Source organism: Sminthopsis crassicaudata, chromosome 1 (genome assembly GCF_048593235.1).
Source record: "Sminthopsis crassicaudata isolate SCR6 chromosome 1, ASM4859323v1, whole genome shotgun sequence".
Taxonomy (NCBI): Eukaryota; Metazoa; Chordata; class Mammalia; order Dasyuromorphia; family Dasyuridae; genus Sminthopsis; species Sminthopsis crassicaudata.
The window spans coordinates 547,990,512-548,134,690 of record NC_133617.1 but is presented as its reverse complement, the minus strand read 5'-3'; the positions used below and the strand labels follow the sequence as shown (position 1 = coordinate 548,134,690).

The 144,179-nt window shown below is 34.2% G+C and overlaps 2 protein-coding genes and 1 long non-coding RNA gene across 3 annotated transcripts; all 3 read right to left on the bottom strand.

Annotated features, from left to right (window-relative positions):
- Positions 1-23,175: 23,175 nt before the first annotated feature.
- On the bottom strand, positions 23,176-45,031 carry MINAR2 (membrane integral NOTCH2 associated receptor 2). The gene is made up of 3 exons (XM_074288032.1): positions 44,867-45,031; positions 25,570-25,806; positions 23,176-23,355 (listed from the first exon to the last, which is right to left on the bottom strand). The coding sequence occupies exons 1-3, from the start codon at positions 45,029-45,031 to the stop codon at positions 23,176-23,178; spliced, it is 582 nt and encodes a 193-aa protein (XP_074144133.1).
- A 13,016-nt stretch (positions 45,032-58,047) lies between these two features.
- Positions 58,048-58,889, bottom strand: LOC141550898 (uncharacterized). Its single transcript, XR_012484695.1, has 3 exons — positions 58,796-58,889; positions 58,603-58,710; positions 58,048-58,515 (listed from the first exon to the last, which is right to left on the bottom strand). It is a non-coding gene; the product is annotated as an uncharacterized LOC141550898 (long non-coding RNA).
- A 10,191-nt stretch (positions 58,890-69,080) lies between these two features.
- On the bottom strand, positions 69,081-119,280 carry ISOC1 (isochorismatase domain containing 1). Its single transcript, XM_074282006.1, has 5 exons — positions 118,801-119,280; positions 95,906-96,025; positions 95,593-95,796; positions 95,279-95,395; positions 69,081-69,852 (listed from the first exon to the last, which is right to left on the bottom strand). Exons 1-5 carry the CDS (start codon positions 119,134-119,136, stop codon positions 69,706-69,708), a joined length of 924 nt encoding a protein of 307 aa, XP_074138107.1. The 5' UTR covers positions 119,137-119,280; the 3' UTR covers positions 69,081-69,705.
- Positions 119,281-144,179: the final 24,899 nt, after the last annotated feature.

The following is a 144,179-nucleotide window of genomic DNA, read 5'->3' as shown; positions in this document are numbered from 1 at the left end:
AATTGGGGTTAAGTAACTTGCCCAGGGTCACACAGCTAGGAAGTGTTAAGTGTCTGTGGCTGGATTTGAACTCAGATCCTCCTGATTCCAGGGCCAGGACCCTATCTATGGTGACATCTAGCTGTCCCTGTTTGTTTTCTAAAATTTATTGAAATATGATATTCAAGTGCAAAGAGTTTAAAGGGCCAAGTTCAAATCCAGCCTCACACACTTAATACTTCCTAGCTGTGTGACCCTGGGCAAGTCACTTAACCCCAGTTGCCTCAGCAAAAAAAAATTTAAAAGAAAGAAAGAAAGAAAGAAAGAAAGGAAGGAAGGAAGGAAGGAAGGAAGGAAGGAAGGAAGGAAGGAAGGAAGGAAGGAAGGAAGGAAGGAAGGAAGGAAGGAAGGAAGGAAGGAAGGAAGGAAGGAAGGAAGGAAGGAAGGAAGGAAGGAAGGAAGGAAGGAAGGAAGGAAGGAAGGAAGGAAGGAAGGAAGGAAGGAAGAAAGAAAGAAAGAAAGAAAGAAAGAAAGAAAGAAAGAAAGAAAGAAAGAAAGAAAGAAAGAAAGAAAGAAAGAAAGAAAGAAAGAAAGAAAGAAAGAAAGAAAGAAAGAAAGAAAGAAAGAAAGAAAGAAAGAAAGAAAGAAAGAAAGAAAGAAAGAAAGGAAGGAAGGAAGGAAGGAAGGAAGGAAGGAAGGAAGGAAGGAAGGAAGGAAGGAAGAAAGAAAGAAAGAAAGACCTAGCTTTTGGGGAGGGAGGTATTATAGAATTAAGAAAATCCAAAGATTCTTAATTTTTTTGTCCTTAAAATATTAAGCTCAGTTATTTACCTTCATTATTTATAATGTATTCTACCTTTTTTTTTTTTTAAGATTAAAAAACCCTCCAACTTTAAAACAACAACAACAAAACAATCTTTAGTTGTTCATACTGTTTTTGTTTTCCCTCATATAAAAGAAAAGCAACCTGTTTTTAGGGTCCACAAGTTTAGAAAGGACCTTGAACACAGATTCTGATAATCTCATTACCAATGTAAAAACTAGTCTTGGAGAAGCCAAGTGACTTGCCTAAGATCACACAAGTATTTGACAAGGTCAGTACTAGAACCCAGCGATTCTGAATCCAAGTCCAATTCCTTTCCCAATTTGTTCTTAAATAAGAATTTTAGGAAGACTGTGCTATTGGTGAAATAGCGATAAGGAAATAAACATTTATACTTCTCTGGGCCAGGTACTTTGCTAAGTGCTTTATAAATCTTTTCACTTCACCATTAGGAAGCAAGGACAATTGAGCTCAAGTATACAACTCCCCTTGGCAAATTTAGAAAAATCACCAGTCCAAATCCTGACTGGAAAGACAGAAAGATCAGAAAGTCTGTCCATAGGAATAAGAACTAGTTGCACAGAGAATACTCCAGTGCCTAGGAAAAATCTGTGCATCAGGCAAGAGATCCTGGACTCAAACCAGGATCCCACCCTTTCCCCCAACCATATCAGATTACTGGGATGGAGACAGGTGCCGACAGGAAACTTTTAGATGACTTCCAGTTCTCTGGAGTGACTTTTCTGGCTAGGAAGGCCCTGAATGGTATTCCAAGAAAGGAAAAAAATTCAGAAGCTAGTGTTTCATTAATGTAAGGGGGGGAAAGCAGTATGTACAACTAAAGAGGGTTTGTTGTTTTAAAGTTGGAAGTTTTTTAAATCTGAAAAAAAGTAGAATACATTCTAAATAAAAAAGATAAGGCATGTTTTAAGAAACAAAATATCTTATCAATAATGAATGCAGAAAGATATTTATTTTACGTTTTTGCATGTACCCCAGTTCCCTAAAATGAGATCACACCTACAGAGACCAGATCAAGACTTTTTGTGGGGTTTAGTTAACCCTGTTTCTTCCTTTAGGATCCTGATTGGTCAGAATTCTTTCCAGGTTATTATTCTCCCTTATAAGGTATATAATATACTCAATTTTTTTTTAATTAAAGCTTTTTATTTACAAAACCTATGCATGGGTAATTTTCCCAACATTGTCCCTTGCATAAACTTTTGTTCCAAATTTTCCCCTCCTTCTCCCCACCCTCCCAGCTGGCAGGTATAACAAACTCAATTTTAAGCAAAATGTGACGAGAGCAGTTTTTCCTTTGGTTCTTTGAGCTTGTGCCATTGGTCATATCTCCATTCTTCCCAAACCTTTTTTGTCTTAGAGGCAAACTCTCCCTCCTAGGGATCCATCTAAAACAGGCTAAAAGAAAGGAGGAAGAATAGAAAGAGTTAATTGTGAACATGATTTGAAGAGTTTTGGAACTGTAAAAGATTGAATTTGGCCAGAACTTTAGAAGAATTTGAGAAGTTGGAGAATGAATAAGAGTTGAAGGAGGAAAATTTGCTGTAATCAAGGAAAAGAGCCTGAGGAGAAATAAGAAAAAAAAATCAGAGAAGAAGTTTAAAAAAAAAAAAAAAGGAGATTATGAGCTGAAGAAGGAGAAGCAGGAGGAAGATAACAAGGAGAAGATAGGTAATAAGAAAAGGTAAGACAAATAAGAGAAAGTCAAACTAATTCATTGGTAAGATAAGAGATTTGTAAGTGAAGGGAAAAAAAAGAAGCATCCAACCAAATTTCTTTTATGAAATAAATATCTGCTACTTGCAGAAAAATAAAACAGAGGGAGAAACCAATTTCTTTAATGGATTTTGATGCAAAAATAATGAATAAATATTTGGCTAATAATAATAATAGCTAGCATCAATATAGCAATCTAAAATTTACAAAGAACTTTTAAATGTTGTTCATCCTTCATTTTCTAAAAGAACCAAGGGCTTCATCTGATGTCTTGATTTGTTCATAAATTAGATTTAAGCGAAGCAGAGTTGCCCAATCTTGTCAACCTCACTTTTTCTTCCAGTCATCAAAATCCAGAGGCAAGACAAAAATCACTCATTTATATAGAAAGGAAAAAGGAGAGAGGAAGGTAGGAAGGGAGGGAGAAAAGGAGGAAGAGAGGGAGGGAAGGAAGAAAGAAGGAAGGAAAGGAGGGAATAAGGAAGGAAAGAAGGCAGGGAAGAAGGTAGGGAGGGAAAGAGGGACAGAAGTAGTGAGGGAGGGAGGGAGGGAAGGAGGGATAGAAAAAGGAAAGGAGGGAAAAGAGAAGAAAAGGAGGGAAGAAGGAAGAGAGGGAAAAAGGGAGGAAAGAAAGAAGGTATGTGTATATATGCATGTATGTGAATATGGTACACATGTAGATACATATAAATTTGTGCGAATGTGTGTGTGAATGTGTGAGTGTAAATATATCCATGCTTAACCATAGCCTTCTTGGGGAATGGGGGGGGGGGAGTGAAAGGGGAAAAAATTAGTAAAGTAAAAAGTGCAAAGCAGGAATCAAAGAAAAGATGGACAGTCATGAATATAATCCCCTCTATTATTATATGTGCTTTTTTAAAATAGAAGTTTATAATTACATATTATGAATACTTCCTGATGTTCTACTAGGCACGTGACAGTTTTATTTTTGTTTTTTATTTTCCTTTTCTGTCTGTCTTTTCTTATTTTTTATTAATCTAATTTTTTAAAAGTTTGTTTTTTCAATGCTCTTTTCATGACCCCCTTCTGCCCTATTGTCTACTTAAAGAGTTTCAATCTGTGTCACTGGAGGGATTTCCCACGATGATGAAACTTTACAATTCTTCCCAATTCAGTTAAGAGAATGTGGCCAATTATAATAACTGAGTTACCAGGTGGTTTAAGAATGATTCTTTCCACCACTTTTTTTTTTTAGAGAGTTTGTACAAGCTGGTGATTCCCGTCTGACCATCATGTACCACATCCCCAAATGGAAGACATACAATCAATGCCTGGTTTCATGTAGACAGCTGGATGGTACAATGGAGAGTTTACTGGACCTGGATTCAGGAAGAACTGAGTTCAGATTCAGCATCAGGCATTTGCTAAGTTGTAGGATCCTGGACAAAGGTTAGGCATTATTATAATTGTTAGCATTAATTTCTTATAAATATGAGACAGGAGACTTTTAACAGAGATATCTGATTTAAAATAGAATACAGTAATCATGAAGGTAACATAATGAGCACATGGAGAGCATTTGATTTGGAGGTCAAAAGACCTGAGTTCAAATTTGGCCTTTCACCCCTCTCAGCCTTTTTTCTTTACCTGTAAAATGAAATTAATAATAGCATCTGACTCACAGATTGTTGTAAAAGGTATCATATTTTTAAGGCACTTAGCCTGGTTCATCATATGTATTATACAAATGGGAGCTATTTTAATTATTATTTAATCACATCTCCTCTATTTACCATTGGTATCACAATCCAAAAGGAGAATAGGGTCTCTGAAACTGTAAATATAACAGCTGCTAAGATATCATTGAAAATTTATAATTACTATTAATCTTCTTATGAAGTAATATGTTCATTTCCAATTTGAATTGCTCTTTAAGGGTTGTTGTTTTGTTTTGCTTTTTGTTTTGGTGGAAGAGGGGTCAACTTTGGAGGTCAAATAACCTGAATAATCTTGGATAAATTGTTTAATGTGTCTGGATTTCAGTTTCTTTATCTGTAAAATAATTGAACTAGTATGGTAGCAGAAATTTTTTTTTAAATAATAATAATAGTTTTATTTACCAGAAAAAAAAAGTTTGTTTTTTTACAAAAAAAGTCTTAAAAAAAAAAAAAAAAGAAAAATTATATGTAAAGAGTTTCACCATTTCTTAGGCAATCACTTCCCTCTTCTTGATATATCGAAATACTTGTATTTATTCATGATTGTTACATTCACTCTATATTTTATATTTTTAAAAAGTTGAGCATGGGTGTAAAGAAGTTTAACTGAATGCTAACATGGCAAGATTAATATTAACTGTGGAATTGTAGTCAATTGCAATCAGTTATCCAGAGCAATTCTATTGAAAAGAAAGAAAAAGCATGAAGATCTCCTGTGTAGTAAGTATGGAAAGTAAAGAAAGTTTTGCAGGAATTCATTGAATATGCAGTGCTTGTATTTCTTCCACGGACAAATGATTGTTATGTAAACTCAAAGCACAGATTGATATTTTCATTTCTTTCTTTAAATAAAGATAGTGAAATAGTTGGAATAACTCTATTCTTCAGGTTATCTGGGACAGTTACTAATATTCCCCCCTCTCCAAAAAAAATAAATAAATAAATAGATAAATAGATAAATAAATAAATAAATAGATAGATAGATAGATAGATAGTTAAATGAATGAATGAATGAATGAATGAACGAATGAATGAATGAATGAATGAATGAATGAATGAATGAATGAATGAATGAATAAAACTCCAAAAAACAGAATCCTGAAAGGAAAGTTTCAGATTAAGAATCAATAAGAGCTCTGAAGAGGCTTGGAATCCTGATCTTTGTCAGGAGGTTTGACACTGAAGAAGAAGGGAAGAAGAAACACTCTTATTAAACATTTGGAGTTAAGAAACAAATTAAAGGTTTTTCCTGAAGTGGGAGCTGACTGATAAGGTTGTCCCAATAGCCCAGTCTGTTACTTAAAAAACTCTCCAGTGAGGGCTTGCAGAAAAGAATAGTAGTTGTGTTTTATAACTTCCTGCTGAAGGGTACCAAGTTCATTATAATAGATAGATAATAGATTTAATAGATAAATAATAATAGAGTTATGCTGTGTGAGAAATAATATTGCTCTCATATTTAATAACTCTTGTATTAGGACCAAGGTTTTTTCCCCTTTCTATTTACTGATTCAGAAATCAACCAGTATGGGAAATTTCTCTTAGAGATTTACATAGCCTAAGATCTAGTCAGTGAAAGAAATTCTAAGTTTAGGATAATGAGTATATTCCTGCTCATTTTGTTTGCTTAGACAGGTCCTGGGAAAATGTTGATGTTCCCTATTATCAAGACAGGTGATATGGAAATTGATGTTTCTTTGATCAAGATTTGAGTGACCTAAGTCACAGGTTAGCCCGCTTCCCATTTGATTATCATTAATCAGAGGCTATCCTCTAGAACAATTCCTCTTGCAAAGGGAATATAAACTGTCATGTTGCTCCTACTACCATTAGAGATCTTTGTTCTAAGAGAGAGGACCAAATGACCATCCTTTTATTAAAAACCAGCTGGCCTAATTAATAAAATAAATTACCCAAAAGCTATATCTCTCAAACTTTTTAAATGTCACAATTGCTTCTCAGAGATGTTAACATGAGATTTGATAAAATAGATGACTCACATCTAGTGATACACATTAGCACAAATGATGCTGCCAGAATAAGCCTAAAAAACATTTTCAGAAACAATGAAGCCTTGGACAACAAAATGAAAAGATAACAAAGATTTTGTCATTATTGGTTCCCATTAAAAGCAAAGGATATGCTCTGGGAAGTTTGATTGAGATGTGTGAATTAAGATTTAGCTTTCTGGACCAGACTTTAAAATATATAATGACAATGTTTTTGCAAGAAATGGATGATAATGTCTACCAGGGGCTGGTAAGTGTATTTGTCCAATATTTTTCATATAAAAATCAAAAGAATTTTACACTTAAAAAAGAAGGGGAAGGTAGCAAGTAACTACAATGAGGGAAGAAAAAATGGCTCTTATGACAAAAAAATTCATAGGAAACAAAATCCATAGTCTCAAGTATCTATACACAAATATATGGCTGATAAGCAAAATTAAGTCATTTAATGGGCAAGATTGCATTTCATCAAGACGTTTTCTTTTGTTGAATTCAATAATACTTTATAATAGGCCTAGATTATTCCAGTTTTGAATATTTTTAGGTCCAATTAAGACTTTTCTCTTTCTCTTAACTGACAGGAAGGATTTCCTTTATAGAACATTTCTAGAAAGAAAAGAACCTTTTCTTGGACAAAATGGAATTTTAATGGACCTGATCTATTAATAATAGTAAGGCTCTAGGAATGCCTTGAATGAAAGAAGATTTTCTGTCTGTCTGTGAAATAGTTTCCACTTAGAACAAAAACATTTTTCCCTGTAAAGCCCTAGTCTACCTTTAGAGAAAAGCAAGATATTGAACTCTTATTCATTTACATTTTGGTCAATGCAACACTGGGGTATCAGATGTCAAAATACAGCCTTTAAGAACAGTATTGAAAAACTTTCAAGAAAATCCTTATATAACCTACTGGAATCAAGCAACATCTTCAGTGCCTTGTTATATTCCTTAACAAAAGGACTTTTGCTATAATCCTCATGGTTCAGTACTTATTGCTTGTGATTCATATATACTCAATAAACTGCTAATATGACATAGAAAGCAAAGAGATTTAATGTGGACATTTAAGATTTTTTACCCAATAGAATCACAGCAAATCTACCTATTTTTACTGAACACATTCTTGAAAAGGATAAGCACATTAAAGTTGGAATAAAGAGACAAGAGATTCAATGTTTCAACTGGTATAAGGAACATCAACTCTATGGATAAGACTAGTACCAGGAGGAAGGATGGTATGGTCACTTTTTGTTTGTTGTAGTATATTTTCAATTTGTCCTGATTATCAAAGAATAAATAGTCTGTATGTAAGGGGAAATTATTTGTTATGAGATAAACCATTTAGTAGGCAAGCTTGCATTTCATCAAGACGTTTTCTTTCATTGAATTCAATAACACATTACAATAGACCTAGACTGTTTCACTTCTGAGTATTTTGGGTCCAAATAAAGACTTCTCTTACTCTTAAATGGCCAAAAGTTTTTCTTTATAGAACATTTACTGAAAGATAAGAAGCCTTTCCTGGGAACAGAAAACCTGATAGAACCTTAATGGACTTGGTGCATTGAAAGTGGTGAAGATCTAGGAAATCAAATAAATTCCCTGAATGATACAGAAAAGGGGAAGTTACAGGAGAAGGGAAAAGGATCAAGGGAGGAGAAAAGTGATGGCAAAAGCAGCGGTTTTTTTTTTTCTTTTGTTTTATTTTTTCACTTGGGAACTGCTAGACCATGAAGATAGGATGATCTGCTTATCTACAAGGGTCCCACCTACACAAAACAGTTTCTCAGTCTGGTGCAGACTGACTGGCACCTGTCAACTCCCAAGGAATCACAGGGATTAAGTGCAAAGAAGTTATGTCAGCTGGGGAGGACGGACAGGGAGGCGGCTTTGTCCTTGACATGTCCAGGGCCTCCTGTGTACTCTGAGTCTGGTGTGTCTGGAAAGTACAGCAACTCAAGAAGAAAAGTTCAGGGGCCTCTGAATGACCTAGATGTCAAAATACAGCCTTTAAAAGCAATGTTGGAAATCTTTTCAGAGAATCCCTATTAAATCTACTGGAATCAAACAATGGCTTCAATGCCTTGGAATATTCCTTGACAAAAAGGACTTTTGCTATAATCCTTAAGGTTCAGTCTCTGTTGCTTGGGATTCACTTCTGTTTAACAAACTGTGGTCATTGCATTGTTAAGGAGATCTTAACATGGGTGTTCAAGATTCTTTACCCAATAAAATCATAGCAAATCCATTTGTTATTGATTGATGACAGGTGTCTGGGCCAGGCAACTTTAAGTGGCAACAGATACTGCTGTTCCTGCTCTAGCTGGCCATGGCATTAGTGCAGGAGCATTATGTCCATATAGGAGAGACTAAGAAATGCTGTTTCATCAAGGAAATCCACTATGCGACCATTGTTATTGGTTAGTACTGGAGTGGGAGGCAGTCAATCACCATCTACTTCAGTACAGGCCCAGATTCTGATCCCAGCTCTGACCTTTTGATACCCCCCAAAATAAAAATGAACAACCCTTGGCACTGGCTCCAGTTCCTGATTGTTTTCCTTCTTTATCTCTCCCTACCCCGCTACCCCAGCCCAGAATTGGGCTAAGTGCAGCCCCTTCTGATCCCCAAATTTACCTCCTTGGGGGTGGCCTGGAATGTTAACTTGGCCCCCAAATGGAGCCTTTTTCTAGGCTTACCAAGAATCCATGGAAACCAAGCTCCTCTCCCATCCTTACCTCCTCTGTAGCATTAAGCCCCTATGGGAAAGGTATCCTGGGGGATTTGCCTATGTAAGATATGTTGTGATGGAAAATTCACCAGCTAAAGGAAAGCAGACAAATTCTACCCCAGGTCTGGGGATGCAAATGGAAGTAAAGAATCCATCTGGGAAGGTGGTATTAATCCCACAGGAGGATTCAGAAGGCTGATTCACCTTCACCTCTCACACCCAGGGGACCACCAGATCTGCCTGCAGTCCAATTCACCATCTCTGGATATCTGGATAAAAAGATTGGCAAGCACACCAACAACCACCCTGAGACTGCAGCCAAAGATAAATGAGCAGAGTTACAATTCCGTAATTGCCAGTTGCTCAATCGGGTGGAATGCATCCAAAAGCAACAGAACTACCAGCGGTATCAGGAGGAATACTTCTGTATGATGCAAGAGCACCAACCGGAGAGTGCTATGGTGGTCCCTTACTCAGACTGTCATCCTCTTCCTCAACTGCATTTGGCAGATGTGACAGCTCAAGAGTCAGAAAACTGTGTGACATTTTTCCTTTACAACCTCTTTCCTTTCATCCCAGTAACTTAATACTTTTCCTCTATCACACCCTAACTACTTGGCTTTTGGATTAAAAAAAACAAACAAAAAATAAGAAGATATACTCTTTTTTTCCATGGCAGCCACAACAATCAGATTGTGGTTAGTAGCACTGGACTACATGAGAACCATTCCTGTTCCCTTCCCCTAAATGCTCTTCCTCCTTCCCCCTTCCCCTCCCTCCCACAAAGGCTACAGGATAAACAAAGCTGCTTTGTTTGTAAAATAAAAAAAAAAAAAATAAACAAAACATACTCTGGGAGAGACCTTGTACTAAATAGGGACACAGCCTTGATTTCAGTCAACTCATCTCTTCTAACTCTTTGATTAAGTAAATGAGCGAAGGTCACTCATCTGCTCCCCCAATTTCTGATTTTCTTTTATCATGTCCATGTTGTTTGACTGAAGTGCCAGGAAGAGGATACTCTAGCCTTACTCCTGTCCAATTGGTCCTGGCTTTGATGAGATGATCTGTGACTATAAACAAAGTGACAAGTCTTGGATATAAAGGAAATGAACTTTTCTATATAACAAATTTTTTTTGTTTTACATATATATATATATATATATATATACATATATATATATGTATATATATGTATATTTATTTATATATGAAATGGTTGTACACACCTATATAAACATGGTTGAAAGATCAATGCAAAACTGATAGTTTTCATCATCATCTTGGTTACTGGGGTTTTTTTGGTAACTTCCGTGGCAACTCTCAGACTCTTCAATGAAAGTTCTAGAAGTCAGGGATTCAAACAGACATTTCAGTCTATTTTAGAAAGGCCTCTTGTGGATATTAAGGGTGTAAGGGTAGTGTAAAGGTAGTCAATTTTCTTCCCTTCCCCTCTCTTCCTCACAGGGCTGCGGTTAAATTTTATTTAAGATGTAAATATTTTATCCATGGGTCCAAAGTTCAGTTCCTTGTATGGATTTTCTAGTGAAATAAATTCTGTTCTGCTAACTTGTGATGCTTGAGATGAAATAAAAGTTCTTACCAAACCAGAAACCAAGCAAAATAGTAAAGGAAACTTGATATGAAATAACGCTAAATTCACTTGGAGTTTATCTTCAATCTCTTGAGGCCCTCCCATTTTAGAACAAACACACCTTAAGGACTCAATTAGAATTAGGACAGCGTCCAAGGGGCAGGGGAATTAGGCATTTGCCTGGGCAGTTTCTTCAGCCTTTAGGATCTTTCTGGGCAGGCCTTAGCACACTGCCTTCATCCTAAAATATTCATTATTTGTCCTGTTTCATATATTTGAGATAGGGTAGATTTGTGGGTTATAGATTTCATGACTCAATAATTGTGTTTTAGAGATGACAATAAATACTCAAATATTGTTCATACCATAGCATACCTCCTTCATTCTAGAATACTCATTTGTTCTATTTCAGATATTGAGATAGGGTAGATTTGTGGATCATATATTCATGACTCTAGACAGTTGTGTTTTAAAGAAAACAAATAGTCTAATATTGTTCCCAAACACCATGAATTCAAGTGAACTTTCCTTATCCTGGCTTTTCGCAAAGAGGGGGAATGACTAGTTAAATGGTAGGAGCAGGGTTAGACCAGTTTCCCAAGTAATGTCATGATGCTGTGATGCACTATCTAGATTGGGCATTTCATGATATAATCCATTACTTTACTGTAGGTACTGATCATTCTAGTTTCAATGGGTCTATCAGACCTATGGACTTTGGGAAGTCAGGTTAATCACCATGCTAGTAAGGGATTGGAATCTAACTTTTCAGATTAATCTTGTGAATGTTTAATATGTTATAACAATGAATGTGGGGCTTAGAGGGCTAGGTCATTCAGGAGAAGGGAGAGGCATCTCTATCCTGATATTTTTGCATGTAGTTTATAGGAATGTCATAGACTGTCAAAGACTGGAAAAGAGAATATCCTACTGGAATTCAGATTTTCCCAGAAGCTTGAACAGCATTGTTTTCCCAACAGTACCTTTACCCTGATTTTTTTGCTCCATTTACCTCAGCTACTTGTGTTGTTCACATACCTCGAAATCATATTCTTCTCATGGTCCATGAAAATTCTGGTTCAGTTGTTTCCTCTGGGACTTTTCCTATCTGCCTTTTACCTTTAGACTCCCATTGAGCTGTTTATTCACTTCAATTATAGTATTTTGCTATTTCTTCGTTCTGAGTCTAACTTAGGAAGAGTGGCTGGGGCTTTAACTACATCCTTCCATCTCAGGTAATTATTTCCATTCATTCAGTCCCCTAGTCCCAAAATCCAGCTGTGTTGGGTTGGCCCAGCCCAGTCTGCTTTACATGCTCTTTTATTGTCAAAAATACAATGCCACAACCCATCTCTCCATATTCCAATCATCCCACGCTCTTACAGTTCTGAGACACCACAGTAATGATAGATAGCATGTGAATAATATTTAGGGTTTACAAAATGTTTGACATGATCATCCCAGAAAGACTGGCAAGGGATGTGTTTCTTTGGCAGCTGGTATCAGGAAAACTGGAATTCAAATCCAGTCTTAGACACTTTCTAACTGTGTGATCAATTGTGAAAACCAAATGAAATAATATTTGTAAAAGGCTTACCACAATGCCTAGCACATAGTAGGTACTTATAAATGCTTATTTCCTTCTTTCCTGTGGTAGTAACAGAATACTCACAGATATCTATTTGTTCTCTATTTCAGATAATCAGAGGAAAGTACATTGTTTTCCCCTCGTAGCATTAATTGAGTGGGAAACAGTGAAAGATAATGTAAATTAGAGAAATAAGGATGAAAATTACTTTCACATTTGTGGATAGATCTGTTATTTCTGACAACAGTTGAAACGAAACATTGAGTTCTATGTTATTTTATTCCAGCCTGAATGTGCTTACCCTTTTTTAAATTTAATTTTTATTTTATTTTATAATTATAATTTTTTTGACAGTACATATGCATGGGTAATTTTTTACAACATTATCCCTTGCACTTACTTCTATTCAGATTTTTCCCTTCCTCCCCCAACCCCCTCCCCCAGATGGCAGGCAGTCTTATACATGTTAAATATATCACAATATATTCTAGATACAATATATGTGTGTAGAACGTAATTTCTTGTTGCACAGGAAGAATTGGATTCAGAAGGTAAAAATAACAGTTTACACTCATTTCCCCATGTTCCTTTTCTGGATGTAGCTGATTCTGTCCATCATTAATCAATTGGAATTGCATTAGCTCTTCTCTATGTTGAAGATATCCACTTCCATCAGCATACATCCTCGTACAGTATCATTGTTGAAGTGTATAATGATCTTCTGGTTCTGCTCGTTTCACTTAGCATCAGTTGATGTAAGTCTCTCCAAGCCTCTCTGTATTTCTCCTGTTGGTCATTTCTTACAGAACAATAATATTCCATAACATTCATATACCATAATTTACCCAACCATTCTCCAATTGATGGACATCTATTCATCTTCCAGCTTCTAGCCACTATGAAAAGGGCTGCCACAAATATTTTGGCACATACAGGTCCCTTTCCCTTCTTTAGTATTTCCTTGGGATATAAGCCCAGTAGTAGTATGGCTGGGTCAAAGGGTATGCCCATTTTGATAACTTTTTGGGCATAATTCCAGATTGCTCTCCAGAATGGTTGGATTCTTTCACAACTCCACCAACAATGCATCAGTGTCCCAGTTTTCCCACAGCCACTCCAACATTCATCGTTATTTGTTCCTGTCATCTTAGCCAATCTGACAGGTGTGTAATGATATCTCAGAGTCGTCTTAATTTGCATTTCTCTGATCAATAGTGATTTGGAACACTCTTTCATATGAGCGGAAATAGTTTTAATTTCATCATCTGAAAATTGTCTGTTCATATCCTTTGACCATTTATCAATTGGAGAATGGCTTGATTTCTTATAAATTAAAGTCAGTTCTCTGTATATTTTGGAGATGAGGCCTTTATCAGAACCTTTAACTGTAAAAATGTTTTCCCAATTTGTTACTTCCCTTCTAATCTTGTTTGCATTAGTTTTGTTTGTGGAGAAACTTTTTAATTTGGTGTAATCAAAATTTTCTATTTTGGGATCAATAATGGTCTCTAGTTCTCCATGGACACAAACTCCTTCCTCCTCCACAAGTCTGAGAAGTAAACCATCCCATGTTCCTCCAATTTATTTATGATTTCGTTCTGCCTAAATCTTGGACCCATTTTGACCTAATCTTAGTATGTGGTGTTAAATGTGGGTCCATGCCTAGTTTCTGCCATACTAATTTCCAGTTTTCCCAGCAGTTTTTGTCAAATAATGAATTCTTATCCCAAAATTTGGGATCTTTGGGTTTGTCAAACACTAGATTGCTATTTTTATTCACTATCTTGCCCTGTGAACCTAACCTATGCCACTGATCAACTAGTCTATTTCTTAGCCAATACCAAATGGTTTTGGTGACTGTTGCTTTATAATATAGTTCTAGATCAGGTACAGCTAGACCACCTTCACTTAATTTTTTTTTTCTTTACTTCCCTTGAAATTCTCGACCTTTTGTTGTTCCATATGAATTCTGTTGTTATTTTTTCTAGGTTATTTAAATAGTTTCTTGGAAGTCTGATTGGTATAGCACTAAATAAATAGATTAGTTTAGGGAGTATTGTCATCTTAATTATATTCGCTCGGCCTATCCAAGAGCACTGAATGTCTTTCCAATTATTTAAATCTGACTTTATTTTTGTGGCAAGTGTTTTGTAATTTTGCTTATATAATTCCTGACTCTCCTTTGGTAGATATATTCCCAAATATTTTATACTATCGACCGTTATTTTGAATGGAATTTCTCTTTGTATCTCTTGCTGTTGGATTGTGTTGTTAATGTATAGAAATGCTGAGGATTTATGTGGATTTATTTTGTATCCTGCAACTTTGCTAAAATTCTGAATTATTTCTAATAGCTTTTTAGCAGAGTCTTTGGGGTTCTCTAAGTATACCATAATGTCATCTTCAAAAAATGATAATTTGATTTCCTCATTTCCTACTCTAATTCCTTGAATCTCTTTCTCGGCTTTTATTGCCGAGGCTAGAGTTTCTAGTACTATGTTGAAAAGTAATGGTGATAGTGGGCAACCTTGTTTCATTCCTGATCATATAGGGAAAGGTTCTAGTTTATCACCATTACATATGATGTTTACTGAAGGTTTTAAATATATGCTCCTTATTATTTTAAGGAATAGTCCATTTATTCCTATACTCTCAAGCGTTTTTAGTAGGAATGGATGTTGGATTTTATCAAGTGCTTTTTCTGCATCTATTGAGATGATCATATGGTTTTTATTAATTTGATTATTAATATGGTCAATTATACTAATAGTTTTCCTCATATTAAACCAGCCCTGCATTCCTGGTATAAATCCCACTTGGTCATAGTGTATTATCCTGGGGATGATTTTCTGAAATCTATTTGCCAATATCTTATTTAAGATTTTAGCATCAATATTCATTAAGGAAATTGGTCTATAGTTTTCTTTCTCATTTTTTGATCTACCTGGTTTAGGTATCAGTACCATGTCTGTGTCATAGAAGGAATTTGGTAGGACTCCTTCAATCCCTATTTTTTCAAATAGTTTACATAGCATTGGAGTTAGTTGTTCTTTAAATGTTTGGTAGAATTCACATGTAAATCCATCTGGTCCTGGGGACTTTTTCTTAGGAAGTTGGTTAATAGCTTGGTCTATTTCTTTTTCTGAGATGGGACTATTTAGACTACTTACTTCTTCCTCTGTTAATCTGGGCAAGCTATATTTTTGAAGGTATTCTTCCATTTCATTTAAGTTATCGAATTTATCGGCATAAAGTTGAGCAAAGTAGCTCCTAACTATTGTTCTAATTTCCTCTTCATTAGTGGTGAGTTCACCCTTTTCATTTTCAAGACTAACAATTTGCTTTTTCTCTTTCCTTTTTTAAATCAGGTTTACTAAGGGTTTGTCTATTTTGTTGGTTTTTTCATAGAACCAACTCTTAGTTTTATTAATTAATTCAATAGTTTTTTTAACTTTCAATTTTATTAATCTCGCCTTTTATTTTTTGAATTTCAAGTTTTGTGTTTGTCTGGGGGCTTTTAATTTGTTCCTTTTCTAGCAATTTTAGTTGTAAGCCCAATTCGTTGGCCCTCTCTTTCTCTATTTTATGCCAGTAGGCCTGTAGAGATATAAAACTTCCCCTTATTACTGCTTTGGCTGTATCCCACACATTTTGGTATGATGTCTCATTATTGTCATTTTCTTGGGTGAAGTTATTAATTATGTCTATGATTTGCTGTTTTACCCAATCATTCTTTAGTATAAGATTATTTAGTTTCCAATTATTTTTTGGTCTATTTTCCCCTGGCTTTTTATTAAATGTAATTTTGATTGCATTATGGTCTGAAAAGGATGCATTTACTATTTCTGCCTTATTGCATTTGATTTTGAGGTTTTTATGCCCTAGTATATGATCAATTTTTGTATAGGTTCCATGAACAGCTGAGAAGAAAGTATATTCCTTTCTGTCTCCATTTAGCTTTCACCAAAGATCTATCATATCAAACTTTTCTAGTATTCTATTTACCTCTTTGACTTCTTTATTTATTTTGTGGTTTGATTTATCTAATTCTGAGAGTGCAAGGTTGAGATCTCCCACTATTATAGTTTTGCTATCTATTTCCTCTTGCAGCTCTCTTAATTTCTCTTTTAAGAATTTAGATGCTACACCACTTGGTGCCTATATGTTTAATATTGATACTGCTTCATTATTGATGCTGCCCTTTAGCAGGATATAATGCCCTTCCTTATCTCTTTTAATTAGATCAATTTTTGTTTTTGCTTGATCTGAGATGAGGATGGCTACTCCTGCTTTTTTGGTTTTGCCTGAAGCATAATAGATTCTGCTCCACCCTTTTATTTTTAGTTTGAATGTCTCACCCTGTTTCAGGTGTGTTTCCTGTAAACAACATATAGTAGGATTCTGACTTTTAATCCAGTCTGCTAACTGCTTCCTCTTTATGAGGCAGTTTGCCCCATTCACATTTATGGTTAGAAGGACTAATTTTATATTGCTTGCCATCCTATTAACCCCTGCTTATGCTTTTCCCCTTTCCTTCCCTCTTACCCCCCTTCCCAGTATTAAACTGGTGAACACCACTTGCTTTTCACAGCCCTCCCTTTTTAGGATCCCTCCCCCACCTTAAAGATCCTCCCCTTATTTTATCCCTTTTCCTCGAAATTTCTGTATTCCCTTCCCCTTAGCTTACTCCTTCCCTTTTCACTTTTCAATGAAGTGGAAGAAGTTTCACCATAAATCGAATATGTCTATTGATACACACTATGTTCATCTCCCTCCTTTCTTTCTCTCAGATACAATAGGTTACCTTTGCCTCTTCATGAGATGTAGTACCACCACTTTACACTTTTTTATGATATAATTTCCTTTGCACCTCTAGTTTATAAGACAAATTGTACATATGTTCTTTACATATTTTTTTGGCAGAAGTATAGTTCTCAAGATTTCTTTTTACCTTTTTAGAAATCTCTTGAGTTTTGTATTTGAAGATCAAACCTTTTATGTAGGTCTGTTTTTTTTCATCAAAAATAGATGGAATTCATTTAGTTTGTTAAATGTCCATCTTCTTCCCTGGAAAACGATGCTCATTCTTGCTGGGTAAGTTATTCTTGGCTGCATACCAAGTTCCTTAGCCTTTCGGAATATCATGTTCCAGGCCCTGCGTTCTTTTAATGTGGACGCTGCTAGATCCTGGGTTATCCTTATTGTGGATCCTCCATATCTGAATTGCTTTTGACTAGCAGCTTCCAATATCTTTTCCTTTGTCTGATGGTTCTTGAACTTGGCCACTATATTTCTTGGCATTTTGATTTTAGGGTCCCTTTCAGTAGGTGATTGATGAATTTTTTCAATGTCTATTTTACCCTCTGTTTCCAGAACGTCTGGGCAGTTCTCTTTGATAATTTCCTCAAAAATGGTGTCCAAACTCTTTTTTTCCTCCCATTTTTCAGGGAGTCCGATTATTCTCAAATTGTCTCTCCTGGATCTGTTTTCCAGGTCTGTTGTCTTTCTGGTAAGGTACTTGACATTCTTTTCAATTGTTTCATTTCTCTGGTTTTGCTTGACTACCTCTTGGTTCCTCCTTGAGTCATTCATTTCTACTTGTTCCAGTCTAATTTTCAATGACGTATTTTCTTCACTCACTTTTTTTATATCTCTTTGTAATTGTCCAATTGAGTTTTTATCTTCTATGGAATTTTTTTCCATTTTATCCATTTTATTTTTTAGAGAGCTGTTTTCTTTTTCCAGCTCACTAATCCTGTTTTCCTTGGAGTTGTTTACCTTTTCCAGCTCACTAATCTTGTTTCTCAATGATTTGATCTCTTTATCCACTCTGTCTTTAAATGCATGGGATGACTTCTCCAGTCTCTCTTGCCAAGCTTCCCTTTCCTTTTCCCATTTCTCTTCCAGCTCTCTTGTGAGAGCCTTTTTGATTTCCTCTATGAGATTCTTTTGTATTGAGGAGCAGCTTATATCCCTCTTAGGGGATTCCTCTGGGGACAGTCTGTTCCTAGTCTCCTCAGCATTTGAAGTCTGCTCTCTCTCCACACAGAAGCTGTCAATGGTTAGAGCCCTTTTGAATTTTTTGTTCATTTTGTCAGAGTAGGAATCGAAGAAAACAAAGTGACAAGAGAAACAATTGGTCTGTTTTGCGGGGGATGGGGCTGGATGGTGTTAATGGGCTTCCTCTACAGACTGGGGGTAGGGCAGCAGAGAGCCACTAACAGAACAGCGATGGCTGTGCTGTGTCTGCGCTCTGTCTGTGCTCTGAGGCTCTGAGAACGCACTGAGTCACTCCAGGTGGGGGTTGGGGGTGGCCGGGTTCTGAGAGAAGCTAGTTTTCCCGGGTTTTAATCTTCACCTCCGGTGTTTACACCCTCTCTGCTGCTCCTGGCTTGCTGCCAAGAGGGAACATCCACACTGGGCTAAAAGCCTTTTCCCAGAAACGGCAGAGATCATACCCTCCCCCTCCGGTCTGAGCTGTGTGAGCTGCCTGTCTCACTCTGGCTGCCTGCCCTCAGTCTGCGCCCAGTCTGATTGACCCTCCCCCAAGCAAACACAGACCTTCTCTGGCGACTTTGAAGGATGTCTTCTCTTGGTGATTATTTGTGGATTTCTTTCTGGGTCAAGCATTAAGTCTGAGGCTTGTTATGAAGTAAGTTCTGAGAGAAAACGAGGAGCTCAAACAGCTGTCTGCCTCCATACCGCCATCTTGTGCTTACCCTTTTAAAGTATATTTTCCTCAATAAGAAGAGAAAGATTTGTGATGGTTCTATCAGGTAAAGAATCATGGATGCCAACATTAAATCTTCTTGCTTTCTAAGCAAAGAGCACAGTCTACTAAATTGAGTCACAAGCAATGAGCGGTTAGGTACATAGAGTGCCAGGTCTAGAGTAAGAAAGACTCATCTTCTGGCTTCAGACACTCACTAGCACTTAATACTGCTTCAGTTTCGTCATCCTTAAAATGAATTAGAAAAAGAAATGGCAGTATCTTTGTCAAGAAACTCCCCCCCCAAATAATCCCAAAGAGACCCAAAGACAAATTTAAAACAACTAAATAGCAAAAACATCAATACAAGTAAAATGCTCTGAACCATGAGGATAAAGCAAAAGTCACTTTATCAAAGAATATACCAAGACACTTAAGCCATTGCTTAATTCCTAAAGATGACATAAGGATCTTCTTGAAAGCTTTCCAACATATTATTAAAAGGTATGTCATATCACATACAATAATAATTGCCTACCCAATATTCTACTAGGCTCAATGAAAATGAATGGTAGTTTTTGTATCTTCCTTTCCTATAAAATTGGGCTAGGACTCTACAGGGAAAATGTTTCCTTGTCAATGAAAGTGACTCCATAGAGAAGAGATTCTCTTGTGATTTAGGGCTTTTTTCTTTTTTTGCTTACATAGAATGCCATTATCAACGAAGCATTAAGTTCATTAAGATTCCATCAGGATATGTTTGACCAGGAAAAGGTTCTTTTCCTGCTATAACTATTCTACACAAAAGAAATACTTCTTGGCAATTGATAGAAAGAGAAGAAAGATTAAGAGGGAAAATACAACGGGAAGAGCTGAAGCTTATCATAATATAGTTAATTCAAATAAAGAAAATTGTTCCTTCTTAATTATTTCTCACAGAGTTCAAGTTTTTCACCAGGGGTTAGTATCCCTTTCCTATGCATTTTTATATAGATCTTTCTCCTTTTTTTTTTTTTTTCCTTTTGTACTTCGCTCTTAAAAATATCAGCTGGGAGCAGCTTTATATGGGAGAACGTATGCTATTTTATGAACCAAGTACTCTGGTTCTTAACATGATTAATGTCTATTCTAAAGATAATGACATTTCATCTTTGGCTCTGTGATCCTCCTCCTTTCACCTCTGTGGATAGAAGTCATACCCAGAAACTCAGATATACCTTATTCTGGAGTGGAATGTTGACCATAGATGTACAACACTGTCTTAGAAATCTAGTCTCTCAATGTACAAACCTTCCCCCATTCCCAGACTTAACCTACCATCCCAACATAGACACTCCACATTCTTCAATGGATGCCGTCACCCCTGTCCCTCTCTGTTTCATTTCTAACTCTTTCACTTTCATTCCTCTGGGTTCTTTACATTCTTCCCTGTATTTTTGACTTTCATATATTTTTAATCCCCTGATGTTCCTTTTTATTCTGTGGAATTGAACATTGATATCCCACTTTACACTGTATTATTTTATTAAGGTTTAATCAATGTAATATGTATTAATGATGGATAACTCTCCCTTATTATATGAACTTGAACTTCCTCCAAACTTAAGCCTGAAGCTGTAAGACTCATATTTGTACCACAAGCCATCCTCTACCATAATTATTACATATTATGTTATCATTATCATGTTATATATTGCTAAGTATATATTCATATATATTTTCCTATTATACACTGCTAACCAAACCACCCTGTTATCATTACACATAAATTTGCCTGTTATATATTATAATAACCACAAGGACAAACAACTTAACCCTGTCTTACAGTTTTCCTAACAACCAAGAAAACAGTCCTGTATGAGAGTTCTTTTTTCTGGATTACTTTTGCCCACAAAAATCCAATTTAATCAGGAATTAATAGTATCCCTCCTTGGAAAGTATCAAATCCAGAATGCAAGGTTCCTTTCTCCTTTACAAAGTGTCACTTGTGAGACTTTTCTGAAGATGTTGGTCTAGATGTTTACTACCTGGTGACATAATTTGGGATTAGCAATCTCAGCAGTGAGCAATCAGAAATGAAATACACTTATGCTGCCCAAGATTGTGTAGGCAATCAGTTCCTTTTAACTAACTATAAAAGAGCTGCCATGACTGTTAGGTGCATCCTTGACTATTGGGTCAGCCTTGGATATAATTTATTGGCTTTGCTAATAAATTGATCATGCATGGAATTCTGTGCCTAAGTTTCTGTTTACTGCAGATTTTGATTGCAACAATTCTTTTGCCCCAAACATTAATCTTTTTCTGTTTTCTTTGTTAAAACATTAACTTCCAGTTAGCTACATAGCAATTTTATGAATGCTATTATTCTAGTTTTACAGATAAGGAAATAATGGGCTAATCCTACATTGAATAACTTCCCTAGGGTCACACATGAAGTAGGCATCTGAGTCAAAATTTTAATCCAAGTTTTCCTGCCTCTAAGTCAATCAATATATCTACTATGTGGCATTATCTCCAATAATACCTGCTTCACAGAATTGTGAAGTTCAAATATGATATTGAGTGCCAAGAATTTTTATAATAGCTTTTTATTTTTAAAAATACATGCAAAGATAATTTTCTTTTATTTATTGAAGTTTTTATTTTCAAAACATAGGCAAGGATAATTTTTCAGCATTAACCCTTGAAAAACTTTGTGTTCCAATTTTTCTTCCTTCCTCCCCCACCCTCTTCCCTAGATGGCAAGTAATGTAATATATAGCAAACATGGTAAAAAATATATATTAAATCCAATATGTATAAACATATTTATATAATTATCTTGTTGCACAACAAAAATCAGATCAAAAAGGGGGGGGAAATGAGAAAGAAAATGAAAATTCAAGCAAACCGCAATAAAAAGAGTGAAAATGTTACATTGTGATGAACATGTAATTCCCACAGTCCTCTCTCTGGGTGTAGATGATTTTCTCCATCACAAGACCATTGGAACTGGCCTGAACATCTCATTGTTGAAGAAGGCCACGTCCATCAGAATTGATCATTATATAATCTTCTTGTTACTGAGTACAATGATCTCCTGTTCCTGCTCATTTCACTCAGCATCAGTTCATATAAGTCTCTCCAGGCCTGTCGGTATTCATCCTGTTGGTCATTTCTTACAGAACAATAATATTCCATAACATTCATATACCACAAATTACCCAACCATTCTCGTATCTACTCAGTTTCTAGTTTCTTGAATGCAAAGATTTTTGAACATTTTATAGTACAGGTTTTAGACAACAGATAAAATACTTCAGGTAAATTTCTAGACCTGTACTCAAAACTTTACTATCTTAAATGGAACTATTAGAACTTTTCTTTTACTGGCATTATCTTTAAAAGTTCATGGTCATATGCTATTTTATATACTACATGCTATGCTATAGGATAGTCCAAAGCACTATCAAACTGTGCAAACCCTTTGATCTAGCAGAGTCTCTACTGTACCTGTATCCCAAAGAGATCATAAAAAAAAGGGGAAAGGACCACTATATACAAAAATGTTTGTGGCAGCACTTTTTGTAGTGGCAACGAACTGGAAATTGAGTAGGGATTCCCTTCAGTTGGAAAATGGCTGAATAAGTTATGGTATATGAATGTTATGGAATATTGTTGTTCTATAAGAAAGGACCAGAAAAAAAAAAAAAAAGAAAGAAAGAAAAGAAACGACCAGCAGGATGATTTCAGAGAGACTTGCATGAACTGATAGTAAGTGAAATGAGCAGAACCAGGAGATCATGATACACGGCAACAAGAAGACTATACAATGATCAATTCTGATGGATGTGGCTCTCTTCAACAATGAGATGATCCAGGATAGTTCCATCAGCCTTGGGATGGAGAGAACTATTTGCACCCAGAGAGAGAACTGTGGGAACTGAGTGTGGTTCACAATCTAGCATTTTTACCATTTTTGTTGTTGTTTGCTTGCTTTTTTATTTCTGTTTTTCCCTGATTTTTCCTAGTGCAACACAATTGTGGAAATATGTATAGAAGAATTGCACATGTTTAACATGTATTGGATGACTTGCCATCTGGAGGAGGGGTGGGAGAGAAGAGGAAGAAAAATTTAGAACACAAGATTTTACAGAGATGAATGTTGAAAATTATTTATGCATATGTTTTAAAAATAAAAAAGTTATTATTTAAAAAAAGAACTTATATTCACCTTCATGTCAAGGTGCAGCATTGAAACAGGACTAAAATAGGAATACATATTTATGCAAATTTTTATTGAAAGAGAACTTCTCCATGCTCAGTTTTGCTATGGCAGATTACTCAGGTAAGGAGATTGCAAACAGTAATTATAGAAATCAAAATACAGGCAGTAACCAACACAATCAGGCTTATTCGGCAATATTTAGATTGCTTCTGTTGTCGCTCTTTCTTTTTCAACAAGGCATCATATCCAGGTGTGTATGTGTCCCCCAACCAAAACCGTAGATCATTAGGGTTTTCCTAAAAGAAAAATTGCAAAATCATTATAATCTCAAGAAATTATTTTGAATTATTATATAATAGAAAATTCATTAATCAATAGGGCTACATCTTGAAACATTTGAAGACAGTGTTTTGTGGCAGCCCAGATCTGTTAAATTCTAGACTTTACCTGAATGATCTAGAGAACTTAACAGTGAAAAACAGTTAACTATTGATAGTTGAATGCTAAAGTTGGTGAGGGGAAAAGTGAGATTATTAGATAACAACAATTATATCTTACATATTAAAACCACACCTGCTTTTTCTATTTAAGTAAATTTTCCATTATTTGTAAACTTCAAAGTGCTATAAAATATTATTTTTGTAGGAATGATTTATATTTTATTTTATATATCTATGTATCCAAGGTCATGTAAGTTTCTTAGGCAATAAGAGATTCTGAGTGAAGAAAGTTTAAGAAGTCCTGTTATATATAATAAACACATATATATCTACTATAAAACTGTCACTGCATCTTACCAAAACTGTCACTATATCTTACCAAAACTGTCACTATATCTCATTATATGCATATGTCTGTGTCTATGTATGCATATATATGGATATATATGTACATATACATGGATGGATGTGTATGGATATACATACACATATATACATGCATATATATTCTGTGGACGCATACATATACAACACATATGCATGCATATCTCGTGATTGAACAGGAAATATGTAAAACTCCCTTTCTCAGTTTTAATAGTTGCTATCTGGAGGATAGATGGTATGCTGATAACAAAGCCTCTGCTGCTTCTATGCCTAAGTAACTCAGAATTGCTGGATTTTTTGTGTTTTGAGACAATATGTTAATAATCACTAAGCAAGAAAAGCTAATGACTCTTTGGACTTTTAAAAGGAAAATAAATATGATTACTTAGTCCTTCCTTCACCTCTTTCTGCTTAGTGGTTAAGAAGGGGATTGCTTCATAATTTCAAAGGACAAAAGTACTTCAGGCCTAAAGTATATATGACCAAAATCAGATTGGTGTTTCATCATCTCCAAAGCACCTCAAAACTGAGTAATCATATTTAGTTAATCACAATCAAGGACAGCTTTGTGCTTCCCCTATCAAACCTCCTATTACATGTAAAAATAAAGACAAAATAATTTATGGGTGATAGGAAAGCTTTAATAATTGGTAGAATGTGTAAAGGCCTTTTGTGATTGATAAATAGTAATAGTAAGCATTTATATTATATATGGAATATATATGTATAACATATAGTATTATATATATAGTACTTTAAGATTTTAAAAGTATTTAAAATATTATTTCATTTTATCTGCACAAAGACCCTAGGATATAGATGCTATTTTAAATTTAATGGCTGAGGAAACTGGCGGACAAAGCTTAAGGTTACCCAGGGTTACATAACTAATAATGATCTAAAGCTGGATTTGAATTTAGATCTTTATTATACTATGTACAAAGTTCTATGCATTGTATCACCTCGCTGTTTAGCTTTAGCTTAAACAGAACAAGAAATTCTAAGTAGTGGAAGTGAAAAAGGAGAGCACCCCAGATAGGGGTTTAATATGGGCCAAAAAATAATAACAATCTAGCTTATTATATACTTTCCCTTTGTTCAAATTACTTTTTTAGTTATTGCTGTCATTAAGACACAAAGGGTTAATTCTGGTATAAACTTTCCCTTAAGTTTATCGAGTTTATAATGTAATTATATAAGTTATCAGCTATCATTTTCATAGAGCACCAGATCTGGAGTCAGGAAGACTCATCTTCCTGAAGTCAAATCTAGCTTCAGATAATTATCAGCTGTGTGACCCTGGGCAAATCACCTACCCCGGTTTGCCTCAGTTTCCACATCTGTAAAATAAGCTGGAGAAGGAAATGTCAAGAAAATACTAAATGGGGTTATAAAGAATCAGACACAAGTGAATAACAACAAAATTTAATATAATTTCTTAATTCCTCTCATTAATTCTAATCTTCACCCTTCTAAGAAATCTTTTTTATTTCAGCCACAAATATGATAGATTTCTGTGCCAAATTTATTTTTATCTTTTTCTGCACTGTCTGAAGTTGGTTCTGAAACAGAAAACAAGCCAAAAGGCTTATATGAAGAACCAAAGCCCTTAGATCTTAAGTCTTCCTTTGATATCTGAGATATTAATTGCGTACTTCAGGAGATGGATTTTATTGATTAACATACCTTCAAATAGCCAGAGAGGTTACATTGCAAAGAATGCTTGTCATAGTCTTGGATAGTCCAAGAAGGGATTTGTTTTCTTTCTTCCATGGCTTCTTCTAGCCTTATGTCCCCATATAAAGGATTATTCTTCAGTTTGAAAGTAGAAGTACTCTGTCCACCCAGAATGCAATTGATAATCATTGGGTCTTTCATACTTGATTTGCCACCAAGCTGCTCAGCAACATTTCGCTTTTCTCTCTGTAAAAAATTTAAGGAAGAAGACTTTTATAATTTATTTACTAGGCTACTCCAATGCTGTTACTTTTCAAATCAGAAGATAAATATTGAATAGTTTTAACCTAGGAATTATGGTTCACACATGAAAAACCAAGTTTTATCTCCCAATTAGAGGCAGAAAAAATTAAATGGAAATGTCAGCTTCTAGGCCAGTTTGCCGTTTGACACTATATAAATAGAGTTTGGGCAGCTCGATGGTACAAGATTTAAAGCCTGGAGTCAGGAAGACCTGAGTTTAAAAAGTATTTCACAAACTTACTGGCTAGGTGATGGGGCAACCTGTTTGCCTCAGGTCCTCAAGTGGAAAATGAGCTGGAGAAGGAAATGGCAAACCACTCCACTTCCAAGAAAACCCCAAAGGGGTGATGAAGAATGGGGCACTCCTGAAACAACTGAAAAGCTTGAGTTTCTTTCTCATTCTGTAGTTATGATATATTTGAAAAGTGTTTAATGTGTGAAACTCAGATATTATTAGGAGAGGCAGAAGTCATTTATTAACAATTGAACCCTCAAGTCCCTGATTTAAAGAGGCCATACATAGAATTTGAGATGGTCACACTTTGCAAGACAAAAAAGACTAATGAATAAATAAACTTTTAAAGTTCCTTCCTCATTCACAAGATTTTATTAAACTATTACAATAATGTATTACCTGGGATAGTGACAATTTTATACGATTTAATTTTATTAAATTAGTGATTATACTTTGTTCTACTGCTACTAGGCTGATTCAGAGCTTCTGGATTTGACTACATGAATCTGAATTGAATTGGTTTTTATCTACTTTTAGTTTGGTTATTTAATGAATTTCATGCCATACATGTTTCTATGCTCATTTTTCTTCTTTTTTGATCTGTCATTTTAAAAAATAACTATTACTCCAAGGAAAAGAAAAAGGTTATAGGTCTAAAAGTACATTGTAAAAATTCTTAAAAATGTTATCGTGACTGTTGTAGGAAAGTAAGACTTTTTTTTTTTCCAAAGATACCTTGCATGTCTGTGATTTCTTCCGGATATCTGTCTTTCCCTTGCATTTCAAAAACATTATAATGGCCTTTTCTTTTTCTCTCCTTTCTCTAATTTCACTCTCTTTCTCTCCCAAGCTCTGCCTTTGAAAAAGGGGGAAAGAAACCAAAACATTTGTAAAAATTTTACATAATAAAGAAAACCAAACTCCTACATTGGTAATGTCTAAATTATCAGTATTCTAGAATCATGACTGGGCATTGCATTAATCAGAGTTCTTAAGTCTTTCAAAATTGTTGCAAATTTTTTTTCATCTATTTCTACTCACTCATTCTTCATAAATTTGTCCCACTCTGTTTCAATCATCCCAAATTTGTACATTTCTTGCTGTGGAATGATACTCCATTATATTTGTATAATCTGCTCATTCTTCAATTATTTGCTACAACCTATAAAGCTATCATAAACATTTAAATACATTGCTTCTTTATTTATTCCTCTGCTCCTTTTGACATATAGGCTAGGATGATTTAAACATTCCAAAAGACATAATTTCTGAATAATTTAATTGTTTTATTAATAAAAGAATGGTTATTGCACTGTCTCCCAGGACCCCTCATGGCAGTGGGCTCACCATTTCCATGTTTTTCAAAGAGTAGGTATTCCCCAGGGGTGCCAATCAACTCTGAGGAGTTAATACAATGGAAGGTGACCTATCTTAAAGTGAGGGTCTTAGGGTACAAGACTTAGGTCACTTAAAAATCTTGATCAAAGAGACTTCAATTTCTTACCACCAGTCTTGAAAGAATGCATATCCCCATACCTGTCTTAGCAAGCACAAAGAACAGGAATACACCCATTAACCCAAACTTAGAATTTCTTTTCTTTTATTGTCTGATTAGATCTTGGCCTGTGTAAATCTCTAAGAGAGATTTTTCACACTATTTGGTTTTTTGAGTGTGGAAATAGAAACACCCTAGTCCTAATACAATAATTAGTTATTAAATATAAGAGGAATACATTTCTCACAAGATTCAGTAATGCTATCAGTAGGCCAAAGAGTATGCATAGATTAGTTACTTTTGGGGTGATGGCTCCAAATTCCTTTCTAAAATGGCTGGATAAATTCACAGCTCCTCCAATGGTACATTAATGTGCTCTCCCTACAATTCAATATCTGTCTTTCTCTATTTTTATAGTCAATTTGGTAGATGTCAAATGGAACCTCAGAATTGCTTTAAAATACATTTCTCCAATAATTAGTCACTTGATGAATTTCTTCAAATGCTTAATAATTTTAATAATTTTTCTCCCTTTTAAAATCACCTATTCATAACTTCTATATTTCATACAGAATGGATCTTGTTCTTCAAATTTAAATCCATTATCTGAATATGGGACATTTATCTGAGAAAATGCCTGCTAAGCTTTTTTTTTTTTTTCAATTAATAGTTTTCCTTTTACTTACATTAGATTTGTATGTGCAAAAACTTAATTTTATGTAATAAATTATTTATGTTATTATCTGGGGCCTTCTCTATCCTTTATTTGATTTTTTAACTCCTCTCATTTCCATGTTTTTAAAGATATCTTCTTATTGCTTCTCTCATACATTTTCGATGTGACCCTTCTTATCTAACTAATGTATATATCTGATGGTCTATACCTGATTTCTGCCAGACTGTCTTTCAGTTTTCTCAGCAAATTTTATTGAAAAATGAGCTCTTAACCCAGGAGATAGGTATTTTCTGTTTATCAAATATTCTTCTACAATACTTATTTCTTTCATTTTGTTGTATACTTAATCTCTTCCGTTGATTAATCTCTATATGTATTAACAAGTAAAAAAGTTTTGATGCTGCTTTTTGTAGTCTACTTTGAGATATAGTAATGTCAGGACTCCCCTTCCTACTCTTTTTTTTCATTATTTCTTTTAATATTCTTAACCTAAGCATTTATATAGTATGTACTATACACTGGACAGTCTCCCACTGCATCTGGGATCACCTTCAGTCATTCTGATCTCTATCTGTCCACTGGCCACTGGATCTGGCTCTGGAGGGGAGGGTGAGGCAGGTGACTTGCCCAGCCCTTCCTCACTTAAATCTAATTCTTTTGTCTGTCACTGCATCCCCTCCCTGATGTCCTGTCAGAAGGAAGGACAAACAACAACAACCCAAGCTTTTGTAGATGTAATTCCAGATAAGAGTAAAGTACAAGTATTGGCCCCCACTCACCACCACTGCCCCTCTATAAACTCTTCCTTGTGAACATTTTTTATGTGAGATAATTTCCCCCATTTTACTTCTCCCTTCCTTCTTCTCCCAGGGCATTCTTCTTTCTTACCCCTTTATTTATTTTGTTTTTGAAATTAACCTAACCTATTCAGCTTACACTCCTTTTTTTTTTATGATACTTTCCCCCATTGTTTCTTTTTCTTCCCACTTTTTCTGATACAGCTCTCTTTCTTGCCCTTTTAACTTTGTTAAATTTGGGCTCTGCTCCCAAAGTGGAGGGAACGAACACGTCCCAAACTTCAGCTTTTTCTTGTTGTCTTCAGAGCTCGTTCTGGGGGTCTGTAAGCTTTTGGTGAGATCCATGCTCTCTTGGACCATTCCCTGATCAGAAAATGGCCTTTGTTCCCTTTTAGCCACAAGAGCTGGAGTTCTTCACCCTGGAACTGGGATCTGAAACTGGACATGGACAGTGCAACACTGTCAGCGAAGGGCGCCCTGTAGTCTTTCTGACCCCTTACCCATCTGGGCTCAGAGCTCTCCAAGCTGCAGCTGCCTCGGTTCCAAGGCCTCCAGCTGATATTATGGTATTATAGTGACCTCTGCTGAGCTCCAGGCCAATTGACAGACCTTTCCTATTAACTTCCCAAATTGTCTTGAGCTAGAATAATGTCTCACAGAACCTTTTGTTGTCTCTGCCACTCCTGAATCTGAATTAAGATATTTTTAAATTGTTTGGAGAGAAATAATAGAAGAGTTCAGCTGAGTTACTGCTTTGTTCTTTCCTCCCTCCCCCCAACTCTACAATATTTTCATAGTTGGACTTCTATGGCACTGAATAAATAGTGTAATTTAGCAATAGTACCATATTTATTTTTCTAATTATTTAAGCATGTCTTTATTCCTACAAAGAACATTTTATGGTTGCATTCATATAGCTCTTTTGAGTCTTTCTATATTCTAAATATTTAATACAGTCTATAGGTTTTTAAGATGGAATTTCCTTTTAACTCTTCTTATTGGGTTCCTTGATAATATATAGAAATGCTGATGGTTTCTGTGCACTTATTTCCTTAAACAATTTTTAATTAATTTAATTTTAAGGAAATAAATTTTTTAATTAAATTTTTTTTGAGTGAACAAAAATTAATTTTCTCACTCTGCAATTTCTTCCTGCAAAACTTGTCATTATATAGATAATCAAACAACTCAAATTTCTGCATTTCCTCTCTCCAAAATCTCATTTTGTATCCAAAGTCCATAGGATTTATAAACATGAGAATTCTATTTCATTTTCAACTAGGCTTATTTTTTGGATTGCTTTTTCTTGTTACAATTTTACAACTAGGATTTCCAGAGCTATGTATACCCTAGGCTCATGTCTGAGGTAGATTTATTTTTAGGTTCAGTGATGGTAGTCTTACAAGGGTAGTTATGAAATGGCTTGCACTTATGTTGCAGCTAAATAGCAAAGCTCTCTAACAGCATTCTCTGGGTTGAGTTCCTAGCCCTGCACTAGGACAGTTCTCTCCTGTGGGGCTCCCATTAAGTCTTCATGCTACAAACAAAAGGGTACTCAGCACCTCTAAAGGTAGGATTTACTACAGTTTATCAAAAGCCAAGCCTTTCAAAGTTATTTTTCCTTATAATGGTGTCATTTCATAGTTATGTTTACTTTTTTGGCTTCAATTCAGAGAGATCTTCCTGGTTTCCTCAAAAGTCACATTGGGGAGGTGAATTCCTCTTACACCTGTGACTCTGGGTGGGACCTCTAGTTAAACTAGTCATTCAAAATTGCCACTCAGTAAACCTTTTTTTTTTTTTTTTTTAATGATTACTTTTTTTTTCTCATTGTATTTATTTTTATTATAAAAATTTTTGATTCAGGAAAATACTTTTTTTTTATATTAAACGTGGTAGAAATTTGTTAAATCAATAAAAACAGATGAATGCGACTGATTGGACTCAATATTGAGTCACATGATCCCTGTTCTCTGAACTGGGACCCTGTAGGGTCATTTGATCTCAGGATGGATGAACTTTGAACTCTGAGATACAGGAAGTTGTAGGAAGTGATGTAACCTGTGGGAGGCAGCCAACATTGGTGACCATTGGTCAAGAATGGTTACATCCTGTTAGTCTACCCTAAGAGAAGGCTCGAGTCTTTTGCTTTTAAACCCTGGACTAGCCAGAAGCAGGCCAGGTTTTAGGTGCATAAGGTGGAGTTGGGATGCTCCCAAGTATGTCTGAGCCTCTCCCTGCAGGGATTAAGTAAATGCTTTCTCTTTGTACCTGATGGTGTCTCTGATAAGTTAATTGGGAAGGGGGTCTTGCATCCCACACATACCCATATTTATACAGTTATCTTGATGCACAAGAAAAATCAAATCAAACCAGAGAAAAAAATGAGAAAGAAAATAAAATGCAAGCAAACAACAGCAAAAAGAGTGAAAATGCTATGTTGTGAACCACATTCAATTTCCATAGTTCTCTCTTATTCAGTAAACTCTTATACAACCTCAAGTACACCTTCGGCTCTCTACCTGGATGCCGATCTGAAAGGTGGGAGCCATCCTGTGTGTGAGAGAGACACAGCCACTAAAGACCAGGTGCCTTCACCAGCACTGTATCTCTATTATGCTATTATATCTATCAATCTATCTATCTAATATCATACTATGTATATTACACTAAATATGGCATTTACTTTATGTAACTTGGCCATAAGTCTAGTTATTCATCTGCCAGCCTGAGTTTTTGTTTTGTGTGAGCTCTCACTGAGAAGTTTAAAGACAATACAGAGGAAGCAGAATTCCAAGTGTAGCCTGACAACAATCCATTCACATATTCTGAATTAGTGCCAAATTTGCTTTCCAGAGATGGGTAGTAACTCCAGCAATTGTGAGTTTAGCATGTGCTAAAAGCTTAGGAAGACTAAAGTAAAATGTGGATAACACAGAAAGCTAAAGAAATTCCTTTTGTTTAAAAAAAAAAAAAAAAGAAAGAAAGAAAGAAAAGAAATTCCACTTTGTTGGTAGTTCTGTCTAGCATCTAACCTTGTTTGTATTGTAACACACACCTCCCAGCCCTCCCTTTCTGCTCCTCCAGCCCATCTGTGACCTTTTTTTTTTTTTTTTTTTTTAATGTGGAAATAGATAAGGACATGGGATTACAAGAGATAGCAAATCTAACAAGTGCCTTTTTTGTTATTGGCCCTGTCCAATCAAGAGATACCACATCTCTTATTTATACCAAGTCCCTAGGCAATGGACCTAGCCCAGTTCTAAGGGACCCCATCCCAAATTCACCTTCCTAAATTGAAAGTATTGAGAATATCTAATAATTTTATTTAAAAGGGAGAGATTTACTGGGACCAATTGGATCCATGGTTTGATCCCAGGGCTGAACAACGAGACTATCATCTCCAAGAATCCAGCACCGAATGTCCCATAACAAGATTCTTTTATAGGGTAACAAAAACAATGACATAATGGGGGAGGTACCTGGATAGGGATGACCTAAACGGGGGTAGGAACCTAGGATGAAGATTACGTACTGGAGGCAGGCAGCTAGGATGACATAATGGAGGGAGGTACTGGAGAGGCTGCTGATATTCTAATAGCATCTAAAATGGATAAAGACCTTTATCTCATCAAACATTAAGAGGGAATAAGTATAGCTTAAGGTCTAAGATATAAGACCTGTATCCTAACATTAAGAGGGAATGGTTATACCTGAGACAGAGTAACTGAATAGGACAATTAGGGAAACTGAGTCAGGACATTAAAAGAGAACTGTGGCACAACATTGTAAAGAAAAATTCAGTAGTCTGGAATATGACTGAGAAATAAAGACTAAAGGAACTATAAAGCAAATATGAGAAAGAGGTTCAGAATATGAAAAGGAAACAAAGTCCTGTTTTGAAAGGCTATGATCAAAATTCACTGAAGAGCTATAAAGAAAGGACGAGAAAAAGTTTAAGCAAGTAGAGATGAAAGAAAAACAGGTAGAAAATTGAAGAAAGTTGGAGTCTCTCTGCACTCAGAAGGATTTGAAAGCAAAGGATTAAAGTTTTTGGGGAGGGAGGTTGGAGGAAAGTTTTTTATCTTACTGAGATGAGGATATGAGAAAGATTAGATGGTTTGTTAATGACACAAAAAATATGGAAATAGATGCATAACATGGAATTATTTGAGCATAGTTGTCTGTCTAACCTTGAAGGACCATTAGGACAGTAAATTTTAGTCATTATATGAATAATGTAAAATCCTTATGCACCCTAAGAGAGAGGGAAGAATACAAGCCTACCACTTTAAATCTTTGGCAGTGGATTATTGAAAGGAGCAGGCCTATACATTGAAATGCTAGCAATAAGTGACCTTTGGGAAAACTGAGATTCTGTGTGATATCATTTGTACATAAACATGTGTACTGAACATGTGATTGTATTTGAGTTTTATTTTAAGTGAGATGCATTTTCCTGTTAGCATAACTGTGATGCCTGACCCTTAACAAGTAAATCAGGCCTTAATAGGAAAAAAGGAAAAAACCCAACAATAAAACTTAATGCTTAGAATTAAGATAATGTGTTTAGAATCTGAAAAAACAAACTTCGTTGAAAGTATAATTGTATTTAAATCACTTTATATTGATCAGTATAGAATAACAAAAATGATAAAATGAATAAAATCACTTTTCTATGTAAAATAATTCAAAGATATATTCAATTGAATTAATGTTATTTGACAGGCAATAAGTTTTAATTCAATGTTTATATGTTATTATTGTGTTTAGAATTTTTTTCACATTGTGAATTTTGGAAAACCACTGTATAAGAAATTCTCTTAAAAGGATGTAGCAACTATTTCATTGTATCACAACTCCCTTTGATCTGGATGTTGTGAAAATATTATATTAGAGACTATTGTCATAATGTCAAAAGTATATAATTGGATATGTTTTAAAAGAAAATTATAATAATTATTTATTATGTGGGAAAAGTAGAAAAAAAAATTGTAAAATCTCCCTATCTATAAACTTCATAGATTCCTTGGCACCACCTGCTTGGGCAAAGTCACAAAATTTTATTGAGTCTGTGACAGAGTCACAGTTATTTTGTTATGAAATCCTAAAATAATGAAATTATTTACTAAGAAAATAGAATCCCCTTTTCCATCACAAACATTCACTGAAAATGTAGAAGGGTAATTTATGTTTGTTTATAATATAGAAATGATTTTATGATGATTTGTGATAGTGACAATTATGAGATTATACCTTAAATTAGCTAGAGTTGCTTTAGGTTTGGAGTTATCCATATGGAATTCCAGAATGTGATGTTTTTAGTTTCTAATGATTGCTTTTTTTTTTTTTTTTCCTGAAGCTATTGGGGCTTGCCCAGGGTCACATAGTTAGGAGTGTTAAGTGTCTGAGACCAAATTTGAATTCAGGTCCTCCTGACTTTAGGCTGATGCTCTATCCACTGCACCACCTAGATGCTCCTAATGATTGCTTTTTACAACACAATGAGTATAAACTCAACAAAGAAAAAAAAATAAAAGGATGTTGGGTGAACTTTTTTGGAGAGGGCTAATAATTTTTTTTTTATTAACTGTTATTGCAATAACATGAAAAATAATAAAAACTATAACTAGCCATAAGTTATGACTAGTGAAACTTACTACTTGAGATAAAATCTCTAGGAACTATAATTTGATTATTGTTCTGTGTTTGAATTTAGGTATAAATATCTGAATTATCATTAAGTCTAAAATATTTCACCAGAGAAATGCCAAGAGCTGCTCAAAGGGAGTATCATCCAAGAACTGCTATTTCTGGATAAATGTCTATGAAAGTGAAAGGGATGACTTTTCAGATGCAAAGGTAAGATCCTTTGAACTCAATTTCCCTATTGTATTTTTTCTTTTTAAAAAGGAATGTTTCTAGGAAAACATTTTTATATTCAAGAGTTCTAATAAAGGCCTCATTTCTAAACTCAAATTTATAAGAATTCAAGCCATTCCCCAATTGATACATGATCAAAGAATATGAACAGACAATTTTCAGATGAAGAAATTGAAACCATTTCTACTCAAATCATTATTGATCAGAGAAATGCAAATTAAGACAACTCTGAGATACCACTGAACACCTCTCAGATTGGCTAAGATGACAAGAAAAGATAATGACAAATGTTGGAGGGGATGTGGGAAAACTATGATACTGATGCATTATTGGGGGAATTGTGAATGCATCCAACCATAATGGAGAGCAGTTTGGAACTATGCTCAAAAAGTTATCAAACTGTGCATATCTTTTTTTAAAAATTAATTTTATAATTATACCTTTTTTTTTTTACAGTACATATGGATGGGTAATTTTTTAAACATTATCCCTTACACTCCCTTCTGTTCAGAATTTTCCCCTCCTTCCCTCCACCCCCTCCCCTAGATGGCAGGCATTCCCATACATATTAAATATGTTATAGTATATCCTAGGTACAATATATATGTGCAGAACTGAATTTTTTGTTATTGTTGTTGCAAAGGAAGAATTGGATTCAGAAGGTAAAAATAATCTGGGAAGAAAAACATAAATGCAAACAGTTTACACTCATTTCCCAGTGTTCCTTTTCTGAGTGTAACTGATTCTGTCCATCATTGATCAATTGGATCTGAGTTAGATCTTCTCTATGTTGAAGATATCCACTTCCATCAGAATACATCATTGTTGAAGTGTATAATGATCTCCTGGTTCTGCTCATTTCACTCAGCATCAGTTGATGTAAGTCTCTCCAAGCCTCTCTGTATTCCTCCTGTTGGTCATTTCTTACAGAACAATAATATTCCATAACATTCATATACCACAATTTACCCAACCATTCTCCAGTTGATGGACATCCATTCATTTTGTAGTTTCAAGCTACTACAAAAAGAGCTGCCACAAACATTTTAGCACATACAGGATCCTTTTCCTTATTTAGTATTTCTTTGGGATATAAGTCCAGTAATAGCACTGCTGGATCAAAGGGTATGCACAGGTTGATAACGTTTTGGGCATTATTCCAGATTGTGCATACCCTTTGATCCAGCAGTATTTCTACTGGGCCTATATGCCAAAGAGTTCTTAAAGAAGGGAAAGGAACCCATATGTGCAAAAATGTTTGTGGCAGCCCTCTTTGTAGTGGCAAGAAAATGGAAACTGAGTGTATTCCCATCAGTTGGAGAATGGCTGAATAAGTTATGGTATATGAATGTTATGGAATATTATTTTTCTGTAAGAAATGACCAGCAGGATGATTTCAGAAAGGCGTGGAGAGATTTACATAAGTGATATGAAGTGAAATGAGCAGAATCAGGAGAGCATTTTACATGGCAACAGCAATATTACAGGATGATCAATTCTGATGGACATGACTTTCTTCAACAATGAGATGATTCAGACTAGTTCCAATGATGTGATGAAGAGAGCCATCTACACCCAGAGTGAGGACTATGGGAACTGAGTATGGATCACAACATAGCATTTTCACTCCTTTTTTTGTTTGCTTGCATTTTACTTTTTCTCATTTTTTTCCAGGTTTAATTTGATTTCTCTGGTACAGCAAGATAATTGTACAAATATGTATGCATATATTGGATTTAATATATATTTCTACCATATTTAACATATATTAGATTACTTGCTATCTAGGGGAGGTGGTGGGGGAAGGAGGGAGAAATTGGAACACAGGGTTTTGCAAAGCTTAATGTAAAAAAATTATCCATGTATATGTTTTGAAAAAGAAAAACTTTAATAAAAAATAAAAATAAATAAAAGGGAATGTTTCTCACCTGCTTAATTCTGAACCTGGATATGAAGCAATGTGAATAATGTGGAACTTTGTTTATGTTATTGACTATTCCAAAAAGCAAATTATGGCTCTTACCTGAAATGAGGACAAGTATTACCTTCTTCCTTTCATAAATAATTTTGCTAGCCACAGCAGGTAAAATTATATTTTTAAAAATAATGAATCTTATTGTTGCAATACCCAAGATTTCTGAATTGAGATAATGGAATACAGATATAAAATACCTTAATGGGCAACATACTTATGTTCTTTCTATAAGCTCTGTGGTTCATAAGGTTTTCTCGATGAGGTCAGAACTGGTTTTTACCACATGAACAAAGTACTAGAAGTCCAATCTGATTAGATTTTGACAGGTATTACTAAATTATGCTGGCAGGTGGCACATTGGATAGAGTATCAAAACCAGAATCATGAAGACCTAAATTAAAATGTGCCATCAGACACTAGTTGTGTGATTCTAAGCAAGTCACTTAACCTTGTTTACCTCAGTTTCCTCATCTGTAAAATGAAGAAAGGGATGGCAGACCACTCCAGTATCTTTGCCAAAAAACAAAGCAAAACAAACAAAACCACAAATGCATCAGACAAAACTGAAATGACTAAACAACAAAAAATCACTAGTAGGCTTTAGCAACATTAGCTAGAGAATCTTCACTAATGATCTGTAATCTGGAACTGTTCAAGGAAATACCTTCACAAACCTGCCCTGATATGTATATCAGGATATAGATAGATATATATCAGGATATACATAGATGCTTGAGAAATACTATGGAGGTGATAGCCAGACAGTTGAAGATCATGGACACCGCCAAAGGTCTCAACAAGTCTAAAGCTATAGCTATACTGGATTTCTTTATTTATTCTATATCTTTATTTATTCTACTGAAATTTTGCTTATTCTATGTGTAGCATGGACCTATTATTCCATGAGCTACTTATTATTTCTGATTGGATTGATACTGATTAGGGAATTTTTTCATTTTAATATGAGACTATTATGGTTTCAAAGGGAGAAATGTGGGTAAGAGAAAAAGATAAAGCAACTCCATTTTGTCTGCAGTTTCTCTAACTTGCACTGGACCTCTGCATTGCAGCCCCCATCCTATCTGTGACTTTTTTTTTTTTTTTAATGCTAAAACAGCCAGGGACAGTCCCATCTATAAGGGCTCTACAGAGCCAGTTTAATATTAAGAAAATCCTTTCTTATTACTACCCCCACCAACTTCCCTGTCCAATCAAGTTATATCACATCCCCTATTTCTATTCTATAAGCTCCCAAACCCAGTTTATCTCTGCCTAAATTGAAAGTGATATAAATTTTGTCCTTTTGTTCCTTTGGAGAACTTCTGCCCATGTGGGTAGAGCTTCACTTCTGGTTAATTCAGTAAACCTTCCCTGGTTTTAAACTTTTGGTTTAAGTTTAGTATTCGTTCCAGCACTAACAATTTTACCCACAAAAGCAAAAGCAAGTCAGCATTTCATTCACACTGAAAATAGTTTTTAAAGATTATTTATTTAGTATTTTGTTTTTTTTTTCTCTAATTACATATTAAAATGTTTAACATTCGTTTTTTAAAATCTTAAGTTTCAAATTCCCTCCCTTTCTTCTACCCTTTCCCCTCACTGAGAAAGCAAGTAATTAGATATAGGTTATACATGTTCAATCATGCAAATATTTCCATATTAGTCATGTGGCTAACAGTAAAGTTGTAATGATACTTGAAGAAGGTTATCTATGATACCTATGGAGCTGAGTGGAAGTGCAGTTGAGAACTTGGGACTTCCACTAGACAATATGCCAAATGCATATGTTAACCTTGCTTCATTGAACCAATCTTCCTTGCCTGAGTTATCTCACTAGTAATGAGAACAGATGGCTAATGAAGGATTAAGAAAAGTAATACAAGCAAAAAAAGCAAAGAATTGATCTTAAAATTCTTATAATTAAGTCAACAGAAGGCATCTTACTCCTGAGACAATGTAAGAAGTTGGAACATTGCATCAGATTATAAATGATTACATGCACTGAATTAGAAAGTAGCTATGCTATCCAATATATACATACTACCCAATAGCCATGAATGCTTTATGAAAATTATGCTTTGGAAAAGAAAGGAACCTCTGGCTAGTAAGAAAAGAGATTGTATTGGTCCAAGATAACTGCAGATATTACCAAGAAGTGTGAAATTAGTGACATGTGTACACAAAGAAAATCACTATCAACTTATGCTTTGTATTTGGAGACAAATACAATACAATACTATACAAATACTAACAACATACTAATATTTAGAATCTCCAAATATTAGTATGTTGTTAGTATTTGTATCAATTCTTTATCTCTAGAAGGTATGGAGATTAAAATTATCACATGTATAACAAAAAAGACTGAGGCAAAAGTCTGAGCCAGTGGCACTTTATTAAAAGGTCAATGGGGGCAGCTAGGTGGCGCAGTGGATAGAGCAACAGTCCTGAATTCAGGAGGACCTGAGTTCAAATCTGATCTCAGACACTTAACACTTCCTAGCTGTGTGATCCTGGGCAAGTCACTTAACCCCAGCCTTAAAAAAAAAAAAAAAAAAAAAAAAAAAAAAAAAAGGTCAATGCTTCCATCTAATAAAGTATACCTCAGTTCTTCCTCACAACCCAAGATGCCATCTTCTTCAGGGCTTTAATTTTTATAGGGTTACAAATATGCTAAATACAGACCATATTATTGATTATCCTATAATGCATAAGCTAAAATATAGCATCAGCTATATTATTTTCTGAAGAATTGGGATTAAGTGACTTGCCCAGGGCACCCAGCCAGGAAGAGTTAGATGTCTAAGATCACATTTGAACTCAGATCCTGCTGACTTCAGGACTGGTGCTCTATCCACTGCACCATCTAGGGGCCCCTCATGTCAGTGTTCTTTTGGTACTGCAGTTACATAAGTATGCTTCATGTCTGATACATAAATAATTCCTATTACATAAGCATGAGGTATGAAAAAAGTTTCTTCATCAGATTCTATATTTTTATACAAACTATGAATTACTTATTCTTATACTCATTATTGTGTGATTGACTAGATAAGTATTACTAAATGAGTAAGTACTAACAATCATTGCCTTCCATAAAAATCGTAATGGACTAATTAATGTTGATTGGAGTTTGAGTAGGAGTCTCCAATAAATCAGCTTTCTCAAAGCCCGGAGTAAAAGTAAAAGCTCCTACCACAAGACTATTTATTGCTTTGCCCATTATTATTCTCAATTTGGGTTCATCTCCCTGGAAAGTTTCTCTTATCCATCTGTATACATTATTGCTGAATATTTGTATTTGTAAAAAGGTGGTTTTTTTTTTTAAACCTTTCTCTCTGATTCATTATTTCCAGATCATCAACTCGTATTTGCAAGTAGCAAGCATCAGGCCTACGAATAAGTTTCTTTTTTTAAATGTACTAGAGCTTTTTGCTATCATTCCCTGATCTCTGCAGAGTCTCCAGGATTCTTTTTCTTTTTTCTTTCTCTTTTTTTTTTTAATTTTTTATTATAGCTTTTAATTCACAAGATATATGCATGGGTAATTTTTCAGCATTGATCCTTGCAAAACCTTATGTTCTGACTTTTCCTGTCCTTCCCCCAATCCCCTCCCTTAGATGGCAGGTAGACCAATACATGTTGAATATGTTAAAGTATATGCTAAATACAATATATGTATATATATCCATAGTTATTTTCCTGCACAAGAAAAATCGGACTTATAAATAAGGTAAAAATAACCTGAGGAGAAAAACAAAAATGCAAGCAGACAAAAACAGAAGGAGTGGAAATGCTTATGTTGTGGTCCACACTCATTTCCCATAGTTCTCTCCCTGGGTGTAGCTGGTTTAGTTCATTACTGCTCTATTGAAACTGATTTGGTTCATCTCATTGTTGGAGAGGGCCACGTCCATCAGAATTGATCATCATACAATATTGTTGTTGAAGTATATAATGATCTCCTGGTCCTGCTCATTTCACTCAGCATCAGTTCATGTTAGTCTCTCCAGGCCTCTCTAAAATTATCCTGCTGATCGTTTCTTACAGAACAATATATTCCAGAACATTCATATACCACAACTTATTCAGCCATTCTCTAATTGATGGGCATCCATTCAATTTCCAGTTTCTGGCCACTACAAAAAGGCTGCCACAAACATTCTTGCACATACAGGTCCCTTTCCCTCTTTTAAGATCTCTTTGGGATATAAGCCCAGTAGTAACACTGCTGGATCAGAGGGTATGCACAGTTTGATACCTTTTTGAGCATAATTACAAATTGCTTTCCAGAATGGTTGGATTCTTTCACAACTCCACCAACAATGTATTAGTGTTCCAGTTTTCCCACATCCCCTCCAACATTCATCATTATCTTTTCCTGTCATCCTAGCCAATTTGACAGGTGTGTAGTGGTATTAGAGTTGTCTTAATTTGCATTTCTCTGATTAATAATGACCTGGAGCATCTTTTCATATGGCTAAAAATACTTTCCATTTCTTCATCCAAAAATTGTCTGTTCATATCTTTTGACTATTTGTCAATTGGAGAATGGTTTGATTTTTTATAAATTAGAGGCATTTCTCTAAATGAAATAAGGACTTTATCAGAACCTTTGACTGTAAAAATGTTTTTCCAGTTTATTGCTTCCCTTCTAATCTTGTCTGCATTAGTTTTATTTGTATGAAAAATTTTTAACTTGATATAATCAAAATTTTCTATTTTGTGATCAATAATGATCTCTAGTTCTTTGGTCACAAATTCCTTCCTTCTCCACAGGTCTGAGAGGTAAACTATCCTATGTTCTTCTAATTTATTTATAATCTCATTGTTTATGCTTAGATCATTAACCCATTTTGACCTTATCTTGGTGTTCCATGTTAAATGTGGGTCAGTGCCTAGTTTTTGCCATACTAATTTCCAATTTTCCCAGCAGATTTTGTCAAACAGTGAATTCTTATCCCAAAAGCTAGAATCTTTGGGTTTGTCAAACACTAGATTATTAAAGTTATTGACTATTTTGTTGTGTGAACCTAACCTATTCCATGAATCAACTAGTCTATTTCTTAGCCAATACCAAATGGTTTTGGTGACCGCTGCTTTATAATATAGTTTTAGATCTGGTATGGCTAGGCCACCTTCATTTGATTTTTTTTTTTATTAGTTCTTTCGAAAGTTTTGACCTTTTGTTCTTCCAGGTCATTAAAATAATTTTGGGGGGAGTTTGAGTGGTATAGCACTAAATAAATAGATTAGTTTAGGTAGTATTGTCATCTTTATTATATTCGCCTGACCTATCCAATAGCACTTAATATTTTCCCAATTGGTTAGATCTGACTTTATTTGCGTGGAAAGTGTTTTGTAGTTTTCCTCACATAGTTCCTGACTTTCCCTTGATTCTTTTTCTTTTTCACCCAACAATTTTCCTTTGTGGTAAAATACTTGTTCATGATGTTGCTGTACTCTTTTGGAGTTTTAATCATTCTTTCTTTGTTATGATCATTTCTATGACTCTCAGGAGGAGGCTCAAAAAAATTTGCATCATTCTAAGTCAAAAAGAAAAGAGTATTTCAGGAACCTAATAGCTGGTATTTGTAAAATCCCCAAGTCATCAGTTCCTTTTCCTCAGCAGCCAACTAGGAGGCCCAGTCATAATACCATGCAAGACCCAGTGCCAAACATGATACACAGTAAACTGAAACCAGATATGAAATGTCTGCACAGACTCTAAGGAACATTGTCTATAGGCTGGTCCACTAGCAAGGTGAATAGATAAATGATAGGTAGAAAGGTGAATGTTACAGAGGGACTTAAATCCAGATATCCTGATTCCCAGGGTAATGATCTTTCCTTTATTAAATATTGTATTTTTAGAGATTGGTAGAGTCATTATTGGAGAACATAGTCTTACTTTTAACTCTGCTGAATCTCAATTTCTTCATATGTGATTAAGAGACTATTTCATGGGGGCAGCTAGGTGGTGCAGTGGATAGAGCATCAGCCCTGGAGTCAGGAATTCCAAATCTGGCCTCAGATACTGAACACTTCCTAGGTGTGTGACCCTGGGCAAGTCACCCAATTGCCTCAACAAAAAAAATTTTCATCCTTTAAATTGGAACTAGAATAATTAACATTTAATACTTTCTTAAACCACATTTATAAATTTATAAAATGCTATTATTTCAGTGGCAAATTTCTTATCAATTATACTGTGTTAAATATTAAATACATAGAACTAAAAGGGACTGCAAATGTTATTGAATACAACTTTTTCTCTTTTCAAATAAGAAAGCTGAAGTCATGAAAGATTTATGTTTCATGTGGGAGGCTTCTATAATCAAATAAATTCTCTTCAGAATAAAATGATTATGTGAGCATAGTTCAATTAAAACAACTAAAAAAGACTTTTAAATAGTCCCTGATATTATTAATCTTATGCAAAATACCTACTTACTGACTTAAGTGATTAAAAATATATAACCTTTTTATTAATGCCAAGGACTATTATTATTCTACAAAGCATTAATTATAATTTTCCAGCTAGCAAGAAAATGCTAGATCTTAACACAAATTATTGTAGCAATATATTTTTTAATACATTCAATGAAATTTATTGGAAACATTTTCTCTGAACAAACTTCATTGTGAAGGAAGACTAAGTTTTCTTGAATGGATTGTGGATTATTTCAGTTTGAAATATAGGGAAGAATGAATAATGGGGAGAAATATTATTTCATTTGTCTAACATAAAAAGATGGCTTGTAAGAAAAGTAGAAAAGTTCACTGAAGAAAATTTTGAAAGTCAGTTGTTTACTATAGTAGACTATAACAAATATAAAATACAGGCGGTGGAGGAAATAGTTAATAATGCATGCTTCAATTTGAATTTTCATGATAAAGACAATGAAAAGTCTATAAATATATCTCTAAGGATATAGTAGACAAGAAGTCATGGGAAATAAATGGTTTTTGGTGTTTTTTTTTTTTAATTCAGAGAATTAAAATCATGTCAGAAGCTATAATTGCTACCCAGATTTTCAGATCATTAACAATCTGTTCTGAAATGAATGAAAGTCTTGCCCTTTTTTCTAATGAATTTATGTTTAACCTCACTGATTCTTTCTTCATAAAATAAAATATTATTTGTGAACTAATAGTATTAGTGCACAATCAGAAAGTTACCATAGCTATTTATTAGTTCATCCACAGAGAAATAAAATTAAGGAAAAAAATAAAATGCTAAATTGTACTCTGAGATTTTCCTAGGCAAAAAAAGAATTTCTCTGTTGTCTTTCCTTTGATTCTATAGCTATAAAAGTTGTTCTATTATCAAATGTCTTTCAATAGAGACTTGATAATAAAATGGGAACTGTTAAAAAATTAGCTTAATATATTAACATATCTCAAATACTTTTCAAATGAGTAAAAGAAAAAGTTCATTTTTAACCTCTTCTACTCTTAATACTTTCACTACAGTCAAGATTTATCCAAATATTGAATTATCAAATATTTAGATGAAAAGGCTAAAATGAGCATTAAAGTATACCAGGGCTATTAAGAAAAGGCATTTGCAAAATTCTAAGACAGGGAACAACTAGGACTAAAAGGGGAACAAGTAACATTTATATAACACTTTAATGTTTACAAAAGGTTTTGCATCTATTATCCTATTTGATTTTTCTCTATTGACTTAAAGATTTCCCCAAAGTCACATAACTAATGAGTGTCTGAGACAGGATTAGGATGAAATTCTTTTGTTTTGTAACTAAGGCTAGTTAGTGTAGAAAGCATCTGTAGTTTATAGAAAGAGACCCTTCAAAAATTACTTTGAAGATGAGTATTTCACATTCCGTTCAAGGCCATATACTTCAGAGACACAGAATTGATACTAAGGATAGAGAAAAAGAAGCACCCCTTAACTTTATATACCACTGTATCTTACCTGTGAGTAAACTAGATTATGCCAGTGCTGCACAGCTGGATAATTGCCACCTGGTAGTATTGGGAAATTAGCTTGAGGAAGTGCAGAGTTCTTTACCAAAGATTTCACTTCAAGTTGCAGGAATTTGTCAGGGTGATTGTTATTTGGCAAAACTGAAAGATCCATGTCTTTCTGTGCAGTGAATACAGCCTAGACGTGGTTGTAAGGCTCTTCCATTATTGAGAAGGATCTCATGGTTACCTGTAACAATACCTGCCCAGTGTTCAGTTGCGGACTGCTGAGGAAAATCAATCCCTATATTAGATGTCAGGTTAGATAAGCAGAGGCAACAAACCATATTGCCTAAAGGTTCACGTTTGGGGCTTTCTGGAACTTATTAATATTTGCATATACTAAGAGACGGTGAATTAGAAATTTTTCCTCTGGGTCTTATTGCTTAAGAGGACACAAAGATGATTTTCGTACCTCTGACACTGTCTTACTGTCTCTGAATGCTGCCAGAACGCTTCAGCAAATTCACTCAGAAATTTCTAGTCTTTCTGTGACTTATGAGAATTACCTGGAATATTTGCATCAGTTTAGGGCTTAATATTTCTCTCTATTGCAATTCCTAATCACATTCAGGTGTTTGATGCTCTAGCCTAAAAAAGAAAATGAGAAGGTTTTGTTTGATGGTTTGACCATGGATGAGAGCCTTTCTCTCTAAGAAGTCCAGCTCAGGACCCATGCAGAGTTTAGATTCATCAGATTAGCACACTGACTCCAAACTAAAGAATTAGGCTTTTCTCAAATTCCTTATGCTCCCATACTAGAGTAGAAATCTGAAGAAAATTTACAAAGAAAAGTTGGAATGCTTATATTTGGAGTGCTTCCAAAAGCTTATTAGATACAAATATTTTACAAATGCAGATATTTTACAAAAGGTATTTTTTTTTTGCTTTGGTATTTTTTTTTGCTGAGGCAATTGGGATTAAGTGACTTGCCCAAGGTCACACAGCTAGGAAGTGTTAAGTGTCTGAGATCAAATTTCAACTCAGGCCATCCTGACTTCAGGGCTGATGCTCTACCCACTGCAGCACTTAGCTGCCCCAAGCTCTCAGTTTAGAGATGGCTTTTTCTAAAATTGCTACATTAGGAACAATAGCAAAGATGAATGTATTTTGTTGAAAATGGGGCTATAAGTTGTGAACTGATGAGACCATTCTAAAAAATACTTTGGAACTATGCCCAAAGGGTAAACTGTTCCTATCCTTTGATCCAGCAATGTTACTACTGGGTTTATGTCCCAAAGAGATCCTAAAAAAAGAGAAAAATACCCATATGTACAAAAATATTTGTAGCAGCTCTTTTTGTGGTGGAAACAATTGGAGAATGACTGAACAAGTTGTGGTATATGATTTTTTTTTTTAATTTATTTTTTAAAATTAATTAATTTATTTATTCTGAGGCTGGGGTTAAGTGACTTGCCCAGGGTCACACAATAGGAAGTGTTAAGTGTCTGAGACCAGATTTGAACTCGGGTCCTCCTAAATTCAGGGCTGGTGCTCTATCCACTGCACCACCTAGCTGCCCCCATGATATATGATTGTAATAGAAAATTATTGTGCTATAAGGAATGATGAGCAGGATGATTTCAGAGAAACCTAGGAAGATTTATGGAAAGGAAAGTGGGCAGAACCAGAAGAACATTAAAGCATTGTACACAGTATCAGCAATATTGCATGATAATCAATTGTGAATGAATTAGTTATTCTTCAGAAGCTCAGAGAGATACGCTTTAATATGAAGTCCCCATATCAAAAATAAAATTGGAAGAATGAATAAAGAAAACCAAAATTTGAAGAGAGGATAGAACCAAATAGTCTTTAAAGTAAAAATTATATCACTGAATACTTTCTTCAAAAAAGAGAAATTAACAATTTGTGTTCACAACAAACCCCCCAAAATAAAAAACCCAATTAATAACCAAAAGAAAAATTCTAAAAGCAAAGATTAACAAAAGAAAAATTGAATTTATATACAAAATTCAGAGCTTTTCCAAAAATATAATTAGCTATCTTGACTTTTGAAAAGAGGAAAACCAAACTACCAATAAGTATTTTTTAAAATAGAATTGCCTACAAAATTAACTACGTAAGTGAAATAAGTGGATATTTTGATTGAAATAAATATTCTATATATTACCAATAAAATTTAGTAAGAAGAGAGAGAAAAAGAAATTCCATTTATTAGCTACAAAATATACAAAATACTTGGGAGTCAATACATATAGACAAAGGAACTATAATGACTACAACTAATATTCTTAATAAAGGCAAATCTAAATAACTGGGAAAATATTAATTGGTTATGGGTAGGCCAAGCCAGTATAATTTAAAATGGCAATACTATCTAAATTAATTTACCCATTTAGTACCATACTAAACCACTAAGAATTATTTTGTAAATTGGAAACAGTAATGTTAATAATGAAATTCATCTGGAGAATAATAAGCTAGAAATTTCAAAGGAAATTTTAAAAGTAGGGAACAAAAAGACCTAGGAGTATCATATCTCAAATTATACTATAAAGCAGTAATCATCAAAATAATGAGTTAAGTTATCAGAAAAACTTATAGGTACATAACATATATAGGCAGAAAAAAAAAGTAATTTTGACAAATTCTATGTTATTAAAAGAACACACATTCCATAGAAACTGCTAGGAAAACTGGAAAGCAATTTGGCAGAAAATAAGTATAAACCACCATCTAACTCATAAGAAGAAGATAAGCTTCAAATAAGCATATGACTTAGGTCAGTGCTGTTTTCTTAGAAAACCACAAATTAACATTATCTATATTATGCTGTATTTTTATTTATTTTGTTAAACATTTCCCAATTTCTTCTTAATACTCTTTAACACCTCTGATTTAGAAGAATCATAAACAAATTAGAGGTGCAAGTAAGAAATTTATTTTCAAATCTATGGATAGGGGGAAAGTTCATAACCAAATAAGAGAAAGGATCACAAAACATAAAACAGATAATTTGATAATAAAAAAATTGAAATTTTGCCTGAATGGAACCAATTTGGCTATAGCTAAGATTAAAAAAAGAAACAACTAGAGGTAAAAACCTTTGTAGGAAATTTGTACCAAGGTCTCCTAAATGTTTTTTTTTTTTCAATTGTTGGGAAGATCCAGCAAAGGAGAATGAGGAAAGGTCAGAGAGGTGGGAGAACCAGGCCCAAAAACCTAATGAAGAGAGTATTAAAGATGATCAATAGTTCTGATGGCTGCAGAAAGGTCAAGAATAAATATTGAAGAAAAAAAATTGAATTTGGCAACTAAGACATCATTTGTGAGTGTGCCATTTCATCATGAATAACTTATAATATTCCCTTTGCTATAAAAATGATTAGCTTAGAGGAACCTGTTCTTTCTAAAGAATGTCAGAAGCATTCCATTTCTGCTCAAGGCATCTTCCTACTAGAAAACCAGATTTCTGTTTAGGATATAAACAGAATCCAGTACAGCTGGGTTCTCTTCCTGAGGGACCAAGAAGTCCTGTCCTTAATCCCATTCATTAGAATTTTGGGCAGCCCAGCTCATGAAAGAGAAACCAAACCAAACTATAGAGAAACTGGTTGAAGTGTTCAGCTTACCAGCGGGAGCTCAAAATTCACAACCAGGCAAGGGTCTCAACTGATCTCTTTCAAGTCCCCTTGCCCATGTGTAAAAGGAAAGAAATGGAAATTTCTAGCCTGTCTCCTCATGAAATGTCTACCAATCAGAACTGTTTCACTTGTCATGGGAATTTCCTGTCAGAAGGCACACACTTGATTTAAGACGTTCAACTCCCTTGGCACCTATGTTTATCAAGACAAGCCATTGACTAACTTATTATTGGCTAGCCTAATTAACAAATTATTTATATCTGGAAAATTTGTCTGTTGGGGATTTATTAGCAATGACTTTGGAAAGTGCAGTTTTAGTGGAATAATAGGGAATAATAATAGCTGGATTGTAAGGGATTAATACCTAAATGGTGTCAGAAACTGTGCTAAGCATTGAATGCTCTGGCCTGGACTCGCCCAGGACATATTCACATTCAATAATCAGATTCATTTAGCATAGGAACAGGAGGAAACCCTTGTATATCATTCAACAGTTAATAACAGAAGACAAAGTCAAAGAAAGAAAAGGATATTCAGCTGGACCTTTATCAAGGATATTCTTAAGCATTGAAGCCATACTTTGATTCCAGTAGAATAAACAGAGATCTTGAAAACTTTACAATATTCTATATTTAAAGGCTGCATTATGTTAGGTAAGATTATCTATACCAATATTGCATTGGGCTTAATGTAAATGAATGGGAGTTCTGTGTTTTGTTTCCCTCTAAAGCTATGCCAAAGTTTTTCAGTGATATATGCTTTCCCAATAAATGGAAACCATTACAATGACATAAGTTTTCCCAGTAAATGGAAACCGTTTCACAGATAGCGCTGTGATTCAGAGCATTTATTTGACTTCATAAGAGTGCAATTATCATCAGTGCTTCAAATACATTAAGGTTCCATTTGTTTCTTTGCAAGAGTTCCTCTCCATCAGTACATGTTTGGTACAAAGGAAATACTTTTTGCCCATTAATCTAGAGAGAAAATCTTTATTGAACTCAAAATACTTACAACTAGAAGAGCTTAGACCTACTACAATGTGCTGAATTCATAGAAAGAAAATGAGTCTTGATGAAATACAATCTTACCCAGAGAATGATTCATCTCATTTGAAATGGTTTCTTCTTGTATCTATAAATGACATTTGTTAATTAGGAAAAATTGATAAGGTCCTCAAAAGAAATATCCCAAATCATCCTTTCTTACAGCAAAAATCATCCCTGCCATCCATATGTAGGATCATTGGTTACAGCAAATGGTAACGTTTTGATTGCTGTGGACAAGTTCACTTACTTGGCAGTATACTTTCCAGGGATGTTCACATTGATAATGAGGTTGACACACTTGTTGCCAGAGCTAGCTCAGTGTGGGGGAGACTCCAAAGGAAAGTGTGGAAGAAGAGAGGACTGACCCCCAAACTGAAGGTCTGCAGAGCCCTTGTGCTGCCTCATTGTTGTATGCTTGTAAAACCTGCACAGCACACCAGCTTCACGGCAGGAAGCTGAACCACTCCCTACTGTCTTGGGAAGGGGTCTGAAGATCACCTGGCAGGATCAAGTAATGGACATTGAGGTCCTTTCTAGACCTAAACTGCCAAACATCCAACTTACTGAAGAGACCACAACTGTTGGGCTGGTCACATTGTTCTAATGACAGATGTATGCCTGCAAAAAAAGACTATTTTATGGGCAACTCACACAGGGAAGCACTCACAAGGTGGTCAGAAAAAGCAATATAAAGATGTTCTCAAGGTCTCTTAAGAACTTTAGGATTATATGACATGGGGGACACACAGGACCACCCAGCATGGCCTGCCCTAATTTGAGCAAAGCAGAACTGAATTAGCCCAGAAGACAGACAAGATAGGGACTATTTGTGTCAGACCTGTGGCAAAATATTCTGAGCTCATCTTAGTCTGATCAGCCAATCAGATACACTGTAACTCAACTCTGACACAGTGACATCATTTTGGTCCTCTTTGAGAACAAAGGACAAAGGATGTTTGTTTTTTATTGCCATCAGAAAGAAACTAATGTGTTCCATGCTAATTACTTTATTTCATTGTGTTTATGTTGTGCTTATCCTTTTCATCCTTTCAGTAGATTTACTATTGGTTCTATTGGGTAAAGGATCATTGAAACCTAAATTAAGATGTTCTTGTTTTCTATGTTATGGCCAATGTCCAATAACTTGAAGTCACAAGCAAAATGCATTGTACAATGAGGATTACAGCAAAAGTTCCTTTTTCATGGAATATTCAAAAACATTGAAGCCACTGTTTGATTCCACTAAAGTAGATAGGAATCTTCTTAAAAGTTTTCCAACATTCTTCTAAAAAACCACATTGTAACACATGGGGACTCATTTACTGCATATTGGATTGTATTTACTGTAAATGAATGGAAGTTCTGTAGTTTTTGTTTTCCACTACAGATAGGCTAATGACTGATAAGGACTTAAGTTTGTCCTTGTAAACAGAAACCATTCTAGAAGCAGAGAATCTACTGTGTTTCAGAGCACTTATATGACTTCACATATTCCCTCCTCCCCCATTATTATTAATATTTCAAGTCCATTAAGTTTCCATTATAATTTCTTTACCCAGAAACAGTTCTCCTTCAATGTAAATTCTCACTGCAACAAATATTTCCTGCCTATTAATGGAAAGAAAAATGTCTTAATTAGACTAAAAATACTGATCAGTGAAATGACCATGATTACTTCCTGATAAAAAAGTAACAGATTGAGTATGACAAATGAGACCTACAGTTTGGTAATAGCCAATTCAAAAATTTGTTTTACTTAACTTCTCTCATATGTATGTGTGTGTGTGGGTGTGTGTATTTGCTTTACAAAGATTTGGTTTTTCAACAGGGATGAATGAGGACTGAAAATGAGAAAAAATAAATGTTAATTGAAAAATTTTTTTAAAAATTCTAGTCAGAGCAATAAAACGAGATCTGAAGATATAAATAGCAGCTATCAGGAGATAGAATTATCTTGATTTGCATATGTTTTACTAAGAAAAACCCAGCAAATCAGTGAAGAAACAATGAAAAGATTAAGAGCTTCAATAAAGTAGGAGGGCAGGGGAAAATCATAAGAATCACTGATATTTCTCTGCAGAAGTAACAAAAAACCTAGAGGAAATGCTAAGAGAAATATCATTCACAATAACTACAAAATGTATAGAATATCTGAGAGTTAGCTTATCAAGACAAACACTGCCTGGAAAAGTAAATAGAAGACATGTCTTGTGGTTCCTCTCAGTGGCCCAAGCAAGTAAGATAATCTATTATGAAGTAGCCAATCCCCAAGTAGATAGGAAATTTCTACCAGGAGAGTTCCCTATACTGTGATGTGAAATCATAAGTCTGAACAAAAAATAAAATAAAGCGTAAAGAATTATGTCATTTACTAAGTGTTTACTACATGCTAGGCACCAAGGATTTATATAAAGTAAGTTACAAAACACTCTTTTTAGAATAAAGACTTACATAATTGTAGATATTCAGTGCTCACGATTGAGTCCTGCCAATACAATAAAAATCTGATACCATCTAAATTAACTTACATATTTATAAATTTATTATATTTATTACCTAAATTAATTTATAGATTTAGTGCCATACCAAATTCCCAAAGGATGACTTTATAGTATAGCACAAAACACCAAAATACATTTTAAGGAACAAAAAGTCTTTAATTCCAAAGGGAACAATTTTTAGAAGTAGCAAAAAAAGGAGCAAAGCATAACCAAATCTCAAATTGTGTTTTAAAACAATCATCATCAAAAAGCTTTGGTCCTAGTGAAAACATAAACCAGAAAAGTATATTGGTGGTACTGACAAGAACAGAACCAGAAGCAATTAAAAGCAATGCCCAGCCTTTGATAAATATAAAAACATAAATCACCAGGGGAAGGATTCACTTGATAGCATTTATTGAGAAATCTGGAAAGAAGCTTGACATTAGCATTTTATGCCATATACTCCAATAATCTCTGAACATATGTGCAACCTAAATACAAAAAGATACATCATTTTAAAGATGAAGGAAATACATTTTACTGCTACAGTTAGGGAAAGAATCCTTAATCACACAAGGTATATAACATTAAAATATCTTGCACAGTGACCCTGGGCAAGTCACTTAACCCCAGCCTCAGGGGGGGGGGGGGGAAGAAAAAAAATATCTTGCACAAATGAAATCAATTCAGACAGAATTTAAAAAATTAGATGGAGGGAAATTTTTTTTTTGCATCAAATATCTCTGATCTAAGTCTGACATACAAACCTTTTAGGAAACTGATGTAAATATTATTCTCCAATTGGATGACTGGTTATAAAACATGGGTACAGGTAATAAAATAAAGCTCCTTCTTCAGTAGAAATGCAGAATAAAAACTACAAGGAGTAAAATGTTGAAGTCAGTCAAATGCTCATTTTATCAGTTGTTTTTATTAAGCTTTTGTCTTCCTTTTGTTACCAACTGCCCAAAACAGAGCTCATCATCTTTGCTCACTAACCCTAAGCTGCTTCTAAACTTTTCTATTTTGGCTAAAGCCAACCAACAATTTTTCAGTCTCACATTACAGGTTCACGAGCTCAACTTCTTGCTTTTATTTCACATATGTAATCAGTTGCCAGCTCTTATTTTTACTTCCATATTATCTCACACATCTTTTTTCTCTTTAAGAATATTTATCACCTTAGTCCAATGCCTGCAGCCGTCAGATTAGTTTTCTTGCCTGAAGTGTTTCCATACTCCAGTAGGTCCAGAATATTTTTATTCCTTTAACTTCAGTGGCTCCCTAAACTTCCCCTTTTGACTTCTACAGCCCTTCACAACCTAATCCCAAACTGTCTTTTTGGTTTCATTGTATTACTTCCTCTCATATACTTTAATGGTCTACTAAAATGATACTGTTTTCTACTAGTCACACTGCACTCCACTACTTTTCCACTGGCCATTTGCCATGCCTAAAATTAATTTCCCCTTTACTCCTGCTTCATAGATTCTTTTTTTCTTTTAAGACAATCTAAGTACCACCTTCTTCATGAAACCTTTTTTGATTCCTAAATTAGTGTTTTCTTTATAAGCTTTTATATTTCTTGTCTCCCCTACTAGAATCTAGTTCCTTGAGAGTCGGATGAGAGTCTGAATTATTTTATTGCTTTTATTTTTAGTGTGTGAGATGGAGTGGGTTCTTAATGCTTGCTGAGTGACTAACTCAAATAAGAAAAGCAATTGTTGGCATGATGAATTAGAAAGAGTACAGGATTTGTAATAATATATTTTGGATCTGGATCCCAGCTATATTCCTTAGGACTTTTAGTCTTCAACTTTCTTGTATGTAAAATGATAGATTTAGCTTCCATGATCTCTAATGTCTTAGTCTGAAATGTTAAAATCCTTGCTCCAGAAAGAATCTATGTCTAATGTAAAGTTTGATTATAGAAGCAGTATTACACTCAAATAGAAACGGGAGTATGACACCCCATATTAGGATCCCTGAAGTCCATATATTTGGGAACAAGCAAACTTGTCCTCTCCCTAAGGCTGAAATTCCTGAATCCACTCTATAAGACCATCTCTCAAACTCTCCCTGATTTTGCCCTTCAACATATCTTTTATTTCCCCAACTCTTTCTTGGTTTCTTCCCCCTTCTGTTTATTTTTTTTAATTTTTTATCAATTTTTATAATTATAACATTTTCTTTGACAGTACATATTCATAGGTAATTTTTTCCCCCTTCTGTTTATAAAAATTACCCCTTTCCTTCAAGATGTTGAGAATCATATTTGGATTTTGTCCATGACTTTTTCTTATCAGTAAGTTTCAGCAGGGAAAATACTTCATAGTTTATTTGTCATAATCTTTTCGAATAATTGCTCTCCTAAAACTTAATCTGACATTATCTTGACTTAGAAAAGCTCATGTAACATTATGTACTACTGTACATTTATTTCATTAAATACATTCCAATTATATATTAATCTGGTTCAGGCTACACTGGGTACTAGGCAGTGCTACAGATTGCAATGGGATATCTGACAACTCTGGTTTACAAGATAATTGATTTGAACTAATGACAAATAGTGAACTCCAGATAATATTTTTTTTTAGATTGAGTGAAGGAACTAAAAGCAAACATGGTTGATTTAAAGACTATCCAGGTACTTTTGAAAATGAAACATTATGCATATGTTTTGTTAATAAAAAGTTTTAATAAAAAAAAGAAAATGAAACATTGAGGAAATGCATGAGATAAAATCAATTACATGTGTAAAACTGGGTATTTAAAGAAATTCTCTGCTTTGAGTAGATTTCCATTCCAGTTTGGTTATTTGCCCAAATCCAATGGTAGCACCAATAATTCCAAATAGCAAATAGTTTGAGAGTGAGAAGTTAAATAAGATTGATTTTTCCACTCCAATAACCAGAATCTAATAAATTCAGGCCCTCATTTCACCTAGACTAGGGCAGCAACCTTCCCTTTGGTCTCCCTGTCTCCAACCTCACACCACTCCAATCTATCTTCCACATATTTGATAAAGTGATTTCCCAAAAGCATGGCCTACTCGTGTCAAACTCTACCCCCTCAATAAACTCCAGTGGTTCCCTATTGTTTCAAGAATCAAATACAAATTATTTTGCTCAACATATAGAGCTGTACAATTCAACTCCAGCTCCTTACTGCCTTATTCCCATTTCTTTGCTCTTCAATAATCAAAACTAGCCTACTTGCTCCATTTCCTATCTCCATGCCTTTATACTGGTTGTTTCTCACTCCCAGAATTCACTTCTTTCTCATTTCCATATACTTTCTGGTTTCCTTTAAGACTCAGTCCAAAAACTATCTTCATGAAGTCTTTCCTGATCCTTCCAGCAGTTTATCACAGCCTCTCTAAAACTGCCTTGTATTAATTTTTTTTATGTGTGCATGTGTGTATATATAGATATATACATATATGTAAGTATGTGTGTACTTATGTGTGTAAGTATGTCTGTACTATGTGTGTAAGTATATGCACATACATTCCTTGAGGGTTAAGGACTTCTTTCAATTTTTGTCTTTGTTTTTCCACTACGTTTAGTAGTGAATGCTTAATAAATGCATACTGATTTTTCCAAAGAATAAAGAGTATCAATACTCCTTATCCTATATGCTGTACCCAAACACTCCTTATTCCAAACTGGCCCTTTATCTACTTGCCACATTGCTTCTCAACACATTTCTACAACAAAAAAAATATTGTACTTTTGTTGTTATTGTTGGGGCAATTGAGTTAAGTGACTTGCCCAGGGTCACACAGCTAGGGAAGTGTTAAGTGTCTGAGGCCATATTTGAACTCCTCCTGACTTCAGGGCTGGTGCTCTTCCCACTGCACCATCTAGAGTGCCTACAACAAAAAATAAATGGGAATGTAAAGCTACACTAAGAAATGAACTAATCTAGGACTAGCAGCATGATAGTCCTACCATTTAGAGCATTGCATTCATGTACAGGTAACACATTTTAGAAAGCAGGAGAGCATTCAGAAATGGGCAAGTAAAATAATGAAGGGCCTCAAGATTATACCATATAAGAACTGTTTAAAGAAACTGTTAGGATTACTAGGTGAGAACTCAGGTTGTCTGGACAGTGACAAGGTGAGAATTCAGGTTGTCTGGACAATTACAAGGTGAGAACTCAGGATGACTTGTTAGAAGGAGCAAGCTCATTGGCTGAAGTGGTTCTTCCCAGAAGCCCTTGCATTATCCCACGCCCATTCTCTGGGAGGATAAAAGAGACAACATTGGGCCCAGAGAGCAGATTGGCCTGGAGAAGGATAAGAGCTGGAGGAGATTCAAGAAGACTCTGCACTACATCTGGCTTGACGCAGCTCTCTGCAGGAAGGGAAGTCGGCTCTCTGCAGGAAGGGAAGTCACTTCTCTGGACAAGAGTTAACAGCAACTGCCTGGAGACAACGGTTCACTACAGGAAGAAGAATCTGTCTGAGAGATTTGAGTAGACACAGCAGATCTCTTCCCAGAGAGCGATCCAAGAAACAACATATTTTTAGCCTGGAGAAGCCTTAAAGGGAGCAAGATAGCCTTCCTATGGAAGGATAAAACCAGTTGCTGCTGTTTTTTGACCATGGAGGACAAAGCTAGAAGCAAGAGGTGAAAATTTTCAGCTAGACTTAGGAACAACATTATCAGGAAAAACTTCCTAACAATTAGATCCAAAAGTGAAAGGGTGTATGGAGCGTTAAAGGAAGCAAATTATGATCTGGGGTCATCTTCAGTAGTGCAGACCCAAACTAGACTCAAATGACCCTGGAAAAAAGAATAAAGCTGATGACTTTGCACAACCCTGCTTCATTTAAATCCTATTCACTTCCATCGTGGGTCCTCTTTGAGAACAATGGCCAGTCTTTCTGATTATATTTGCTTCAAGATATATTAAAGCAGTTTGGACTTCTGAGTACACCATAAATTAAAGACAAATAATCCAGAAGTTAGTCCTTGTTATGTATACTTCTGGCTGCAAAACTAAGTTTAACTGGAGTAGAGGTAGGAGATAGCAATCATTCTTAAAGTTCTCATTTAAATTTTCCTTAACAATTTAAACGAGTAATAAAGCCACAAGGCTTTTCCCAATCCGTCCTATACCATGCATCTTCACAAGAAAATTAAGATAAATCTTAAATATTCTTCAGTGGGGACATCAGAGGCCAAACAAATGGTTTCCCTATTTAGAACACTTAGGAATCTAGAATGCCAGGGATAACTTTCTCTCAAATCTTGCCTAACACTGAAGCAGGTCCCCAAGATGGAAAAAAAAAAAATGGTTTCCTTTTCCATCCAAATACTGCAAATTAAATGGATCTGAGCAGAAAAGCAACAGGTTAGAGAGACTGTGCTAACTTTCCCTCCATAACAATATATACTGATCACAGAAAGACAAACCAAAAGTCAAATGAAAGTGCCTTCTTTCCACCCATACCTATTTCCTCTCGTTATCTTACTTCTTTGAACTCTACCTAAGCGCTCCTTTCCCTTTTCTGGAGGAAAGCCGGACAGGTGGAGCGAGAAGAAAAGACTGGGGGCAGGGGAGAGGGGAGAAGAGCTCGAAGGGAAGCAGAAAGGGAGGAAAACAAAACAACGGGGAAGTGGAGGCCGAATAGGGGAAAATATGGGAAAGAATGAGAAGAAAAAGAAAAAAAATGGGGGAAAGGGATGAAATGGGGAAATGGAGGGAAATGGAGAAAAGAAAGGGAGAAACGGGAGAGAGGAGTAAAAGAGAAAGAAGGTTAAAAGGAGTGAAAAAAGGGGTGAAGCCCGGGGCGCCCAGCTACCCGCCCCATTCCCTCCTCTTTCCGCAGCCGAGCTCTAAGAGCGAGCGTCAGGTAGTGTGTCCTTCGGTTCTTCAGGGGGTTCCCGAAAGGGACGGAAACTTGTCATAGAGAGGCTGAGGAGCCTAGCTGGGAAACCTCGGGGACCCGCGGCCTTCCCGAAAAGCAGTGTCCACGAACCAAGACTGCCCCGGGGCGTGCAGCACCTGCGTGGGACCGTAAGACACCCAGACTCCGGTCCTCCTCGCCTCCTCCCGCGGCAAAGCCCAGGGATCAGCAAAGGTGGGCGGGGCAGGAGAGAGGGAAGGAATTGGGTGCTGGATGGAACCAAGAGAAGGGAAAGGGTCTCCCTTTTCCGGGAGGCCCCGGCTTCTCTTCTCCTTTATGGTTGCCTGGGGAAATTGTCCTGGAAACCTTTTAAATGTTGGAAGGCCGGGAAGCCCCCCGGGCTGTGGAGTTGTAGTACACAGTGTGATGGAGGCGATCACTTCTCTTCAGTTTCTCAACGGCGTCTACTGGGAAACGTAGTTCAGCGTCCCGGGACTTCCTGGAGATTATTCCTCTTTTCGTTCCAAAGGGGAAAACCTCCAATAAAATTTTCCTTCTAGAGTCTTTGCGGCAAATGACATTCCAAACCGTTTAAGCTGGGAAGAAAAGGGTAAAAGATGTAGAAGCGGATATAAAGAAAATAAGCTGTTACTGCTAAACAGTGATATCACTACATTACCCACCTGGTTCCATGTTGAGGCTCTTTATGGTTAACTTTTTAAGGCAGACCAATGTCCCCTTTAATTTTGTTTCCGTTGAAAGCAAAATGTCCATTCTAGACGATTATCAAACTATAGGTATTAAGTGAAATCGAATAGTTTAAAATTGCAATCAAATAAAACAATTCAATTCACATTTAATGAGATGCATTGTTACCTTTACAGGCTCTGTATGTCTCCCTCTTATCTTAGTTTCGCTATCTGGTTTCATATCATAGACTGTCTGAACTGAAAGAGGTCTTAGTCCACCTGAGGAGCAAAAAAGAGGAAGCGGTTTGCTTAAAGTCACTGAAGTCGTTGTATGCTTCAGCCTTGCCCCTATCCCCGGCCACAGTTCTTTCCAGTACACAGCACTGACATCCCAAGACAATAATGTGACTTTTCATAATAGGGAAGGACTGGCCAGATTTGAAGTCAGGAAAACTTGGATTCAAGTCCTACCACTGGCACATACTGGCCGGGTAATCCTGAGGGAAGCGCTTTAACCTGGCTCCGCAGTTTTGTTTTTCTGAGGTGGGAGAAAGTTGAAAGAGCAATGAAGGTGGAGAAAAAGGGAAAATGTCATTCTTTCCACTTCCACACCAACCCTGCAAACACAACTGCCATCAACAGCCAGTTCTGTTGATATTCAGACATGAAGCCTTGAAAAGAGGTAAAACTGAGGTCAGAGGAACAAGACGGATGCTGAGCAAAATGTCTCCCATCTTAAATGTAGTCCGTTTCTTCAGGAGTGAGCCCAAACTAGTGGGTAGTCACAAATGGCGATTACCCAAAAGGATGATGATCCCCAATCCTGGAAACCGTTATGAGCATTACAAAATCAACAGCAACGGGACAGAATCATCCAAAAAAAGCTTAGTGGAGAGGGCAATATAGCCATCCACCTATCAAGAAACCATTAACTGCCTATACTCACCAGATTCCATGCTAAGCACCAGAGATATTAAGACAGTCTGGGACTTTAAGTAGTTTACATTCCAATTGGAGGAAAAACATAATTTTATAGGTATATAAAAGATACAGACAAGTCAAAGGTAAAGTACTTTGGAGAAGAAACTGAGGAGACCAGGGAAATATAATCTAAGTGGTCAAGAAAGACCCAGGAAAATCATCAAAGCAACACACTGGAATATGACTACTTATCCTAGAATTGGGACTGGTTGTGCTCTGCCCTCTTAGTAACAGGATCTTAAAGAATGCCTCTGGCTAGCAGAGAGCAAAGTCTTCAAGTGAACAGCTTTGCAGGTGAAACATCTGTTGTCCTTCTATTATCCAAGGATGAAAACGAGAGGCTCTTTTCAATGTGTAGAAGGTATGCTGAAGTTATTCTCTTGGAGTCAGAGTGGAGAATCAAGTTATGTAAAAAACAGTTCTATTTGAAGGATACTAAATAAATCTTAAACAGCATATCAGATGTAATCATGGAGGTCACTTTGTTCAGGTAGGGCATTTATATAATACATATTACGTGCCATGCACTATATAGTTGAAGAAACTGAGGTAAAATAGTAGGTGATTTGTCCAAGGTCACACAGTTTGAGATCAAATTTGAATTCAAGTGTTTCTGACTCTAGACTTAATTCTCTTATCTACTGAACTGCCTTACTCTCCTCCAAACATTCTGTTATAGTCCCTGGGACCTCAAGAATAAGCTTCCTATAAGCAATAAATTGGGAAAATATTTTTACATTCAAAGTTGCTGATAAAGGCCTCATTTCAAAAATAGAGAATTAACTCAAATTTATAAGAATTCAAGTCATTTTCCAATTGATAAGTGGTCAAAAGATATGAACAATTTTCAGATGAAGAAATTGAAACTATTTCTAGTCATATGAAAAGGTGTTCTAAATCACTATTGATCAGAGAAATGCACATTAAGACAACTCTGAGGTATCACTACACACTTCTCAGATTGGCTAAGATGACAAAAAAAGATAATGGCAAATGTTGGAGGGAATGTGGGAAAACTGGGACACTGATACATTGTTGGTGGAGTTATGAACGGATTCAGCCATTCTGGAGAGCAATTTGGAACTATGCTCAAAAAGTTTTCAAACTGTGCATAACCTTTGATCCAGCAATGTTTCTACTAGGTCTGTATCCCAAAGAAATCGTAAAGGAGGGAAAGGGACCTACATGTGCAAAAATGTTTGTGGCAGCTCTTTTTGTAGTGGCAAGGAACTGGAAGCTGAGTGGATGCCCATCAATTGGAAAATGGCTGAATAAATTGTGGCATATGAATGTTATGGAATATTATTGTTCTGTAAGAAATGACCAACAGGATGATTTCAGAGAGGCCTAGAGAGAGTTACATGAACTGATGCTGAGTGAAATGAGTAGAACCAGTAGATTATTGTACATGGCAAGAGCAATATTATATGATGATCAATTCTGATTGATATGGCTCTCTTCAACAGTGAGATGATTTAAACCAATTCCAATAGTTCAGTGATGAAAAGAGCCATTTACACCCAGAGAGAGGAAAGTGGGAACTGACTGTGGACCACAACATAGCATTATCATGCTTTCTGTTTTTGTTTGCTTGCATTTTGTTTTCCTTCTCAGCTTTTTTTTTCCCCTCTAGATCTGATTTTTCTTGTGCAGCAAGATAACTGTATATATATGTATATGTATATTGGATTTAACATATTTAACATGTATTGGACTACCTGCCATCTAGGGGACGGGGTAGGGAAAGAGGGAAAAATTTGGAACAGAAAGTTTTGCAAGGGTCAGTGCTGAAAAATTAAGCATGCATATGTCTTGTAAATAAAAAGCTTTAATAAAAATTAATATAAAAAAGAATAAGCTTTCCATATTCAAGGTACTCTCTGGGTACAAATCCATTCAAAATAATTACTCACAAGCACTCACTGATGAATTTATTTACTTCTCAAGTGAGCCAGTGAACACAATGACTATGCAAATATATTTAATGAAATAGCATAGTAGAAAAATTTTCAAGAGACCATTCCTCCCACAAACCTATGGCACATTCTCCCCAAACTACGTATGACAGAATCTGGCAACTTCTACTGGGAGCAATATCTGGCAATACTTGCTGGAAGCAACTGGAAACTGAGAGGAAGAACCTGACTGCCTTTTCCCTTGAATATAGGGAGACCTTTCAGAAATGTATTACACATCCATTTATCTAGGTTTCCTGGGTGAGGCTTGTGAAGCAGAGACAGTGAGACTTCAAATTTTACTGGGCCTTTCATGTTATGGAATTTCTCAAGATATGGGTTTTAATAGATAATGAAAGAAGGTAGGTCAAATACATGTGATGACATTTTCCTGTTCCCATTCATGTTTATTTATTTATTTATTCATTTATTTATTCATTTATTTATTTATTTTACTTGCTCAGGACCACATAGCTAGAAAGTATTAAGTGTCTGAAGCTGGATTTGAACTCAGGTTCTTCTGATTCCAGGGCCAGTATTCTATCCACTGCACTATCTAGCTGTCCCTTGGTATTTCTTTTGTGGGAAGAAATAATAATGTTTATATTTTTTGAACACTGATTTAACTGGCTACCAATCAGATGGTCTGCTCTCATATCATAGCCACACAATGGCTTTTCACCTCTTTCATTTATTCAATTAGCATTTAAAAAATATAGCCATAAATTTAATACCAAATGATGATTCATCATTTGGTAACTCTCTGAAAAAACTCTCTGAATAAACAAGTAGCAGTAATGTAATTATATAAAATAAATAGCCATTCCCAATAAGAACAAAACTATTTAACTATTTAACAATAAACCCATAGAAAACCACTGCTTGCTTCTCAAATTAAAAAAGATAAAATTATGCCATTAAATAATAAGAAATTTATTATCTCTAATTTATATTAGCTCTGTATCCTGTCTTTCACCAGTAATTGTTTGGTATATGCATCTCTATTATATCACTAATTTCTTCATAAGATTACCATATCTGTGACTGATTTCATATATATAACATACACACATTACAAAATTGTCCTAGAAACTCCATTATTACTTCCAAAATCAGATACTAGCACATTATTTGATATTTTTCAATTTTGTCATGTCTGACTGAATGAAGAGAATCAGTTCTCAAAAGGCACAATAACATCAATGACAATGGCAGAACTGGTAGGAGGAGCCGCGGCTAGATGGTGGGGAGAGGGGAGGAGAGGAAGGATAGAATACTGGTTTGGCTTAGGAGGACCTGAGTTCAAATGTGACCTCTGACACTCAACACTTCCTAGCTGTGTGACCCTGGGCAAGTCACTTAACCCCAATTGTTTCTAAATAAAAAGGCAAAAAATAAAAAATTCCTAGGTCTAGTTCTTGTGTCTCTCAATATGGAAGTCAAATTCATGCATACCTTGGTGATTTCTGGCATTTTATTGTCTTTTATTAATCTATTTAGGATAGGACCATGTCACCAAGTAATAGCTCAGCTCAAATAAAGATTGTATTGGAAGGAAGAGTATTTAATTCAGTGTTAGTGCTAGTCCCTACAGTCAAATCTCCTAGTCCATTATTTATTCCTCATTGTGGCTATGTAGTTTTTGTACATTTTAGTCCTTAATGAATTTATTGGTATACCATTCACCACAAAATATTTTGCAGATCTTTTCATCCCTCTTCAAATTTCCCATGGCTTCCCTTCCCTTCACCCTCTTATCGGAAGATTTTGCCTCATATTTCAATGAAAAAAGGTCAGTTGCTGAAAACTTCGTCTTCTATACTTATCTTATATCATTAATATATCTTCAACCACTACCTCCTCCTTTACCTGTTTGCATGAAGATGTGGCACCCATGATACCACTACATCCTGTCTTCTCTAAATAGATTGTCCTTTATTTATTTATTTTTTAAAATCATTCACGACTCTCACTAATCTTAAAATTCTCTTTGTCAACTGGCTGCTTTCCTGTTGTCTACAAATATACCTTCAATGTTCAGAAAAAACCCTTACTTTATCCCTCCATTTCCAATAGATATCTTAATCTCTACTCTCTTTCATTAATTTTAGAAGGGTATATAGAATCACTGGCTCCATTTCTAGTCCTCTTACTCTTAATGATTTGCAGGCTTCAATTAAGTAAAACTTTCTCCAAAAAGTTACCATAGATGTCATAATGACAAAATCTAATGGTCTTATCTCAATTTGCACCCTTATCAAATTCTCTGAACCTCTTGACATTGTTGATAACTCTCCTCTTTTTTAGGCTTTTGTGACTTCTCTTTCTGATTCTCCTTTCTGACTCGTTGCGCCTCAGTTTCCTTTGCTGCATCTACATCAAGATTGTACTAACTCTTACTTCCTAAGGTTCTGTCCCAAGCCTCTTCTCTTTTTCCTCTGCATTATTTTGTTTGATGGATGAGCTCATTACCTCTATGCTCAGATATCCAGCCCTACCCTTTTTCCTGTTCTCCAGTCTTATATCAGTGATATCTTGTAAACATCTTCAACAGGATATCTGATAAACATCTTCTACAATGGAACTTAGTCTCTTTTCCCCAAACCTTCTCAATTTCTTCCAGGGCTTTGTCCAATGAGAGATCTCATATCCTATGGATAGTTTTATCCTTTTCTAGAGATTATTCCAAAGCAATATAGGCCAAGAATCTTGTAAATAAATTCATACCATGGGCCAGAGATTGATAAAACTACAGCTTGAAGGCCAAATCTTGCCAGCCTTAAAGTTAAGAATATTTTTTTTTACATTTTTAACTTCAATAAAAATACTTTAAAATATAAAAACTATTCTCAACTCACAAAACTAGGCCACAGACTAGATTTAACATTGCCTTAGGTTACAAAGGTAACTAATTAAAAAAGCATATTTCTACCCATTCAAGTTGACAAATCTCCATCAATATAAGAAAGATAAAATCAGACAAATATATAGATAATGATTAATATAGTTAGATGGTACAAGTAGATAAGAGTCCTGAGCTTAAGGTAAGGAAAACCTGAATTAAAATCCTGCCTCAAATATTTGCTGTGTAAACTATTCACTTTCTTCCCTCAGTATCACTTTATTTATAAAATGAAGGTTTTGGATTCAATAATCTTTCAGTCTGTGCTTTCTGATCCTAATATGTGTACCATTGTTCTATAATATCTATCACCCTCTTTTCACTCAATGATCCCGGGTATTTCTCTCATGATTCAGAATCCTCTTCAAACTACTGCTCACACCAATGAATTTAATTTTTTTTTCCCACTCAACAAACATTTATTAAATGTTCTAGCATTTACATAGTATAAATTAAGAATACTGAGAAAATAGTATACAATTTCAAATTTTCTCTAATGTTACTTCACACATTAATGTCTTACACATTTTAATAGCACCATCAGTAACATGACTTAAGAATCACAATATAATCATTTGTTCACAGGATAGCCTGTTAGTGGCAACAAAAGCAGAAGCTAGGTTCAGATTAGCTTTATTCTAGATCCTACTTTTGCCAACAATAATAACTATAAAGATTTAACTCTTCATACTTTAGATATGGCACAAAGACAAAGGTATGAGTCCTTTAAAAATTAAAAATTATAAAAAGAACAATTTCCTACAGTTTAAATAAAAATTCAATATAACTTGATTGAGAAGAGTGTGTTTACAAATAAAGATGAGGTTGATGATTGCTTATGTTTCCATAGCTACAAAGCACTTTATTTATTTATAGCTACAAAGTACTTAAGTTCACTATTTCATTTTATTCTCACAATATTATGAGGTAGCTAATGTAAGTATTATTGGTCTCATTTATAAAGGAGGAAACAGTTTTAGACTGCTTTACCACAAGCCATATCAAAAAATAAATGGAAAAATTAGGACATAAATTCAGAGTTGGTGAACAAAAAGCAGTTTCATCAAATTAATCAATCAATAGCAGTAATAATCTTAAACTATATTATAAGGCTATAATTATCAAAATTATCTGGTACTAAGAAATAGAAAAGTAGATCAGTGGAATGAAGTAAAAATACAGAAGCAATGTTGCAGAAGCAAATTAATATAGTAACCTTATATTTAATAAGTATAAAGGCAGTTCTGGGGATAAAAATTCATTATTTGGTAAAAAATTGTTGGGAAAACTGGAAAAGTCTGGTAGAAATTGGGCATAGACCAAAATCTTACACCATTTACTGAGACAAGATCAAAGTGGATCCATGACCTAAATATAAAGAGAGATAACAAGAAAATTTGAAGAACATGGAATGTATTACCTATCAGATTTATGGATAAGGAAACAATTTATGAATAAAAAAGAGACAGAGAATATGTGAGGTACAAAATGAATAATTTTGATTACATTAAATTAAAAAGATTTTGTACAAAAAATTTTATGGACAGATGCTCAGATGCAAGGTTCATATCTCAAATGTCTAAAGAACTACGTCAAATCTACAACAAGTCATTCCCCAATTTAGAAATGGCCAAAGGATACGAACAGGAAGTTTTGTGATGAAGAAATCAAAACAATTTTTAGTCATATGAAAAAATGCTCCAAATCATTATTGGTTAGAAAAATGCAAATGAAAACAACCTTAAGATACCATTTTACATTTATCTGATAATCTAAAATGATTGAAGGGGAAAACAACAAAATGTTTGAGATGTGGAAAATTAGAAGACTAATTCACTGTTCGTAGAACAATCTGGAATTATGCCCAAAGAGCTATTAAACTGCCTATATCCTGTAACCTGTTTCCCAAAATGATTAGGGAAAAAGGGAAAGAATTTTATATGTTCTAAAATATTTATAGTAGATACCTTTGTGGTGTCAAAGAACTAGAAATTTTAGGGATGCTCATCAATTGGGGAATGGCTGTACAAGTTTTACTAATGATTGTGATGAAATACTACTGTATTCTAAGAAATGATGAGTTCAGTAAATTTGGAAAAACATGAATAGACTTGCACAAAATAATGAACTGTGAAAGGAGCAGATCCAAGAGAACACTGTATACAGTAGTAGCAATATCATTTTAAGAACAACTTTGAGTGACCAAGTCATATTATAAATATCCAAATTAACTACAAAGGACACATATCTACATCTATACAAGGAATTGATAAGTAGATGTACAGAATGGTTTTACATATATACATATCCATATTTGTATCTAACAGTAGCCATTTGGGAAGGGAAAAGAGAAAAAAAAGAAAAATAAGTTACATGATATCCTTATTACATGTTTGAAAGAGTGGCACATTATATGTAATAGATTTTCAATTTCATGTACAATTATCCCCCCCTCCCCCACTATCCTACTATGTTATGGAAATCCTTGTTTTTTTAAGTTCAGAATAAAAGAAAAGAACTACCCAATAATGAGTTACCCAATTACTTTTGCAAGGTCCATTAAGCTAGGACTACCTCAATTAATTTCACAGTATTTGGTTTGTGATTTCCATGATCATTGTCATTATGTATATCAAGACAAGTTTGTTTCTTAGAATTTTGTAACTGAGAATTCCATCCTTTCTCTGGACATGTAAGTACATTTATAATACATAATACATGTCTATACAGAATTATACAGCCATGTTAATTACTGGAGACTTTTTCACATGTTAGGATTTTTATATATTAAAAGTATATTTAGTATATATTTAATAGAATCTGAAGTAGCATTCACATATAGACAGACTCCTAAGAGAACATGCTTTAAACACCTCTCCATTAGGTAACATTTGATCTTCCCTTGAGAAAAGGATTAGGCAATTTAAAAGAACTCTTACGACTCATGTCTTTATTGGCTATTGTCCTGTAAACTTGAGTAATTTTAAGTTTCTTGACTTTTGCTTTTAGTCACACCCAGATCCAAGGCTATGTTTCGCATTCTATGACTCCAGGAAAATGTCCTTGCCATCAGCTTTGCCAAAGCACATGGCCTTTCTCCCCTCTTTTACTCTGGAAAGAGAAATCTAAGTAATACTACTATTGGTTCTTGAGTTGTTGGTTTCTCTCCACTCACCTTCCCTGTGGATTCCCAAGTGAAAATATTTTTCCCTTCACTTCTCTACTGTTTACTGATACTGTGCATGTACTGGTCTTTTCCTCAGAAATATCCTCTCCTTGAAAGCTCATTCTCTGCACCTGGACTACTCATTCTCCACTTTTGTAGGGGTTTCTTCTGATTGAATGGTTCCTCCTAAAAACTCTGTTTTGGGGAAAATGCTCAGACCACCATTCCACTTCATTTCTTTCCAGAATGCATTCCTGACCATACTTTCTCTACCATTCCTCTGTATGGTATTCTTTTTTAGAATGTAAGTTTTTTTTGTTTGTTTATTTTTTTAAGGACAGAGACTTTTTCTGATTTTGTATTCATATTTTCAACATATACTCTTCAATCTGTGATTCACACCTCCTTGATGTTTCATGACTAAGTCATCCCATCTCTGGAAGGCTCTCTCTCCCTCCTTCCTTCTTGACTATTTTTAAGTCAAAGTCAGGAAGGCTCCTCTACCTGATTTCAAATTGGGCCTCTGACACTTACTACCTGTATGATCTTGGGCAAGTCACTTAACCCTGCCTGCCTCAGTTTTCTCATCTAATAAATGAGCCAGAGAAGGAAATGGCAAATCACTCCAGCATCTTTACTCCATCCAAATGGTCACAAATAATTGGACGTGACTGAAATGACTGAACAGGGGCTTAATAATGGCACTTCATTCAGTTTTTCATGGATAAGTGTCCATCTGGGACCAAATCTCATAGACTTAGCATCATAAGTAAGAACCTCTAACAGAACCAACCTCAAATAAATTGGGAAACACTCCATTACCTTATTCTTATCCCTCTTAATAAATTGTTATCATTGAAAGTTATGTTGATTCAGTGTTCCCAGATCTATCTGTTAATCGGTATTGGAGTGGAGGCTCCATTTGGAGAAAGTGACATCAAGTCTGCAGCTTTTTGTTGCATCTACCTGAAAACTATCAGGTACTTACTCTCCCCTGGGAGATGCAGGGGTACACCATTTCTGACATTTGACCTAACTAATAAGTTTGAAACCATAGATGATCTCCAATGAATGAGCCTGTCATCAACACGTTGCTTAACTTCTCTTTGTTCTGAGTTTTGCCTCAATCAGGATAAAGTCCAAAAAAATTTTTCCCCTCTCCATATTTCCAGTTATCAGGGACAATAAAATATTTCTGGGAAAACAGAAATGGAGCTTCAATGGGAAAAAAGTTGTAAAAGGAAAAATTAACCCTTGTTAAGAAGTTGTAAAGGAGAAGAACAAGAACAATCATATATATGAAAGGAGTTTTTAAAAACACATAAATAAAACTGAGATTCTTCATGTTGATGAGGGATTTAGATGTCCTGATGAGTGAGAAGTTGCTTATCCTCTAGGAAAAGATAATGTAGTCACAGAAGCTACCCAGTGAGAGAAAAAAAACAATAAAGATCAGAGAGAAAAGTAATGATGTTTGATAAATGTTTGATAATTCCCTGCTCAAAGATAACAAGGCAGTGATGAGTATAATAAAAAGAGCCAGCTTCTGCTGCCCAAAGTAATATATCATGACTTGAGAATTTGCTCCTACTTAAATAATAAATAAAATATTATTTTAATTGAAAAAAAATTCAGAATGTTTTTGAAATTCTTTTAAAATAACTTTCATTTAATCAGTTTACATTATGAGAAAGCATGGAATCCATATGACATTTATTTATAAATTTTATGTTAATGCCAAAAGTGAAACCACTCACAAGTATTTTTTATTATTAACAAAGTACCTAATTGAGAAATTTTACAGAAGTATGAATTTTTAAGAGCCGTTACAACAAACAGGTTCAAATGCAATGTTTCAAAAATGAAAGAACAATGATGAAATGTAGAAAATAAATAATAAGCACTTAAAAGCTTTGATTTTTGTGACCAAATTTTGGTCCCCAAATAGACAAATCAAATCAGTTTTGTGAAGGTAAGCAAAAAAGTAGTCAATTTTTAACATTTCAATTATATACATGTAAGAAGACAGCACATCTATGTTTATGATTTTGTTCTTATATATGGGGTGGATTAATGATCAATCCTTTAAAATCCTACACTTTGGAAAGTAGACCAGATTCTGGAGCACTTGCTTTAATTAGGTTCTGTATTTCCTTGAATTTTGGATGGTCTTTGTCAGCTACCAACTGTAACAGCACCGCCTCACTTGTAGTAACTATTATTCCAGTACGAGCAAGACGCTAAAAAAGAAAACAAATAAAATCAGTACAAGAAATAAAATTGTTTCCAAATAGCAAAGACATGTCAGGTTATAATAATTTAGTACATTCTATGCCAAAGCAAAGCTTCTAAATACTATACTTAAAATCAATGATGAGAACTGACCTCATCTCTGCTTTAATCCTAAAACAGATCTGAAGTTTAGTAACAGATGTTTTGCAGTAGACTTGCTATAGACATTGGGAGGAGAATTAGTGTGAAATACAGAATACAAATGAGACATGAGTTAAATCTCTACTGCAACATAATAAAATTACGAAATTAAAGAGCATGAAATAGAGAAAACTCTCTTTAGGCAACGGAGCAGGCTAAGGTCAGGGCTATACACATTAAAAAGGATAAGCAGCAGACTGGAGGAAGAAGTCAGGACTTTAAGTGGGAAGTTTCCCAGCTATGGTATAGATTTAATTTTCTAGAGGACCCTAGCATGTAGAACAGATGGGATTGCCATTAACTAGATGGTAGACAGTAATCGTCTTTCCTACATAGGAAGATAAAACATCATTTGTTTTATGTTTAACATAAGGCTTTCTCTTGAATATCTGATGCCTGCTGGTGATGATGGGATTCAGTAGCTTTAGTCGTGTCTGTGTTTTGGGGACCCCTTATGGATTTTTTTTGGAAAATATATTGGAGGGGTTTGCTAATTCCTCCTCCAACTCACTTTGCAGATGGGGAAAATGAATCTAATAAAGTTGTCCAGAGTCACATAGCTAAGAAGTAGCCAAGGCCAGATTTGGACTCAGACAGATGAGGCAGGCCTGGTCCTCTATAACTGAGTCATAGCTGGTATCCTCTTAACTCCCAACCCAAGACATAAAACCATGCAAACAAAAGGCCAAGGGCCTTCATGCTTCTTTCATACTATGAAGGCCTGTGCCATCAACCACTATTTCCATGGAGGAAAAGAAGATAAGGGGAGGTTCTGCTAATAAACTCAAAAGAAACAAAACCAACAAGAAATGTCCTTCCTCTCTATTCATTACTTGTATCTTTATAGGATAGATAAAACTATTCTTTTATGTTCACTTACTTGTGCTAGGCCCCTCATTTATGCCATGTGGTTATCTAAATTTAGGAAAGCTTTTTGAGCTGTCTTGCAAATTAGGAGGCCAAAATGGCAGATATTTCTCATTTCAAGGACAAAGCAGAGTTTCAACATCCTGCATGATACTGGCCCATAACAGCTGGTAATAGCAAAGAGCTATGGTATGATGTTGAAAAAAATGACAATACTGGGATGGGATAAGGCTAGATACGTTTCTAATCTGAGAAAGTATTACATGAAAGAAAAAAAAATAGAGATAGAAGAAAGAAAGCTGTAGTAGTGAGAAAACTTTCTAATCCTCTAAAACTTGAGATCAATGCCTTCATCAGTCTTAGGGGAAACTCAAGCTATTGCTCTGAGTCTTTAAGAAAAGTTTTTCTATTCCAATTTTTATTTATTAAAATACTTTTTAAAAACATCACTCCTTTTTTCTTCTTCCCACTCTAATGAAAGTTTAATATATATATTTTTAAAGTATCACTTTGGAAGACAATGAAATAAGAAAATAGATTTTCCAACTCTACTAAGTGGGAACATCTGCTCATAATTCTTTCAAGTCATTCTTGTTCTTTACAATTTGATTTTGTGTTTTTTCTGTTTATAGATTTGAAGTCAGTGAGTATACTATTTTCTTGTATCTGATGAACTATGTATGTTTTCTATGTTTCTATATCATGTTATCACATGCATCATTTCTTAAAGCACAATAATATTCTATCACATTAATATGCCTCAATTTGTTCAGCCATTCCTCAACTTTGACAATCCCTTAATTCCCAATTGTTTGCCACCACAAACATAAAAAAACACCAAACTACTATTATAATATTTTTGTATATTTGGTCCTTTTCCTTTTTCTTTGATCTCTCTAAGATATAGATCTAGTACTGGTATTCTTAATTCAAAGAGCAGACACATTTTTAGAATTTTATTATATAAAAATGCTATTTGATTTTTGAGGGCTTATTTTATAGTCTATAACTTTACTAAAGATATTATCTTCATTAGTATCTTTGCTGATTTTCTAAGATTTTTCTAAGTAAACCATCATATTACCAGCAAATAAGTTTATTTTTTCTTTACCTTTTCTTTACACATTTAATTTTGAGCCTCTTGTATTATTGTTACTGCTAGAACTCTTATCAAGTAAAAGTAGGGAGAGTAGACATCTTTGCTTTACACCTATTTTTATTAGGAAGGGTTCTAGTTTATACCCTCTTGAATAAATCATTTGCTTTTATTTATTTTCCTTGATATTAAAAAAAATCCCCTCAGTTCCTATACAGGCATATCTTGTTTCATTGCACTTCACTTTATTAAGCCTTGCAGATACTGTGTATTTTTTTTCCTTCCCAAATTTAAGGTTTGTGGAAACCCTGCATCAAACAAGTCTGTTGGAGCCATTTTTCCAATAGTAAGTATTCAAATCATGTCTCTTAGATCACATTTTAGTAATTCTTATAATCAAACTTATTCACTGTTGTTATGGGGATCTTTTATGTTATTACTGTAATTGTTTTAGGGCACCACAAGCCATGCACATATAAGATAGCAAACTTAATCAATAAATAATGTATGTGTTCTGACTCTCAAAAGTTTGATACCAAAGTTAAGTTTTTCCACAATGACTATCAATTAAAGAAAATTTCTGTTCTCAATATATTCATACAAAATTATCATCACTTCCCGAAAGGTTTGTAGGGTTGTCTTGAGAAGCTAGGACTATTTGACTTTGTCCCATCATTAACAATTAAAGTAATCTTTAATTCCCTAGTTACCAGTAAGTTTTTCTTTATCAGTAACCTCAAGATTCAGCCAGGAGCCATAAAATTCATAAAAGCATTTCTTAGACATAGAGGGGTGGTTGTCATCCCTTCTGGAGGAATGCCCCCTTTCTTTGATGTAACTAATTATGATCTCTCACCTATGTAATGCTGGAGAAATTATATATATTTTTTTGTTGTTGTTGTTCTATGCTTATAAAAATGTATTGCACTTTCAATTCAAGGTCTTTTGGCCAGAGGCAGGGCCATTTAATCAGCTTGTATTATTAAGTGGCACCTCTCTTAACAGATGGTATCTTGCCTGGAGAAATGACAGTGTATCCTTCTATTAAATTTCATTCACAAAAGATAAACTCATCTGAAATTTAATTGTTAAGTCTCTTTTTGAATCTATGTTCTTTGTTTTTTGTTTTGAATTTATTTAGTATTTTGTTTCCCCTTAGTTACATGTACAATGAATTTTAACATTCATTTTGAAAATTTTTGAGTGTCAAATTCTTTGCCTTCCTCTCTTTCCACTTCCTCAATGAGAAGGCAGACAATTTGATACAGGTTATACATGTATATGCATGAAAAACATTTCTCTATTAGTTATGTTGTGAAAGAAAACACAGATCCAAAAAAACCAAAACCCTCAATAAAAATAAAATTTAAAAAAAAATATGTTTCAGTCTGTATTCAGATACCATCAGTTCTTTCTCTGGGGATGGGCAGCATTTCTCATCATAATTCCTCCAGAGCTGTCTTGGATCACTGTACTGCTAAGAATAACTTAAGTCATTCACAGCTGATCATCTTACAACATTGTTACTTTATACACAGTACATTTCACTTTGAATCGGATATTAAGTCTTTACAGGTTTGTCTAAGAGCATCCTGCTCATTTCTTATATGACAGTAGTATTCTCTCATAATTACATATCACAATTTATTCAGTTATTCCCCAATTGATGGGCATCCCCTCAATTTCCAATTCTTTGCCACCAGAAAAGAACCATTATAAATATTTTTGAACAAACAGATTTGATGTTTTTTCTTTATCTCTTTTAGTAATATTTCTAGGTCAAAGGGTTAACTCCATTGAATAGTTGAATTAGTTCACAACTATACCAAACAATGCATTAATGTCTCCTTTTCTCATATCCTGCAACATTTGTCATTTTTATTTTCTGTCCTAGTTAAATTAATTCACAACTGTATCAAACAATACATTAATGTCTCCTTTTCTCATATCCTCCAACATTTGTCATTTTTATTTTCTGTCCTATTAGCCAATGTAATAGGTATGACATAGTACCTCAGAATTGTTTTAATATGTATTTCTGCAATCAATAGAATTAGAGCATTTTAAAAAATATGCTCTAATATTTTAGAGCATAAAATATTATACATATATATATATGTATATATATTATATAATCAAAGTTATAAATAAACTTTGATTACATCATCGGAAAACTGTTCAAATCTTTTGATCATTTACCAATTAGGGAATGATTATTATTTTTATCAATTTGACTCCATTCTCTATGTTTGAGAAATGAGGCCTTTATCAGAGAAACTTGCTTCAATTTTTTTTTCACACTTATTCTTGCTAATTGTATCTCTCCACTATTTATTCTTTCTCCTTTTACCTTTTCTCTCCTCAAAAGTGTTTTGCTTCTAACTATACCCTTCCCCAATTTGCCCTCCCTCCCATCTCCTTCCCCTTCTACTATCTTAGAGGGTAAGACAGATTTCTATACCCAAATGAGTGTATGTCATGTCCTCTCTGAGCCAATTCCTATGACAGTTAAGATTCACTCCCTCTTACCTTCCACTCTTTTTCTCTGCTATAAAAAATTTTACTGTCTCTTTTATGTGAAATAATTATTTCATTCTACCTCTTCTTTCCCTTTCTCCCAGTGCATTCCTTTTTCAGATAAATACTCTTTCTCCCTACCCTAATAAAAAGAAAGTTCATATGAGTTACCAGTATTATCTTCCCATGTAGGAATGCAAAGAGTTTAATTTTATCATTTTCCCTTTCCTCATTATTTTGTGCTGCTCCTAAGTTTTATATTTGAAAGTACATTATTTATTTAGTTCTGTCCTTTTCATCAAAAATGCTTAAATGTTCTCTATTTCACTGAATGTTCTTTCTCCCCATCCCTTTCCTAGAGGATTATACTCAAGTTTTACTGGGTAGGTGATTCTTGGTTACAATTTTAGTTCCTTTGACTTCTTGAATATCATTATCATAAGTCCTTCGATCCTTTAATACAGAAGCTGCTAAATCTTGTGTTATCCTGACTATGACTGAATAACACCTGAATGGTTTCTTTCTGGCCATGTGCAGTATTTTCTACTTGAAATGGAAGCTTTGGAATTTGGCTATATTTGGATGTTTTTATTTTGTGATCTCTTTCAGGTGGTAATTGGTGGATTCTTTCAATTTCTATTTTACCTTCTGATTTTCAAATATCTGGGTGATTTTCCTCAATTTTTTGAAAGATGATGTCTAGGCTCTTTTTTTTTTTTTTTTAATCCTTACTTTCAAGTAGTCCAACAAATTTTAAATCATTTCTCCTACATCTATTTTCTAGATCAGTTTTTTTTAACTGAGATATTTCATATTGTCTTCTATTTCTTCATTCCTTTGATTTTGTTTGTTTCTTGATTTCTCATAAAGTCATTAGATTTCTGTTGTTCAATTCTAATTTTTAAGGAATTATTTTCTTGAGTGAGCTTTTGTACCTCCTTTTTCCATTTGGCCAATTATACTTTTTAGGGAATTTTTTCTTCAGTAAATTTTTGTGGCTCTTTTCTTCCTTGATAAAATTCTGCTTTTTAAGGCATTCTCTTCCTTATTGGCTTTTTGTACCTCTTTTTATCTTTTTAGTCTGCTTTTTAGAGATTTATTTTCTTAAGTAATTTTTTTGGTTCCTTTTTTTTACCAAGCTATTGATTAATTTTTCAAGATTTTCGTGTATCACTCTCATTTCTCTTCTCATTTTTTCCTTTTTCTCTTAGGTGATTTTCAAAACCCTTTTTGAGCTTTTCCATGGCTTGAGACCAATTCATATTTTTCTTAGAAGCCTTGGATGTTGGAATTTTGACTTTACTATTTTCTTTCGAGTGTGTATTTTGATCTTCCTTGTCCCTTACTCTTTACGGATAGAGTTTTTTCTTGTTGCATGTTTTTCTAGTCTATTTCTTGACTTTTAATTTTTTTCTTAAAGTAGAACTGTTTCCACAGTGGAGGTCACACTATTCTAAGCCTCAGAGGTTTTCTGCAACTATCTTCAGAGATACTTTTAAGACCTATAAATTTAAATTCTGTGTCTTTTAAAATGTGTTCCTTGTAAGCAACTGATTATGAGGTTTTGTTTTCTAACCTGTCATTTTTTTTGCTTTTATTAGATTACTTAATCTATTCATATTTAAAAATTTTAAGAATTAGATTTATATTTTTCTCAAATTCTAATATTCTTTTTTGTTCCAAATTAAGATTTTTCTTATTCCCTTATAAACATGATATTATGTCTCTTCAATTATTTTAGTTTCATGGTACAGTGAATAGAACACTGGGCCTAAAGTCTAAAAGACCCAAATACAAATCTAGTCTCTATATAAAATATGGGACCCTGGGCGAGTCATTTAACCTCTCTCTCGCTTTTCTCAACTGTACAATGGGGATACAGCAACTACTTCATAGGATTGTTGAGGATCAAATGAAATATGTATAAAGCCTTTAGCTAATGGCTACATATAACTATCATTTTTGTCAATTCTAGATTTTAGTCTTTTGATTAATTCTGTAGTCTCCCTTTCTTTCCCCCCCTCTTTTAAATTCTCCTCTTGTCCTACTACCTTTTCTCCTGTACTCTCTTTTTCCAGAGAGACTACAAGATTTTCCTTCCCTTTATTTTTAGCCTTCAATGTTATTAAGGAACATCACATACTCCCCTCAGTCTTCTTCCTCTACTTCCCTTCTGCAATCTCTTATTCCATAATTTAGTCTACAAAAATTCCTTGATTTAATTATAGGCAGAGTATTGTAACAATTTAGCACCTGATATTCAGCCTTGTTTCTCCACCATCATTTCCAATTGACTTCTGTTTTCTAACATTGTCTCCACTGTCTTATTCAGAAAGAAATCTCTTTAGGATATCTCTCTTGTTGTTTTGTGATTGTTGTATGGGGTTGATGTATGTGTTTGCTCTTATATTTCAATTCTTAGGTATTTGAAAAGGAACTAATATCTTCAGAACTAGTTTTCTTTCTAGGAATGTTTTAAATATATCTTTTGTTGAACAGCCATCTTTTTTCAATCTTAGATCTAGATAATTATCGTATGACTGATATTATGAACAATATCACCTGTTTCTATTCACTGTATTTTGTATCAATTCATCTAAATCTTTCCAGATATTCTTGAAATCATCCCCTTTCTTATTTGTTTTAGTATAATAGTACTCTATCAAAATCATAAGCCACAACTTGAAAAAAGTATGCTTTGAACCATTAGTTCTTTAACTGGATATGGATACCATTTTCCTTACTGAATCCTTTCCATTTGTCTTGGATCACTGTGTTGCTGAGAAGACATAGGTCATTCACAGCTGATCATCCCACACATTGTTTCTGTTCATTTCACTTTATATTATTTTGTACAACTCTTTTCAGGTTTTTCTGAGTTTATCATTTCTTATTGAGCAATTGTATTCAATTACTTTCATATGCCACAGGTTGTTCATCCATTCCCAAACTGATGTATATTCCCTCAATTTTCAATATTTTGCCATCATCAAAAGAGCTGCTGTAAATATTTTTGAACACATAGGTCTTTTTCCTCTTTTGATCTCTTTGCGATATAGTCTGAAGAGTATTATTGCTGGATCAAAGAGTATGCATAATTTTATAGCCCTTTCGAGGACACAGCTCCATATTGTTCTCCAGAACAGTTGGATTAATCTACAACTACAATAGTACAATACCATCCAAATTTTTCTACAATCCCTCCAACATCTGTCATTTTCCTTCTTTTTAGAATGCTTGAATATGATTTTCTGAAAAGCAAAGGAGTTAAGACTACAACTAAAAACAATCTATGTAGCAAAACTGAGTATAAGCTTTTAGTAGGGATATAATGAAAAAGAGGACTTCCAAGCTTTTCTGATGAAAAGACCAGAACTGAATAGAAAATTTAATATTCAAACACAAGATGCAAGAGAAGAATAAAAAAATAAACAGGGAAGATAAATCATAAAGGTTTCAGTAAGGCTATAGGAGAAGATGATAGCTGTGTTAATTCTAATATTCTAAGAATTTTATCATTATTAGAGCAGTTAGAAAAAGAATATATAGAGGGCATGCATGTAAACTGAGTATGATAGGTATGATAGGGTAATTTCAAAAAAGTAAAATTAAAAGGTAAGAAAGAGGAATGTACTGGGAGGGAGGAGAATTAGAAAGGGGGAAATTATCTTTCAATAAAGGAAGCATGAAACAGAGCAAAATAGAAGTAAAAGAGAAAATAAGAGGTGGTGGTGATAGGCAATGCTTGAATCTTACTCTCATCAGATTTGTCTTAAAGTGGAATATACACACTCAACTGAGTAAAGAAAATTATCTTATCCTATAGGGAAGGAGAAAGAGAGGGGGTTAAGAAAAGAGGTAGGGGTTCTGATAAAAGGAAGGACAAATTAAGGGAGGCGGTGGTCAGAAGCAAAACAGATTCTTGAGGAGGGACAGGGTAAAAAAGGGGAAAAGTCAGAGAGAGAGAGAGAAAGACAGAGACAGAGAGAAAGAGATGGGCACCACAGGAAAAATAGGATGGAAGGAAATACATAATTAGTATTCATAACTGTGAATATGATGACTCACCTATAAAATAGAAGTGGATAGCAGAATGGATTGAAAATCAGAATCCAACAATAAGTTGCTTATAAGAAGCACACTTGAAACAGCGAGACACACTAAGTAAAAATGAAGGGTTGGAAAAAAAATTTATTATGCTTCAGCCAAGGTTAAAAAAAAAAAAAGCAAGAGTAGCAATCATGATCTTTGACAAAGCAAAAATATTGATAATCAGGGAAAATAAATTTTGCTAAAAGGAACTATAGGTGATGGTGTAACATCAATATTAAACATACATATACCAAGCAGCATAGCATCCAAAATCTTAAAGGAAAAGGAATGAGGCATAAGAGGGAATTAGGCTGTTAAATTATGCTATTGAGGAAATGTAACTTTCTCCTCTCGGAACTAAAAACAATTTAACAATAATATAAGGAAAAGAAGTTGAGATGAATAGAATTTTATAAAAGTTAGTTACAATAATAAAAAACATAAAAAAGCAGATAAGTGAGTTGGGCATGCAATAAAAAAAAAAAACCTAATAAAATAGATAAATCACTGCTTAATTTGATTTCTAAAAAAAAAAAACACCCAAATATCAAATTACAGTATCAAAGATGAAGAAGGGTAAATTCGCCACACCAATGAAGAGGAAATTAAAAACAATTGTAAGGATCTATTTTGTCCAATTATATGCCAATACATCTAACATTCTTAGTGAAATGGATGAATATTTACCAAGATACATATTATCCATGTTAACAGAAGAAGAAATAGAATACTTTAAAAACTCTATCTTAGGAAAAGAAATTAAATAAAACATCAATAAAGTTCTTAAGAAAAAAACTCTTAGGATCAGATGAATTCACAACTGAAAATTCTATCAAACATTTAAAGAACAATTAATTCCATAATTATACAAACTTTTGGGGAAAATAGGCAAAGAAATAATCCTACCAAATTCCTTTCTTAATACAAATATTATGCTGCTACCTAAACTTTTTAAAGTTATTTAAGTTAAGTTATTTAAGAGAAATAATTAGTAACTTTAGCAAAGTTGGCAGGACATAAAATAAACCCACATAAATTATCATCATTTCTACATATTACTAAAAAGTTCAGCAGCAAAAAATATAAAGAGAAATTCCATTTAAAATATGTGCAAATAATATAAAATACTTGGAATCCTACCTGCCAAGGGAAATCTAGGAACTATGTGAACACAATTACAAAACACTTTCCCCACAAAGTCAGATTTACACAAGTGGAAAAATATTAACTGCTCAAAGAGAAGTAATATTTAAAAAATGAAAATTCTACCTAACACCCTGAATTAAGTGCCACCAATTAAAGCACCAAAAAATTATTTTGTAGAGCTATAATAAATAATGGCAAAATTAATGTAGGAAAAAGAAAAAGTCAAGAATATTTCTAAAATGTGAGGAAAGGTGGCTTAGTCATACCAGATCTCAAAGTGTATTACAAAGTAGTAACCACCAAAACAATCTGGTATTGGTAGAGTGGTGGACTGGTGAAATAGACTAGGTTTGATAAACAACAAACTAATTGATAAAAACTAGTGGGAAAATTGGATATCAATTTGGCAGAAACTTGGTATTTAAACCAATTTCTCACACCCTATACCAAGAGAAGATCAAAATACGACATAAATAAGCAAATTAGGGGAGCATGTAAACTTTGTGATCAAAGACAGAGAATTATAGGATGTAAAATGGATAATTTTGATTACATCAAACTAAAAAGCATTTATACAAACAAAAGCAATGTAGCCAAGATTAGAAGGAAAGCAGAAAACTGGTGGGGGGGTGGAGGGGGGAATTTAAAGCAAATTTCTCTGATAAAGGTTTCACTTCTCAGATATATAGAGAACTGAGTCAAATTCATAAGAATACACTAATTGATATATGATCAAAGGACATAAACAGCCAGTTTTCAAAAAGCAATCTCTAGTTATGTTAAAAATGTCCTAAATCACTACTGATTAGAGAAATGCAAGTTAAAACAATTCTGTGGTACCACTTCATGAAATCTATTAGATTAGTCAATAAGACAGAAAAGGAAAATAATAAATACTGGAGGGGATATGGAAATATTGGGATACTAATGCATTGTCTGCAGAGTTCACTATTGTTGAATTGATGCAACTATTCTGGAAAGCAATTTGGAACTATGCCCAAAGGGAAATCATATTAGAAGGGGGGGGGGGAAGAAAAGAACTTACTTGTACAAAAATATTTATAGCAGCTGTTTTGTGGTGGTAAAGATCTGGAAATTGAGGGGTGCCTATTAATTGGGAAATGGCTGAACAAGTTGACATATATGATTTTAATAAAATACTATTGTGCAAAGAGAAATGATGAGTTAAAAGAGTTCAGAAAATCCTTGAAAGACAAGGCAAAAAAACAATTAAGAATTATATTGATTTCTGATGAACATTTCTTTAAGGACTGATGGACCTGGGGAGTATGAGCTAGTATCATATTGGGTGACATCTAATGACCAAACTGAGAATAGAGACATTCTTAGATGATAAGAAGTATATGGAGGAATATGAGAGAGAACAAAGGAAGGGAAAATCTAAACCATCATCTCCACCTCATTTCCCAGGGATTATATCCTTCTGAAATCCTCCTACCTAGCCACCTATTCCCTGTTATCAATTATACCCCATACAAGTCCCAACTACAATCCAACTTCCCCCAGTTACTCTCCAATACAGATTTTAAAACTTTTTCCTCTAGCAATCCCTTTTTGCCCAAGAAATTTTTACATGACCCATGATATGGTAGGTAATATAAAGTAAGTATTCAAATCAAACATTTACTGAAAATAAATCTTAATTTTGCAACCCCCACATTTAGTTATAAGACCCCATATGGAGTTACAACCTACAGTTTAAGCAGCTTTGTTTTACATAATCACAGATTAAAAGAATATTTTTATTATCACAAGAAGGGACACAAAGCTTGAGACTATAAAATTGAAAATAAAATATTAAAAATACCTACTTTGCAAGGTTGTATAAAAATCAAAAACATGATATATAAGTGTTCAACAAAAGATCTGGCATATAGTAAAAATATGCTTATTATTTCTTTGATTAAATGTAATTATTACATTACAGATGATTTTATAGTGGGTTTTAAATGTGATTGGTGCAAAATGCTGAAAGTAATAAAGTATATGATTTTCTATATAAGATGACTTGGAAATGTATTTGACTGAATTGATGTCATCTGGTTAGCAGTAAGTCGTGTTTCATGCTTCCCATTCATGAAACTATAAATGTTACAACTATTTCTAAACTTTCTTGGTTTTTTGAATCTCGAGGAACCAGTGTTTAATATTGTAAGAGTGATATATTTCCTTTTGATTCTGATGCTGTGAAATTGTGTTATGATTGTCATAATGTTAGGATCTGTGAATCATTTAATTGGGTGTATTTCAAAAGGAGAAAATAAAAATTTCTTACATTATAGAAAAGAATAAAAAAGAAGAAAAAAGATCTTACGAAAATCTCCTTTTTTGGGATCATTTGCTTGAACAAGGTCCTAAAAACAGCCCTATGATCGCATTTATGAATTTTACTTTACATAGAAGAATGAGTTATTCTATACTCCTTGGCAAATGGAGAATTTAAAAGTCTGTTTATACTATAAAAGTGTTTTCTGTGATGATTTTTGATTATGAAAATTATGAAATTATATCTGAACAAGAATATTTCTAAGTTACATTTTGGAATTAACAGGATCTTAAACTCTAACCATATAGGTAATGGTTAATATATAATATCTTAGGGGGCAGCTAAGTGGTACAGTGCATAGAGCACCAGTCCTGAATTCAGGAGGACCCGAGTTCAAATCTGATCCCAGACACTTAACACTTCCTAGCTGTGTGACCCTGGGCAAGTCACTTAACCCCAGCCTCAGGAAAAAAAAATATATATAGATACATATATATATATATAATATTTTAGGAGATAAATGTAAGAGGACTGTCATCAGTGTTTTCTGAAGGATTCTTTTTAAGTAAACATTCACTATGTGAGATTATAACATGCAATTATTTTATTAATTTCTAATGACTGATTTTATTACAAGATGAGTTCAAACTGGAGATGTAGCTGGGGAAAAAAAAACTCAGTGATTTCTGGAAGGCCTGGTAACTTTTTATTGCTATAATTAATTTATCACAATAATAGAGTAATTATGTAAGCATGTCCAATTATGTCCAATCCTGAATCTGATAAATAAAACTTGCTATTTGAGATAAAATCTGTGGTACTGTAATCTAATATTATCCTAAATTTTGATTTCAGGTATGATTGTCTGATTAATCATTAAAGCCAGTAATCCACCATTCAAGGGAAATGCCACATGCTGGTCAAAGAAAGGGCAATCTGAGAACACCTACAAGTAGATTTCTGTCTCCAGATTGAGGGGAATGATGATAGCATGGCTGAAAGTAGGATCCTTTCAATTCAGTCTCCCACCTGGTTGATTCTGAGCGTGAATTATACCCTGTAAATGAGGTTGAACTTAAATATTAATCAGCTATTCCAAAACTTACCTGAAATCAAACAGAATTAACGATACTTTATCTTATATATATTTTGAGTCATTCTGTGCCTTTGGTGTAGACCTGGAGGATCAGAATTGATGCTATTCTAATAATTTCCCTGATTATTCTTTTTGGAATAAATATCTCTAATAAGGACAACTAAAACAGTATTTTTTTTTAATATAATGAATGTTGTTGCTGTAGTATTTTAGCACCTATGCACAGCTATGTGAAACAAGTATGTGTGATCTTACTGTTTTCAGTCTGAAATTATAGTGGTTTACATATCCTAAACAACTTAGTAAATGGGTATTTGAGCCTGCCATCTGCCTGTTAATGGTAATATATTCCTTTATAAATTAAGATCCCTAATTCAGGGATATTAAATTATCAATCAGATAATTCATCCCAGACTCTTTTGAGGATACGTAGAAGTTTGGAAACATGATATAAATCTACTATTTTAGTTATGGAATAGTATGGTTTAAATCAGAATTATTTTAAATTTTGTTTTAAGGATATGGATTTTATTGCAATCAATTATTTTTAAGGAGTGAAACGTATGAACTATCTTATGTTAACTCAAATGGAAATCCAAATTTACTTAGGTTTATCATTTGATTTGGGATTGACACCTTTATATAAATTTAAATACATTGCTTGCTGGAAATGTACATTGTTCTCTGTATGCATCTGAATTGATTACTTAACATATGGATTTTTTATTACAATTAAGGCAGATTACAACATTTAAGTAAATTTATTTATGTAATGAAGTTCATCATCTTACAAAGAGTATTGTTACCTTTGTTTTCATATGAAGATTAGATCCTTATTAGTTTCTAATCATTAATTGAAGTTCTAAATGATTAAAGTGGAAAATTAGTTGGAATGATTGGAAAAAAACTTTTTTTGAGATAGCAACAAGTTCAGATTATTATATATGACAAATATTATTGATTCTAATGGTTATGCATGTCTTGAGAATGTTTTTAATAACAGGATAACAGGTTGTGGGAGAATTCTGGGATAATGGTGGAGTAGGTCAGAAAATTTCAAGCCCTCTAGATTTCTTCCACAAAGAGAACAAATTTGAGTCAGGGTGAACATATTCCAGTGAAAAACAAAGAAGATTTGAGGCAAAATAGGATCCTCTGGGAACAACATGAGAAGAACTGAAGAAAGAGCCTAGAATTGGGTTTAACCAGTGTGAAGTGTAAACACCTCCAGGCTACTTCCACAGAAACAGCCAGCAAGAGCCCAGAGGTTAGCTGGATTTGTCTGCAGCCTAAACCCAAACTATAAAAACTTTAACCTCCAGGATAGCATGGGAAGTCAAGTCAGAGATCTGAAGTCTGAGAATCTGCTGATTAAGAACACTAGGCTCAGCTGTGCTACTAAGACACTTCCCTGGACAAGAAGAAATCAGCTCATCTCATGAGTGCAGAAGCAGTGGGGCAGGGAAGTTCCTGGCTGTGAGCACTTGAAAGAGGGTGGAGCTTTTGATTTGGGGTTCCAGGTCAGAGGGAAGAGCTAAAGTAAAGCTAGAGGCACAATCTCCCTTTCACCCCAAGATTAGAGGTGCTTACAATACTTTGCCTGTTTAAAAAAAAAATGAACAGGCAAAGAAGAACCCAATCACAGAACTTTACTATGGGAATAGGGAGTTCATCTTCAAAGAAGGACAGTTAAGTTCAAAAAAAAAAAAAAAAAAAAAGCCTCTTCTGCCTCAAATAGTTATGTTATCTGGTTACTTGCCCAGAAAGAATTTATGGAAGAACTTAAAAAAAAAAAAAAAAAAAAAAAAAAAACACCTTTAAAAACAAAGTGAGAAAGACTGAGGAAAAAGAAAAAACAAAAAAAACAAAAATCATCCAAAAAAAAAAATTAGTTAAAAAGTTAATGAACTAGAAAAGGAGATACAGAATCTTAAAGAACAACAAAATTTTTTGAAAAGCATAACTGGGCAAGGAGAAACCAGTGAAGCTATAAAGAGACCAAGAAATAACAAAACAAAATATAAAGAATGAACAAAATAAGAGTAGGATGTGAAACATCTTATAAGAAAAACAACAGATCTGGAGAACAAACCAAGAAAAGAAAATATAAGAATAATTGGACTACCTGAAAGAACCTTAATACAATAATACAAGAAATAGCCCAAGAAAATTATCCAGGAGTAACAGAACATGAGGGGAAAGTAGAAATAAATAAATAAAATCCACCAATCACCACCTCAAAGAGATCCTTTGTGGAAAACACATAGAAATATTATTGCTAAATTTCAAAGAGAAAATTTTTCAAGAAGCAAGAAAAAATTTCAAATATGCTGGAGTTATAATTAGAATTGTGTAGTTATCAGCAGTTACAATAATAGACCACACGTCCTGGAATAATACATACTGGCAATAAAAAGAACTAGGCCTGTGGTCAAAAAATATCATGCCCAGCAAAATTATCCATAATATTGAATGAAGAAAAGGACATTCAATTAACTTTCAGATTTTCTGGCCTTTGTCTCAATCAAACTCAAATTTAGTGGACAAATCATTTATGTTTTTTACATGGAAATATATACCATATGTTTAAAATTGACATTAGTAATTAGGTAGTTCAAAAGAAAGACTGGAGTAGAGTTGAGTATGATCTGACTCTAAAAAGCAAAACTGTCTAGGAAAATGTAAAAATAGTAATTTTGTTACACAAATAAGTAGCAGAAAAAACAACAGACACAGAGGCATTGGTGGGGAAAGAGGGCTCATAGTTATGAAAACCTACTCACATTGGGAAAAAAGGTGTGTAGATTAATGAGAATGGGATGAAAAAGGAGCGAAAGGATGGCACAGACAAGATAAAGGAAGGATCCATGAATGGGAGAGAGGTTAAGTAATAGCAAGTTAAGGAGCATAATTAAAGTAGAAGACTTAGCAGAGATGGGAAATAAGAGATACACACACAAACATTACAACAAGGATGAGGAGTAGAATTTATTAGGAAAAAAAGGGCTAGTAATCATTGAATCTTTATCATTCAGGATAGAAATCTACATTATATGTCAGTATTATTAATATTATTTTAGATACACATTTACATATGGGTAAATGTATATGTACATGTATATGTGTATATGTAGATATATAAACACATGTCTATGCTTAACTGTAGCCTGTTCAGGAGAGGTAGGCAGGGACAGCAGGGAAATGAAATAAGAAAAAAAGAATAAAGTAAAAAATACACACAGGAAAAAAAAAACAAACCTAGAAGGAAGCAAAAGAAAGGTGAGTATTCATGACTATAATGTCTTTTATTATTATATATGCTTTCTTGAAATGGAAATTTGTTATATATTTTGAATCCTCCCTGATGTTCTGCTGAGCACATGACAATTTTTTGTTTTGATTTCCTTTTCTGCCTTTCTTTTTTCTGTTATTTTTTTTCTTATTTGACATAAAAAGTTCTACAACTGGTTTCAAGATTTTTAAAAAGTATATTATATTGTATTGTTCACTCCCTGCATAAACCAGATACTTTCTGGTCTTTTTTAATACTTAATTGAAAAGGTTTTAAATTGTTTAGTTCTTTTTTTAAATTTAGTTTAAAAATTTTCTAAATAAATATCACAATTTGCTAACATCTATCAAAGGAAATTGAATGATAATACTTACATGTCAACTTTGGCAAATATTAAATCTTTAACCAGAAGCACTCATTTTATAAATGAGACCCTCATTTGTCTATAAAAATTCTTCCTTCAGCCTGTTATTGGTAGTATCTATATAGGGTATAGGATTTACACAGAGACAGAAACAGCAAGGGATATATAAAACTTAAATTTTCTTTTGTTTCAAGTGAATTATGGACTCCTAATTTGATGTTCTTTTTAAAACTACTATTAATAAGATTTGAACTGGTTTTCATCACATTAATTATTGGAGAAGTAAAAATTTAAAAGGCCACACTCAGCTGTAGTAAGATCCTGCAAAAGATTTTTAGAAAAAAACAAAACATTCTCAAAGATTTTCTGCAAGTAATATGGAACTACTGAAGAGAAATCCCTTCAGAGCCACTCTGAGAATGAGATCTATTCCAGAATGTCCTAGAGAAGATTTTCCAGACCCCAGACAAATACAAGGATTATCTGGAATCCAAGATGAAATGTGTTGGTTAAATGAACATTGGGAGTGAGTTGCTGGGATACTAGGAGACTTGATGTTAAGATTAAGCTTACGCTTAAATTATTAAAGTTTAAACTTTAGAGTATGGTTAAAATGATGAGAGGGGAAAAGTCTGGAGTAGCTCAATGGACCAAGAAAGGCCTTTTACAGCCACTTTAATAGTCTAATCCTACACTAAGACTTTTGGGTCACCCTGTAATATATTGTATCAATCTATTTAAATGTTGTTTCCTCACTGGAATGTAAACCTCTCTCCCCTTTTAAAAAAGGAAACTATTTTTACTGTTCTTTGGATACCCACAACTTAGCACCTAATGTTTGTTGATTTGACTTTGAACTAGATTTTATCTTTTTAGCTATTACAGGAGAAATAAGCCTTAGGAAGACGGAAAATTTTTAAAAATGAAATTCATTAGACACAAAGTATAATTTGAAAGAGAAAAATTGAGACTTGTCTGAAAAGACTAATGTGAGTATATTTCATCAATCAACAAAGATTTTAAAGGAAAAACAGAAAATGGAAGCAAGTTGAGGTATCAGGATGAATATGAGAGTATGGCATTGACTTATAAAAAAAAGCTAAAATTTGGATTAAGCTAATACTGGTGCTAGAAGCTAAGAACAAAGGATATATATGTATGTGTTAATATCTCTTCTTAGACTAGGAAGAATTATGACAACTGATAAAAGAGAAAAATCAGAAATATTTAATTACTTTGTTCCTCTCTTCATACTCCTAAGGGAAATGATCTTTACATTCAAAGTAAATTAAAATGATTTTTGACAAGTTGTCCAGCAGTATATCTTGATATCCAAGATAAATAGAGAGTAGACCATCCTTTTGCCTCAAATAAATTCGAGTTCCCTTAGCCTAGATGAATGACTTCCCTAGATACTGACAGATGTGACTGTTGAGAACTATCAGTAACACAGAACTAGACAATTCCTAGGAAAATTCTAGTAGAGATTAGTAAAGGATATTAGCAAACATCCAGGAAGAGAAGCAGTAATTTAAAAGAAACAGGAAAGCTTCATCAAGAAAAGGTCATGCAGGAAAGAAATATTTATATGCTGTAGAGAAACTATAAATTGAACCAATTACACTAGAAAGCAATCTAGAACCATATTCCAAAAGTCTCCAAACAGTATATATCCTTACAGTCAGCAATATCACTACAAGGTACATATACACCAAAAAGATCAAAAAGAAAAGGGTCCATAAATACATGAAATATTTAATGCAATAGTTTTGTAGTAGAGAAGAAGTAAAAACAAAGTAGATATGCTCCAATTGGGGAATGGATGAACATATTATAGGATATAAATAAAATAAAGTTTTACTATGACTATGAATTGAACTCATTCAAGAAGGAAGAGAATTAAAGAATGGATCAGAAAGCAGAATCCAACAATATGCTGTTTACAAGAACTTCATTGTAAACACAAAGATGTACAAAAGGTTAAAATGTGAAACTGGGACAAAGTCTATTACGCTACAACTGAATTCAAAAAGGCATGATCTACAACAAAGAAATAGCAAAAATATATGTGATTAAGAGATAAAAAAGGAAACTATATTGTGCTGAAAAGTATATGAAATAATAGCAATATTAAACATGCACTAAATAAACAAAGAATACAAATACGTAATGGAAAACTTAAATGAAAGGACAAATTAAATAATTATGGGGGATCTCAATGTACCCCTTTCAGAAATAGACAAATCCTAACCAAAATAAATGAGAAAGAAGGCTTTCTGATAAATACTAGATAGGCATTAAAAAGGAGCATATGTAATTTTAAGCTATGCATGACACTTTTACAAAAACTGACCATGGAACAAGGGCCTTAAAACCTCAAAAATACAAATTGAAATATTAAAAATTTATTAGTAGTTACAATGCAATAAAAATTATACTCAAACAACTTTTCTGAGGCAATTTAATCTTAAAGAACTGGTGGGTAAAAGAATAATTTGTAGAAACAATACACAATTTCATTGAAGATAATGCCATTAAGATAATATACCAAAATGTTTGGGATATAGCCAAATTAGATACTTAGAGAAATTTTATATTTCTAAATATTTTCAGTAACAAATAAAGCATACAACTAAACACAAACACACACTTAAAATATAAATTCTGAAAAGTCAAAGAACACAGATACTAAAAAAGTGAAAATTAAAATCAAACAAACATGATTTGATTTTTTTAAAAAAGGAAAACTAAATTACCAGTATCAAAAAATTTTTCTTAAATTGTAACAAATGAATAAAGGAAATTGTTATAAACTAATGAAATTTAACTGAATGAAATACATGAATATTTAGAAAAATATAAAATAAAGATTAATAGAACAAGAGACAATGGCTTAATTTCGGAAAAAAACAAATTGAGCATGACATGAATGAACACCCAAAGGGGAAAAAACTCTAGGATAAAATTATTTTTATGACTCAGATATATACAGAAATAATACAAATAAAAGAAAGAAACAAGGATAGGGAAAATCAGGACAGGGAAAGAGATCATAATAAAACAATGAATAGAAAGGAGCCAAGATGATTAAATGGAAAATTCTGATTACAGAAAATTAAGAAAAAATTTTCATAAGTAAAAGAATAGAAGGAAAACAGGTAATTTGAGAAAAATACTTAAAGCAAATTTTTCTGATAAAAGATTTTTGAGTTACATAAGGACATAACTTAAATGTATAAGGACCAAGAGCAATATCCCAATAAATAAACGATCAAATGTTATTGACAAGTGGTTTTCAAGAGAAAAAAAGCTAGCTATTAATAGTAATAAACATATTTCAAATCATTAATAATAAGCAAAATGCATATTAAATCAAGCTTGAGTTCCTATTTCATATCCACTAGATTGGTAAAGCTGATTAAAAAATGCAGATGTTAAGAGATGATAAGAGATGACACACTCAAAACACTTGGTGATAGAACAATGAAACATTTTTTAACTATGCCTCAAAATTCACTAAAATGTGTATAATCTTTGACCAGTAATACTACTACTAGATCTATACTAAATGGGATCAAAAGAAAACAAAAAGACCCTTATGTACAAAAATATTTTTATTAGCTCTCTTTGTAATAGCAAAGAATGGAAACCAAGGGAACAACTAAACAAAAGATAGCATGAAAATATAAAGGGCTAACATTATGCTAAGAAATGACAAAAGGAATACCTTCAAAGGAATTTATAAAGATTTGTATGAATTCAGTAAAATAAGGAGAGCTACAAGGATACTATAATAAAATAAAAATATTTTTTAAAAATGAACAATTATAAAGGCTGTAGAATTCTGAACAAGGCAATTCCCAGGGATGATTCCAGAGGATCAGGGATGAAACATGCTATTCAGCACATGGATGGATTCAACATGCAAAATGATATACATACATACATATATATATATATATATATATATATATATACACATAGTCAGTGGGATAATATTTTGTGGGATTATGAATATTTGTTAAAGAGGTTTTGGTTCTCTCTGTTTTTCTTTTCCCAAATGGGATATGGCTGATAAAAGGGAGAGAAAATAATGGCCTATTAACTGAAAAAAATTTATTAAAATAGAATACTATTTTTTGATAATAAATTACAAAAAAGATAGATTCAAAGAGATTTTTGGAAGTTTTCTGTGAACTGATACTGAATCAAACTAGTAAGGCTAAAAAAGCTATTATGTAATATATAACATTACATATTACAATATACAGGAAAATAACATTTAAAGAACAAAAAACTATAAGCAATACAAAGACAAAATAGGATTCTAAAAGACTACAATGTTTTATATATATATATATATATATATATATATATGTATGTACACACAAGGAGGAACACCATAGCAGTACCTCAGAGGGGCCTGCATGTCACATGCCATGTTGTGATGGCCTGGAAATGAGGTAAGAGTGATAAATAGAAAAAGGGCTGCTGGATATTGGCAGTGAAGCTACTGTTACATGAAGGAATACTAATGGATATATCAATTCCCTGATCCAAAAGAAATTTCCCGGGGCAAGCTATAAGGAAAGACGCATTCTTGCTCAGACAGAAGTTTTTGGGGATCGTAGTTGTGGCAGCTAATCAGAGGAAATTATATATGTCCACTCTATGGGTGAAGAAAATTAAATGACCATTTCATTTCTAAAGACAAAAGGCTTCCTGAAGCTGTCACTTACTGTATCACTTAAAACAAGCAGGTATCATTATTCATGCCCATGTCATGTCCAACTCTTTATGACCTCATCATATCCAACTCTTCATGACCTGATTTGGGTTTTGTTTTTTTTTTTGTTTTTTTTTTTTGGGGGGGGGGGAAAGACACTAGAATTTCCACTTTCCTCTCCAGCTCATTTTAGAAATGAGGAAACGAAGGCAAAAAGGGTTAACTGACTTGCCCAGGGTTACACAACTAGTGCCTAACGCCAGATTTAAACTCAGGTCTTTCTGACTCTAATCTCAACACTTTTCACTATCACCTAGTTTCACCAAAAATGTAGTTACTTTCCCACTATTGGATGCTAGTTGTTACTAAGCAGATGATGCTTATTGTCATTACAGAGTGACCTACTATCGGTTTAATGATCAAAGGTTATCCCTCTTTTAGAGGTGAATAGAGCAGAAAAGGCCTATTATTGATAAATGGAAAGTGGAAAGTGGAAAATTTATATTTAAGATTGAGCCTCACCTTTCTTCTAATTTTATTTATAACAAGACTATTAAGATATGATTTTTTAAAAATACAAAAAAAGATATGATTCAGTTCTTATAATATTATGTCAATTCATCAGTCTTTGGATAAAGATCTCACATTTATAATATGAATAGTGGAATTAAAGTTTGTTGATGGGTTAAAAACTGATTTTTAGCACTCTCTGTCACTTTTCACATCACTCAGCCACTGTCACAGGAAAAGGTGAGAGAAGCCAGATGATAAAAGGCCATTTAAGATTTTTTCTTTGTTTTACTGGTTGCCATGGTTTAAAAAAAAAAAGAAAGAAATATTAATTACCATTCTACTTGTGATATCTTTTTTTATGGTTAATCAAGTTAATCATCAGAAAACAGAGCTGTACTATTTCTGGGGTCAAACATGAAGTTTTTTAAGCATGTAGAAGCTCTCAGAGCTTAAATTTCATCATCTTAGCCTTCAAAAATCCAGGCTTATTCCTCACATGGCAATGAACATCCTAACTCTGTCTTAAAGATAAGAGTAAGAGAATCAAAAGTTTCTGTGAGAAGAGCTACTGAAACTGATATTATGTTAGCAATAAGTAAAATGCAAAAAATAGCTAAGGGGTTCAGTGGGCCCATAGGTTTTATCCTATTTTAATAGATTAGGTATTAAAGTTATTATTTTAGGCAAAAACTAAAATTTCTTCTAGCAATTAGATGACTAATGGGGAAAGTAAGGAAGTGAGGTATTAAATTGAGTAGATAACATAAAGGAACATTCAGTTTCTTCATGTTCAGAGGGAGAGGAAGTATATGTCTCTTTCGCTCTTTCCCAGCTTAATCATCCATGGAGATAATGCTCACTTTATAGTCAAATCCATTACTTCATTAACACTGATAAGATCCTTCCAGCAGTTCCTAATGTTCCTTTCTAGTGTCTGACCTATTTGTGATAACTGGCATTCTCTTCACATAACTCCTCTCAATTCCAAGGCCAAGATCAAAGGGAAACCTAGCAGTCAAGGTGACCTCCTATATAATCCAGGGAGGAGAGGCTTGTGTTTAGATTACAGGATCACCAAGAGGATGAGAACCACAATGTATCAGCAAAAAAAGAGCTTTTATTGAATAAGGATAAGCTTACATTTCCAGCATCATAGACATAGTATGGACCCTGCAAGCAGTATAGACCTAGCTTATAAGGGAAAGTCCTTTTATAGAGACCAGCAACATGAAAAGACACATTTTGACACATTTTGTCCAAAAAAGCCTTTAAAAAAAAAAAATCAAAGAATGGGAATCTGCAGACATCCTTTCAATGATAAGACTAACTGCTAAACTTGTTGTTCCTTCCCTAAACTTTCCTATCTCTCTATTGATGAGACCACCATTACAAAACTTGAATCCTCAGACTTGTTAATATAACACTGAGGGGGATTAGCAATGAATAAATATAAGATGAGAAAGTAAGGAACATTGCAAGAGAGAATGTTGGCAAATCTTTCAAATTTTCAAAGAAAATTATGTTCATTTGCAAACTAATTTTCAGTATTCTTTTTAAACATTACTAGCTAGTGGATGTACACGAAGTGATACAAAGTGAAGTGAGCATAACCAGAACATTGTAGATAGCTACAGCAATACTGTAGGATGATCAACCGTGAGTGATTTAGCTATTCTCAGCAATATAAAGACCCAAGACAATTCTGAAGGACTTATGATGAAAAAATATCATCCACCTCCAGAGAAAGAACTGATGGAGCCTGAATGCAAATCAAAGCATACTACTTTTTTTCTTTTTTTTTGGTCGTTTTTTTAGTTCATGTTTTCTTCCATAATATGACTAATATGGAAATATGTTTTGCATGACTGCACATGTATAGCCTATATAAAGTTGCTTGCCTTCTAAATAAGGAGGGAAGGGAGGGACAGAATCTGGAGCTCAAAATTTTTTTTTTAATAATTGTTAAAAATTGTTTTTACATGTAATTGGAAAAAATATATATATATACATATATATATATATTTTAAAAGTTACGTAAGTGTCTCAGCTACTGAATCTCAAACCATTTCCATTAAGATATGTGGGTAAATGTTCACTCTTTTGGAGTACTGCATTACTAGTTAATAGTTTTAATAGCAACTTTAAACACAAATGAGACAGGAACTTTATTTCATAAATAGGCATTCTATTCTCTTTCTCTAGAAAGTAGTGTAGAGTTCAAGGCAAGAAAAAGACCATGCTATCTATTTTTATTTTGGTCCATCAATAATCATTTCTCTCTATAGTGACATAGCTTAAACCTCATAATTTTTTTCTTCTTCAATATTTTCTCTTCTATATTATCATAGTTTAATAAACATTAAATGAATAATCCTATTGCTTCTACTTTTTAAAAAACTTATTTTATAATTTCTCAAAGACCAAAAATTATACCAGTGTTTATTTTTGTTATGTGCAGCCCTGCCTTATAACTGAAATTATTATTTATCTTTGAAGACTTCAATCTCAGCATATCATAGGAAGGTCAGTAATATGTTATATATTATACATTATGTACTATTTTGGAGAACTATAAGGAGTACAGTGAATATCTCTACTCTGGAGTTTTTCATCACTAATCTATATATCTCTACCTTTCCCATTAGTCTCTTTGCCTCTAACCTTCTTTCCATAAGATGAAATGAAAATGCAATGAAAAGAATCAACTTCTTTAAATGTTACTTTATCATAACTCTCCCCTTTATCTATCCATTTCTTTTTAACTTTATGGTCCAAAGATTGAAGAAGTATATCTAATGTCCAGATATCAAAAAAGTATAGTCTTTGTCTAGAGGTGAAGGCTACATCTGAAAAGAATACAGGCGTTTTTATATTCCTAATGCCCTTTAAAAAGAGTACATACTTGCATGAAATTATCTCAGCTTCTAGTTTCAGACTTGAAGAATATGGCATAGAATATTCAAGTTAGGACTGTGGTGGTAAAATCATAAGATCAACCAAATCTTTCAGATATCAGCAAAGTTACTTAATACGATTACATTGTGAATAGTGATAAAGTCCTAAATGAATTCACATGAATTTTTAGTTTCTCCATAATTCTGAATTCAAAGACAAAAACATAGAGTTGTCATTAGATTATTAAACATTGTTTTAAAAGCAGAATTATGTGGAAAATTTGATAGGACCTTCTACAAAAAACATATCAATTAAATACAGATATTAAAGAGGTCATGTTACCTCAAGAGCAAACATCCTGTCCATCATGCTTCTTGATGAAGTAGCATCAGCTACAATGTGAACTTCAACACCTCGGCCAACCAATTCCAGAGCTGTTTGCTGAATGCAGACGTGAGTCTAATAGAAAAGTATCAATAAAATATATCATATTAAATTCAGAAAGTTGTTTTGATTCCCCTCTATTCACAAAAAATATTTTAAAAATTGAAAATAAATAGGCTTAAAAACACAAACTAAAATTTGTTTGTCAAGATGAAATTTTAAAGGGATAAATACAAATCAATACAATAACATTTAATATGAAAAATACCTACTTCTACTCCAAACAAGACAACACTACGGACTCCAGGAATTTCTGCTAATGCTGCTTCTACTTCTGGTATTACCATTGAAAATTTAGTCTTCGGAAGTACAAGTTTAACACCTGTTAAATCAAGTTCTTGTACAGTGCTACCAAGACCTTTAGGGTATTGTTCTGTTACAATAACTGGAATTCCTAATATCCGTGCTCCTTGCAACTGAAAAAAAGAGAGAGAGAAAAAAAGAGCAATTGTTTTTCCCCAAGAAAGATATACTATATTCAATAAAAGAGAAGAGAAATTTAATTTAAAAATTTTTTTGACCTACCAATCTTTGTCCTACACTAATGATATCACCAAAATACTTGATAGCTGGTCTGAATCTTTCTTGCATATCACAGCAAAAAAATACAGTGCTTGAAGGTGTAAGATTTCCCAATGTAGTGAGCTGAAAAAAGAGAAACAAGTTTAGCAATTGATTTTAAAATTCTAATTCTTGAATATATTCATTGACAAATTTTTAATGTTTAAGACTTAAAGCAGGTAATAAGGTACCTTAAAAGTGGAAGACAAAAACAGAAAACTGGCAATTTGAAATGAATTGTGAGAGATCAAGAAGTTCTTAGAAAAGTGAGAGGAAAAAAGCAGAAAAACGTTGCTTTGTCAATGAACACAAGTAGAATTATAAAAACCAGAAACTTTTTAATATTGAAATTTGTGCCCTAAGTGACTCCATTGTTTTCAGTCTGGCTTGTCTTCAGGTACTAACCTGCTACTCAATATCTAATGCTAATCAATCTGTTTGGATAGGCTAGACTACAGACATGAACTTTGATCCAATTCCTTACCAGAGAATCAGCATATAGCAACATGAGCTTTCATCCCATCCCCCTTGCCTCTCGTCTCATTTCCCTACGATGTAGCAATGCAGGAGGTCATTTAATAGTGATTAAATGTTTCTTTCAAAAGTGAAGGTCATTGATTAAAAACCTCCTTTTCTCCCATTTTTGCAGGGTTCCTAAAAGTTGCATTTTTTTTAATGTTAAAGAAAATCTTTGTTCACCCTGATTATAGAAGCAAAACTCACCTAGAAAAAAATTAAAAGGAGTTTATTTAAAAACATCAAGGCCAAAACACCTTGGTGGGATGGCCATAAGGGCCAGCATAGGCCTCAAACTGCCATCTGCTTTTTAAAAATAACTTTAATACCGGCAAGACAAATCCTGATACAAGTTTTTAAATGGGGAATGGGTTAGTGTTATCTCAGAGACAAATATACTATCAAGGAAGATGCATGTTCTAGAGTTTCATGAGTTAAAGAGTATACAGACATGGAGGTAGGTGTGGGAGGTCTAGGCACTCCATGATGAACCTCGTTTCCATCTGAAGCAGAAAAAGGAAGGCTGAAAACAGTGAACTGTCAGAAGCAAAACAAACTCTCATGACATAGAGTTGTGAAAGAAGGATATAAAGGAAACAAACAGTGAAAACCTGAGGGGGGATGGCAAAGGGAAAAGAAAAGAGACAGTAAGGAAAAACAAGTAGCTTAAATTAGAAATCACTAATGTTAAACAAAGTTTTCTCAACACTTTGGGAATAGAAGTCAGGGTAGAAGCAAAGAAGAAAAAGTAGAAGGGAAGTAGATAGAATACTCAACTATCATTACTGTTAATATGAATGGGAAGAATTTATTATAAAATGGAAAAGGACATAAAATGGATTAGACGATAGAATCAAAAAAATGTTACATACAGGAAATATACAGGTTCATGTAGAATTTGAAAAGGAACTAGAGTAAAATGAATATGCTTAAAATTAACTTTAAAAAAAAGAGGCAGAAATCAAGATTTCAGATAACACAAAGCAAAAAAGAATAGATAAATAAGCAATAAATATATTATTAGCACAATCAAAAAATTTCAATACTTAATAAAAATCCACACCTAATCTCATAATATCTAAATACTTAAAGGAAAAAATTAATCAAAAGCTAATCAAATTGCAGGGAGAAACAGCTAACTATGATAGTGGGGAAACTTTAAAATCTAACAAAAAGATAAAAAAGAAAAAAGTTAAGAACCTGAATAGAATAAGTTAGATGTTAGATCTCTGATTATTACTAAATGATATTAGAATTTAAGCTCCCTAGAAGTATTATTTCATTCTTTGTACTTATATCTCCATTGCATACCATAATTCATAACACATTCAAACACATAAGATATAGTTCCTAACACAGGGGCTTAAAAGATTGTTAGTTTACTGATGGAGACAAAAGGAGTTTGTTTCTTTTTTTTAGTTGGGTGTACCAATTTACAAATATTAGTAATTTACTAGGACATAAAAATTTAACAAATGAGGAAAAATATATTAAACTCTTCCTTTTCTGACCATAATTCAACAAATTATATTTAACAAAAAGCCTTTAAAGAAAGAATAAACATTAATTGGAGATTAAATAATTTAAAGAAATAGTCAAAGATAAATTATGAAAAGTATAAAATTTCATCTGAGAAAATGACAATAATAAAATAATATACCAAACAAAACTTAGTCTTCAGGGGAAAAATTATGTTATTAAATACTAATTAGCAAAAGAGAAAAATAAAAGATTACTGAATTGAGCATGCAAATGAGAAAGTTAACAAAGCATTAATTAAAAATTCTCAATAACATACCAAGTAGAAATTTTGAAATGGTAAAAAGAGATTAACAAAGTTAGAAGAAAACCATAAACAAATAAATGAATAAAACTACAACATTTTATAAAACAACACAATTAAACTGTTGTCTAATTTGATTACCAAATAAAACCAAAATTGAATAAAAATTGACAATTTATAACAAAGAAGGTGAAATAAAAGAAACTACTGGGGAACTAGGTGGCACAGCAGACAAAGTGGCCCTGGAGTCAAGAGGATGGGAATTCAAATCTGATCACAGACATTTGACATTTATTAGCTGAGTGACCTTGAGCAAGTCAGGTAAGTCCAACTAGCTCATCAAAGAAATAAAACAAAAAAAGAAACTATTAGAAATAGCAAACCACATCCTTACCAAGAAAACCCCAAAAGGAGTTATAAAAGAGTCAGACATGACTAAACTACAACATTAGAAACTTTTTTGTCTAACTATATAACAAAATTGAGAGCTTTAATAGAATGGATGAATATTTAGAAAAATATAAAATATTCAGAAAATAGGACCAATATTGTTATTTCCCCCATATTTTTCCCCACATCCCTATCCCCACTGGTCTAGATGGAAGTCATGATTGAATCTATGCTCTCCTTGACACAGTAATTTACCACATCCTGCATTACTATAAAGATTATACTGACATCAGAAGCCAAAGTTACACTGTGTCCTTGTTATATATTCTTGCTATGTTAGAGATAAATTAACTTTTTTTACTTAGTGATTCATTTTGTCTCAACATTAAACTTAAAATAAAAGAGTACTGTTGATAAGACAAGCACTAAAATTTAGTGTATTTGGTAACTGGAATGAAATGAGATATTACTATCACACAAATCATGATTGAATTGGAAAAAGGGACTGAATCTGGAGGGTGGGAATATCAGAAGAATGGCAAGAACCCTTCTAAGATATTTATGGAGAATTCTCTCAATGATATAAGCCAGATCCTGCTCATATCAAGCTATTAGCTCAGAAGGTGTTGGGAGAAGTTGCTTGAGAGGATAAAACATGAAGTTCAGAATAACCTTGTTAACCACCCTACAGGACAGACTGCTAGGACAATAAGACTGAAAGTGAACTCAACTACCACATTCAGAAACTAGAGCCAGAGTTTTCTGATCAATGAAAGTTGAGGGACATCTAATACAAGTTAGCAGCTGTAAAAAGAAGTCTCTCTTAATGAGGGTAAGAACTAGCAAACTACAGATAAAGGACTAGATAAAATACACTCCGCTTCAGGGGTTTCAGTTTTGATGCATCCTGCTGAGAGCAAAGAAGTCAGATAGAAGAAATGAGAATGGAAATGAGTAAGAAATTTAAGAACTTCAAATACTAGATATTTTTTTAAAAGGCATTACTTTTTCTGGGAGGAGGACAATTTCCTCCACTGAGAAAATTCAAGGTCAATAGGCCTTTACCAACAAGGAGCTAGGTAGATTGCAAGACAACAAACCTGATAAATCACTGGCGCCAATATTGAGATCTCTGAAGCTGAATTACAGAGATTTAGTGAGCTCTCTAAGGAGTTATTATTACGACCAGAAAAATCAGACAGATTCTGTAAATGAATCATCTTTCCCCCCTCCTTCTTCATTTTTTAATGTCAGGATTATTCACATTTGCTACCATAAAGGTGAATTCCTATTGGCATTATAGGACCTCCTGATGAGGATCTTTAAGAGAGGGAAAGGAGTACCTAAAGGGAAAGAGATTGATAGATTAGATCTATACAGACATTTATACCTTCACAAATTGTATTACTAGCCTGCCTTAGGTATTTAGATCCAATCTTCTGGGTGCAGCCTTCTGCAGAATGCCTTCAAATCCCATTTATCAATTGGGAAATGACTTGTATTCTTATAAATTTATCTCAGTTCTCTATATATTTGAGAAATGAGGTCTTTATCAGAAACACTTGGCTCTAGGTGTCCCCTAGCACATATACAGGTAACTAGTGAAGTTTAAACAGTAAACTGAGGTAGCTGTTAACTTGTGCAAATATTATTTATAAACAGGCATTGTAGGAATGAGGGGAAGAGTCATTAAGCCTATTCCTCTACTGGAAAAATGAACAGAGAATAATAAATCCCCTCCTGGAGAAAGCTTTGGGAATGACTGAAAATATAAGGCAAACAAGAAAGCAACAAATGGCTGGCTTTTGAGGGTACTAATAAAACCGTTCAGGGTAATTCAATTCCAGGACAGCAGAGACCATTCAGTTCTGCCCTAGTCCCTTTTGATTCATTTAAGGGAGGCTACAAAGGAGAGGCAATAGAATTATGGGTTCTCAGGAGGCAACATCTGTGCAAACCCTTTCAATAACATCTATATATGTTATATGAGTAAAATTAAATGAAAATCCTGAGTGTTACCCAAACTATACATGTAATTAAGATCCAAGAAGATCAAGTAGGAGATGGGGAGGAGAGGGTGAAAGATATTTCCTCTCTAGTGAGGGAGATGAAAGAAAGTATTCAAAACAGATTTGTTTAAACTTTGTTAAAACAATTCCCTTTACAACAACTTTGTGTAGCCTGTGAGGCAGGCAGATGACACTGGAGTAGGAATGCAAGGAGTTGAACAAAGTCATCATATCCCACACTATAGCCGGTCTGGAATTTATTATTGTTATAGTCCAGGTAACCCAGGCCCAGGATGAAAGGTATGACGTTATTGGCTCAGTATGCTATTATTTATTTAGGAAGTCCAATAAAATATTTTTCAATAGTATGTTATTTTTTCAGTTACAGTAAAAATAGTTTTAAACATTCATTTTTCATAAAATTTTGATTCCAAAATTTTTTCCTCCCTCTTTCCTCTCCCCAAGATGACAAGCCATATGATATAGTTTATGCATGTGTAATCATGTAAACATAGTTCCACATTAGTCATTTTGTGAAAGAAACAAAAAAAAAGGGGAAAGCCATGAAAAACAAAACAAACAAACAAACAAACAAACAAAAACAGTGAAAATACTATGCGCTTTGTTCTGCATTCTTTCTCTGGAGATGGATAAAATTTTCCATCACTAGTCTTTTGGAATTCAGAAGAGCTAAATCAATCATAGGTGATTATCACACAATGTTGCTGTTACCATATTTTCTTGATTCTGCTCTCTTCATTCAGTATCAGGTCATATAAGTATTTGTAGATTTTTCTGAAATCTACCTGCTCATCATTTCTTATAGCACACAAGTATTTATATAGCACAACTTGTTCAACCATTCCTCAGTTGATGGGCATAGCCTCAGTTTCTAATTCTTTGCCACCACTAAAGAACTGATAGAAATATTTTTGTGCATATAGGTCCTTTCCTCTTTTTTAGAATATTTTTGGGATACAGACCTAGTAGTGATACTACATAATTTGCTTGTCCTCTAAGAATAGTTCCAAATTCCTTTCCAAAATAGTTGGATTAGTTCACAACTCCACCAATTCCAATTTCCCCACTCCTCTAATATTTACCATTTTTTTGTTTTATTAATCAATCTGATGGGTATGAAGAGGTACTTCAGAGTTGTTTTAATTTGCATTTCTCCAATCAATAGTGATTTAGTGTATTTTTTTCATATAACTAAAGATAACTTTGATTTCTGCACCTAAAAATTGCCCATTCATATCTTTTGTTCATTTATTAATTGGGAAATGACTTGTATTCTTATAAATTTAACTCAGTTCCCTATATATCTGAAAAATGAGGCCTTTATCAGAAACACTTGCTGTAAAAATTGTTTCCCAGTTTTCTGCTTTCCTTCCAATCTTGATTGTGTTGGTTTTGTTTGTGCAAACCTTTTTATTTTAATATAATCAAATTTATCATTTTGCATTCCATAATGTTCTCTATCTCCTATTTGGTTATAAATTCTTCCCTTTTGCACAGATCTGACAGGTAAACTATTCCTTGCTCTCCTAATTTGTTTATGGTATCACTATTGTCTAAATCGTGTACTTATTTTAACCTTATTTTGGTATATAGTGTGAGATCTTGGTCTATGTCTAGTTCCATCTAGAATATTTTTCAGTTTTCCCAGAAGTTTTTGTCACATAGTGAGTTCTTATCTCAGAAGCTGGAGTCTTTGGGTTTATCAAATAGTCATTTATTACTGCATCTTGTGTACCTAATTTATTCCACTGCTCCATAACTCTTGTTTCTTAGCCAATACCAACTACTTTTAATGAATGCTACCTTATAATATAGTTTTATATCTGGTATGTCAAGGTCACATTTCTTTTCACTTTTTTTCATTTAGTTTATTCTAAGTCTACTATCATATTTCCTAGAAAAAGTAATAGTTTTGTTTCCTCAATGTCTATTCTAATTCCTTCTATTTATTTTTCTTCTCTTACTGCTAGAACTAGTAATTCCAGTATGATATTGAATAATAGTGGTGATAATGAGCATCCTTGTTTCATCCCAATCTTATTGGGAAAGCTTCTTATCCCTAATACATATAGTGCTTACTTATGGTTTTTTTTTTCCTTTTTCTTATGGGTCAGAAATGTATCCTCCCCTCCCCCAATAGCATTTAATTTTTTCAATTATATGTAGATAGTTTTCAATATTTATTTTTATAAGAGTTTAATTTCCATTTTTTCTCCCTCCCCAAATAGCAAGCAATCTGCTACAGGTTATGGATGTACAATCATATTAAAATCTTATTTCCACATTAGACATGTTCTGAAAGAAGAATCAGAACAAAAGGAAAAAACCATGAGAAAGAAAAAACAGAAAATAGTATGCTTTGAGCTACATTCAGACTCTATAATAGTTTTTTCTCTAGAAATGGATAGTATTTTCTATCATGAGTCTTTTGGAATTGTCTTAGATTACTGTATTTCTGAGAAGAGTTAAGTTGATTGTTGCTGATGGTTTTAGATAGAAAATATTTATCATTTTAATGAGAACTCCATTTATTTCTAATCTTTCTAGTGTTTTTTAAAAATAGGAACAGGTGCTTATTTTGTCAAAAAATCTTTTCTTCATCTATGAAACAATCATATGATTTGTTGATTTGTTAGTGTCAATTAAGCTGATACTTTTGCTAATACTGAACCAACCCTGCATTCCTGGTATAAACCCCACACCTGGTCACCGTGTATCATCTTAGTGACACATTTTGTGATCTCGTTAATATTTTATTTAAATTTTTTTGCATCAATAATCATTAGGGAAATTTGTCTATAATTTCCTTTGTTTTGGCTCTTTCTGGTTTAGGTATCAACACCATATTTGTATCTTAAAAGGCATTTCCCCAAATATTCTATTTGAATTGTCTTTTAATGTTCAATAGAATTTACTTGGAAATTCATCTAACTTTGGAGACTTTTTCTTAAGGAATTCATTGATGGCTTGTTCAATTTCTTTTTCTAAAATGGGATTACTCTTTTATTAATTTGGGTAATTTATGTTTTTTGTAAATTCTCATCCATTTCATTTAAATTGTCAGATTTGTTGGCATACAGTTGGGCAAAATAGTTCCTAATCATTGCTTTGATTTCCTTTTCATTGATGGTGAATTTACACTTTTCATTTTTGAAACTGGTAATTTGGTATTCTTTCTTTTTTAAAAATCTAATTAACCAAAGGTTTATCTATTTTAACTGTTGTTGTTGTTTTTTATAAAAACAATGTCTAGTTTCCTTATCTTAATAGTTTGCTTACTTTTAATTTTATTAATCTCTCCTTTGATTTTCATGATTTGAAATTTGGTGTTTTATTGAGGATTTTTAAATTGTTCTTTTTCTAGCTTTTTAAATCACATGCCAAATTCATTGATCTATTTCTCTATCTTAATTATGTAAGCATTTAGATATATAAAATTTTCCCCAAATGCTACTTTGGCTGCATCCTATAAATTTGGGTAAGTTCATTATCATCATTCTCTTTGATGAAATTATTGTTTCTATGATTCATTGTTTGACCTACTCATTCTTTAGAGTTAGATTATTTAGCTTCCAATTAATTTTTAATTTATCTTTCCATGGCCTAATTACATGTATTTTTTTTCTTTTTTTTAACTGCATCATGATCTAAAAAAGATGCATTTCCCAATTCTACCTTTTTGCATTTTAATGTGAGGTTTTTATATCTTAATACATGGTCAATTTTTGTTTAGGTGCCATGTTCCACTGAGAAAAATTATACTCATTTCTATGCCTATTTATCTTTCTCCAGAGGTCTATCATATCTAAGTTTTTCTAAAATTCTATTCTATTCATCTTTAACTTTTTTGTGTGTGTATGGTTAGATTTAATTAATTCTGAGAGAGCTTTTTTTTTGTTTTTCTGTCTCTCTCTCTGTTTCACTATTTCTGTCCTTTCACCCTGTCTCTTTTCATCAGGGTTTTGCTTCTGAACACCCCCTCCTTCAATCTGCCTTCCCTTCCATCATTCCTGTCTCTCCTCACCTTTTCCCTTACCCTCCTACTTTCCTATATGATAAGAGAGATTTCTTTACCTAAATATGTGTATGTTATTCCATCTTTGAGTGAAATCCAATGTGTGTAAGGTTCAAAAATTGCTTACTCCCTATCTTCTTTCTCTCTACTGTAACAAGTCTTTCATGCCTCTTTATGAGAAATAATTTACCCCATGCTGCCTTTCTTTTTCTTTCTCCCCAGTTCAATTCTGTTTTCACCCTTTAAGAAATTATTTTTAGATTATCACATCAACTAATACCCACACCCTCTGCCCAAGTATATTCTTTTTAACTGCTCAATAAGGACACAGCTTTTAAGAGTTACAAGTATCATCTTCCTATACAAAATAAACTGTTTAATCTTATTGGATACCATGTGTTTTTTCCATCCTGTTTAACTTTTTTAAAAATTGAATATTTAAATTAAATCAAATATTAAAATTTAAATATTTAAAATAAATATTTTTAAATTAAAAGTTTAATTAAATAAATTAAATTTACCCAAGAGTAAATTTGGAAGAATGTCTGTTATGCTAACATTTTTATATTGTATATAACTATTATATAGAAAAGTTGACACTTTGCTTATACCAACTCATCTTTTAGGCTGACAGTCTTTTTTGTTTTTAATATTGTATTAAGAAAAGTTACATGTTCGGATTCACTCCTATAAATAACGCTCTCAAACTCGGTTGAAAAATGAAAGTAAAAAGTTTTAATCAAATAAGACAAGGTACAAACAATTTAGATTTACATAAAAAAACAAATAGAAATAAGAACAATTAACAATATGACAATTACAGCAGATAGAGGAAGAGAATACATCATCAATTCAAGGGAACCTCAAAAACTCAAATGGCTGGGAGCCCCGTTTCAGCCTCAATCAACTTGAATTGTGTAAAGATTTTCCCGGGCGAAGCGTCCTTCCCATGGGTATGGGAACTATGGTATAGGACGTCGGTTTTTTATATGTTTTCAGACAAAGAAGGCCAAAACTTATCTATATATTCATTCCAAACCCTAGAAGCCTGACAAGTTTCCTTATCAATTGCATATGCACAGGGAGGAAGCCACCCATCCCTAAGCATAAACATCTCCAAGAATGGCTAGCTCCTGGTATCTATTGCCAAGGACACGAAGAGTTCATGGAATGGTCAAGTTCCTATAATTTAGAAGTTCAGGCCTGTTAGATTTGAGTGGGCTTATAAACCTAATATGAAATCTTAATTTCTTATTCAAATATTTATAAATATTTTGAGTATTCAAGATATACAAAACAAAGATTTTTTTGAATGTAAGAGTTCTAACAGAATAGATACTCATTTTTGTTTTTGCACACCACAGAAGATTTTTCTTTGATCATTATGAATAATAATTCTATTTTGTTTTGATATTTATGCTCCAGGAGAGGAATATATATAGAAAAATAATTTAAAATATTTTGAGATATGCCTGTTTGCCTTTTTATGCCTTTGTTGAGTCTTATATTTGAAGATCAAATTTCCTATTCAGCTCTAGTCTTTTCATAAGAAAAGTTGAAAGTCCCCTATTTCACCAATTGTTTATCTTTTACTCTGGAAGATTATGCTCAGTTTTGCTGAGTAGTTGATTCTTGGTTGTAATTCAGGCTCCTTTGCTTTCCAAAACATCACATTCCAAGTCCTTGGATTCTAACCATGTGCAATCCTGAAAATTGAATTGCTTTTCTTTCTGTTGTTTTGTTTGTTTGTTTGCTTGTTTGTTTTGTTTTGTTTTTTTTTGTTTACAGTATTTTCTCCTTGACCTGATTATTCTGGAATTTGGCTACAATATTCCGTGGAGTTTTTATTTTGAGATCTCTTTCAGGAGGTAATCAGTGGATTCTTTCAATGATAATTTTACCCTCAGATTCTAGGATATGAGGGCAGTTTTCCTTTATAAGATAAGATGCTGTCCAGATTTGTCATGGCCTTCAGATAGTTCAATAATTCTTAATTTATCTCTCTTGGATTTATCTTCCAGGTCACCAGTTGTTTTTCCAATGAGGCATTTTACATTTTCTTCTATTTCTCTATTCTTTTTATTTTGCTGGACCGATTCATTATGGTTAACAGAATCATTAGCATCTATGAGCCCAAATCTAATTTTTAAGGAATTATTTTCTTCAGTTAGCATATATATCTCTTTTTCTATTTGAGTAATCCTTTTTTTTTTTTTTTTTTTTTAAAGGAGTTGTTTTCTTTGGTCAATTTTTGTACTTTGTTTTTCAGGCTACTGACTCTTTTTCCATAATTTTTTTGCATAATTCATTTTTTTCTCCAATTTTTTTGACTCTTACAGGATTTTAAAAATCCTTTTTGAGCTCTTCTAAGAAGACATTTTTTTCTCCTTTGAGGCTATAAATATTTTGACATTATTGTTCTCTTCTGAGTTGGTGTTTGATCTTCCCTGACACTATAGTAGCTTTCTATGATCAGGGCTTTTTTGAGGGTTTTTTGCTCATTTTTCAAAGTTTAGCTAGCCTTGATCTTGGGGTACAGAAGGCACTTGTCCAAGCTTCTTGCCCTGGAGGTCTGGGGCCTGGTCACAGGCTTTCTGTGCTGAGGCCTATGAGATTGGAAGCCTATCCCTCTCCACTAGGTTCAGCCTAGTCGTGCCTATTGTGCCCTGGGTTCTGGGGCTACCAGTTTGCTTGCTGTGGTGGGGCTGGAGGCTTCCCAGCAGGCCTGCTGTACCACTGGCCTGCTGAGCCAACACTGCAGGCCCTGCTGTGTCTAAGAGCCTCCCATTTCTTGTCTGGACACCACCTTTGCTGAGCTCTGCAAATGAGATGGACATCTCCTGAAGTCCTTCAAAGTTGTCTTGGGGGGAAAACTGTTTCAGTCTGTCTTTTTTGGATGCTTTCACTATGGGATTTTTTTACAGGCTTTATTTAACATTGTTTCTAAGGGAAAATGACAGCAGCTCAGGCAACTTCCTAGATTCAGCCATTTTGGCTCTACCCTCCTTAAATTTTTTTATATAAAAAAATTCTTAAGTATAACAAAAGTATGATTATCCATCCTGTGGCCCTGATGTTCCTGGTATGACTCATCATTATATTAGAATCAAGTTAGGATGCCAGCTGTGTACTAATATGAGCTCAGGAGGCTCTGCCATAGGTTGGACACAGAGTCCCTATGAACACTTGAGGATAGATTGTCTCACTTGTGCTTCTTGTGTTCCTTCTGGGCTTATTCAAGTCTGCTTTGCTCATAGAGCCCAGCACCTTCTCTGAGGAGGACACACCATGCTGGATGGTCTTGTGCCAGTGACTCCCCCAGTTCTAAAGTTCTAAAGTTCTTGAGATGGTAAGAGTGCCCTTGCATTGCTTTTCTAACCACCTTTGAGTGTTTGTCCTGTGAGTTCTCCATAAAAATTTTTTTTGGCAAGCTTTCATTTGGCATTAGAACAATGTGGCCAGTCCAACAATTGTGCTCTCTGCAGTAAAGTTGGAATGCTTGGCAGTTCAGTTTGAGAAAGGACCCAGTGTCTGGTACCTGAGCTTCAGAACCTACGCCAGACAATCCAAATGGAAGTAATTCCTGGCAAGGGGCTTAAAAAAGGCTGAAACTCTGACTGAGACAAGAGAGCACTTAAGGCTAATTACCTATTCAATTTGAGACAATGGCTCTATTAGCATATATTTGGAAGATGATTCTCCTCACCATTGGTGCTTGCTGAATGTTTGGTAGTGAGGTAATCGAAGGCCAGGATTGGAGGGCTGGGGGAGACAAGTCAGGGTTACTTGGCTGCAGGATGAGGAGGAGAGAGGCTGGAGACTCTGGACTCCAGAATCCAGGATACATCTTTGGCAAGCCGTGAGGCAGCTTACCTGTTCAATGACTTAGAAGTGCCTCATTTTGTCCCAACTTTAAACCTGAACTAACAGAATGTTGAAATTAAATCTAATCTTAACAACTTAGACTAACAAAACAAGAAATGTATTATTTAAATTACTTTATATAAGAAAAAATAATTGAACACTTAGTAAAAAATATTAAGTGCTTACAATGTGCCAGGTACTGTGCTAAGCAATGTAGATTTTTAAAAAGGAAGGGTAAGAGAAGCAATCTCTTGCTCAAAAAAAAATTCTAATGCAAGGGACAAAATGTAAATAAATAGTTAGGTATATAAAAGATAAATACAGAAAAAGGCAAAAGTTATTAAAAAGAAAATAACATTCTAATTAAATTAGAAAAAGGCTTGCATTAGGAGCTAGAGGGTAAGGAAGCTGGGAAGAGTCTTCTAAAGATAGGAAGGAAGTGAACTAGGTTTGTAAGGAAGGCAAGGAAACTAAGAGACAAAAGGGAAAGGGCAAAGCATTCCAGGTATGAGGGACAGCGACATTAAAAGAACAGCATCAGGAAATAAAGTATCAGAAAATAAAAACTGAAAATAAGTATAATTTAGAAAGGGGAGTAAAGTGTAAGAAAACCAGAAAGTCAGAAAGGGAACACGTTACAAAGCACTTTAAAAATCAAAAATTTTATCCTGGAGTTAATAAGCATCCATGGTACTCACCAAGCAGAAAGAAAACAAGGTATACCTACTCTTTGGGGTTAGGGAGAGAAAATGACCTATTCATTTTACAAAAGGATGAATTTAATTATCAAGAGATTTGAAGCAGGGTAGAGCCAAAATGGCAAAATAAAGGCAAGAACTCAACTGAGCAAATTTCTCTTCAAATGATGTCAAAATAATGCCTCAAAACAAATTCTGGAATGGCAAAAGCAACAAAAAGACAACTTTTTTCACTCATGTTATCCTTTCACCCAAGAAATATTTAAAGAACCCTTTTAAACTTATCTTTAACTGGCAGAACTTGTGGGAAATCTTAAATTTTGGTATCTAATTTCAGAGAGAGGAAGCTGAATTTTAGCACAAAAATTACTGCTTTTCTTAAGAGACAGAAGATATCCAAGCTTTTAATATAAAAAATAGAATATGGTTATAAGATCAAATATGAATATATTTGAATATTGAATATGAATATAAATAGGATCAAGAATAAATTCCTCGGTAATATGTAGGAATGTTGGTGATTTATGTGGGTTTCTTTTATATCGTGCAACTATACATAGATATATATAAACATTTGCTCATAATGAATCATAATTTCACAACCCCCACATTCAACTCCATGACCCTACAGTTTAAGAAGTTTTGCCATAATTGGTGATGTAATATAAGTACCAAACATATGTATGCATGTTAAATGATAGAGCAACCAAATTCATTCAATGAGTTACAAGAGGAAACAGAGAGTAAAACAATAAAATTGCAGGGACATAAAGTATCTACTCTCAGAACTAGATAAATCTAATAATATAAAAGAAACAAGAAAGAAGTTAAGGAGATAAATAGAATTTTAGGAAAGTTATATATGATAGATACCTCTGGAAAACTCTGAATGGAAATAGAAAAGAATACACTTTTTCTCAACTACACAAAAGCTAACTGAATGTTAGGGCATCAAATTCTCATAATTAAATGCCCAAAAGCAGAAATATTAAATGAATCTTTCTCAGATTATAATGCAACAAAAATTATCTTCAATAAAGGGCTACAATTTTTAGATTAATTGGAAACTAAATAACCTAATCCTAAAGAATGAATGCATCAAAGAACAAGTCATAGAAATAATAAAAAAATTTCATTAAAGACATTAACAACAATTACATGACAACCAAAACTTACAGGATACAGCCAAAGCAGTAACTAGGGGAAAATTTATATCACTAAATGCTTACATCAATAAAATAGAAAAAGAGCAAGGCCATTTGACCCATTCTTATCACAGACATATCTTTGTTAATAAATGATACCTTGTTTAAAGAATTGCCTCCATTTACATTTTTGATTAATTTCATTCATAACACAGCAAAGTTCAGTAGGAAGAGAGAGAAATCCCATTTAAAATAACTATAGATAACATAAAGCACTTAAAAGCCTATTGAGCCAAGACAAACTCAGAAACTATATAAACACAATTATAAAATATTTTTCACCAAAATAAAGTCAGATCTAAACAACTAGAAAAATGTCAACTGTTCATGGGTAAGCCAAGCTAATATAATAGAAATGATAATTCTACCTAAATTAATTTACATAGTGCCATACCAGTCAAACTACCAAACATTATTTTGTAGATCTAGAAAAAAATAATAAAAATCATATGTTAGAACAAAAGGTGGAAAATATCAAGAACTCATGAAAGTAGATGGCTTTAGTTAGTTATACCAGATCTAAACTGTATTACAAAGAAGTAATCATCAAAACAATCTTGTACAGGGACAGATAGATGAGACACAGTGGATAGGTCACCAGCCCTGAAGTCAGGAGAAACTGAATTCAAATCTGGTCTCATTTAAAAGACATTTAATACCTCCTAACTATGTGACCCTGGACAAGTCACATAACCCCAATTGCCTCAGGGGGAAAAAAAAATTTGTACAAGCTAAGAGAGTAATGAATCAATGAAACAAATTAGGCATATAACATACAGTAGTAAATTACTACAGTAATCTAATATTTGAGAAACCTAAAGATCCAAATTTTGGGGACACAAACTCATAATTTGATTAAAAACTGCTGGGAAAATTGGAAAGCAGTTTGACAGACACTATATACTTACACATACTGAGATAAGATCAAAATAAATACATGATTTAGACATCAAGAGTGATACCATAAGCAAAATAGGGAAGCATGGACAAATTACATATAAAGTGTATGAAGAAGGGAAGAATTTATGACCATCAAGAGAGAAAAATCATTATAAGATAGATATAAAATGGATAGTTTTTATTACATTAAATTTAAAAGGATTTGCACAAACAAAATTAATGTAGCCAAAATTAGAAGGAAAGCAGAAAATTGGGGGGAAATTCATTTCTCAAATATATAGAGAACTAAGTAAAATTTATAAGAATGTGAATCATTTCCCAACTGATAAATGGTCAAAGATTAAGAACAGGCAGTTTTTATTTTCAGATGAAGAAATCAAAGCTGTCTAGAATCATATTTTAAAAACCTTTAAATCACCATTAATTAAAGAAATGCACATTAAAACCACTCTGAGATACTACCTCACACCTATCAGATTGAAATATGGAAAAAAAAAAAAAAGGGAAATCATAAATGCTAAAGGGGATGTGGGAAATTGGGACACTAAATGCATTGTTGATAGAACTGTGAACTGATCCAACCATTTTGGAGAGCAATCTGGAATTGTATTCAAAGGGCTAAAAAACTGCATTATCCTTTGACACAAAAATAGCACTATTAAGTCTACTCCAAAGATCTATTTGTTAAAAAAAAAAAAAAAAATGTAGTTGTTCTTTTTGTGGTGGGAAAAAATTAGAAATTGAGAGGATGCCCACTGAAGAAGGCTGAACAAATTGTAGTATATTATTTTGATGGAATACTATGATGTGATAAGAAATCATGAGCAGAATGTTCCCTAAAAAGAAAAAAAAACCTGGAAAACATTTACATGAACTGATACAAAATGAAGTGAGCAGAACAAAAAAAATTGTACATAGTAATAATGTAGGATGATCAATTGTAAATGAGTTAGGCAATTCTCAGCAATACCATAAACTAATTCCAAAAGCTCATAATAAAAAATACTATCTGCCTCCAAAGAAAGAAGTGATAGAATTTGAAAGCATATGAAAATATACTTTGAAAAAATTTTGTTTTTCTTGTTTTTTTCTTTCACAACATGACTAATATGAAAATTTTTTAATGACTGCATATATAATATCCTATACCAAATTGCTTCCTTTCTCTAGTGGGATGAAGGGAAGGAGAGGGAGAGAGAATTTGTAACTAATTTTTTTTAAAAAATATTAACATTTTTTATATGCAATTGGGAAAAAAAAAACTAAAAAGAGAGTAAGTGGACTAAGCTGGCAGCTATTGCAGTGATCTAAAAGGAAGCTGAGGAGGCTATGAATTATTACCTCGTTGCTATGTGAAGAGAATATGAGATGTTGTGAAAGTAGAAACATCAAGAATGAAAATACATGGTCATTGAAAAGTTTAAAAATATATATATATTCAGCCTTTAACACGGAGAGTATTCAAAGATACAAGAACAGTAGCTTTGTCTCCGGTTAGAAAAAAACTATCCCACCCAATATTGTGAGAGGGAAGAGAAAGAAGAGAAAATTGGTAGATATTTATCTTATCACAGTGTAAGAGGAAGAAGTCAGAAATGATACCCAGATTATGGGCCTGGATAATTGGGAAGGCAGTGGCACTCTAGAGAATAGTATGGAAGTTGAGAAGAATCTGTGGAGAAAAATAATGAGTTCTATTTTGGAAATGTTGAATTTAAGATTGTCTATGTGACAACTAATTTTAAGATGTCAAAGGAAGCAGCCAGAGGTATAAATGTAGCTCAATGGAAAGAGCAGGGCTGGATATATAGATCTAAGTCTTATCTGTATAGAGATTTTAATTCATGGGAGATGAGACAACTCAATGAGTTAGTAAAGAGGGAGAAGAGAATGCGGTATAGGACAAACAAAGCCTTTTGAGATTTCCATAGTTAGAGGACATGATATATGTCAAGAAACAGCAAAGGAAACTGAGAAAGAAACTGAGCTAGAAGGGGTACCTGAAGAACTTAATGTCAATAAAGCCAAGAGAAAAGAATATTCAGTAGGTGATCTATGATGATATTATGTAGCGAGCTGTCGTCTCCAGAAGCTGCTGGATCGCTCTCTGGGAAGAGATCTGCTGTGTCTACTCAAATCTCTCAGACAGATTCTTCTTCCTGTAACGAACCGGCAGTTGCTGTTAACTCTTGTCCAAAGAAGTGACTTCCCTTCCTGCAGAGAGCCCCGTCAAGCCTGATGCAATTCAGAGTCTTCCTCTCTTCCTGGAGTGCTGTCCTCTTTATCCTCCCAGAGAATGGGCATGGGATAATGCAAGGGCTTCTGGGAAGAACCACTTCAGCCAATGGGCTTGCTCCTTCTATCAAGTCAACCTGAGTTCTCACCTTGTAATTGTCCAGAAAACCTGAATTCTCACTTTGTCACTGTCCAGACAACCTCAGTTCTCACTTAGTAATCCTAACAATATTAAATGATGAAGACATGGCAAAAAGATAGCAATGAGTGGGAAGATCTAGAACCAGATGGATTTGCAATTAGGTTCTATCAACATTCAAAGAAAAAATAATTCCAATATTAAACATGCTATTTGCAAAACTAAGGAAAGGGATCTTCCTTGTCATAGGTATAAACCTAACATCAGCACCCTATTAGTTCAGGTTCAACGCTGAAATGAAATGGGACCCTTTTGAATCACTGAATATTTAATTTAAGAAAAGAAAAACTATCAAAATTGTGCTTTGCCATAAATAAAAACCAATGACTCTCTAGTATGATATAAGGCATTCTTATTATATCTAAGTATAGTATTATACTATTATATTAGACTGAGTATTAGACTAAGCATTAGGAGAATTGTTTTCAAATCTAAACTTCACCACTAAGTATATGTGATCTTGATCAAGTTATTTCACCTCCCTTAACCTTGTTTTCCTGATCTGTTCAAATAAGCAACTATCTAAAGTTCTTTCTAGAACAAAAACTTTTGATTCTATTTCTAGGAAGAAAAAAAAAAAAAGAGTAGGAAAACATGGTCTTCGAAATATAAATACTTCTAAGAAAGCTACGTGGCGCAGTGGATAGAGCACCAGCCTTGAATTCAGGAGGACCAGAGTTCAAATCTGGTCTCAGACACTTAACACTTCCTTATCTGTGTGACCCTGGGCAAGTCACTTAACCCCAGCCTCAGGGGGGGGGGGAAGAAGTGGAATGTTCAAATTTATGAAATTCAATTACCTTCATTTTATATTTGAAGAAACTAAAATCCAACTGGCTTAACCAAGGTCACACAAGTCAACACAGCAGAAATTAGAACACAGGCCTTCTAATTCCTACTTTTGTTGTGTTGTTCTTGGTTAATGTTGTACTGCAAGGCCTGGAAACAAGGCTTCTCAGAAGCTCAAGTAGAGATCCCTGGCTAATATAGCTGCTAGAATAAAAAAGCAGATTGCCCATCTGCCACATATTTACTCATATAATAGTCCTTTAATTTTCAACAAACCAAAAAAGATCAAAAAATTAATTTAGAAATTACACACTTTATTCCAGAACTAAAAGGAAACGAAGTTGCTAGTTGTCAGCTAGCAATTACAGGATAATCTCAAAGTAGAACCGCAAAGCTCTGTATCTGAAAGAAGCAAGAACCAACTATCCAGAAAAAGTCCAAAGATGGTCAGGAAGTCCTATGTTAGGGACTTGGGAACTACCAGAGAATATCAAATGGGGCAATCAACCAATACAGTGTTAAAATATTCAGAGACCAGCCCAGGCAAGTAGTTCCAAAGTCCTAAAATACTGCAGAGAGACAGAAAATCCAGTACTCTACTCCTCAAAGATCTGGCTGGAGGTGGAGCTGGATTTTACATAAGAACCCTGGTGGCTCCAGGCAAGACCAAGCAAGACAGACCACCCTTCCTAAAAGCACATCCAAAACACTAATTCAGGAAGCTAGGAAGATGAATAAATCTGAAAAAATGCCACTAGCATAAAAAAATTACTGCAAATTTAGAGATTCCCCCCAAAAGGAGAGAAATAGCTCTCTTATAAAAATGCAAGCAAAGATTCTAAGGGGAAAAAAATGGACTTTCCAAAAATCTGATATGAATACCCTAGAAGAAAAGAAGCAAAGAATTTTAAAAAATAAAAGGTCTAGAAAAAAGAATTGAAAGGAAAATTAACAATTTGTAAGATAAAATGGTAAAGCTTATCCTACAAATAGACTTTCTGGAAAACAGAATAAACCAAATAAAAATCAATGACTCCATCAGACAGTAAGAAAGCTGATAAAAATAAAATTTATCCTTTCTATTTCAAAAAATGCCAAATGAAAAGTACTCATACCTATCAGAACCTGAGAGCAAAGTAAAGACAAAAAGAATCTATCAACAGTCTCCTGAAAGAAGCTCCAAAAGGAAAAGCCCTAGGATATCATGATCTCCTATATAATATCCATGATATCATGGTCAAAATCCAAAGCTCATAAAAAAAAAAATTTAATAAAAAAAAAAATACTGGTGGGTAGAGCTGTGAATTAATACAACCATCTGGAAAGCAATTTAAAATAACTAAAATGCTGGTAAATTTTCACCCAGAACAAAGTTTCCAAATACATCAAAATATTTATAAAAACCTATGTATGTTTGTGTGTGTGAGAAAGACAGACATAGAAAAAGAGGGAGAGAGAGAGAGAGAGAGAGAGAGAGAGAGAGAGAGAGAATGCAAAGAACTGAAAACAAAACATATCCATCAAGTGGGTGATGGCTACACAAAATGTGGTGCATGAATGAAATAGAAATAGGTTGTCCTTCGTGCTAGAAAAGAATCAAAATGACATCACTATGTTCAGGTCAAGGTACAGTGTGTCCAACTGTGGCTAATCAAGCCAATAAGAGCTCAGAAGGCTCTACTGCAAATCTGGGACAAATAGTCCATTTGGATTGGAGATATCTCTAAATTTGCTCATCTCATTTCTGTAAAAAAAAATATTTCTGTGCTATAAAGAATAATGAATATTTATGAATACAATGAAGCATGGAAAGATTTACAAGAACTAATGAAGGGTGAAGTAAACAGAGTGAAGAAATATATAAAATATATAATTCAAAAAAGTGAGTGAAAAGAACAATCACAAAAGAATCAAAAAAAATGTAGCAAAATCACAAAGAATAAGTTTGCCTCCAAAGACAAGATGTAAGACATCCCCTTCTCCGCAGAGGTTAAAGGTCCATTGGGTGTGGTACATTGAACATATTTTCAAATATTTTTGTGCATTAATTAGTTTTATCAATTTTTTCTCTTAAAAAGAGTATTTGTGATATGGATTGACTTTCCAGACATGAAAGTGAGAAAAGAAACTGGGGGAAATTGGTGATATTTAAAAATAAAACAAGACACAAATGAAAATTTGTTTTGGAAGGGAAAAGCAAAAACTTAGAATATGGAGTAATACCTTAGATAACCTCTTAAACAATTGGAAAATGCTGAACAAATGTGGTATGTGAATATAATGGAATATTCCTGGGTCTGACCAAAGAGATGATCTTACAATATCATGAATAATATATGGTTTAAAAAAAACTATAAGGATTAATAAATGCATATTAAAGTACTTAACAAAAAGAAAACCTATAAACCCAAAATATTCCTAGTGGAATATATGTATCTTGAGGTAGGAAGCTATCCCTTTTTTTATCTTTGCACTCTAGCACTACCCCAGAATTGTGCTTTTAAAAAATTGTTATTGAAAAGCAAGAAATTTTGTAGTATCTCAGCAATTTTTAATTGCTAAGAACACAACTGTAGGGGGAAAAAAGTACATTTTAATAGTGTTTAATTGATGTTAGCTCAAGAAAAAAATATAACTTTTAAAAATGTTTAAAATAAAGCTTCCAGTGACTGTCTCCTATATGTAGAACATAATTCAAAAATCACAGCTGGTTCTATAAGAGATCTTCCCAATGAGGTTTAATTAAAATTTAAAGGAAATATCAACAGGCCATATATATTATTTCAAAATTTTCAGTTGAAAACATTTCTTGACTATTGATACTTATAAAATGACACTGGTGGTCAATTTCATAATCAAAAGATAACAAATTTATAGCATGAATAAGTACAAATTTATTTGTGCTCTTCATTCATTCCCCACCCCACCCCATCCAACTTTGAATGGCTATTTTGTTTTTTTCAAGCGTATCGGGTACTATTTGAATGACTGCTTATTAGCTGTACATTTTCCAGCATTCATTTTTCTCAGAAACACCCTCTCAACCAGAGTTGCATTAACCATAAAGCTGTTTTGACATAAAGATGGGGATATTTGTTTCAGGGCATCCTTCCAAGGTTGCCTAAGAGACTTTCAATGTCTACCTTAAAGATCCTGAGAAAACTTGATAAGCCCTGAAGCTCTCAAATTAAGGGAAAATTAGGAAACCACATTTGATTTTGGTGAGGATCTTCAAGTGATTACAGGGCAGGAGGAAGTAATGACAGGTAAGAAAGGCCACAGATAACAGTTAAAGAACTGCTGCTTTATTGTAATCGGCAGAGGGTAGGTAACATGAGCTCTAACAGACTCCAAGATCCGAATTCCATATTTGGTTCATTTTCAACCTGAATGGCTAGTTTCTATTAGTTATACAAAAAAAGAAAGAGAGAGAGAGAGAGAGAGAGAGAGAGAGAGAGAGAGAGAGAGAGAGAGAGAGAGAGAGAGAGAGAGAGAGAGAGAGAGAGAGAGAGAGAGGAGGAAAGAAAAAAGAAAAAGAAAGAAAAAGCAAAAATATAAATAAAGCTTAAGATTGATACATTTTTTGGATGTCATAAGATCTGTAGGTTATTCCAAGCTTTCCATTTCCTCCCATCTTCCACTCCCACTAATAAGCAGGGCTTCAAAATGAAGTAATGACTAATGAATAATACCAGGAAGCAGATTACACCTAACAACCCTTTTCCAAAAGTCTTAAACCTTTCCTTCCAATTAAAATAAATCTCTCTCCCAGAGCTTTGGGAAAACATGTGGTTAACTATATAGAATAACCAAAGGAAGGGGGGGGCAATAGTTAATTTTCACATAAAACTTGGAGTATTAAGTTTAGAGATTTACAGGAGATTTTTAAAAGACACAGAACTGTACATTCCCTTGGAAAGCCCTGCGGTTCCACCTCTAACCTACATGGGTGGCAGTGTTTACATGTCTACTTGGAAACATTACGAAATGACTTTACAATTTCACACAGACATGTGCACGCACGCTCCATGCATTCTGAAGCGAAGCAGCAGCAGAACTGTCGGGGCACGAAGCACCGAAGTCCTGGCACACGCTCTGCGGGGAAGGGTTATCTGTCAGCCTCCGGCTGCACCAAGGACACCTGAGGAGCATGCACATCTAAGAGAGAAGGTGAGAACGGCGCGCGTCCTACCCCCTTCTCGGCACCGCCATCCCGCCCTCCGCTCGGGTCTTACCTGGATCTGCAAGGGAACCAGGCGAACTTTGCAGCGTTCGCTCACCAGGAAGCCTTTGGGCAGGTCTACATACTGGCCCCACTCATCAGCAAAAAGCTGCACCACAAATTTGCGGTGCATGTCTATCTGGTCTCCGTAAAGGCTCAGGAACTTCTGGATAAGCAGTTCGTGGCCCGCGCCGTGGGGCACGCTGGAGGGCCGGGCAAACACGGAGAAGCAGAAAAGCACGGGCACCGTGCCCCCCGCAGACAGGGAGCCCGCGGCCCCGCCGCCGCCGCCACTGTTGCTGCTGGGGTGCGAGTGGGCAAGAGAAGCAGACTCCGTGGCGGCCGCCATGTTCCTGGGCAGCTCCAGCGCACAGCTGAGCACGCTCTCTGTAGCTTCCTCTAGCTAAGGGAACTCCACCGGCCTACAGCTCCTCCTTTTCCTTTCGGTTTCTCGCCACCAGGAGAGGGCTCCAGCCCCCAGCAACCAGAAAGAGGAAAAAAGGAGTCCCTGTGCGTCTTCTTTCTCCGCCCCCTCTCTCTGACCCACCCTCCGCCGCCGCTCCCGCTCTTCTGGTGAGCCGGCCGGGGAGATTGTCTGTGGGGGTCAGACTGCCCGTGGGACAGCCTCCCAAACGCGGGAGCTGAACCCAGGAGGCTTCAGACGAGATTTCCCCACTTCCACCTGCGCCGTAGCACTCTTCATTGTCTGTTCTTTTGCACAAAGGACATTGTTTGGGACTATGGCTCTTGTCTTGTCCCTTCTTTTTTCCCTTCCAAACTTCAGATATAAAGGATTTTCCCTATTTCTAATTCAGACTTAAAATCCAAAAAGCTTTTTAGACATGGACCTGGAAACGTGTGTATAGCCCTTGTGAATGAATACTACTGAGAACTGGGAATTATGTTTGGTGTGACGCCTGTTGACCACTGCAGATAGCAACTGTTACACATTGAGTTTTCTACTTAGCAGGATATTTTAATATGCATGCAGTGGAAAGAACACTATTCAAAATCAAAACCCGAGTTCAAATCCCTGCAACGCCATGTTCTGCCTCTGTTTTCTCCTCTATAAAATTGGGGGGGTGGGGGAAAAGAGGAGCTAATAGAAAAGGAGGTTTCTAAAAATACTATGACAAATATATATTTTTAGAACAGATATGAACATGACTTACTAGGTTATTACAAAATTACTACTTTTCACTGTTAAGCAACAGAGGGTATTTTTCCCGGAATAACCAGAGCCTAGGTCCCAGGCTGATTTAACCTCACCATTTAATTATAATGTTTAGTTGGGAAGGAGCATGTGCTGTAGCACTACCTGAGGATGGATACATAGATCATGATAGATAGATGGGTGGATGGATGGATAGATAGATAGATAGATAGATAGATAGATAGATAGATAGATAGATAGATGGATGGATAGATGAGAGATGAATGGATAGATGGATGGATGATAGATGCATAGATGGATGGATGGATAGATAGATGGATAGATGGATGGATGGATAGATGGATGGATGATAGATGCATAGATGGATGGATGGATAGATAGATGAGAGATGGATAGATAGATGGATGGATGGATGGATGGATGATAGATGCATAGATGGATGTATCTATCCATCGATAGATAGATGAGAGATGGATAGATAGATGGATGGATGGATTGATAGATGCATAGATGGATAGATGGATGAATGGATGGATAGATGGATGGATGATAGATGCATAGATGGATGGATGGATAGATAGATGGATAGATAGATGGATAGATGGATAGATGGGTGATAGGTAATTAAACAGTTAACTAGGTGTCAGATACTATGCTAAGAACTAGGAACACAAATCAAACAAAAAAAAGGACATTTCCTTGACCTTGAGGAATTTATAATAGGAGAAAACTCATTAAAAAGAGATGAGAACAATTAGGAATGGGAACAGAAGAATTGGAGTCATTTTCACCCCTGGGTGTAAGAAGGTTTTTGGAATACATATGGAAAAATATATGAAAAAGCTGGGTTAAAACTGAAAATGGCTAGCTTAAGTATCCTCTGTAAGTTGTTTTCCCACCTCCCACTAGAATATTTGTTTTCCATGGTACTAGAGGAATTCAGGTACTACATTTCTAGCACTTTAATTCACTAGCCTTGTTTAGTGTATTCTCCATTGACTATTAGCTAGACTTAATACCTTAGAAAATAAATACTTCAAAAAACTTTTTAAGGAAATTTAACATGGAAAGTTAATACAATATTCTCCCAGAAAAATCTGGGGCACACTCTCACAAATGAACAAAAATACCATAGGGTGAGAAGGAACAAATATTACAGTAATAGTGAGACACCTGTGGAGAGAATATATAGCCAAAAAATTATATTCACATCTCTTAGTTTAATGGAAGTTTTTTCCTGAGTCCATAGCAAACCAGTATTCTTATTTAGTATGAAGCCAGTCATGTTCCTTGAAACTACCATGTTTGTTTTCTGTTGAGTTTCCTTCTAGCTGGATTATTAGTAGGGGGGGAGGGTAAGGGAGAGACATAGGAATGGGAGGTGGGAGGGAGTAACAAAGTACTCTGAATTCATTTGACATTCCTACCTATTTGTTGCTCTGTTTTTGTTTTTGTTCAGTACTCTTTGACTCTTCTTCCCATTTGGGATTTTCTTAGCAGAGATACCCAAGTGGTTTGCCATTTCCTTGTCCAGATAAGAAAATTGAGGGACAGGTGAAGTGACTTGCCCAGAGTTACAAAGCTAGTATGTGTCTGAGATCAGATTTGAACTGCTTGTCTTCGATATATGTTCTTAAAAAAAAATATTGATTCAGGTTTCTTCCTGGTCATTGAGACAAACTCAGGAAAAGAAAAATAAAAAATATTTTAGCATCCCAAGGAAACAAGCAGTTGAGTGTTGATCCCCAATTCAAATTGGGCATTTTTATAGACAGGAGTAAACAATTTCCATATAAGAACAAAAGTGTGTTGACTAGTACACATAGTCACGAGGAGATGGGGTTAGTGCTGTGTCAGCTCCTCCCTCATTATAGTATTATAATGAAAGGGGATTGATGTGTATAGGCAAGGGTATTTCCAGACTATCATCTTCTACAGGTTGGTTGAACATGTGTCAAAGTCAAAACAAGATTTAAAAATGAAGTCATTCTGACTAGACAAATAGCTGACTTTGCATAGTCACTCCTTTGATGTTAGCCATACTTATGGTACAGCACCACAATTGAACTTATATCAGTCCTCTGTCCTCCAACAGCATCATCTTTATCTCTTCTGCTTGCAGTTTGGGATCAGTCATTTGGCAAACAGTTTTTTGCACCAAAAGAAGTACTGTAAATACAAAATCCCTTTGAGGCACACAAAAGAAAACCCACAAATAGATATTTTAGCCAGGAGAGATTTGGGAGCCAAGAGGTTAGCCAAAGCCAAAGGGTTCCTTCCCATCATCCTGAAACTTGTTCCAGGAATTCTAAATCCAGTCTATATGGGTATGAACATCATGAAAGTTATTGAGTACCCACGTTCATCACTCCTGACCTAGGAAAGTACATACTCCTTTCCTCTGCCAGGAGGAAGACAAGAGCCAATCTATTTTGTAAGACCCAAACTATGTGGACTTGCTATTAAGGACTTCCACTGCACCTCTGGTTTTATTAACAAATACTTCAAAAATTGTTCATTTTCTTCAGGAGCACCAGATTGCATCTGTATTGGACATACATGGGTAATAAATTGGAAAAGGAATATTCAGTGTCACTTACTAAAAGAGGGAAAAATGAAAAAAAAACTTGGAAGGCTGCATACTTGCTTTCTAAGTGTGAACTACGAATCAGAGTATATGTGGCCTAGAGGCCAAAAAGCACCCACCCTAATCCATTTGCAGGTGCAATTTGAGAGGATCCAGTAATATGTTTTTTTGCCACACAAGAAGTAGAATCGCTGTGGAGCTATCCTAAAAAAAACCACTCAAGTGTTCCAAGCCTCCTGACTTAAAAAAAAAAAAAAAATCTACTCTCAATTTCTGTCCTGAATGTCACATTTCATTTCAGGGATGGATATAATTACATCTCATTTGCCATCCTATTACCTGACCACCTGTCCAGTTTTGCTCTAATACAAAACTGAAGGCTAGACAATGTCATAAGCTCAAGCTAGAGATGAGATAGTGAAAAATTAGTGATTTTTTTCCAATTAAAGATGAATGCGTGGAAGGATTCATTCTTCTCACAGAAGAATGATTTGATATTACATGCTTGCTTTATTGATTGCAAAATAATGTTCACATTAAGTCCGGACTGTCTGACCCTCTATGCAATAGGGCCATCCTTTCCCCCAAGGACAAAGAGGCACATGCACATTTCCAGCAATTGGTCCAATTAAAAGGATGGCACATAAGCACTGGGATCTTCTATTTGCCCAACATCAAGGGTGTAATGCAGGGCAAAAGCCACAAACAGAAAATGCACAGTAGATAGCAGATTTAGGTCCTAATTATCAGGTCAAATCACTAAACCTCTGCTTGTCTTAATCCACTGGAGAAGGAAGAGGCCAACCACTCTAGTGAGCAATTAGGTGATACAGTATATAGAGTGCTGATCTCAGATACTTACTAGCTGTGTGATCATAGGAAAGTCACTTAACCCTATAAAATGAGCAGGAGAAAGAAGTAGAAAACCACTCCAGTATCTTTGATCAGCCTCCTATAGCTATATTCCCTCATCTTTTTGTTAAAAGGAAAAGATGTTTGCTTTATCTTCTGCTCCTTAAAACCACAGACAATAATCACAATTATTCAGAATTTGACTTCTGCTTAATATTATTTTCATTTGTATTATTGTAGCCATCATTCTACTTGCTTCACTGAACATCAGTTTGTAAAAAAAAAATTTCCATTGTTTTTCTGAATTGGTCATATTTGTCATTTTGTGGTGAATTAATATTCTATTATGTAAACATACTGTAGTTTGATCACCCATTCCCCAAGTGGTGGACACCCATTTTCTTCCTAATTTTTTTCTATATTAAGGCTTTTCTCACCAAATAATAGCTCCAAAGTAAGCTCATGCATAACAAATAATGGAGAAACTTTATTTATTCAAGTCAATAGCAACACAGAAATTAGAGAAAGTAAATGTATAATATATGCCAGCCAATACAACAAGAAAAAAATGTTCCCATTCAGAGTGAGGTAACTCAGCTTAACCAAATAACTATATTTTACTCAAAGTGAAATTCCCCAAGGTTTGAATATAGCAAGTGCTTAGGGAGAAGGACATGATGAACATTGTTAACTCTTCTCATGATAGTTTCTTTCTAGAGCCTTATTTTCCTTTCAGTAATTTGAAGTGAGGTTGGTTATCTTCCACCTTCTCTCTCAAAGGTTAAAGCCAAAAGTGTCCTAAATGCCTGTAGAGCTTAAAGATACTAAAGTTCTCTTCTCTTCCATTCTTATAAACTTTGCCCTGATCCACAAGGGATTGATTTCCACCAATAAGAAAGGATGCATACAATGGTCTTTGGGATGAAAATTTTATTTATCCAAAAACAATGTTGCTATATAAACTTTTTGATAGATGCCTATTCCCTTTTGTCATCTACTTCTTTGAAATAGTGGGATATGAATGAGTGTTAGTTACTTTTCTTGCATAATTCCACATTGTCATCTATAATGGTTGGTTCAATTTATATTCCCACCTAAAGCGCCCATTTTCCTGTAGCTATTCCAGCACGGACTATTTCCATCATTTGTTATCTTTGTAGTTCATTCAGTTTGAAATGAAATCTCAGATTTCTTTTAATTTGTGCTTTTTGTCATTATTAATGAACTGGAATGACTTTTTCCATGGTTGAGAGCTTGAAATTCTTTGGAAACTTCATTGAGGAATAGTTCTTGAACTTATATATTTCTATCAAATCCTTACGTGTCTTGAATCTGAAATATTGATGTTGGATGTTTAATTTTTCAAAATGTAGTTTATATAATGGATTTCTGCAGCTTAGGAATTGTCAACCAAAGGGCAATGAGCCCATAAACAAAGGCCCATCTTTTAAATAAAAATTTGAAGAATGCAAGCAGTCTATTACATATAATAATTTTTTTAAAATTTCAAAGAATAGAAGTAAGGGATGTCATAAATGAGGATTAGCATGTAGTAAGAAAAAGGGATATCTAGAGGTTAACCTGAATATTCCACCAATATCTGTAATAGCCAGGGAATCTGCATATGTCTTCAGAATTTTTAGTGGACCTGTTAAAATTAATTATCTGAAATAAAAGGAAACTGAGGACAAATTTACAGAGCATCTATAATTTAATTTGCAAAGCTAGCATTTGCATATCAAATTAGATCATTTGACTCCTCAGATGTCAGAGATAAGGAATGATTTACAGAGCTGTTTTTTATAACAGAAAAGAAGAAATAAAAAATGCAGAAACTTGTTTTGAACATAATTCAGTCAGCCAAGACAGGTTACCTGACTAGTTAGCTTCTCCCAGACTTTCCTTATCCTACCCTAGAAACCTTCTTTTGTGGTGCCTTTTGTAACCTGAAGAGCTCCCTGAGAAAAAAGAACTTGTGGTTTAGAGTTAGTAGTCACCTCCTATTTTCCAGGTGCCAATCTTAAAACATTCCATTATTCAACTTAGAATTGGAAAAAGAGTTCAATAATCTTTTAAAAAAATTTTTTTTATTTTCCCCAGTTACATGTGAAACAGTTTTACATTTGTTTTGAAAATTTTGAGTTCCAGATTCTCCCCCTTGATCCCTACAGCTCCCCTCATTAAGAAGGCCCAGGTGAAGCTGTGCAAAACATTTCCAAAAAAGTCTTGCAAAAGAAAACAAAGATCTCCACCCTCTACAGAAAAAAACCTCAAGAAAAAAAAGCAATTTTTAAAAAAAGTATGCTTCAGTTTGTACTTAGATGCAATCAGTTCTTTCTTTGGAAATAGATAGTATTTTTCATCATAAGTCCAGTATAGTCTTAGATCATTGTATTGCTGAGAATAGCAAAGTCATTCACAGCTGCTCACCACCCAATTTATTATTATGTACACAGTACATTTCATTTTGCTTGAGATCTTGGAGAACTTTTTCAGATTTTTCTAATAGCATCCTGCTCATCATTTCTTATGGAATGATAATATTCCTTCATATTCCTTTACCACAATTTACTTAGCCATTCCCAATTGATGAGCACCCCCTTCCAGTTCTTTGCTTAATGAAAAGAAGTGCTTTGAATGTTTTTTATATGTAAAGGTTCTTTTCCTTTTTTTTTTTCTTCTTTTTTTTTTTATAGGTAAAAATATCTTTTTGGGATTCATGCCTAGTAGTAGTATTGTTAGGTCAAAGAATATACATGATTTTATAACCTTCTAATCATATTTTTTGATCATTTATCAATTGGGGAATGTTTCTTTTGTTTCTTATTATAAATTTGTTTGTTTGTTTGTTTGTTTGTTTTTGGACTTCCTGACTCCAAATCCAACTTTCTTTCTTTTTATTTTATTTTATTTTTTAAATTAATTTAATAATTATAATTTTTTGACAGTACATATGCATGGGTAATTTTTTACAACATTATCTCTTGCACTCACTTCTGTTCCGAATTTTCCCTTCCTTCCCTCTACTCCCTCCCCTAGATGGCAGGCAGTCCCATACATGTTAAATATGTTATAGCATATCCTAAATACAATATATGTGTGCAGAACCTAATTTTTGTTGCACAGGAAGAATTGGATTCAGAAGGTAAAGATAACCTGGGATGAAAAACAAAAAAGCAAACAGTTTACACTCATTTCCCAATGTTCCTTCTCTGGGTGTAGTTGATTTTGTCCATCATTGATCAATTGGAACTAAATTAGAGCTTCCCTTTGTTGAAGATATCCACTTCTCAGAAAACATCCTCATACAGTATTGTTGTTGAAGTGTATGATGATCTTCTGGTTCTGCTCATTTCACTCAGCATCAGTTCATGCTAAGTCTCTCCAAGCCTCTCTGTATTCATCCTGCTGGTCATTTCTTACAGAACAATAATATTCCATAGCATTGATATCTCATTCATTTTCCAGTTTCTAGCCACTACAAAAAGAGCTGCTACAAACATTTTAGTACATACAGGTCCCTTTCCCTTCTTTAGTATTTCTTTGGGATATAAGCCCAGTAGTAGCACTGCTAGGTCAAAGGGTATGCACAGTTTGATAACTTTTTGGGCATAATTCCAGATTGCTCTCCAGAATGATTGGATTCTTTCACAACTCCACCAACAATGCATCAGCGTTCCAGTTTTCCCACATCCCCTCCAACATTCATCATTATATTTTCCTGTCAGCCAATCTGACAGGTGTGTAGTGGTATCTCAGAGTTGTCTTAATTTGTATTTCTCTGATCAATAGTGATTTGGAACACTCTTTCATATGAGTGGAAATAGTTTCAATTTCATCATCTGAAAATTGTTCATATCCTTTGACCATTTATCAATTGGAGAATGGCTTGATTTCTTATAAATCAGAGTCAGTTCTCTATATATTTTGGAAATGAGGCCTTTATCAGAACCTTTAACTGTAAAAATGTATTCCCAGTTTGTTACTTCCCTTCTAATCTTGTTTGCATTAGTTTTGTTTGTACAAAAGTTTTTTAATTTGATGTAATCAAAATTTTTTATTTTGTGATCAATAATGATCTCTAGTTTTCCTTTGATCACAAATTCCTTCCTCCTCCACAAGTCTGAGAGGTAAACTATCCTATGTTTCTCTAATTTATTTATAATCTCATTCTTTATGCCTAAATCATGGACCCATTTTGATCTTATCTTGGAATGTGGTCTTAAATGTGGGTCCACTTACTATAAATTTTAATTAGTTCCCTAATGTGTTTGAGAAATGAAGCCTTCATCAGAGAAACTTGCTTCAAAACTCTTTTCATAATTACTATTGCTAATTGTATTCTATTCTCCCCTTGAATTTATTCTATTCTCTTTCCTTTCACCCTGTCCTTACTCAAAAGTGTTTTCCTTTTGAGTACACCTTCACCCAATGTGCCCTTTCTTCTATTTTCCTCCCTCCTTCTCCTAACCCCTTTCTCTCCTACTTTCCCTGCAGGGTAAGATAGATTTCTATATCCATATTGAATGTCCATGTTACTTCCCCTTTTGAGTCAATTCTGAAGAGATTAAGGTTCACTAACTCCCTCTCTCTTTCCCTCTTCCCCTCCATTGTAAAAGGTTTTTCATGCCTCTTTAATGACAGATAATTTATATCATATTCCACCTCTTCCTTTCTCAATACATTCCTCTCTCACCCCTTGATTTTTTAAAGATATTATCCCTTCATATTCAACTCACACCTGTGCTTTATATCTATATCTATCTACATACTCTTTTTAACTGCTCTAATAATAAGAAAGTTCTTATGAATTACCACAAATATCATCTTCCCATTTTGGTATGTAAACAGATGAATTTTAACTGCTTTATGATATCCCTTTCATAATCACCTACTTATGCTTCTTCTGCATATTTGAAAATCACATTTTCTATTCACCTCTGTCTTTTCATCATGAATGCTTGAAAGCCTTCTATTTTATTGAATGTCTACTTTTTCCCCTGAAGAATTATGCTCACTTTTGTAGGGTAGATGATTCTTGATTGTAATCCTATCTCCTTTGCTGTCCAGAATATTATATTCTGAGCCTTCTGATCCTTTAGTGTAGAAGCTTCTGAATCTTGTATTATTCTGACTATAGCTCAACTATACTTGAATTGTTTTTTTCTGGATGCTTGCAATGTTTTCTCCTTGCTCTAAGAGTTCTGGAATTTGGCTACAATATTCCTGGAGTTTTCATCTTGGGATCTCTTTAAGAGGTGGTCCATGGATTCTTTCAATTTCTATTTTTGCCCTCTAGCTCTAGAATATCAAGATCATTTTCCTTGATAATTTCTTGAAAGAGGATGTCTAACATGAATTTTTGATCATGACTTTCAGGTAGACCAATAATTTTAAAATTATCTCTTCTGGATCTGTTTTCCATGTCAGTTGTTTTTCCAATGAGGTATTTCATATCTTTTTTCTATTTTTTCATTCTTTGGGATTCCTTTTATTGTATTTTGATTTCTCACAAAGTCATTAGCTTCCATTTGCTTATTTTCTTCTGAGTTTTTGTACCTCCTTTCCCATTTGGTTAATTTTACTTTTTAAGGCATTATTTTCTTCATTAGCTTTTTGTATTTCCTTTTGTATCATTCTCATCTCTTCCCTGATTTTACTTCTACCTCTCTTCATTTTCAAAATTACTTTTGAGCTCTTCCATGATCTGAAACCAATTCTTATTTTTCTTGGAAGCTTTGACTCTGTTATCATCTTCTGAATGTGTATTTTGACCTTTTTTTTGTCACTATACTAACTCTCTATAGTCAGAATCTTTTTCTATTGTTTACTCATTTCCCCAGCCTATTACTTGGCTTTTAACTCTTTGTTAAAAGAAGGGCTCTGCTTCCAGGGTGGAAGGTGTAATGTCCCAAACTTCAGGTGTTTTGTGTCACTTTTTTTAGAGATCCTTCTAAGGACTTAATACTGTGAGCCAACACTACTACATAGATCTGAATAGGGGTAAAGCAACAAAGTCCTGCCACAGTGCCATCAAAGACAAACCTGCAATCTCTCTGACCAGCTGTTTGGCCTCCTAACCTGTGTGCTGAGATCTTTAGAAGCCGCTGCCATTGTTGCCACGTGTTGCTGCTATTGCTGCTGCTGCCACTGCTGATTTAGTGGCTCCAAAAAGCCTGATCCTGGGTTGGGGCTCCCTGCACACCCTAGTGAACAAAACCTTTCCTGCTGAGTTGTCTTTGGCCTCTGTGGGCTGAGAAGTCCAAAGATCACTGCCATTGCCACAGATTCAGAGGCCCCTACCTCCTGTTCCAGATTTTTTGAGGCCTGAACTGTGCTGGTGCATGCTCCAGACCCACCCCAAAGCAACAGACCCCTCCTGTTGACCTTCCAAGCCACCTTTGTTTGGAAAATTGTTCTATTCCATCTTTTTGTAGGCTCTGACACTCTAAAATTTGTTTTGTATCATTATTTAAAGGTATTTGGAGGTGTTTGGGGGAGAATTTTGACAAGTTTCACTTTTCCATCTTAGCTCCTAATCTTTAGAGATCGGGAATCTTAAAGAAGAAAACAACTCCTTGAAAACTAGAATTGGACAAGAGGAAGCAAATGATGGTATAAGACACCAAGAAATAATAAAGTATCATAAAAAAGAAAGAAAAATAGAAGAAAATGTTAAACATCTCATTAGAAAAACAATCTGGAGAACAGATTGAAAAGAAACAATATAAGAATTATTGGACTACCTGAAAGTTATAATAAAAAAAAGAATCTTGATGCAATATTATAAGAAATAATTAAAGAAAATTGCTCTGCAAGGAAGGTATAGTAGGAATAGAAAAAATTCATCTGCCATCACTTGAAAGAGATCTCTACAGGAATATCATAGCAAGTTTCAAAATTCCAAGGTTATTATTATGAAAATATTATTGAAAATATTATGACCAACAAGAAAAAAACTATTTAAATGCTATAGAACTACAAGCAGAATTACACAAGACCTAAAAGTATGGGAATACTAATATTTTTCCATCTCATTTTATTTATTTTTAAAAGCTTTTTATTTTCAAAACATATCATAGTTTTCAACATTCACCCTTGAAAAACCTTGTGTTCCAAATTTTTCTCCCTCCCTTTTCTCCAATCCCACCTCCAGAGGACAAGTAATCCAATATATGTTAAATATGTTCACTTCTTCTATACATATTTTCACAATTATCATGTTGCACAAGAAAAAATTGATCAAAAAGGAAAGAAAAAAATGAGAAAGAAAACAAAATTCAAGCAAACAAGTAAAAATACTATGCTGTGATCCACACTCAATCCCCATAGTCCTTTCTCTGGGTGCAGATGGCTCTCTTTATCATAAGACCATCACAGGAACTGGCTTGAATCATCTCATTGTTGAAAAGAGCTATATCCATTAGAATTGATCATCATATAATCGTGCTATTGCCATGTACACCATTCTCTTGGTTCTACTCACTTCACTTATTAGTTCATGTAAGTCTCTCCAGATCTCTCTGAAATTATCCTGCTGATTAGTTCCTTATTGAACAACAATATTCCATAATATTCATATATCATAAGTTATTCAGCTATTCCATAACTGATGGGCATCCACTCAGTTTCCAATTCCTTGCCACTACAAATATTTTTGCATATGTGGGTCTCTTTCCCTTCCTTTAAGATCTCTTTGGGATCCAAGATCAGTAAAAACACTGCTGGATCAAAGGGTATGCACATCCTATATTGACATATAGGATCCAGGAGAAATACAAGGTAAACATCAAAGACCACTTAGAAAGGGACTTAGTAAGGTAAAATTGTTTACTTACATGTGCAAATGTTATCAATATTCTTAAGACTGTCACCAATACTTGAATAGTTTGAAAGAAGGATTGGGTCTGAGCTATCTATGATGGGGTTTATTCTAAAAAACAATATTGTGTAGGAAAAGGTTAAAAGGAGCAATTACTTAATACAAATGAGGTTAAGAAGAATTGTTTCACTTCTTCCTTTTGTTGGTTTTGCCATTCAAGATTCCACTTTGAGGTATTTAAGGTTTTTGGAGGAGAATTTTGGGAGATTTCAGGTGCATCTTACCTTTATTCTGCCATCTTGGCTTCACCCCCTTTCAGTCTACTTCTTCACTTTGAACTTTATGTTAATGTCATATTCCATACAGTTTAAAGAAAGTCTAGCTAAATTTTTTTCCTTTTATATACTTCTCCTATTTTCAGAGCTCATCCTGGTGGCCTGCAAACTTTCTATGCTGTCAAATTGATTTGTTTGGGGAGAAGTCTGCTCACTGTTATCTTCTGAGTTCTACAAGTTCCTTACCCAGGTCTTAATATTTCAGTTTGTTCCCACTTGGGAATTTCATTTAACTGTTGTTATACTCAGCCATTATTAGCTCATTGAGAGATTTTGCAGGGTCAGAGAAACTTAATCACGGGCTCCTCTTTTGTCTAGGACTCCTACCCTAATTCTATTTCAGGCTTTCATTCTAAGCTGGAGACTAACAACTAAGTTCCTGCTCTGCCGGAATCAGAGTTATACTGTTCATATCTAAACTTTCTTGCTCAGTAAACAGCTAGAGTCCTCTAGTAAACACTCTTCTGCCATCTTTATGTTCAGACCAACCCCTACCCCCCAAGGCAGTTACCCACTACTACCCAGGGTAGTGAATGACAGAGTTGCCAGATGTCACTCATTCCTAAACCTTAAGTTTGTTCAGCATTTCCTGAGATCTCTTCCTGTCCCAGTGCTTTCAGTCCTTATGACTAATCTTGCCTCTCTTTTAATTTTTGGGCTTCTAACTAGACTTTGTCCCCATTGTCTGCAAACCTTTCTATCTCCTTAAGACATCCTAGGCTGGAAAAATAATTCATTTTGTTAACTTTTTGAAATTTTGTTTCTAGATTTTAATTATCTGGTATTTTTTAGATTTTTTAAATGAAGATTTTGTTGTGTCATCTTGAGGATATGGTTGAGATAAGGAATTGATAAAAAAAGAGATAAAAATGATGTTTGTTTTTGTAAAATAATTTCAATCATGTCTGACTCTTCATGACCCCATTTGGAGTTTTCTTAACAAAGATACTAGGGTAGTTTTCCATTTCCTTTTCTAGCTATTTTACAGATGGGAAAACAAAGTTAAGTGACTTACCCAGGGTGACACAGCTAGTAAGTATCTGTGACTGAACTTGATCTCAGGAAGATAAATTTTTCTAATTCCAAGTCCAGTGCTCTATCCACTGCACCCCATAGCTAGAGATAATTGAATCCACTGAAACTGATGAGATCACCAAGCAAGAGAGCATAGAGGGAAAATAGAAGTTCCAGGATGGAACTTTGGGGGTCATCTATAGTTACTGCATAATACTGAGATGAATGTGCAGAAAAGAAGATTGAAAAGGGTATATAGTCAGAGCCGAAGAAATCTAAGGAAAGATTCTCCTCCTAGAGAGGAGAAAGTATCTAGGTCAAGATGATTAACAGTATTAGACTACAGATATAAGAATTGAGAAAAGCTCATCAAATTTGGTGACTAAGAAACCAATGGTGACTTTGGAGAGAATAATTTCAGTCAAACTGAGTTCAGAAAAAAAATTGGGAAGGATTTATAACAAAAAGGGAAAGAAACAAGAGGATCTAATTGATTGTTAATGACATTCTAAAGGAATCTGGACATGAAAGAAAGGCTAGATATATATAGGACTATTACCTAAAAGTAATTGAATCAATGAGAGTGGTTTTATATGTGTGTGTGCTTTAAAGGATGAAGAAAACCTGATATGTTTGTAGGCAGCAGGGAAACAATCAAGAAAAAAGGGATATGATAAAGGGAGACAATATAATATGCTGGAGAAGATGGGACATAATGGGATCAAGTGTCTATGTTAGAAGTCTTTACCTTGGCAAGGAGAAGGCCTGCATCTTAATGTGAGACAAGAGAGAGGAGGAGATAGAGAGGGAAGATATTAATGAGATGAGAAAGGAAGAAAAAGGAGCTTTTGACAAATGACATCAATTTTTTTTGATGAAGTATGAGACAAGAATTTCACTTGAGGCGGTTTGGAGGAGAGGTTCCTTTGGAAACTTTAAGAAAAAATGAATAAGTTTGAAATAATCACTGAGATGAGTGGGAGAGCAAATCCATCAGAGAGGTGTAAAAAGATTGCTTTACTTCAGTGTAGGCCAACTTAATATTTTGCAACATAAATTTTTAATGGATTTATTTTGCAGTTTTGGAAATTTATTCAGAAGGCAACAAAAGGTAAGAAGAATCTAAAGTTGGAACATGACAAGCTATGATAAGCAATAGGATATGGGGACAAGAGACTTCAGTCTAAAGGCTGGTACTGAGTAGATCTGGTTTGCTAACATGTCAAGAGTGGAAAAGGGGGCTAGTATAATCAGCCCAAAAGTTAGGGCCCAAGGAAAAGGACTGAGAAGTACAGGTATTCAAAGTTCACAATGATGATAAAGAACAAGTTATAAATATTAAGATTCTAGAGGGAAAATTAGAATGCTAAAAACTATAATCAGATAAAGAAATTTTAGAGCTGATAAACATGACCATGGAACTGGAACACTTGTACATGATGGTAAGATAATGATATTACCATCTCTGTGTATATTTGAGGTGGAAAAGGTCATAGACAATGCATAGATAAAAAAAAAAATGAGAAGTTAGGAAATATTAATATATACATTGAAGTTCTCTTAGGAGAGAAGTGGGGAAACTTTTTTCTGCCAAGAGTCATTTGGATAATTATAACATCACAGGCCATATAAAATTATCAATTTATAGAACTCAAGCAGTGGGAGGTTGTTGTACCTAGTTCTTCACCCCTGCTCTAAAATGAAGGCAGTAGTTGTGGAGGAGAAAAAGATTATGAGCCAAGCACTGACCTCATTGAGAAAAAAAATCTACCAAATTTTGACTGGCTAATAAATCTCAATTGAATGCACTTCAAAGAAGAGTAAAATAATTATGCTAGGAAGCCATATATTGTCACCTTATTTAAGTCATATGTGCAGAGTACATTATGTAAACTCCAAGACTCGATGAATCAAAAGCTGGAATTAAGATTGCCAGAAGAAATCTCAGATGTGTAAATGATACCACTCTGAAGACAGAAAATGAAGAGTTAAGAAGCCTTTTGATGAAGTGAAAGAGAAGAATGTAAAAACTGGCTTGAAGTTTAACATCACAAAAACGAAGATTTTGGCAATTAATCTCATTATTTCCTGACAAATAGAGGGAGAAGAAATGAAGCAGTGTCAGATTTTCTATTCTTGAGCTTAAAGATCACTATAGATGACAATTGTAATCATGAAATTAAAAACATCGACAATGATGATGACGACGACGACAACCCTTGTTCTTTGGAGGGAAAATTTTGGCAAATCAGGGCAGCATACTAAACAGTAGAAACTTCATCTTTTCAACAAAGGTCTGTATAGTCAAAGCTATGGTTTTTCCAGTGGTAATGTAAGAATTGGACTATAAGGAAAGCAGAGCACTCCAGAATGCTTTCAGATTGTGGTACTAGAGACTTTTGAGAGTTTCTTGAACAGCAAGGAAGTCAATTCAATTAATACTTAAAGAAATTAATTCAAGCTATTCACTGGAAAGTCAAATACTGAAGCTGAAGCTTTAATATTTTGGCCACATGAGAAGATGGGACTCATTAGAAAAGACTCTGATGTTAGGAAGATTGAAGGCAAAAGGAAAAGATGACAGAGGTCGAGAGTGTCGTGGGAAATAACAAACATGAATTTGGGATAGATTTTGAGAGATTTTGGAGGATCAAAGGGCTTGATGTGCTATAATACATGTGTCATAAAGAACAGACACAACTGAACAAAAAAACAAAATTGAGGGAATAGGAATGATGAGAATGGGCAGTTAAGAATGGGGAATAGAGAGAGGAAGAGATTAAACATTTTATTAAGTATTTTCTATGTGCCAGCCACTATGTTAAGCACTTGACAAATATTATCTCATTTGATCCTCACAGCTCTGTGCTATTATTACCTCTATTTTACAGCTGAGGAAATTGAGGCAGACAGAGGTCAAGTGACTTGCCCAGCATCATACAAGTAGTGTCACAGATCTTCCTGCCTCCAGACCAGTGCTCAATCCACTTAGCTGGGAGAGAAGAATCACTGGGATAGGAAGAGTATGACAGGATCAGTGTATGTGAACCATAAAGGTATGAATATAAGCAGAGGGCTTGATGAGAGGGCCATTGAGGGAGAGGTAGAGAATTAAACTGTTTAAAGACCTGCCTCAAAGCCCAACCTCTCAACAGGTAATGATATTAAGTTGTCTGAGGCCCAGGAGACCCAACTTGGAGAAGACAGACACAGGCAGAGGTAAGCCCTGAGGCAGTGTACATGGAGGGGTGGATAGTGGGAGTGGAAGGAATGGGGGGTGTGGGGTAGCATCTGATACTGGTATTTGGATGTGGTTCTGATCTGGGAAAGTCATCCAGAATGCTGGAGAAGGCCTTGAGGCAAAGATAGAAGACAGTGACATGGATTTGAAAATAATTTAGGGATCTCTAGCAAATCTCATAAATACATAAACATATAATTAACTTATATTTGGAGAAGTCACTAGTAAATTTCCTATAATTGGTAATGTTCATTTCATTCTTCATTCTATTAATTTCTTTCCATGATTTTCTAAAAGTATTGAGCTCATCATTTCTTATCACACAGTACAATTCTATTACAATCATATACCACAACTTGTTTAGTCCATTTCCCAACTTATAGGTATCCCCTCAATTTCCAACTAAGACTAAAAATTTATTTACTATGCCTCACCACGTGAGAGTGAATTCACTTAAACTCCCATTTCTAAAATGTTAGCAGTATCTGCTCTTTCAGAGCTTTATGTATTATGTACCTATTTATTTTCACTTGAAATGTCAATAGTAATAATATGGGCATCAGATATATATCTATGATATATACAGTTTTATAACTCCTTCCAAATTGCTCTTCAAAAATCATTGGATCAGTTAGTTCACAGTTTGATGGTGTATTAGTATCCCAATTTGTCCACATACTCCCAACATTTGTCATTTCCTCCTATTATTTTAAACAATCTGATAAATGTGAGAAGATTTGTTAACATTATTTTAATCCTCAATTTCCTAATCAATAATGATTTAGAGCATTTTTTTATATGACTGATTTTTTTTTTCATCTAAAAACTGCCGATTCCTTTGACCATTTCTCAATTGGGTAATGACTCATTTTTTTTATAAATAATTTTTATAAATTTTTATAAATTTGGTAGATTCTATGTATTCGAGATATTAAACCTTCACTTGAGAAATTGTCTATAAAATTTTTCCTCCAATTTTCTGATTTCTGCATGTGATTATTTTTAGTAAGGGAAGATCCTATTAAGATAATGATATTGATAAAGTTCTTTGCATGAGCTACTGTGAACCATTTGAACCAATAATTATGAAACTTACCTATGTTTGCTACTTTCAGTTTTGTAATCAGTTGGGGAATGACCAATTCTTAATAAATTTAAATCAGTTTCTGGTGTCTAAAAAAAGAATCTTTATAATAGAAACTTGCTGCAAAGATTTTTTTTTACTATTTACCTGCTTCTCTTCTAATTTTAGTTTTCTTTGTGCAAGATAAAATTTTGTATAATAAAGTTCATTTTAACTTTTATGACCCTTTCTATATCAATTTTTTCCATATGACTATCAATAACTTGATTAGTTCATTTGAAACTGTTCATATCTTTTGATCATTTATCAATTGAGGAATGACTTATTTTTTCAAATTTCTCTCAGTTCCCTATATGTTTGAGAAAAAAGACTTTCATCAGAGAAATTTGCTTCAAATTTTCTTTCATAATTATCATTGTTAACTGTATTCTTCTCCCCCCACTTATTCTCTTTCTCTTTTCACTTTTTTCACAGTCCCTCCTCAAAATGTTTTGTTTTTGACTAATCCCTCCCCCATTATGGACTGTGCATGTTGACTCTTTGAGTCAATTCTAATGAAAATAAGGTTCACTAATTCCCTCTCTTTTCCCTTCTTCCCTTTACACTGTAAGAGTTTTTTCTTGCCTCTTATATGGCAGATTAATTTATGCCATTCCACTTCTCCCTTTCCCTTTCTCCCAGTACATTTTTTCACCCTCTTAATTTTATTGTTTAGATATTATCCCTTCATATTCAACTCATACCTGAACCCTCTGAGTATATATATATATATATACATATATATATATATATATATAATGTACTCTAACAGCCCTAACAATGAAAAAAGGTAGGAATCCTCCCATGTAGGAAACTAAACAGATTAACCTTGTTATATCTCTTTTTATATTCCTTTCCTGATTACCTCCTTATGTTTCTCCTGAGACATGTATTTGAAAATCAGATTTTCTGTTTGATTCTGATCTTTCGATCATCACAAATGTTTAAAAGTCCTCTGTTTCATTGAATATTCACCTCTCATCCTGAATAATTATGCTCACTTTTGCTGGATAGATGATTCTTAGTTATAATCACTAGCTCCTTTGTCCTCCAGATTATATTCCAAGCCCCCTGATTCTTTAATGTGGAAGGTGCTAAATCTTGTGCTATTCTAACTATGGCTCCACTATATCTGAATTCTTTGTTTTTAGATGTTTGTAATATTTTCTTCTTGACCTAGGAGTTCTAGAGACTCAGGAAGATTATATTCCTGGGAGTTTTATCTTGGGATCTCTTTAAAGAGGTGATCAGTGGATTCTTTCCATTTCTATTTTACCTTCTAGCTCTAGAATATCAGGACAATTTTCCTTGATAATTTCTTGAAATTTTTAAGGAGGTATTTTCTTCAGTGAGTTTTTGTCTTCCTTTCCCATTTGGCCAATTTTGCTTTTTATGGCATTTTTTTCCCTCATTAGCTTTTTGTATTTCTTTTTGCATCATTTCTCTTCCCAATTTTTCTTCTACCTCTCTTATTTGATTTTCAAAGTCTCTTATGAATTCTTCCATGGCCTGAGACTAATTCTTATTTTTTCTTGGAAGCTTTGTATATAGAAACTTTCATTTTATTTTCTTTTGAGTGTGTGTTTTGATCTTCTTTGTCACCATAGTAACTTCCTGTGGTCAAAATCTTTTTCTCTTGTTTGCTCACCCTCTCCCCTCCCCCCCATTACTTGGCTTTTAACTCTTTGTTAAAGTATGGCTCTGTTTCCAGGGTAGAGGGTGCAATGTCCCAAGCTTCAGGGGTTTTGTGTCACTGCTTTCAGAGATTCTTCTAGAGATCTAACTTTTCAGTTCTTGCAAGATGGCATGATCCAAGGAGAGTTGCATTTACTCCTCTCCTGGACTATAGTCTAGTCTGTGAATGACCACAAATAATCTTTTCTCCCCTAAACTGAGGGGAGTCCCTACTCCACTGTGACTCTAGTTCTAGTATACTAGTACTCCTTGTTGTTCTGGAACTATGAGCCAGGAATATGTCTCAGATCTCAATATAGGCAAAGCAACAGAATTCTACCTCAGTCCTAACAGTGACCCCCATCCAGTCTGTGGGCTGAGATCTCTGGAAGCTGCCTATGAAGGTGCTCCTGATGCTACTGCTGCTGCTGCTATTGCTGAACTGACAATTCAGTGACTTCCATTCTAGTTTGCTGAGGCTTCCCTCTCCCCTAGTGATTTCCTTTTCTTTCTTTTCCAACTTTTCCTGCTGACCTTCCATGTTATTTTTGGTGTCTGTGGACTGACAGGTCTGGAAAGTGCTATTGCTACCACTGATTCAGAGGCTCCAATTCCCACTCCTGGTTTACTAGGGCTGGAACTGTGCTAGAACTATGCTACTTTTCCACCCTTTGGACCTTCTAAGTTGTCTCTGGGTAGAAAATTGTTCCCCACTATCTTTTTGTGGGTTCTGGTGCTCTAAAATTTGTTTAGAGTTATTTAAACTATTAAGGCTATTTAAAGCTATTTGCAGGGATTTGGGAGAGAACTTGAGGTGTCCCTGTCTTCACTCCATCATCCTGGCTCTGGTTCTGACCCTCTCTATCTCTTGTTGGTCGTGAACCATTCCCCTACTCTGGAAATCTTTTATTTGACTAATGTCATCTGTGTCATCATTTTTTGAAAATGACTTTTCAAAATTCCATTCTAAATATGTTCATCTCCTTTTTAAGATCATTTGAAATAATCCATGCTTTTGTTATTCATATTAGATAGAATTTATGGAATTGGATTTAAGTGACTTGAATGTTTCAGTGACTGAATGTTCTTTGATTTGACCTTCTTCAAGTATAAATAATTCCTTGTTTTCTGCTTTTATTTTATGTAATTTGAATTTAGAGATAAAGTTCTTTATAATTTCCTTGCATTGATATGCTCTGTTATATCTATTTTGAATTTCATTGCAATTTAGGCCTGGTACATAACAAATTCACTTATATAAGGAGTCCATGGCCAATAAAAAGGCCAAGCCACATGAGCTCAAGCTTCATAGATTTGGTGAGTTCCCATAATCACGTATGGCTGATGCAATGCATTTTCCAGTGTAGCAAAGCACTGCTGTAACCTTATTCTGTATCCTTATTTTTGCTTTTTGGGCAAAGTAAATTTCTTCCTTTATTAAATGAACATTGATTCACAAATACTTCATTTCTTCCTAACTTTGAAGCTAAACCCTGGCTTTAGTGCTGAACCTATAACATCTACATTAAGTTATTTCACTAACATATAGTTTTTATTAGGCTATTTTCCAAATCTGTAATGGTCAATTTTTATAGGTCAGTAGTTATGTAAAGAATAATATTACATACGTAACAATTGCTTTAAACAAGTTATTTGCCATTTTTTATTTAAGGGTGATAGAGTGAGTCTTTTGACAATACATAGTTACAATTTTATATATAATATTTTTATGTTCAATGTGTCTTGTCTAGACTTACAATCCACAAAGATCTCACAATAAAGCAAGCAGTCTAGATCTTTTTAAAAAATGATTTGGCCATTGACCCATCAGTTCTTTAGAATTTAGTCTCTAATTAGTTTTTTTCCAGCAGCCCTTTATTATTTGTTCTGCGTTTTAATCACTAAAGGATATTTAACAATAATTTTTGCTTTTCTGAATTTGTGAGGTTTAAATGCACCTAGCTAAATTTAATGTAATTTGCCTTATTTCATATTTTTCTTTTTTGTTTTTTCTTTTTTTCCCTGAGGCTGGGGTTAAGTGACTTGCCCAGGGTCACACAGCTAAGAAGTGTTAAGTGTCTGAGACCAGATTTGAACTCAGGTCCTCCTGAATTCAGGGCTGGTACTCTATCCACTGTGCCACCTAACTGCCCCTATTTCATATTTTTCTACATACTATATGCTACAGTTAAACTGTGCCTACTTCATTGTACTATAACTAGTGCACATGATTTCCCAAAGGAAAAATTGCTCCAACCTTTAACATTTTCCTCTTTTGTCTTCTTTCCCAATCTGATTGATGTAAAATACATTTATTTTAATTTGCATTTCTCTAAAGATTAATGATTTATAGATTTTTTCATATTATTGATAATTTCTTCCTCTTAAAATTATCTGTTCATATTCTTTTACCATTTATTATGGAATGGTTCTGATGTCTTATAAATTTGGTTCAGTTCTTTTTTTTTTTTTTTTTTCCCCTTTTTTCTGAGGCTGGGGTTAAGTGACTTGCCCCAGGGTCACACAGCCAGGAAGTGTTAAGTGTCTGAGACCAAATTTGAACTCGGGTCCTCCTAAATTCAAGACTGGTGCTCTATCTACGGCGTCACCTAGCTGCTCCCTGGTTCAGTTCTTAATATCAGAAAAATTTGTTCCAAGATTTGAACAAGCCAAAAGAGATGTGGTTTTGTTTGAAGGAGAGATCCTGAAAATAATCTTTATGGACAGATCTGACCATGCCATTTCCTTATTCAATAAATTCCAGTGGTTCCCTAATGTTTCTGGGATCAAAGATAAATTCCTTTGTTTAGCTTTTGAAGTCATTCATAAACTTTGATACAACCTATCTCCTTAGTATCTTTATACATTATATTTTCCCTCAGAACATTCTAAATTGTACAATCAAGCTCATTTTCTCTCTGCTGCTCACAATATCACAGACCATCTGCCCTCTCAATGCCTTTTCCTTTTCTTACCTAAAAAGAGGAACTGTGGCCCTGAGAAGAGACTTGCTCAAAGACACAGAGATGCAATTTATACTCCAGTAAAGGCCTTCTCTAGTCTTCCTGATTTATATCTTTGCCATTAGACCAGGACAGCTCCAAAGAAAGTGAAGCTAATGATTTTGTACAGACTTCTCTCACTTAAATCCAGTTCATTTCACATCATGGCATCACTTCCTGATGATGGACATCGTGAAGAATGAAGGACAAACAACAATCTATGAATAGGAGTAGGAGCTGCCCCACCGAGGATCCAACTGGAACTGACCAGTTGAGTAATACACCTCTTTACTTTTCTGTTCTTTTTCTTGCTATCTTCTTTTCCTTTTCTTCCCTCTGTCCACATAGATTATCAGGCCCTTAGTTGTGGATGCTCTTCCTAAAAGAATATAAATTTTGATTGTTAAAACCTCAAAAGATTTTGGAGTTTATGCAGAAGAGCATGATTTAAATCCAATCACTCTGGCTTTCATTGATTAATCAACAATAGGTCCCAGGCCAAGTTACTGTGTGGGCCCTGATTGGCTCAGAGTGAATGTAAATTGTAATTGTTTTTGTTTTGGCCAGAAACCCTTAGAGTTTTCTCCTCCCAGATTTGACTTTTTTGTTTGTTTGGTTTTTTTGGAATTAGGTAAAAAAGACCTTTATCTACATTATTTCTTACCTAGACTTAATCACTGATTGGGTGTTATCTAAGTCAAACTGAGACTTTTACCTTGAAAAGGCCAAGGTCTCTCGTTTTATTTAGGGCCATCTTCAATTGCCCTGATCTATAACTTGCCACTGACCCAGATGGTTCTGGAGGAGAAAGTAGGGCTGTGATTTTGCAGAGCCCTCCCTCACTTAAATCCAGTTCACTTACATGTCATGGAATCACTTCCATAATGTCATGGTGCTCTTTCAGAATGGACATTCAGTACCTCACCTGAATTTAACTATTTTATATTTATTCTATAAATATTGTGATGAATAAAAAAACCTTTAAAAAGACAGAATTTTTGGGTAATTAATGATCAATTTATTCAGCTAATAATTGATAAATTGATGGTTATTGGTAACCAGAGACATGAAGAAATTAGAAACTTTAATATACTTTTAGAAAATGGTGGGGTGCCCCTGACAGGTAAAAATCAACCTTGATTTGTGAATAGTAAATGAAGGGGTGGGCTAAAAGACTTCAGATCTTCCTGTTGAGAAAGGCTTGATCATGAGACTCGGAAGTATCCAGTAATCTGAATAATGAAATCCATCTCTATGTAGATCTAAACTCCTTTGTTTTGAAGTACTTCACAATTTAGTTGCAACCTATCTTCCCAGTGTCTTTATCCTTTACTTTTCCCCTCAATCTATACTGTACAGCCAAACCCATTTTCTCTTTACTGCTCACATTATCATTATCTATCTTCCCTCTCAATGCCTTTTCTTTTAGTTTTCTCCTTCATAAGCCAAGTTACTTAAACTTTAATAAGAAAAGTACAATAATAACAATAATATTAATTTATTGGTTTAGGTCAACATTTCTGTAGATTAAATTCTGTTTAAATTTCAAATAAAAGTAAGGTCTCCTAATTGAGTGGGGGCTTGTCCATGATAGAGGAGAGTATAAGTATGTGTATGTATGTATATATATACATATAGTGAGAATTATGGCAATCTTTTCTATTAGCCATGCCCTGTGGGATTGGCTGACTAATCTACAGGAGCTGATCCCTGAATGAGAAAATAAAGCCTAAATTCTAATTAATATGTTATTGATATAATAGAAAATAATTTCAGTGTAAAGTATATATTTATATGTGTACCTTTCATAGAATATTGTATTCCTTTTCAAAGAGCAGGGGCTATTGACATTTTATTACTTTATTTCCCAGTGACTGACAGATACAGTAAGGGTTTCATTGACTGATATCATTCTCCTTCTACCTTAAATGATATACTTTTTAAACCCTAAAAGTGTATATAATTGTGCTTTTTGACAGTTGAAGTAGGAAGGGGGGAACAGGCTTGAGGAACAGTGTGAACAGATAGCCAAAATACATAGGGGGGGGGGGAAGATGTTATACTGCTTTATTGATCTTTTACACACGGATTGTGCCAAAAACACTTTAATGTCTTCTTTCATATACCCAAAGCATCTAGTACTGCATTACCTAAAATAGCAAATCCTTTTTGAAGTAAATTTATCACCAGTGTTTTGAGTATATTATTTCCCAATTTAATCTAGTAATTTCTGTCAGGTCAAAAAAAAAAAAAAATGCACCTCATGCTGGGACTATTACAATATCTAGTTGGTAGTTCTGTCTGCTTCCAGTCTCTCTCCTACTCCAATCCATCCTCCCTTCAGCCACTAAAGTGATTTTCCTAAAGCACAGGTTCTACCATGTCACCCTTCTACTCAATAAACTACAGTAGCTACCTCTTTCCTCCAGGATCAAATAGAAAGTCTACTTTGTATCCAAAGCCCTTCATTGTCTATCTCTTTCCAGGCTTCTTAAATTTTATTCCCCAATATATCCTCCTTAATCCAGTAGTACTAGCCTGTTGCTGTTCTAAGAACAAGACAATTTA

Coding starts and splice junctions, on each gene's coding strand:
- MINAR2 (XM_074288032.1), bottom strand. CDS start 45,031: ATGGATCTTTCAGTTTTGCCAAATAACAATCACCCTGACAAATTCCTG. Junction 25,807..44,866: donor ATAATCTAGTTTACTCACAG/GTAAGATACAGT, acceptor AATTTTTTACAG/AGAGAAAAGCGAAATGTTGC. Junction 23,356..25,569: donor ACCTCTCTGGCTATTTGAAG/GTATGTTAATCA, acceptor TTTTTCTTTTAG/GAAAACCCTAATGATCTACG.
- ISOC1 (XM_074282006.1), bottom strand. CDS start 119,136: ATGGCGGCCGCCACGGAGTCTGCTTCTCTTGCCCACTCGCACCCCAGC. Junction 95,396..95,592: donor TTGTCTTGTTTGGAGTAGAA/GTAGGTATTTTT, acceptor CTTTTCTATTAG/ACTCACGTCTGCATTCAGCA. Junction 69,853..95,278: donor ACAGGATGTTTGCTCTTGAG/GTAACATGACCT, acceptor TTTCTTTTTTAG/CGTCTTGCTCGTACTGGAAT.